Source organism: Pseudophryne corroboree, chromosome 2 (genome assembly GCF_028390025.1).
Source record: "Pseudophryne corroboree isolate aPseCor3 chromosome 2, aPseCor3.hap2, whole genome shotgun sequence".
Lineage (NCBI taxonomy): Eukaryota > Metazoa > Chordata > Amphibia > Anura > Myobatrachidae > Pseudophryne > Pseudophryne corroboree.
In genome coordinates, this window is record NC_086445.1 from 339,895,988 (window position 1) to 340,040,166 (window position 144,179).

Genomic DNA, 144,179 nt, shown 5'->3' on the forward strand with positions numbered 1-144,179 from the left:
CGCAGCAGGATTTTTGATAGCAATTGGGCAAAACCATGTGCACTGCAGGGGAGGCAGATATAACATGTGTAGAGAGAGTTAAATTTGGGTGGGTTATATTGTTTCTGTGCAGGGTAAATACTGGCTGCTTTATTTTTACACTGGAAATTAGATTGCAGATTGAACACACCCCACCCAAATCTAACTCTTTCTGCACATGTTATATCTGCCTCCCCTGCAGTGCACATGGTTTTGCCAAACTGCTAAAAAAATTCCTGCTACGATCAACTTGGAATTACCCCCATAGAGTGTGGGGCAGAAAAGAAAGTGTACTCTCTATCAATAGACTGATGTAACCAACATATATCAGTCAAATGCAGATATTTCAGGAGGTAAGGAATACAGAATCGGTGTGATTTAAAAGGGATAGCAGTAGAAGATTGTGTTTTCATAAACTGGGAGCCAAATAAGTAAAAATCCCCACCTAGTATTAATGTATGGTCTAAGTGTGGGTTTCATAGGTTAACAAGTTGGTTGAAGAAGGACTGCCCATATATCGTAAGGGCATAAATATTACATAAAGTGTACGACATCTCAAATAATCTGATCACCAATAAGACGTAACGGCCACCAGGGTCTGACCTCTGCTGGATAACTGTGTATGGGATATTCTTTCGAATCAGTTTGGCAACACCACAAGATTTAGAATTGTAAGAAGCATAAGCAAGGATCCTATGACCTAACATAGAGAGTCTCTGATGTTCAGTATCTGCCAGATGGGTCTCTTGTAGGAAAGATATATCTGCTTTGTGTAAATTAAGATGAGATAATTTTGTGGCATTTTGCCAGGGTACTAATGCTTTGGATGTTAGAAGAGCAGAGGTTAAAGGCCCGTATTCATGGGCAGATGTGTGGAGAGATGTGTGCTGAGCGAACCGCTCAGCACACATCTCTCCCCCCGCTCAGCACACCGTGATGTGTGCTGAGCATGCGGGGGTGACGGGGGGGCAGCTCATTTCACACAGCGGGTGAAATGAGTGATCTGCTAAATTGAGCCTGCATGGCAGGCCAATCTAGCACCAGCGATAGCGATGCACGGGGCTGTGCATCGCTATCGCTGTGGGGGGTACACACGGAGAGATCATACTTAAAATCTAAGCAATCTGGTCAGATTGCTTAGATTTTAGGCTGGGATCACTCCGTGAGTACCCCCCTTAAGATTAGTCATAAGTAAACATCCAAGTAAGTCCAGCAGAAGCCACACCCTTAGCATGCTGTCCTTTATATAAATACCTGAGAAATGAGCTCAACATACAATTCAGAGACAATACATATTGAGAAGGGTAAATGTAATTCATGTGAAACTTGCAGCAAACAATTGACATAGGGAAATGGGTAATGGAAGGGAGGGGGTAGAGCCTATAGGAGGCAGAAGAAGATCAAGAAATAAAATAAAAAGCACCAAGACTGTAACCCTTGTGGGCATAAGTGTACTTAGATATGACGGGGTTTAACTAACCCTTACCCCAATACATAAATAAAGCTAATACTCCAATACTGCATCATGAAAAAAACACAAAAAATCACAGATATAGTATGTATATATATATATATATATATATATATATATAGAAATTATTTATGAGGGACGATGTAGGAAATCATCCTCTAGGACATTTGTCTCATTATAATGTTCCTCTGCTGAATTGGATACATTTTTAATAATGTATTATATCATCTGGGGATGTCTAAAACAATCTGGATGGCCAAAACAACCCTTTCCATAATGGCTAGAGAACTTCCGATTTCTGGCTTTCAAAGTGAGTGGATTCCCCTCTTAAAGATGGCCGCCGTGATGCTTCCGGTTTCCAGGTCACGTAGTCTGTGGCTGCCGGGAGGGTTCTCCGGCACAGGCTGGGAACTACAATATCTAGATCTAGAGGGAAGTTAAAAGAGAACACACTAGAAGTTCTGGGCACTTACGGTTTTTTAATTTTTTTATTAATTTATTGGTTTCTTTGGATATTTCATTGGAAAATATTATTATTAGTTGCTCTTTTAGTGAATTTGTCTTTTTGCTGTATTAACTACAGGATTTATGTGATATATGATGGATAATGGAATGTTTTATGTGTTTTCTTGTAAATGATGGTGGCTTCTACCAGCAATTAGGAGTATAGAAGCAAAAGATGGGGTTTAACCAAGGATAAATCGGGTGCATAAAGGGCTGCTGTGCTAATTTGAGCAGCAGGTGAAAAATCTGCAGGTACTGCAGCGAAATGCGTCAGTTTTTTGACACCAGCTCACCACCACTGATCGGAAATCATATGGGCTATTTGGACCTTTAGTAGACTTTGAATTACAACCACAGAGGATTGGGCAAACAGCATCTGCCCACTGGTGACTCCACTCATCCACTCAGCATTGAGGACTCCGCAACCTGGTGAGGATTCAGGATCCCAGAGTTTAATTCCCCCCCCCCCCAAAAGGGACACTATCCAGAGGATCTTTCTCCTCCAGCGGTAACCATTGTGGTAATTATCACCATCAGGACTGTGCCATCAGCCCTAATTCTCTTTTGCACTCATTCATCTATAGTCCACATGAAATAAGGAACGGACAAATCACTGTATTAGCCCTTTGGTGTTCTGGATGCTGTGAAATTTTATCCAATTTTTAACCAATGTAGTTGATCGAATATATTACTATATATACTTTTTAAATAAATAACCCTTTTTTCCCAAGTTCAGTCCACGCATCTCCATGTATATCAATTAATTTTACTTATCATATCCAATACTGTTTGAATATTTATTGATGTTTAGCGCTGCTAATTGTGTTTGTTATTAGGAGTATAGACCCCATTAGGTATAAATATCCATGAGAGTGACAGTCACCTCTATACCTTGACAAAGATCAGATGACTGAAACGCTTTGGTAAAACAAAGGAGGAGATTGGCATACCAAACCTGACAAGGAGTGAATTGGGTCCCGTATGAAGTGGAGGAGATCCTGGGAATCCGTGAGGTTTCATCACTGATTATGTGTCCCTGTTAAACTCCAAATCTGGTAGGAAGCCACCCTCATCATTTGTGGATGTGATTTTCTTGTGCAAAATCCACTTTTTTTATGATTAATTTTATCTACAATTGGAACTTTTTCCTGCTTGGAACTTTGTATTAAACTGTCTTTCAAAACGCCCCATTTCCATTTGGATATATTCTGTCAAACAGATATTATGGGAATGTTTATTGACATTCTGCTTAAACATGCTGCATTAGATTGTGTGTTATGTTATGTCTCCACATGCACTATATGGGTATTTAAGCAAGCATATGTAAAGATTATTTTGGTGCCATTTCTCTCAAAAAATCTCAATGAAAGATAAGTGACTTTTATTTGTGTTAACAGATATTATATATATGTGAGGCGCTAATATCCACATGGGAAACCTCAGCCGAATAAGCCTGAAACATAAGTAGGCGTATCCCTTGCCATTCAAGTTGACCTTCTGGTGGACTCCCAACCATATTGCCGCCTTTTCAACGAAATTGAGGCAGTAGAATATCACTGTGTGAGGACGTTTGGCATCTTAGAACAGTCCAAATCTATGAGCTCGTTCAATTTCAAAGTTAGAAAGCTCTGAAGAAAGGTATAAAAATGGGCAGCAAGTCTTTACTTAGAAATTTATATAGAACAGGGCCTTTTACGCTTTCTGGCAGGCCAACAATTTGAAAATTGTTTCTTCTGGTGCGATTCTCTAAATCATCTACTTTGTTCAGAAGATGCTTTTCTCTCTTGTTCAAGTTGTTGTTGTTGTATGTCAAAGAGTGCCTTGTCGTGCTTTTCAAGTTTAGTTTGGTATTGAACCACTTGAATGTCAGTGGATTCCAACAGCTCTTTAAATTCTTTCAGGGCATCAGCAAATTTGACAGTATGCTGCTCTAGAATAGGGGTGATGGTGGCAATTATGGCTTGGACCATATCCTCCTAGGTGAGCAAGCTGGCAGAATCCATAGAACTGCCCGGACCATCGGTCCGAATGACAGGATCCAGTTCAGAATCAGTATCTGAGTTATTCAGAGCAGTGACACTGTCTCCTTTTTACCTAGCATGTGTGCATGGGGTATGAGTGGTTTTAGCAGCTTTAACAAACTTATACATGGCCACTAGATGGCGACAACATTGTGGAAATATTCCCTATGAAGTCATCAAAAGGAGAAAGATTGTAGCAGGAATGAAATGCTTTAATGGAGTCACAACAGACATTAGCTATAGCAGTCAACTTCAATCCTTGAGAATTTCACTGCATCGTGTTAGGAGGCCAAAGAAAATAATCTTTTTAACCACTTGCCTGGCATCAGATGCGACCACACCAACAAGTGTTTTATCTGACCTGGTCGCACAGTGTGTTAACAGCAGCAGGGAATAGAAACTTCCCTCTGCTGCTGCTGTCAGAGGGACTGAAAGGTCCCTTTGCCTCCCTGCACCCTCCCCTCAGTGTTGCTGTGCTGCCAATAACTGCTGATTGGTCAGTACGGCAGGAATCCCTACCCAGGGGCTGCAGACAATGGCAGCCGCTGGGAAAGTGTAAAACAACCCCTGCAAGCCACCCAGACCCCCCTGTGTACCTGACAGATGTCTTCGTGGTAAAAAGTAATGTTATGATGGTCACAATGTTCCAATGTTACCGATCTTCCCAACCGATGTTACGATGTTTGAGGAAAAATATTTTTTTATAAAAAAATTTTATTATTAAAATCATTGTGGATAAGGTTAAATTCATGTTCTTCACTTAACTCATAAAGAAAACTACAATTTCTGAGCTGTTTTTTGGGGGAAAAATCATCAGTAAAGTTGTTAACAGGCAGTGAAATAGGGAAAAAAATACTCACAAGTGTGAAGCATGGAATGTAAGATTGTGTAGACACATAAAGATGGCTGCCTACAAGCCTCTCCAGCTGTATTAAAGTGATACCACTGGGTAGCAGAGCTCAGTAAGGGGTAAGTGGCTGGCATTGGGATCAACTAGTCAGCTTTGCAGGAACCCGCAGTTAAACTTCCATGGCAGCGGACCAGCGCTATGGGGAGTGTGTGGCACTGTGGGGATGCCAGGCAGCAATGGATTAAGCCACAGATGGGAGGACAGCCAGATTGCAGAAGTGGAGGAGTGCCAGTGACACGGAAGTCAGTCACCAGGTGCCACGCTATCCTGGGAGCTGGAGGAGGCAGGATAGCTGGCAGGATATTGAGGCAGGATAAACAAGGAGAGGAAGCCCACAGGGTGGAATAAAGAGCCCCAGTCCGGGAGCTCTGTGGTGCTGTGCCCTTCCTCTTTGCCATCCAAGCCACGTCCCCTACGAGTTTGACTTTTTAATGTCAACCTTTTACTGTCGTCAACACGAATGTCAACATGCTGAATGCTGATACCATAATTGCATTCCCTATCCCAATAATATTAAATATTGATTGTTCTACACTATGTTAAATTTTCCAATATAAAACAACCAATTAACCAGTGGGTTACACATATATTACATTAAGTGTATCAATTGTCCTTATCTTCATGATACCTAGAAGTGGTATTCTCAGGTCATTCTGTCATTTATATTTGTATTAAATTGTTTCAACCATCATTTATTAAATGATGACTACTTGAGATTAAGTCCAGTGGACAAACAAGTGTTACACATTGGGGTCCAGGTCCAAATAATAGGGCTCAGCAGTGTCATCTTACTGCCATCTGTGTCACTGCTGACCACCTGCAGCATCCCTGAGACCTGTGCTAACTCAACTGCAAACGTGGCTGACATCCCACTTACGGTGGTTCCCAACATTCTGAAGCATAGGTGCTGCCATACTGGATGTGATCACATGACTGGCTTTTCCATCTAGCTTCCAGAAACTTCAGTAACATGTTCCACCCAGACTATCAGCATTTTCAGCACCCTAACTAAACCAGGAACTACTGACAGCACATTGCCAGTACAACTTCTCTTCTTGAAGATCAGTACCTGGTCATGGTTCTATTTTTCATTCCTGAAATCTGTTCCAGTTACCTGCTTCAGTATTTGCTTCACAGCATTCTGCACCTGCTCCAGCTACTTGCCTCAGTATTTGCTTCCCAGCATTCAGCACCTGTTCCAACTACATGCTTCAGTATTTGCCTCACAGTATTCAGCACCTGTTCCAGTTACTTGCTTCAGTATTTGCTGCACAGCATTCTGCCTCAATGTGTCCCAGCAAACCTGCTTCAGTATTTTCTTTACAGCATTCCACCTAAGTGTGTAACAGCACACCTCCTCCAATAATTGCTTTACAGCATTCAGCCACAGTGTGTTCCAGTCTACTTACTCCAAGTATCACTGTAACTGGTGAACATATAATGTTATATGGATGCTGGGGTTACTAGAGGTAAAAATCTCATCACATTCTGATAACCTAACAAGTCAGGGGTTTCCTGACACACCAATGTATTATGTAGCACTGTTAACTGAGGGATCACAATTCAAACAAAGTTATTTATTTTTTATAATTCTATTAAATCACTGCCATTTATTTATATTACTTGTTATTTCCATTTAGACTATTACAGGAAAGTTGATGTAAATTTTATTATGAAAAGTAAATAATGGATGTGAAGGTATTTTGTTTTCATTCAGTTTCACTTATTAAATGCTAAATCAACATTAATAACTGAAGATATTCTTTCTTTATTTTATTACAATTAATGACATTATTAAGTTGTGTACAATTAATGCAATGTGTCACATATGCATTTACTACTAACATTTTCAAGCTGTATTTGATGTACATCTGGTGGACATCTACTGTTTTTGAATTGATATGCATCCAACTTTTTCTACAAATGTTTAGTACGTAAATGCATCCAACTCTTCATAAGGTCTTATAAGGATATATTACTGAAACTGCCACCAAAGCAGTTCACCATTTATCAAACCTTGGAGAGTGATACAGTAAATTGCACGGTGATAAAGTACCTGCCAGTCAGCTCCTAATTGCCATGTTACAGGCTGGGTTTGAAAAATAATCACTGTAAATGCTGTTTATCAAGAATAGGCAGCAAGAAACTGAAAAACAGTTGTGAGGATATGGGTTAATTAGCTCAGTAGAGGGATATGTTGGTGCAGTGTCTATGTGCTTAATCAGGAACCAAACACGGCTTTTCAGGTAAATAACTGGAATGGTGCTTTACTGGCAGCTTAAATGAAACAAAACAACAAAACACTTAGCCCCCATTCAGGGCACTAGCTGACTTTGTTGCCCCCTGACTATCCTTGGGCAATTAGTCTGCATCACAAAGTCTCTGCCTGCTTCTTTGCTGGTCTATCAAAGGTTCCAGCCTGGCTTGGCTGCCACATCTTTTCACAGTCTCAGTCTGGTCCCTTACAGGTACAGTAAGGCAACTCCTGGCCTACTCACACTGAACAGGCTCACCAGCCTGGCTTCTTCTCAGTAACACATAGCTTGGAGTTTGGTGGCCTTCCCTGTCTCCAACAGGTATAGACTCAGCTCCTCTCTGTAGCTTCCTAGCATACTGGTTCTGACTGGCTTTCCCAACCCCAGTTGGGCAGGATACACAGGCCACAGCCTGTCCTGACTGCAGAGTCTTCCAGACTGACTCTTCACTACAGTAATTAGGTGTACTCACATCTGCCTTTTCTTCGTGGTGTGGACAGATCCCTCCTGCTGCACACAGAATGCATGTCTCAGCAATGCAATTTGCCCTCATACTGCCACATAGTGTTTGCAGATACTATTATAAAGCAGGTAATATACATTTTTTTTTAAATATTTTAATTGATACTGACTCAGCCTATACTATTTTAATCCTTTGAGCACTACCTGTGCAGGCTTTATGGCACTGACTGTCCTCTAATTAGGAAGCTATCTCTGTCAGTGCTAACATGGCTGATGCCCACTCCATGAGTCCACTTTCTTGAAGAAATAATGATGTCCCAGACAATTGGGGATAGAAAAGATGTAGAGGCAATTATCCACATCCACCATATATCCCACCACAAACTTTTTCATGCTTAAATAACCCTTGTTGACTTCAGCTTGGCATTCAACACAATTGTTCCTAGCGTTCTGCTCCCCAAATTACTCCTTTTAGGGGTCCCGGAATCTACCTGCTCCTGGATTGTCGATTTCCTGTCAGACAGAAAGAAGGTCATGAAAGCGGGGAAATTTACCACATGTGCGCGATCGATCAGCACTGTGGCCCCCCATGGATGTGTCCTTTCTTCCCTGCTTTTCTCTCTGTACACAAATGACTGCACCTCAGAGGTGCAATCTGTAAAAATTATCAAATTCGCAGACGATACCACAGTCATTGGTCTAATCAAGGACGGGGACGAGTCTGCAGATACAGTAGATGGGAAGTAAACCGGCTGGAAGTGTGGTGCAGCAACAACAACCTTGAGTTAAATCCACTCAAAACAGTGGAGATGGTGCTAGACTTCAGGAGGAAGCCAGCCACTGTACACCCGTTTGTGATTGCCGATAGTGTGGTGTCGTTAATGGATTCCTTTAAGTTCCTGGGGACCAAACTTTCTCGGGACATGAAATGGAGTTACAACATCGACTTTACTGTAAAAAAGGCGCAGCAGAGGTTGTTCTCCCTGAGGCAACTTAGGAAGTTCAGTGTTCCAAAAAATCTGCTGCTGCTCTTTTATTCAGCCATTGTTGAGTCTGTACTATGCTCTTTGATCATAGTCTGGTACATTTCTGCTAATGAGAGTGACAGGTGCAGGCTACAAAAGCTGGTGAGGATGGCAGAAAAGATAGTTGGGACTGACCTTCCCTCTGTTCAAGAATTGTACATGTCCAGAGCTAAGAAGTGTGCAGGGAAAATTGCAGGGGATCAGTTACATCCTGGCCACGACTTGCTCAAATTGTTACCATCAGGCAGGCGATATAGGTCATTACCTGTAAAGTTAGCTAGAAGTTTAAAAAGTTTCTTCCCGCAAGCAATCCACCTGTTGAACAACTTCTAGGAGGCACTAACTAAATCTCCTTTTAATGTAATATTGCACTGTATTGCTGCTGGACGGTAGACACTCCCATTTTATGGTATTGTAGTCTTTCGTGTTAGGAATTGTAGCTTACAGTATTACTGTGTCTACTGCATTGTGTACTTTATGTATGTCATATGTGTTTTCCCCTTCTATGTGAATACCTGGCTGATGCTCTGGACACCGAAAACAAATTCCTAGTATACATGTGTATACCTGCCCAATAAAATTGATTCTGATTCTGATTATAGTTTTTTTTTTAAATTAATATACAGACCAAGACTCAACAGTCAAAGATTGAGTGGTAAAGAACAGGGATATCTTAACCAAGTTCTTGGAAATACAGAGTAATGCCTCACATTTCCTTTATCTCATCATGTTCCTAATCATCTCACTGAGTTTTACTGGAGAAGTTTCTGTCACAATATAATAGCAGAACCCCCCAAATCTAAATAGAAGTGACAATATGCAGATGATTGGGTGTGGAATTAGGCACAACATTATTAACCACCCGCCCTCACATAATATAGTATACTGTGTTCTTATTGAGTGCCTCATTGAGTTGCATTATATTCAAAGGCGTCACCAGGTGTGGTAACACCCGGTGCGCACCCCTGATGTACTGCCGTGATCGCGGCAAAAAGGGGGCGTGGCCTTACAGCTAGGGGCGTGGCTTCGTGGGGATACTGGTATCGTCACTCTGGGGGCGTGCCCAGCATCTCCGGAGATGCTGGGCTTCCCCCAGAGACGGTCTCAGTGTGCTGTCGGCTCCTCTGCTATGACAGGAGCCGGGTGCTGTAGCGGAATTTCACACTGCAGCACCTGGCTCCTGTCACTACGGAGGAGCTGACATTTGGTGTCACCCCCTCCAGGTGTCACACCCGGGTGCGGGCCGCACCCCCCGCACCCGCCTTGTGACGCCACTGATTATATTGTACTGGATATTGGGCCTAATTCAGACCTGATCTCTTGGCTGCTAATTTTGCTGTCTTTCAATCAGAGAGTCGCTGCCCAAGGGGAGTGTAAATTTGCCTGTGCAAGTGTGTGATCGCATGTGTATGCCGTGCTACAAATGTCCCTCAGTCAGCGGACCGCTGCAAATCCGTTCCCACCTCACTCACTATCCAATGTTTTTTACAATGTGTGCAGTCTGTGCGTAGCCCAAGACCTACACCTACAGTGTGAAGAGAACAGGCTGATCGGTTCCGGATGTGACCTCACACATCCTCCCTGAAAATGATTGGAAATACCTACGTTTTTCCCTGACACTCCCAGAAAACGGTCAGTTACCACCCCCAAACGGCCTCTTCATGTCAGTCAGCTTGTGAATAGCTGTACAATTGAAATTTTCGCACCAGCTTGTCGCTGTTTGGCAATGCCTGTTGTTGTTTGGCTATGCGCGTGCGCATTGCGGTGCTTAACTGCTCGCTGTGTGAAACCGCAGAGCAGCGATCAGTTCTGATTTGGGCCCATTATATTATATGATGTTGTACTTAACAAGTCATCATTAGACATGTTGAAAATGCCCCCAAAATTACCACAGGCAATAAAACTACTAATCAAAATGGCAGTTAATTAAATGTACTAAGAACTTTTAGGGCCTAATTCACTATGGATCGCTATTGCTGCTGAAATAGCCTTTCTACAAAACTGCTATTGCTAAAAATCACATGTGAAAAGCCGCCCAGAAAGGGTAAAAGATGTCCACTGCTGCAATCACAAATGTGCGTGTGTATTAGCAAAATCGCAATCCATGCGCAAAAAACAAGCACAATCAACAGTTGCGGCTGACCCATGCCTACTCAAAACAATGTGAAAATTCGCTTTTAAAACACTGTATCTAGGTTTCCAATCTCTGGAATCGAAATAATTATCTGAAAAACCCACACAATCAATTTAACTTGTTCAAACAAAAGTTATTTGAATGAAACATTTCTTCCTTGTTTAATTATTAATGACCCTTTAGTATTATTGGTTGTTCAAAAATAAATGTTAAAAGACACCTTTGTTCTAAATTCTAATAGGTTTTCAGCTTGACTTTTAAACTAATTAGCTGGTCACAAAATGCTGATGCTCATTGAGGAACAAAACTTGACAATAATACATTTTGCTTTTATCTAATTACAATATATTTGGAACTAGCCAATGCCTTATATGTATGGTGTTTATTTACCAGCTGCCAGCAGACACTTAATTTAACATATATTGACTTCCCCAGCTATGAGAAGCCTTCTATATGAAAATTAGAGCTAGGGGACGTCAATTTGTCAATTTGCTACTATTTGGAAATAAATTAAATCCTTGCAATCTGATTAATATGAATCAGCTATGCTAGTATACATTTTACTATAACTTAGAATCAACAAGAACATCTGATGTGCCAGCCACAGTCTCCCTCCCTAGACAGCTGAATACATTAATTTCCTTGATGACTTAAGAGGTTGATTTGAATTAAAACACTGTTTTGTCACAAGTCTTTTGTGGACCATAATGAGTTCCAAGAATAAAGGAAAAGCAAAACAGAATGTTATAGTACTCTGCTGGCAAATTGACACAAATTAACAATTTTACCATTAGTACAGTATGTGTTTATTGCTATGTCATATATCCTAGTTACTTTTGCTTTTTCATAAGTCATAAAAGGTGGTCATATATGAAATGCAAATGCCCATCGTGCAGTGCAAAAATAGATATTGGGCCCAATTCAGACCTGGACACAGCTGCGCGGTCACCTGCAATGGCTGCATTCAGGTGGTCTGTGCACATGCAATGGCCATTGTGCTCGTGCGCGATGTTATACATTGCGGCCACATCCCTGAAGGATGCAGCCACAATGTGATTGACAGGTGCAGACATTGCGGGGTCGGAGTTAAGGCTTTGCGGAGGCAGCACCGGGAAAGCAGGGGCGGGCTGGGAACATTTTTTGAAGCGGCTGCATGACATATAACACGCAGCCGCTCCAAAAAAGAAAATGGCCGCTGACCGCCTGACAGCGCAGCCAGGCTTCGCTGCCAGAGGTCAACTTTAGATCTGATGCCTCTGCAATCTAATTGCGGGTGCATTGGGTGATAGGCCTCACACATGCTGGGCAGCCTTGCCCTGTGCTGGGAGGCCCCCAGCATGTGCGGAGATGAACGTAGATTTGGCTGTGTATGCAGCGATCTGCATTCATCACTGAATAACCCCCATTGACCCAGTTGGTTTGCTCAAGATTCTGCAAGATGAAGATGTTTACAGAGAAAAATGGAGCCAGTTAGTTGAGGAGGAGCAGAGGTTTTCACGGGAGAGACATACCTAGGTGCACTTCAAGCAATGTAAAAATAGCTGCACCACACAAAGTTGTCACTTGTAATAAAGACATGTTCCCAAACTCTTCAATCTATTCCCAAATTAGCCTTAAATGAGAAATAATTTAGGAGACAAAATGGAAATGTCTTTTTAATTGAAAGGGTGATTATAAAATAGAAGGTGCAGATCATGAGCAGAGAATAAACATGCACCTTAATGTGTATTGGGCTGACCACCCAGAGGTAAAATGCATCCAACAAAAGGCTAAGTTGGACAAGATGCCTTGGGAGTAGCACAGTAAGAAATTAAATTGAATAAATATTTCCCTATATATACATATAAGTAATTGTACTACAAATGTAATCATACGCAGTCAATATTGTTACCAACAGGTATCTCATAATTTTATTAGCGATGTGCGCCAGCCCGAATCTCGAGTTTTGGGTTTATGTTTTGGATCTGTTTCTCCTTCATGTTTTGGATCTGTATTTGTTTTTGGATCTGTATTTAAAAAAAAATCATAAAAAACAGCTAAAAAAACAAAAAATAAAAAAATCATAAAATCACAGAATTTGGTCCTGTTTTTGTTCCTACAGTATTTTTAACCTCAATAACATTAATTTCCATTCATTTCCAGTGACTTTTGACCACCTCAAAGCTCACAATATTGTTTTCATCCAGTTTAGACCAAAAGGTTGCACCGTGGTAGCTGGATGACTAAGCTAAGCGACAGCAGTGGGCGGCACAAACATGTGGCACTTAAACTTCCAACATGGCACATCTAGGAAACAGAATGGTACTGCAGTGGCAGACAGGGTGGCAGTTTAATAAATTATACAAAGTCAGCAATGCTCCAAACAGCAAATAATGCAAAGAAAAGAGGTGCAAGATGAAATTGTCCTTGGGCCTTCCCACCCAGCCTTATGTTGTATATATTAATCAAGACATGCACAGTTTAACAAACCAATCATTTCAGCAACAGGGACTGTCACTTGTGGCTGAAATGATTGGTTTGTTTGGCCCTCACATAACAATTTTTTAGAAGGACTACCTCCAATAAGTAATGATTGAGGATGTTAATGATGAGTTGTTAATTACATTATAATCTTTAACAATAAATTTCATGTCTTCGCTGCAAATCAAGTAACATGGGGGAGATGCCTAGATGGCTAACGTTCCTACCTCTACTAACTTTGGCCTCACAAATGGAGCAGATTCTTTTACAAACATAGGGGGTCATTCAAAACTGATCGCTGTTGTGCATTTTCGTACAGCGGGCAATCAGATCCTAACTGTGCATGCATATGTACTGCAATGCGCAGGCGCATAGGACAACAGCAACAGGCATCACCAGTCAGCGACGGGATGGTGTGGAAAAGCCGATTGCAGGATCTTTCACAAGGTGATTGACAGGAAGAGGCCATTTGTGGGTGGCAACTGACCGTTTACTGGGAGTGTCTGGAAAAACGCAAGCTGACTCAAGCGTTTTCAGGGAGGATGTCCAATGTCAGCTCTGGCAGGGATCAGCAGGAATCAATCACAGTGGAAGACTAAGTCCTGGACTGCACAGAGACTGCACAAACTGATTTTTAGCAGCTCTGCTACACATGCGAACACACACTTGCATGGCGAAAATACACTCCCACTGTAGGCGGTGACTATCTGAATGCAGTACAGCTAAAATGCAGCCCATCGATCAGATCTGAATGATACCCATTCCCAGGATTGGGGTAAAAATAATCCCACACCCAAGAGATGGCTTTTTGGTCTTATACCCAGGCATCACAATGGCTTTCTTTTTATCACTGTCAACAACTGCAGCCACCAGTGGCTGACTAACACAAGCAACATCAACATCCTCAGTGTCAGATAGTAATAGTACACACATATCCCCATCATCCCGTTCCACTTCCACGCACAAAAGCTCAAATTCTATTATGTCCTCCTCATCATCACCATCATTACTTGTACTGCTCCCCACACGTGCAGATGGTTCAGAAATGGTGGAAGGAGGTGAAAGAAACTTCTGTATGAGGACAGTGTGAGAAATGTCAGACTCACACATAGATGACGTGTACACCCCCTCCTAAAGAATGTCTGATGGTTCAGATTCTGAATGAACAGTCTGTCTTACTGCCTCTGCAGCTAACTTCCTTTTGATGTTTTTTCTTCATCACTGTAAAATTACATGATTTTCCAAGCCATGACTCTGGGCATCTGCCTTAGTAAATGACACTGATGGACTTGTATCGTCATGACTGGAGGCAGCACCTGCACCACTAGTATGTGCTTCCTGCTCTCCTCTCAATGTTTGTCCTCCATATCCACAAACACGAATGAAGTGGGGTACAGCACACACCACAATTTGTACAAAAAATGTACCACCTTCACTGTCGACCAATACAAGTATGAGTCAGAAATAGTAATCTAACACTGCGGTTTAATTTCACCAACAGTGAAACAAAAATATCTGTATGAGTACCTGTTATGTGAAAAGGGACTGACTTTAAAAGTTTCCATTCACATATGCAGGCTGTACAAGCAGGCCAACAAACATATATAAGAGTACAAGAGGGAAGCTTAAGTATGCAAAATGCAACATCGAGTAGAGCTACGGCAATGCTGTGTGAATTGTGGAGGCCCCCATTACTATGAGCACCCAAAGTGTCCCACATAGCATAAGCACTGCAATGCCTGTAGCAAGTTTTGCCCAATTTTATTAGGTGGTGCAGATGGAAACCTAGAGAGGATGACAGTTCCAGCCCCCAGGACCAAGACCAAACAGTCCACCGCACAGAATTAACAAACCTGAGACCGGACCTTGACCGTCTCCTTAGTCAAGGACTTACACTGTGTAAGTGTGGATCCCAGAGCTGAAAAAAACTCTGACTGAAAAGAGAATGACATTGTGATTAAAATAGGTACTCACACCAAGTAATGTTCAGATACCTTTTGTATTGCACCAACTCAAATGCAGTATTTGTTGCCTCCAACTCAGGGGGTATTATTGCTTATGGTGGTCAGGAGATCAAAACCCTAACTGTGGTCACAATCAAAGCTAACACCTATCCCTATCCCTTAAACATTCATATTGTGTACAGCAGCATCAAACTACTAGTGGGTCTGTCTGACAGTATTAGTTGAGGGCTTATTTTATTAGGTGCCAATGTGTATGTGGTTCAGTTGGACATCTCAGAACTCATATTATACATTATACATATTTTTAAGGCACCCACATCTGCAGGGCTCAATCAAATGAACCACTTAACTGACTAATTTTACCTTCAAAACTGTTCTAACATTGTTTTTAATTTTTTTTATTTGTTTAATATTTCTTAAAAAGTATTTTTTCAATACGTAAACATTAAATTATGCACATCTGCAGAACGGATCTCCTCTTCAAAAGCTAGGGGACACAGTGTGATGGCAAAGTCGCATGTAAACTGACCATTCCAGTTAAGTTGTCTTAATGGGGTGTCACACATATATATATATATATATATATATATATATATATATAATCCTCCAAATCAGCCGGCACTCCACGCTTTTTATTCAACTGATTCCGGTGCCTAGTGCAACTCAAATACACTCCTCCAATATAGCACGGCACTCCATGGGACTCCTCCTACAGCGGTATTTATTGTAACATCAGCGGTATAACATCAACATGTTTCGAGGCGTCAGCCTCTTCCTCAGGACATACCAGCCGTGTTACATGGCTGGTATGTCCTGAGGAAGAGGCTGACGCCTCGAAACATGTTGATGTTATACCGCTGATGTTACAATAAATACCGCTATAAGAGGAGTCCCATGGATTGCCGTGCTATATTGGAGGAGTATATATATATATATATATATATATATAAAACAGTCACTTTTTCCAAAAGAAATAGAAAAAAAAAACCAGCACTCACGTTTTTGATGAAAGCAAAAAAGGGTTTATTCCTTACAGACCATCCATCTGGGTATAGTTCTAGTACTACAGCCCAACAGCTGTTTCAATGCTTGATGCTTTTCGTCAGGGGCTACTATCACACTGCCAGAAGTCTCTATAAATAGCAAGAAACGGTGAAAAAGTGACTGAAATCATTGTATAAACCCCAAAAAAATGTTGTTTTTTTTATTTGCAAAATTTTTTTTTTTAAATGGAAATCACTTCCAAAAGTATTGTTCAGAAAAGTGGGTTATTAAGTAATCCTCAATATATGAAGATCTTACCCCAACCACCGGTGCAAGTCAAAAAGTGGAGATACACAAAAATAGCAAAAAGACAGCACTAATTTAGTGGTTCAGGGTCATGGCAACTGATATGAACACTCACCTTTTCCAAAAGAAAAAAAAAAAAAGACCAGCAACCTGCAACCATCAAGCGTTGAAACAGCTGTCGGGCTGTAGTACTGGAAACAAGGAAGTGTACAGATGGCGCCTCAATTCAAAGGTGCTGTAATCCACCAGCCGGGATGGTCACCAATATCCCAAAAAAGTTCAATTTATGTTCTAAAGTTTTGCTGAGGTGCGCTCCCTGGGTCACTATGGGTAATGTTCTCTATCCGGAAAGAGAGAGTTCACATCTACGGACGATTTTTCTATTCAGCAGCACTCCCTCGTTCCAATTTTAAATGGTATCCCCAAAAAAGAAAGAGAGAATTGTATATAGTGAAGTACCGTAGGGCTCAAATAGGTTCACAAAAATTGGTCGCATATATAATAAAGTATTGATCAAAGGCTAAAGTCCACCTTGATTTGGCAGACCTACGTACCAGAATTTGTGGGGTGTCGATAGTGCCCACCCAAATACGCTTGTAATATCACTCCCTTTATTCCGCAGACTTTAATAGCAATTTTCCTCCCAATTTCTCCACCTCTTCACCTCTCCGTTCAGATAAAAGATGTCCGGAAATAGGAGGAAATAGCAATATATAGTGATAAAGCTGAATATTTATCGTATATATAACCCTATATGAGGTCTTAGAACACTGTACGCTATCTACGTAAGAAGTACCGTAAGGGTACGCAAGTTGCGTATCGATCGCTTAGCCGTGATCGAGACGCTCAGGCGTCACGTTCACTCACGGCCAAGTGATCACAGGCAGGCACGCTATTGGCTGTTGACTATCGTAATGATTCGCTATAGCGTAGCGGCGCTCGGGACCACGAGGAGATCACCAGCGATGCAGACGCTCACAACGTTAAACCTTTATATCTATACCTTTGGCAATGAAATACACAGCAAACCTTAGTGTAGAGACAAAGTGTAAGTGCAACCTTGTGTAACCTGATTAACTACAAAGCTGCTTGAGCGTCACCGACGCTCAGGGAATACTTAACACTAAAAAGAATACACAGATACCTGGGCTTAGGGTCCGAAACCTATTATATGTATTATGACTATTATACTTGCAAAAAGAATCACAGTACAAAGCATACACTACAATATAACATAAACCAACTAACCAGATAACTACACAGGAAATACAATACAATACAATTAAGTCTAATCAAGGGAAAATATGAGAGAAAGAGAAGAGAGGGAGAGAGAGAAATGGCTCACAGTAAGACAATATGATTACGGAGAGAACTTACGCACAAGGGGAAACGATCGCATGCGCCTCGATATCCAGCTCCCGATTATCAGCAATGAGAACCGTTGATGAGAGTGAAGTTGGATATGGTCGGCCCGCTATTTATGCCCCACACACAATACAATTCAATGGTCCCTACAATCTCATTGTTCATTGGACACAGGAATTCGGCTCTGCATTATAACAAAAGGTCATAGGTTGATTCATACAGGTGGGCTGTGACTGTTTCCAACTGTTCAGGTGGGTGGGATACTGGTTTTCCCGCCGCATGATTAAGTATGAACAAATAATAGTAAATGGACATAAACTTCTTATGTCCATAACTATTCGCACGAGCGATTAATCCGCTCCAAACCAACACCGGAATATTGCTATTTAAATACTCTTCCGATGGGTACCAAACACTGCTGTATGACCCCTGTTAGACCCTTCGTACAATACAAAGAGGAATCTCTCCGTTCAGGAACATGCTATGTTAACCAAACTTTCAGAATCTATCAAAGGGACCATGATCTATAAAATACATTATTAGTGAAAATATGTAACGATTGAGTCGCACGCTACGACTACACAAACTTTACCGTAAATACGCATACCGTGCACCAGCGGGTGCACGCAACAGCGGGTATGCGCCTTCACGGGAGAGCGCACGCATGCGCAGCGCGGACCAGTGTGAGGTGCAAATATGGCAGTGTGTATAGAGATATTTTTCTGACTTTGACAGTCCACCCTTTGGCAGTCAATAATAACTGCCACCTTCTAAAACATTTCAAAAGGAGAAAAATATATGTCAGGGGTTAATTCATTTCCATGGTTGGGTGAGGGAGGAGAGAGGAGTAGGTGTGAAGAGGGTATGACCTAGTGTGATAGCAGAAGCATGTGTGTATGAGTCCATGTTTGGGGGGTCATGTATCATCGTGCCGTACGTGTTGTAAATCAAGCTTCGAGGTATTGCGAAGTATACATTTGAATTCCTTCTTATCCCGTATCAAGGGTCTGTGGTTGGGCTGTCAAACTCTACCGAGCTCTTTTCGGCTGTGGTTGTAACAAAATGGGGAAGCACATTTTAGTTGATGATACATGAATGGGGGAATATGTGATTGCTGATATCTGTGCCTGTATTCCCTATACTATGTGTGTCATTACCTGAGGGTTGTAGAAATGAAGAAAAGACATAATTACGGTAAATGCGGTGGTATTCTATGTCAGGTTAATGTACATCTGTCGGTTGAAGTTTTGTTCGGTATCAGTTGAAAGTCGTCTTCTTTGCGCTGTTTTGCTCATTAGGCGTGAGCAATAAGCTTTGTCAATGCCATTAGATTTACAAAAAATGTTGGGCTAGCGTAATTTTAAGAATTCTAGGGAAACTGGGGATCCATGGCAAAGTTCATCAAATGTCCATATCTCAAGTGGTCAAAACTCCTTCTTTGGTCCATCCGTTGTCTGTATAGCGTCTCATCAACTTCCTCGTCCAAGGGGGTCTTGTTATCTTGGAGGAAAACCAGAAAAACAGGTGAAAGAAACGGACCGTATAATCGCATTTTCATCACATCATTGTTTCTATCGTTGGGTCGTAAATCAAATCCAGGTTAATTACAGTTTCCTCACTCCTCAAACTCATCACTCTGGTACTTTGTTTGCACCTCATTAAAGCCTGCCCGCATCTAAATATCAATCCAATCGATATAACGACACCTAAGATACATAGTAGAAACTTCCCAACATCCATTATGACTCCTTGAGCCCAGTCTCCCAAACCGGAGAACCAATTTCGCGGGTTCAACCATGACACCCAACCAGTCAGCTCATTACCTACAGCAGCAAGAGTGAGATTGTGTTTTCGGCGAAATTCCCACTTCAATTGGAGAATATCGTCCATCTTTTGGTCTATGACCTCGACCGGATCCTCGGTGCTATTTGTGATATACGTGCAACACTTCACGCCGTACTGTGTTGCCAATGTAACACAATATCCGCCTGTCACTGCTGTGAGGTAATTAAGAACCATTCTATGCTGTACCAGTTCTGTTTTATAAGCTTGAAGTTCTCTTCCAGTGTATCTAAACGTGTCATCATACATTTCAGTGATATTATCTAACAAATTGGCGAGTGCGGAAATGTATCTATAATTCATCACTCCTCGAGCGGTGCGAGTGAAATCTAACGCCACCAGAACCTGAATCCCGGTGGATTCATGGATCAGATCAGAGGCCGGATGCTCTAACCTTTCTGACAGTTGTCTTTTAACGAGGTGCTCGTAATGAGTGTGAGTATAAGGAGCTTGGGCACCACGGTGTATGTCTTTCATTTTGTCATGTGTTACAGTCATTACTTCAGGCAATACTTTTCCAATATAACACAATCCTTCCGAGTTTGGGGCAAGCCACTTGTACGCCTTTCTCCCGCATATGAAATATGCATCATCGGGGAGAACATATGGGATGGAGAAAGACATTACCATATTACACACCTTCCAGGTGAAATCTCCTAGCCCTAATTCTTCCATCTGCTTAATGCACGTATCAGGTTGTACGATATGTGCACAGTATCCTGGTGATACTTCTCCAACTCTAGTAATCCTATTTCCTAAGGTGTATCTATACCGGAAAGATTTTCCTCTACTGGCTATGTGGCGTACAAGCTCTGTATCTGTAGGCATTCTATCTGCTCTATGTGAAAAGGTCATGGTGTGGTTACTCCATGATACTTCCCAATTTCCCGGCTTTCTGGGATTGGAGATGTTAAAACATAATAGGGACCTATCCACGTGGTATTGGTGGAGCTTCAAACTAGGAGGGCTGGAGATATTAAACCTCCGGTCCACCGGTCTCCCACCATTTAACTCAAGTACCTCCCCTATCGTTAAAGGAAATGGTACTAGTCCTGATTTGCTATGACCCTGAGGTACTTGAGAGCATACCCAACAATCTGTTTTGTTTAATACATTACCCACTAAGGAGTGATAATCACTCAATGGATGCCGGTCCATATGGATATTAAAACTGGATTGGCATTTCTTTATGCACCCATCCTCAATGACATTGTTACAGAGCCTACAGATACAGTTTTCTTCAGCTAACAATCCGTCACAATTTCTTCTATGATCAATGCTATCAGATCGTTTTCTGATACTCGCCTTTGCTTGTTGGTTAGGTTGATCTTGGAAAACTACGCCTCCATCTTTATCATCAGAACCCATTCCAGAACCTCTCTCGACCTCCATGGTACTCTCGCCGGAACAGACTGCTCTGGTCAACATCATGGTCAACAGGAAAATCCGGATCACAGTCTCTTGGGGCAAGTCCATCTTTGAGGAGGAAACGAAGAAAAATGAGAAAGGGGAAAAAGAATTTTCAAGGGAGAGGGGATGGGAAGTGGAGAAAAACAATAAAAGGGAGTGGGGAGTCGACAACTGCTTTCGGTCTTCAAGGCTCAGGTGCCGCCTCAGTCCTCCTGGAACAGACACTCCAGTGATACAACCTCTACCGTCTGTTCCTTATCACGGGACTTCTCTGGATCAGCAACCTTCTTGCAGTGGGATGAATGGACCCAAGTCTCTCTCTCAGCAACTTTCAATGCTGTAGTGCTAGTCAATAAGACCTGGTATGGTCCTTCCCATCTGTCAATAAGGCAACCTGAGCGTAGAAAATTTCGTATCATTACATAATCCCCAGGTTCAATGTCATGACAATTACTATCAGGTAGATCAGGAATCACCAACTTTAGATTATCATTTTGATTCCTTAACTGTTTACTCATGTTAATCAAGTACTTTACAGTTACTTCATTGTTACATTTCAAATCATCCTGAGGGTTAATCATGACATGCGGTTGTCGACCAAATAAGATTTCAAAGGGGGACAGATTAAGAGGGGACCTGGGAGTGGTTCTGATACTGTACAGTACAATGGGTAAAGCTTCTGGCCATGTCAATCCTGTCTCTGCCATCACTTTACTCAATTTATTTTTAATAGTGCTGTTCACTCTTTCGACCTTCGCACTCGCCTGTGGACGGTACGGAGTGTGCAGCTTGTTATCAATTCCCATCAACTTACACATTCCTTGAAAGACATCACCTGTAAAATGGGTACCCCTATCACTTTCGATTATTCTAGGGATACCATATCTACATACAAATTCCTGCACAATTTTCTTAGCTGTAAACATAGCGGTATTTGTAGCTGCAGGAAATGCTTCGACCCAATTTGAGAAAACATCTATACAAACAAGTACATATTTCAAATTCCGACAAGGGGGTAATTGAATGAAGTCAATTTGTATTACCTGGAAAGGGCCGCCGGCAGGTGGGATATGGGATGGTTCTGTAGGTATTGCCTTTCCAATATTCTTTCTCAGACAGGTAAGGCATGACATTGCTCTTTTACTCGCATGAGAGGAGAATCCTGGGGCGCACCAATATGCTCTTACCAATTTGCACATTCCCTCCTTGCCTAGATGAGTCAGCCCGTGAGCTGCTTCAGCCAGACATGGAAGATATGCTCTGGGGGCCACTGGTTTACCATGTCCATCCGTCCAGAGCCCTGAGGACTCCTGGCCATATCCCTTTGCCTTCCAGACCGCTCTTTCCTGTGTGGAACACAAATTTTGCATTTTACACAACTTCTGTGTGTTGATGGTATTGAATACCATCAGTTGTGTGGTGTCTGTCTGTATGGGGGTAGCAGCTGCTAACTTAGCAGCTTCGTCTGCTCGGCTGTTACCAAGTGATACTGGGTCTTGGCTATATGTATGTGCTTTACATTTGATAACAGCCACTCTGTCGGGTTCCTGTATCGCTGTTAGAAGCCTTTTTATGTGAGCTGCATGCGCTACCGGTGTACCAGCTGCCGTCATGAAATTTCTGAGGCGCCATAGGGCTCCGAAATCATGGACTACCCCGAATGCGTATCTAGAATCGGTGTAGATATTGGCTGACTTACCCTTAGCCAATTCACATGCTCTGGTTAGGGCGACCAGTTCAGCAACCTGGGCTGAGTGAGGTGGGCCTAGCGGTTCCGCTTCTATGGTGTCTTGGTCATCTACGACTGCGTATCCAGTACACAAGTCTCCCGAGTCTGACTGTCTGTGACAACTACCGTCCGTGTAGAACGTGAGTTCTGCATCTTCCAGTGGGTTGTCACTGATGTCAGGCCTTGCGGTAAAATTTTGGGTCAAATATTCCATACAATCATGTGTATCTTCCTTTGTATTAAATCCTCCTTCCCCATCACTCTCACCTTCCACCCTTTGTGCCTGACCAGGCACACCTGGGAGATATGTTGCAGGATTTAATGCACTGCATCTCCTTATGGTGATGTTTACGGGGGCCATTAGTGCTAATTCCCATCTTGTAAACCTCGCTGATGAGACGTGTCTGGTTTGGGCAGAATTCAATAAGGCTGACACTGCATGTGGTGTATGGATTGTGAGGTTGTGGCCTAGCACGACATCTTCGCTTTTTGTCACTAGCAATGCTATTGCAGCAACGCTTCGCAAGCATGTGGGGAGGGATCGCGCTACCGTATCTAGCTGAGCGCTGTAGTATGCAACTGGCCTGCTGGCATCACCATGTTTTTGGGTTAGTACTCCTGCCGCGCAACCAGCATTTTCTGTTCCGTATAGTTCAAAGGGTTTCCCATAGTCTGGCATACCTAGTGCTGGTGCCTGCGTTAGGCACTGTTTGAGTCTCTCAAATGCTGTTTCGGACTCGTCTGTATGCGAAATCCTATCAGGTTTGTTTGAGGAGACCATTTCCTGCAAAGGTAACGCCAAAATGGAAAACCCTGGGATCCAATTACGGCAATACCCACACATTCCTAAAAACGTTCTGATCTGTTGCTGGGTTTGTGGCAGGGTCATGTCTCTAATTGCTTGGATTCTATCAGCGGTCAGGTGTCTCAGTCCTTGTGTTAGACAGTGTCCCAAATATTTTACCTTAGTTTGGCATAATTGCAACTTGTCTTTGGAAACCTTGTGTCCTGTGTCTGAAAGATGAAACAGGAGCTGTTTCGTATCCTTCAGAGATGCTTCCAATGAATCTGAACACAGTAATAAATCGTCCACATACTGTATCAATACTGATCCACTCACTGGTTGGAAAGACTGTAAACAATCATGCAAAGCCTGGGAAAATATACTTGGACTATCTATGAAACCTTGGGGTAGTCGAGTCCACGTGTATTGGACTCCTCTGTATGTGAATGCAAACAAATATTGGCTGTCAGGGTGCAGAGGTACCGAAAAGAAAGCGGAGCAGAGGTCAATAACAGTGAAAAATTTGGCAGTGGGAGGGATTTGCATTAGGATGACAGCTGGATTTGGCACTACGGGGAACTGACTCTCAACTATTTTGTTAATCCCCCTTAGATCCTGCACTAGCCTGTAACCCCTCCCCCCACTCTTTTTAACAGGGAAGATGGGACTATTGGCAGTGCTGGACGTTCTTACCAGAATGCCCTGTTGTAGCAAGCGCTCTATTACTGGGTAAACTCCTAACTCCACCTCTGGCTTCAGAGGATACTGTGGGATTTTTGGAGCTATCCTACCATCTTTTACTTGTACAACTACTGGAGCTTCGTTTGCCATTAATCCAGTGTCCTGTCCGTCTTTTGTCCAAAGTGACTCTGGTATCTGAGATGTCATCTCTTCTACTTGGGATGGATTCCTATTTGTCATAATGGTATGTGACATTAATTTTGATGGGGAGTCTAACATGTCTCGCACTTCCTGAGCGTGATTCTCAGGTATGTCCAAGAATACACCTTCAGGAGTACAATAAATGACGCACCCCATTTTACACAGTAAGTCTCTTCCCAGGAGATTGGTTGGTGCCGATGCAGCCAGCAAAAAGGAATGCTTGGTATGCAAAGGCCCTATTGTAATCTCGGCTGGTTTGCTAACAGGGTAGTGCTGGACTACTCCTGTTACTCCCATGGCTGGAATTGTCCTACCAGTGGTTCTCATGCCCACTGTCGAATTTATCACTGACTTGGCCGCCCCTGTGTCTACAAGAAAGTTTAAAGTTTTACCAGCTACATTAATTGCGACCTCGGGTTCACTTCCAAGGTTGGCAATCAATTTCACTGGCTGCAGATTACAGGTATGGCCACACCCCTATTGGGTATGGTGACCGGCCTGTATCCCGCTGGCAGCAACTACTTGCGAGGGAGTTAGCTGGGAACTACCAGAGGCATGCCAGTCTCTGTTCGGGGGATATCTTTTTGTTTCCCCTGTATGTGGCTCATAACTCCGTCTCTGTGGACCCTGATCCCAATGTCGTGTGTTGTGTCGTTGATTAGGGGGTTGGTATGATCTTTGCGAATTTTTCGCTCTACAGTCTCGTGCATAGTGTCCCTGTCTTTGACAAGAATAACATGTTACCATAGTTGACTTACCCACAGGGTTTGGTGGTACATACGCAGGCTGCTTTGTGGTCAGGGCCTGTATACTTACCGACATTAGCTTATCACTCTGCGACTCCCTGTGTCTGGTGATGTTTCGGTCGTGATCAATAGCAGCCTCTCTCAAAGTGGACACTGACAGACCTCGCCAACATGGTTGCGTGGTCTGTACCCTTGCCTTTAATGTTTCCTTCAAACCATCCATTAGTACAGATACTGCTACTTCTTGATGGTTTGGATTTGTCCTAATGTCCTCTATACCAGTGTACTTTGCCATTTCTAATAGTGCCCGGTGAAAATATTCTGCAGCTGTTTCTGACTCTTTTTGTTTAATGGAAAATATTTTGTTCCATTTAACAACTGCTGGGAAATGCTCCTTTAACTGTAAGTTTATCCTTTTTACGTTATCTTTGTTGTACACATCTGTAAGAGGTACATCCAGATCTAGTCCACAATCAGCTAAAAATTGAGCTGAGTCGACATTGGAGGGTAAACAAGCTCTTAGCAATATCTGCCAATCTTTATTATTGGGCTCTAAAGTGTTTCCTAAGTCTGTGATGTATTTTTGGCTGGCAACTAAATCTTTTCTAGGGTCAGGGAATTCAGACACTATGGTCCTTAATTCCATTCGGGAAAATGGGCTGTACATGGCAATGTTCCTTATGGGAGTGGCTCCTGATACATCTGTTTTCCCATTGGGAACTGCTATTACCCTAACAGGAGTAATTCTAACAACCTCATTCTGTGTAGATTCTACAGCTTGTGGTGAAATTGTTTCAGTATAATGCATGGTGCCGTACTTACCAGTCGATACGACCTCACCTATCCCTCCGCTAGGGGCCTTTACTAATCTTGTGGGTAGAGCTGTGCCTACTGTGGTCTCTGCTATGGTGGCTGCTAGAGAGAGCGCTGAAATCGTTGTCGCTTCGTCCTCTTGATCACACTCCTGAGGAAAGTTCAAAACAGGGTACAACTTGCACGGGTTAATACTTGTATGGGTTAATGGGTTAACATTATCATTAACATTTACACAGTTACTAAGTGATTGTGCGTTACACCTTAGTGCGTCCTTCTCCGTAATCAACTTCTCTCCTGCTATATATGGTGGCGGCGGGGCCGTGGCAATCAGTTTTCTGTTAGAGCCAGATCCTGCCGCCTGAGCCAAACCTCTCTGTATCTCACCTTCCTGTTGCCACAACTGTAAATAATCATAATGCTGAACTCGTCTCTTTGTTGATTTTATGAGACATATCCTCCTCCTTAAATTTTGTAACACCTCTGGGCTGAAGCTACCTATTCTTGGGAATTTCTCCCGGTCTTGTACCGTCATTCTCTCCCATTCATCACATAAAACCTCTGTGTGACTTCCATATTTCTCACACATTACGTACCTGGCTGATCCTACTGGACGGTTTACAGGATCAACCCGAACCGAGGTTGATCGCCCCCTACCTGAACAACTGGCCCCCATAACTCTGCAGGCGTTGCTTGCTCTACCTCTGATCTCTATATCAAGGTCTTCAGCGAACCCTTACAGAAAACCAGATTGTTCACAATAGGCTGACGGTGGCGGTTTACCGAGTACCCCACTCACTCGCCCACGCCGACCAATGCGACCTGATCACACCGATATGGTGCTGGCGCACTCGACCCAGGGCACCTATAAAAACCTTTGTTTACTGGAACATGCGAGGGTTATCCGCAGAACACTTACTCTTTCCAGTAAAGGTGAGGTTGTCAGATAGTTCCTGAGTGACCAGCGAACTTCCCTTCTTGAAAAAATAAAAAATTACACAAATCACGTCAGAATGTACAAATAGCGTTTGTGACCCCTTTACTCTAATGGTACTAGGTCAGATTACTAACTACTGTACACAATTACGTGCGGTCCAGTCGTTCAGTACACAAACAACTAAGCTTATGTACGGAAAGACCAATGGAATCGAAACTTACGACTGCGAATTCCTTCAGCCAGAGCTTGTACGGCCTATATGGGTCTTGCACCAACCCTTCTTTTGGTGTTGTGCCTCTGAACTGTATAGCGGACTTCCCTGTTTACTGTACCTGGACCTGCTGGTCTACTATGACCTCCTGGTCTTGTTCTGTACGACCTCCTGGTCTGACCTCCTGGTCTTGTTCTATACTGGTCCGCTATACTCTAATGCTCAAATATTATGTTTAACCAAGGATGCCTCCCTAGCCACCGTGCACGTCACTTACACGTATGTCCCTCACGAGTACTCGACTTTTCTTTTTGGTTCAACCTCTAAGTTATATAAACTTATGTAATACAAAAACACTCACTCATCACATGTACACTTTTGCTTCTATTTCTATTTCTGCGCAGAAATTTTTCTTTAGCCCAGCTGTGTTACCAATTAGAAGCAGGATCTGTTAATTTAAATTTCGGATTTCCAAAAATAGACTTGCGTTATTTATCGCCTGTGGCGCTATTTACCGCTTTGCGTTACTTATCGCGTTGCGTTAAAAATCAACTTATCGTGACTTGAGCTACGTGGGCGTAACCGGACGCTCCGTTGCGTAATGTACGCTGCGTGCGTCTGCCTTTGGATTGCGTACACAAGTCTTTTGTTAGGGACACGTGTACGCAAAGCAAAGATCCACCGTAACACAATTTATATTTTTATCAATGTAGATGATCCCTGGTCATCTACCACACACCACACTGACTTCGCCTTATCTCCCATGCAAAACTGTGTGTTTGTCTACACTTTAACTATGTTACCTCTATTCTTAAACTATGAAATAACAGCAAATCTCTTTTAGCACTTTTATCAACTAAAAAAAAACTGGCAGACAGGAGAGTGATATACGAAAATGAAAAGGAAATGCAGATATATATGTGTGCGTGCGTGTGTACGCAAGACAGAAAAATACAGTTTTAAAAGACACTAGCGTTTTGTTCTTACCTCCGGTTCCCGGATTCCTTCAGCACTCTTTTATCTAAGCGAAGCAGACGCTTATCCCGTCAGCACTACGAGACAACCTCCCGCCCTTTGCTGAGGGATAATGTCTGCTGATCTACCTAGTGCAGATATGTGAAGGACAGGACGAGCCGCCAATTGATAAAGCTGAATATTTATCGTATATATAACCCTATATGAGGTCTTAGAACACTGTACGCTATCTACGTAAGAAGTACCGTAAGGGTACGCAAGTTGCGTATCGATCGCTTAGCCGTGATCGAGACGCTCAGGCGTCACGTTCACTCACGGCCAAGTGATCACAGGCAGGCACGCTATTGGCTGTTGACTATCGTAATGATTCGCTATAGCGTAGCGGCGCTCGGGACCACGAGGAGATCACCAGCGATGCAGACGCTCACAACGTTAAACCTTTATATCTATACCTTTGGCAATGAAATACACAGCAAACCTTAGTGTAGAGACAAAGTGTAAGTGCAACCTTGTGTAACCTGATTAACTACAAAGCTGCTTGAGCGTCACCGACGCTCAGGGAATACTTAACACTAAAAAGAATACACAGATACCTGGGCTTAGGGTCCGAAACCTATTATATGTATTATGACTATTATACTTGCAAAAAGAATCACAGTACAAAGCATACACTACAATATAACATAAACCAACTAACCAGATAACTACACAGGAAATACAATACAATACAATTAAGTCTAATCAAGGGAAAATACGAGAGAAAGAGAAAAGAGGGAGAGAGAGAAATGGCTCACAGTAAGACAATATGATTACGGAGAGAACTTACGCACAAGGGGAAACGATCGCATGCGCCTCGATATCCAGCTCCCGATTATCAGCAATGAGAACCGTTGATGAGAGTGAAGTTGGATATGGTCGGCCCGCTATTTATGCCCCACACACAATACAATTCAATGGTCCCTACAATCTCATTGTTCATTGGACACAGGAATTCGGCTCTGCATTATAACAAAAGGTCATAGGTTGATTCATACAGGTGGGCTGTGACTGTTTCCAACTGTTCAGGTGGGTGGGATACTGGTTTTCCCGCCGCATGATTAAGTATGAACAAATAATAGTAAATGGACATAAACTTCTTATGTCCATAACTATTCGCACGAGCGATTAATCCGCTCCAAACCAACACCGGAATATTGCTATTTAAATACTCTTCCGATGGGTACCAAACACTGCTGTATGACCCCTGTTAGACCCTTCGTACAATACAAAGAGGAATCTCTCCGTTCAGGAACATACTATGTTAACCAAACTTTCAGAATCTATCAAAGGGACCATGATCTATAAAATACATCATTAGTGAAAATATGTAACGATTGAGTCGCACGCTACGACTACACAAACTTTACCGTAAATACGCATACCGTGCACCAGCGGGTGCACGCAACAGCGGGTATGCGCCTTCACGGGAGAGCGCACGCATGCGCAGCGCGGACCAGTGTGAGGTGCAAATATGGCAGTGTGTATAGAGATATTTTTCTGACTTTGACAATAGTGAAGTACTGCTTATTTTAAAGTGCAAAAGTGATTTATTTTTAAAGTGCAACATAAAACAATGGGCGTCTTAACAACAAAGTGCAAATTTGCAAAAATAAAAACTGAAATCCACCACAGATTAGTGGACCCACGTACCAGAGTTTGTGGGGTGTCACAGTGGCCCACCCAAAAACGCTTTCAATATTGCTTCCCGGGATATGCAGCAACAATCGGCGTGTTCCCTCTGGCTTCTGCAGGTACCTCCAATCAGTCACCAACGCGTTTCTGCCCTTTGAGGGCCTTTGTCAAGGTGTGTGGTGTGTGTGTATGGTGAGGTCTTTAAAAACCCCACTATGTGTCCTGATTGGAGGAATCCTTACAAGTGATAAAAGTACTTAAAAATTACTTTAAAATCACTTTATTAATGTTCCTAGGTTTATTCCCTGTTAGGAATAACCTAATTACAGCAATGCCCCTTATTCTGTGGCTTAATTTCTATCCTAAAAACCTATTTTTTCAAGCGCGTGCGTTCCACGGTCAGTGGAACGCACGCTCCTTCCTGTTTCCCGGGAACAGGAAGGAGCGTGCGTTCTACTGACCGTGGAACGCACGCGCTCGAAAAAATAGGTTTTTAGGATAGAAATTAAGCCACAGAATAAGGGGCATTGCTGTAATTAGGATATTCCTAACAGGGAATAAACCTAGGAACATTAATAAAGTGATTTTAAAGTAATTTTTAAAGTACTTTTACCACTTGTAAGGATTCCTCCAATCAGGACACACAGTGGGGTTTTTAAAGACCTCACCATACACACACACCACACACCTTGACAAAGGCCCTCAAAGGGCAGAAACGCGTTGGTGACTGATTGGAGGTACCTGCAGAAGCCAGAGGGAACACGCCGATTGTTGCTGCATATCCCGGGAAGCAATATTGAAAGCGTTTTTGGGTGGGCCACTGTGACACCCCACAAACTCTGGTACGTGGGTCCACTAATCTGTGGTGGATTTCAGTTTTTATTTTTGCAAATTTGCACTTTGTTGTTAAGACGCCCATTGTTTTATGTTGCACTTTAAAAATAAATCACTTTTGCACTTTAAAATAAGCAGTACTTAAATCTTTTATCTGAACGGAGAGGTGAAGATGTGGAGAAATTGGGAGGAAAATTGCTATTAAAGTCTGCGGAATAAAGGGAGTGATATTACAAGCGTATTTGGGTGGGCACTATCGACACCCCACAAATTCTGGTACGTAGGTCTGCCAAATCAAGGTGGACTTTAGCCTTTGATCAATACTTTATTATATATGCGACCAATTTTTGTGAACCTATTTGAGCCCTACGGTACTTCACTATATACAATTCTCTCTTTCTTTTTTGGGGATACCATTTAAAATTGGAACGAAGGAGTGCTGCTGAATAGAAAAATCGTCCGTAGATGTGAACTCTCTCTTTCCGGATAGAGAACATTACCCATAGTGACCCAGGGAGCGCACCTCAGCAAAACTTTAGAACATAAATTGGGCTGTAGTACTGGGACTATACCAAGATGGATGGTCTGCAAGGAATAAACCCTTTTTTGCTTTCATCAAAAACGTGAGTGCTGGTCTTTTTTTCTTTTTCTTTTGGAAAAAGTGAGTGTTCATATCAATTGCCATGACCCTACACCACTAAATTATTTTCTGTACTGAGTGCTGTCTTTTTGCTATTTTTGTGTATCTCCACTTTTTGACTTGCACCGGTTGTTGGGGTAAGATCTTCATATACTGAGGATTACTTAATTACCCACTTTTCTGAACAATACTTTTGGAAGTGACTTCCATTTTTTTTAATGATTTTTTGCAAATTAAAAAAAATCATTTTTTTGGTATATACAGTGATTTCAGTCACTTTTCCAACTGCTGCAGAATATATATGTTAAATAATACATTTTTCTGAAGTGCTTTAAACACTAAACCCCTGTGATTCTAAATGTCTTCCGATGCTAATAAAGAATTGTCTTCTGTCCTTCAATTTGACAAAGCTGACGCAGACCGGATTCTGTTTGACAATATGGAATCCCTTGCCTTTGATAAGGATAGCCCAGAGGAATTTGTAAACGACTTGCTCAGATTTAAAAAAAAAAGAGGTTGAGCTGCACCTACATGGTCTAACCCTCTCACAATATTATAAGGAATTACTTGTCCCCAGGGGGTTTAGATTGCATAATAAACCCACTCTGGGGAGACACAATAATGATTTTTGTACAAAATGGTGTAACATTTTGAATAAATGCTCCCAGGATCTTATGCTGCTTGTGATTGAACAGGCTGGAGTCGACCTTGGGGAAATTAGAAAAGACATTTCAGAACTAGAATCATCTGATCTTTTTAGGACAATACAATCTCCTGACTGTGACCTCTTAACCAAATTAAACAAGGACATTGACAAATTTCGGGGGGGATCTTTTAAGATTCAAGAAAAATAAATATAAACAAGTTAAATTGGATTACACGTAAATACAGACCGCAACCGAGACGGGCAGGACGCAGAACAACCACCCCTTTTACGGACATTGAGAACAGATCCCAGACGTCAGCGAGTGACTCTGATGCACCATCCATATCAGTACAAAGCACCACATACCTTTCCAGATCAGAAAGAAATAGGAGGACACCCGCAGAGGTGGGAGAAAAAGGAAAAAGAAAATAAAGAACAAACCTCGGGTATCGGTAGTGTTTAATTTATCTAAACACATGCTGACCACTGATGAACTCTCAATTCTGAATAAAGGACTAACATTTGTACCTACTGTTGGACAGGACAGTTTTCGTTGGACCTATACAAATTAGGAAGACTTCGGTTAAGGGATTATTTCTCACACTCTCAGGCAATGAACGCTTCATCGACGGATCTCTCTCTCACCCCCATTGTCCGTTAAAGAATTCTAGTCAATTTGATCCACCCACCCAAAATCCCTCAATTCATACCTTCATGAGAGTACTTAAAAAGGACATGATGCCTTTCATTGAAAAACAAAAAAATCAGTCATTTTAATATCACCAAGGGAGAAAGAGCTGCCATTAAATCCCCACAGAATGACAGTCAACTAGTAATCAGGCCAGCTGACAAAGGGGGAGGCATAGTCCTCCTTGACTATGAGTACTACACGCAAGAAGCTAATGGACAATTGTCAGACACTACCTGCTATCAGAAACTTAACTATGATCCCACGTGGTCATACAAAAAGGAGATAGATTCAGCAATCATCTTGGGACTTAACAACAGGTACATCAATCAAACCACAGCTGACTTTATGACTACACCTTACCCAAAAACTCCATTCCTTTATACATTACCCAAAATCCATAAATCAATGACACAGCCTCCTGGCCACCCGATCATCTCGGCACGAGGATCATTAGGTCAACCACTTTCACAATTTGTGGACTTCTACCTACTGCCACTTGTCAAAAGCGCTGCAAGCTACATTGAGGACACAACGGATTTCCTTAGGAAAGGATCGGCAACATTTTGAATGACTCACTGCTGGTTACACTGGATGTTTCGAGTCTATACACAAACATACCGCATACACAAGGTATTGAGTCATGCAGGCGGCTAATTAAAGAGAGTGAGTTATACTTTGGGCCTCCGTCAGAGTATATGGTGTTACTCATAAGTCTAATCTTGAACAAGAACTATTTCCTCTTTGAAAATTGTTTTTATTAACAAAAACAAGGGACGGCCATGGGGTCTAATATGGCCCCCTCTTATGCCAACATATTTATGGCAGCCTATGAGCAGATGCACATTACAGGTCATCCAATTTTTGGACAGTTTTTAACAGCATATGTCCGCTATATAGATGACTTATTTTTTATTCGGCATGGTGGTAAAAAAGCACTCATGGCTTTCATTGATCATTTGAATTCACTCCCTGGCACCATTAGATTCAGCCTCACGTTCAGCAAAACACACATAAATTTTTTGGACATCTCCATCTGTTTGAAAAAACAACAAGCTGACCACCATGATTTACAGCAAGGATTCGGATAGGAACACTCTCCTGCTTTCATCTAGTTTCCATCCGGCACCTCTCAAAAGAGGTTTACCTTTTTCTCAGCTCCTAAGGGTGAAACGGATCACTTCTGATCCATCTGCAATACCATCCACTCTGCAATCGATGAGTCAACCATTCCTCAACCAAGGATATTCGAAGAATGAGATTGATCTGGCATTAACAAAAATTGGTCAAATAAGGAGAGAGGAGCTCCTTTACAGCAAAGATGCTTCTTCAAAGAGAGAAAACGATAGGCTTACTTACCTTCATTAGTATGTATACCACTGCCTCTGTCTTTATCCATAAGAAGATTCATGAACATTGGCACTTGATCAACACAGATCCAACTTTGGCTAAAGCAATCCCGCAACCACCTCGATTCGCATATCGACGAGGTCCAAATTTGAAGGATCTTCTTGTTGTTATAGACTTTTCTAAGAAAAAAAAGACTACAACTACCAACTGTTTGACTACTAAACAAGGGGTTTTTAAATGCACTGGATGTCCAAACTGCCAAATTCTTACTGCTTGGTAACCGTTTCATTAACCCTCTGGATGACAAGCAATACACCATCAAACAGAGATTTGACTGCAATAGTAAGTTTGTAGTCTATGTACTTAAATGTCCATGTTATCTACTTTATGTTGAGAAGACTAGTAGGATGTTGAAGGAACAATTAAGTCAGCATCGCTCTTCAATTAAGAAGAGCATCACCCAGAGTGGGGCTTCAAGTGACTTTATTAACTTACCTGTGGCAAGACATTTTCGGGTAGCGAATCACACGATTAATCAGCTTAAGTGTTGTTTCCTGGATCAGATTCAACCTCTTCAAAGAGGGTGGGACCATAATAAGATTCTACTACAGAGAGAACACCAGTGGATAGATAGACTGAAAACGCTGGCCCCTAATGGGCTTAATGAGGAATTCCGTTTGGGTTGCTTTCTTTGATCCCCCGCAGACAGGAGTTTGATTGGTGTTTTGGTTTACTTTTCTGAGACACCGCTGTGTATCATGCTTATATTGCTTCGTGTTGAATGTCCTTTTGATCTGTCCAGTTGAGAGATCACCATGTATTAGTTTACATGGTGCCTGTGGACACTATTGTGTGTCACATGTTGTTGTGAATATGCACCTTCATTCCAGCATTGATTTACTATCACCTTGGTACCCCGCAGGTTACATGGTGAATTCTGTATACTCTGTATTCTATATTCTTTCTCTGAAATAAGGATTATTTGTTTTTTGACACATTCTTTGCACAAAAAGAAAATAAAGTATGTGCAATAGCAAGTATCACACACACATATAATGCTCTGGGGTGGAATATTACTTTATTTTAGTATATTTTAAATAAAAATATTTTTTTAACATACACCTACTCCTACATTCTTGACATATGGAAAGGTGCTATCTTTCGGCAGCACACAAAGAACCCATTATATGAGGATCTATGTCCGTTAACGAGTGAGTACGGTATGCATCCAATGTCATAGAAGACTGTATTGCCATAGATAAAGATACCTTTATGTGCGTAGATATACATTATCCATTGTGAGTGGGGTACGCTATGTATGCCTAGTGGATTTGAATATATATGTGCGAGAAATGATATAATTTGGATTATAAGGACATATTGCACTATGATGTGTTATTGTTTTCTATTGCATATCATCATGAGATATCTTTCTGGCTAGAAGATTACTCCCCATCCCAACAGAAGGAGACATATTGGAGTTGGAAATTTCTCCGTTACCCATATATATGGACATTAAGTATAATTTTTTGTATTATAAATGAAACTGCATTGAGCGCTTTATATTTGAGAATTTATCTGCTCTATTGTACTCCATATAAGGGTTAAGTGGCCCTTCCATTCTCAAGTGGCTGCATAAGTGTGATTGCGCCTTGGGTACCTGAGTATTTTTGTTATACCAGTCAGTACCATGCTTGGAGACGGCTTGGGAATACTGGATATTGTACCCAGATCTATACTTTGTCCCCAAGCAGATGGAGGGCTATCTCTCCAGATTTCTCTACTTTGGTTTATGGACACTAGTATTGTTTGTCATATTACGCATATTAGTGTTTTTACACAGTGCTGTATTGCTACAGCATTGGACAGTTGCTGTACTAATATTTGGATTCCTCATGATGTACGAGTATTCATATAGCCTTTCCTTCTACATTTTATTCAGTGACGTGGACCCTACGGGCTTAACTAAATTACCATTGTTGTTGCATTGTAATGTATTTATTATTGACCCCAGAGAGTTTAACACCATCCCAAAGAAGTCAGTAGCTGCAGTTTATCTTTATTTCCTATCTTTTATTGTTTATCAGTCCCTTCCTGTGGCGGCGCATCGTGGGGTTAAGGCTCTGCGAAAGATCTGTCACTGTGAGGTGCTGACAGCAATATAATATGTCCTATTGTTCTGCTACATGCTGTACGGAGGCTGAAATCCTCCTTTGCTACAATGATTTCTCACGGCCGGAGCGGTTGCCAAGGGGGAAGTCGGGTTTGTTTACCTTAATTACACCGCCCACATGGCGGCAGCAGCCAGTCAGCCAGTAGCTATGACGTGCTGCCTCCTGACAACGGGCTTCCTGTTTGAAATCCCCTGGCACCGTTTCTTGCTATTTATAGAGACTTCTGGCAGTGTGATAGTAGCCCTTGACGAAAATCATCAAGCGTTGAAACAGCTGTCGTGCTGTAGTACTGGGACTATACCCAGATAGATGGTCTGTAAGGAATAAACCCTTTTTTGCTTTCATCAAAAAAATGAGTGCTGGTCTGTTTTTTCTTTTTCTTTTGGAAAAAGTGACTGTTTATATATATATATATATATATATATATATATATATATATATATATATATACTGTATATATTAGAGATGAGCGGGTTCGGTTCTCAGAGAACCAAACCCCCCCGGACTTCCAGCCACGAGCCCGGATGCGAGTCAGGCTCGGGTTTTCCCGCCTGACTTGAAAACCAGAACGAGGCAAAACGTCATCATCCCATTGTCGGATTCTCGCAAGGTTTGGATTCCATATAAGGAGCCTCGCATCCCCGCCATTTTCACTACGGCATTGGAGTGTTTAGAGAGAGGACGTTTCTCTGTCCACAGTGTCCTCAGTGGTAGTGTCTTGTGCTGCATCTGTCCAGTCACAGTGGTTGTGTCCTCTGCTGCCGTATGTCCAGTGCTGCTGTATAAGTTCAGTCCAGTGGTGCTGTGTTGTGCTGCATCAATCCAGTGGTGGTGTCTTGTGCTGCATCAGTCCAGTCACAGTGGTGGTGTCCTCTGCTGCCATATGTCCAGTGCTGCTGTATAAATCCAGTCCAGTGGTGCTGTCTTGTGCTGCATCAGTCCAGTGGTGGTGTGTTGTGCTGCATTAGTCCAGTCACAGTGGTGGTGTCCTCTGCTGTCATATGTCCAATGCTGCTGTATAAGTCCAGTCCATTACAGTGGTGCTGTGTTGTCCTTCATCAGTCCAGTGGTGGTGTCCCTGTGCTGCTGTATATGTCCAGTGGTACTGCCGTATATGTCGATTGATACTGCTGTATATGTCCAGCGGTACTGCTGTATAAATCCAGTGATCCTGCCGAATAATTCCAGTGGTACTGGCGTATAATTCCAGTGATCCTGCCATATAATTCCAGTGGTACCGGCGTATAAGTCAAGTCCAGTGATACTGCCGTATATGTCCATTGATACTGCCATATATGTCCAGCGGTACTGCCGTATAAATCCAGTAATCCTGCCGTATAATTCCAGTGGTACTGGCGTATAAGTCCAGTGATCCTGCCATATAATTCCAGTGGTACTGGCGTATATGTCCAGTGATGCTGCCGTATATGTCCAACGGTACTGCCGTATAAATTCCGTGATCCTGCCGTATAATTCCAGTAATCCTGCCGTATAATTCCAGTGGTACTGGTGTACAGGGGTGTATCAGGGGTCCGGGCACCCCTGGCAAAGTAAGGGACTGGCGCCCCCCATATTGGAAATAGGGAAGGTGCATGTGCAAAAAAGGGACATGATCTTGTGGGTAAGGGGCATGACCATACAATAGTTCCCCCCAATTCAAATGATGCTACACAGTAGTAACCCTTATACACATCATGCAGTAACCCTTATACACACAGTAGCAGTTCCCTTTACACATTATGCCCACACAGTAATTCTTATAACACTGAGGAGACATCAGCAGTGCCTGGCCTGGCTGAGGAGGCAATGCCATCCAAGGCCAGGTAGTATAATCAGATAGTAGTGCAAAGAAGTGCAGTACAGTGCACTACTCATGTTGCTAGACATGCCCCCACATTGCCAGATACACATATGCCCCAACAATGCCAGATAGGCCCCCACAGTCATATAGTCATAGTCCCCATCCCCCTCCCAGCACATAGCCATAGCCCCCTCCCAGTAAATAGCCATAGCCCCCACCTCCCCAAGCAATAGCCATAGTCCCCGCAGCACGTAGCCGTAGTCTCCACCTCTCCCAACACAGTCATACAGTAGTCCCCACCCCCTCCCATCACATAACAATAGTTCCATGACAGCATAGATAGCCATTGTCCCCCTCCCTGCACATAGACCCTCACCTCCCCAAGCACATAGCCATAGTCCCCATCCCCTTCCCAGCACATAGCTGTAGTTCTCCCTTAACACATAGTTGTAGTCTCCGCCACTCCCAGCACATACATAGCCTCCCCACACAGCACATAGCCCTAGTCCCCGCCCCACAACAGATAGCCTTAGTGTCTAGCAATACCTGCTGTGCTGAGCTGCCTGGGATGGAGCTCCCAAAAGCAATGGTTGCTGGGAGTTGTAGTTTATTTTCAGTTTCATCCCTGTAGTGCATTGCCGGACACCGGCGCCATCTCCTGCCTGCTGAGTGATCCTCCACCCTCCATCCCAGGCAATGCACAGGCAGCTCGGCACAGCAGGTATTGCAAGTTTAAATTATTACACCCATTGGCTGATGGTGGCACCGTTGGGTGGTGCCCCCTGCTCGGCTGGCACCCCTGGCGAGTGCCATCCTGGCCAATGGGTAGATACGCCCCTGCTGGCGTATAAATCCAGTGATCCTGACGTATAATTCTAGTGGTACTGGCGTATAAATCCAGTCCAGTGATACTGCCGTATATGTCCATTGATACTGCCGTATATATGTCCAGCGGTACTGCCGTATAAATCCAGTGATCCTGCCGTATTTGTCCATTGATACTGCCGTATATGTCCAGCTGTACTGCCGTATAAATCCAGTGATCCTGCCGTATAATTCCAGTGATCCTGCCGTATAATTCCAATGGTACTGGCGCATAGGCCAGGTGATCCTGCCGTATAATTCCAGTGGCACTGGCGTATAAGTCCAGTCCAGTGATACTGCCATATATCTCCAGTGATACTGCCGTATATGTCCATTGATACTGCTGTATATGTCCAGCAGTACTGCCGTATAAATCCAGTGATCCTGCCGTATAATTCCAGTGATAATGCCATATAATTCCAGTGGTACTGGCGTATAAATCCAGTGATCCTGCCGTATAATTCCAGTGGTACTAGCGTATAAGTCCAGTCCAGTGATACTGCCATATATGTCCATTGATACCGCTGTATATGTCCATTGATACTGATGTATATGTCCAGTGGTACTGCCGTATAAATCCAGTGATCCTGCTGTATAATTCCAGTGAGCCTGCCGTATAATTCCAGTGGTACGGGCGTATATGTCCAGTGATACTGCCGTATATGTCCAATGATACTGCACTATATGTCCATTGATACTGCCGTATATGTCCAGCGGTACTGCCGTATAAATCCAGTGATCCTGCCGTATAATTCCAGTGATCCTGCCGTATAATTCCAGTAGTACTGCCGTATAATTCCAGTTGTACTGGCGTATAAATCCAGTCCAGTGATACTGCCGTATATGTCCAGTGATACTGCCGTATATGTCCATTGATACTGCCGTATATGTCCAGCGGTGCTGACGTATAAATCCAGTAATCCTGACATATAATTCCAGTGATCCTGCCATATAATTCCAGTGGTACTGGCATATAACTCCAGTGATCCTGCCGTATAATTCCAGTGGTACTGGTGTATATATCCAGTCCAGAGATACTGCCGTATATGTCCAGTGATACTGCCGTATATGTCCATTGATACTGCCATATATGTCCAGCGGTACTGCCATATAAATCCAGTGATCCTGCCGTATAATTCCATATAAATCCATATAATTCCATATAAATCCAGTCCAGTGGTGCTGCCATATAAATTCAGCAGTGCTGTCCTGAGCTGTATATTATTTACTCCAAATAAAGGGGTTATTAATATTTAAACCAAATAATTTTCACAGGGTTTGCTCTATGTGGTGTAGAGGAACACTCTCCTGTACCGCATATAGTTATATAACTCCAGAAAAATAATGAAGAACAAAAATTTGGAGGATAAAAAAGGGAAAGATCAAGAACCACTTCCTCCTAGTGCTAAAGCTGCTGCCACTAGTCATGACATAGATGATGAAAAGCCATCAACGTCGTCTGCCAAGGTCAATGACCAATGTGATAGCAGAGGCCATGTAAAATCCAAAAAGCCAAAGTTCAGTAAAAAGAACCAAAAAAAAGAAATTTAAATTGTCTGAGGAGAACCATAAACTTGCCAATATGCCATTTACGACACGGAGTGGCAAGGAACGGCTGAGGCCCTGGCCTATGTTCATGGCTAGTGGTTCAGCTTCACATGACGATGGAAGCCCTCATCCTCCCGCTAGAAAAATTAAAAGAGTAAAGCTGGAAAGAGCACAGAAAAGAACTGTGCGTTCTGAGATGGTATCACAATTCCCCAAGGAGAGTCCAAGTGTGTCGGCGTTTGCGATGCCTGACCTTCCCAACACTGGATGGGAAGAGGTGGCTCCTTCAACCATTTGCACGCCCCCTGCAAGTGCTGGAAGGAGCACCCACAGTCCAGATCCTTATATTCAAATTGAAGATGTCACTGTTGAAGTACACCAGGATGAGGATATGGGTGTTGCTGGCGCTGAGGAGGAAGTTGACGATGAGGATTCTGATAGTGATGTGGTTTGTTTAAGTCAGGCACCAGGGGAGACACCTGTTGTCCGTGGGATGAAGAAGCCCATTGTGATGCCTGGGCAAACTACCAAAAAAGCCACCTCTTTAGTGTGGAATTATTTCTCCACAAATCCGGACAACAGGTGTCAAGCCATCTGTTGCCTCTGTCAATCTGTAATAAGTAGGGGTAAGGATGTTAACCACCTTGGAACATCCTCCCTTATACGTCACCTGCTGCGCATTCATCAGAAGTCAGTGTCAAGTTGTGAAACTTTGGGTAAGAGCGTAAGCAGTCCACTGACACCTAAATCCCTTCTTCCTCCTGCACCCAAGCTCCTGAAAGCCACACCACCAACTCCCTCAATGTCAACTTCCTCCTCAGTCAGGAACGTCAGTAGTGCTGCAGGCCATGTCACTGTCAAGACTGAGGAGTCGTCTCCTAACTGGGATTCCTCCGTAGGATCCTTGAGTGGTACGCCTGCTGTTGCTGCCGCTGCTGTTGTTGCTGCTGGGAGTCGATAGTCATCCCAGAGGGGAAGTCGGAAGACCACTACTTCCAGTAAGCAATTGACTGTCCAACAGTTCTTTGTGAGGAAGATGAAATATGACAGCAGTCATCCTTTTGCAAAGCGGATAACTGAGGCCTTGACAGATATGTTGGTGTTAGACGTGCGTCCGGTATCCGCCATTAGTTCAGTGGGACTTAGAGAATTGTTTGAGGTACTGTGTTCCCAGTATCAAATCCCATCTAGGTTCCACTTCCCTAGGCAGGCGATACCGAGAGTGTACACAGACGTCAGAAAAAGAGTCACCAGTGTCCTACAAAATACGGTTGTATCCAGTGTCCACTTAACCACGGACATGTGGACAAGTGGAACAGGGCAGACTAAGGACTATATGACTGTAACAGCACACTGGGTAGATGTATGGCCTCCCACAGCAACAACAGCAGCGTCACCAGTAGCAGCATCTCTCAAACGCCAACTCGTTCCTAGGCAGGCTACGCTATGTATCACCGCTTTCCTTAAGAGGCACACAACTGACAACCTCTTATGGAAACTGAGGAACATCATCGCAGAATGGCTTACCCCAATTGGTCTCTCCAGGGGATTTGTGATATCGGACACCACCAATATTGTGCGTGCATTACATGTGGGCAAATTCCAGCATGTCCCATGTTTTGCACATACAATTGATTTGGTGGTGCAGAATTTTTTGAAATATGACAGGGGTGTGCAGGAGATGCTGTCGGTTGCCCGAAAAATTGCGGCCCACTTTCGCCATTCTGCCACCACGTGCCGAAGACTGGAGTGCCAGCATACACTCCTGAACCTGCCCCGCCATCAACTGAAGCAAGAGGTGGTAACGAGGTGGAATTCAACACTCTATATGCTTCAGAGGCTGGAGGAGCAGCAAAAGGCCATTCAAGCCTATACATCCACCTACGATATAGGCAAAGGAGGGGTAATGCACTTGACTCAAGCGCAGTGGAGAATGATTTCCGTCTTGTGCAAGGTTCTCCAACCCTTCAAACTTGCCACACGTGAAGTCAGTTCAGACACTGCCAGCTTGAATCAGGTCATAGCCCTCATCAGGCTTTTGCAGAAACAGCTGGAGAAATTGAAGGAGGAGCAAAGATGGAGCGATTCCACAAAGTATGTGGGACTTGTGGATGGAGCCCTTCATTCACTTTGCCAGGATTCAAGGGTGGTCTATCTGTTGAAATGAGAGTACTACATTTTGGCCACCGTGCTCGATCCTAGGTTTAAAGCCTACGCTGTATCTCCGGCAGACACAAGTGTGCAGAGGTGCAAAGACCTGCTGGTTAGTAAATTGTCAACTCAAGCAGAACGTGACCCGTCAACAGCTCGTTCTTCAATATCTCCCGCCACTGGGGCTGCAAGGAAAAGGATAAGATTTCCTAGCCCACCCACTGGCAGTGATGCAGGGCAGTCAGGAGTGAAAGCTGACATCTGGTCCGGACTGAAGGACCTGCCAACGATTACTGACATGTCTACTGTCAATGCATATGATTCTGTCATCATTGAAAGAATGGTGGAGGATTATATGAGTTATAGCATCCAAGTAGGAATGTCAGAGAGTCCGTATGTATACTCGCAGGAAAAAGAGGCAATTTGGATGACCTTGCACAAACTGACTTTATTTTACCTAAGCTGCCCCCCCCTCCAGTGTGTACTCCGAAAGAGTGTTTAGTGCAGCCGATAACCTTGTCAGCGATCGGCATAGGAGGTTACTTCCACTAAATGTGGAGAAGATGATGTTCATCAAAATGAATTATAAATTCCTCCGGGAAGACCTTTACCAGCAATTGCCTCCAGAAAGTACACAGGGACCTGTGATGGTGGAAGCCAGTGGGGACTAAAATATAAAAAAATTTTTGGATCAGACAATAGCGCTAAGTGGATTGTGAGCCGCCTAGATATATTCAGGTGATTCCCAATCACCAATACTAAATAATCTAAATATACAAATTTTGAATATAGCTTGGGCGCTACCACCTTATACACATACGAGCAAAATTACTCGGTGAGAAAAGTCAATAATAATGTCCAGAAAGATTTCCTTATTCTTCCATAGGTCCACCTTCTTCCAAACAATCCTCACATCAAAGAACGTCCTATGTAGTGGATGTCCTTACGAAAAAGGGAGAAGTACAAAGGCACATATAGTGTAGTAATTTAAGTTTTTAAAATTGGTAATTTATTTTGATTCCAATAAAATATAAAATGATGATAGTTTACATAAAAGTGAAAGCAATCACTTTAACATTAGTAAAAAATGGAACCGTACCGTGCCAAGCTCCCAGCATGGAGCAATGGAAAGAGCAACAAATTTTGGAGTTTTCCGGAATTCCTCCTTACTCCTTCCAAGCTAGAAAGGGGTGAGGAATCAGAGGATGAGTTTGAGGTGGACATCTTGCCTCTGTAGAGCCAGTTTGTGCAAGGAGAGATTGATTGCTTCTTTTTTGGTGGGGGCCCAAACAAACCAGTCATTTCAGCCACAGTCGTGTGGCATACCCTGTCGCTGAAATGATTGGTTTGTTAAAGTGTGCATGTCCTGTTTATACAACATAAGAGTGGGAGGGCCCAATGACAATTCCATCTTGCACCACTTTTTCTTCTTTGCATCATGTGCTGTTTGGGGACTAGTTTTTTTTGTGCCATCCTGTCTGTAACTGCAGTGCCACTCCTAGATGGGCCTTGTGTCACTTAGCTTGGCCATCCAGCTACCTCATTGCACCTCTTTTTCTTCTTTGCATCATGTGCTGTTTGGGGCCTATTTTTTAAATCTGCCATCCTGTCTGCCACTGCAGTGCCACTCCTAGATGGGCCAGGTGTTTGTGCCGCACACTTGTGTCGCTTAGCTTGGCCATCCAGCTACCTCGTTGCACCTCTTTTTCTTCTTTGCATCATGTTCTGTTTGGGGCCTATTTTTTTAAATCTGCCATCCTGTCTGCCACTGCATTGCCACTCTTAGATAAACCAGGTGTTTGTGCCGCACACTTGTGTCGCTTAGCTTAGTCATACAGCCACCTCAGTGCAACTTTTAGGTCTAAATACAATATTGTGAGGTGTGAGGTGTTCAGAATAGACTGGAAATGAGTTGAAATGAATGTTATTGCGGTTAATAATACAGTAAAAGCAAAATTACCCCCAAATTCTGTGATTTTAGCTGTTTTTATGTTTTTTTTTTTAAATCATCCAGATCGAAAAGCAAAACCAAAACACGAAAAGGGTGGTTTTGGCAAAACCAAAACACGAAAGTGGAATTAGAACCAAAACCAAAACACAGAACACGAAAAGTGCCAGCCGCACATCTCTAATAATAAGTAGGGGTAAGGATGTTAACCACTGAGGAACATCCTCCCTTATACGTCACCTGCTGCGCATTCATCAGAAGTCAGTGTCAAGTTGTGAAACTTTGGGTAAGAGCGTAAGCAGTCCACTGGCACCTAAATCCCTTCTTCCTCTTGAACCCAAGCACCTGCAAGCCACACCACCAACTCCCTCAACATCAAATTCTTCCTCTGTCAGGAACGTCAGTAGTCCTGCAGGCCATGTCACTGTCAAGACTGAGGAGTCCTCTCCTAACCGGGATTCCTCTGGAGGATCCTTGAGTGGTACGCCTGCTGTTGCTGCCGCTGCTGTTGTTGCTACTGGGAGTCGATCGTCATCCCAGAGGGGAAGTCGGAAGACTACTTGTACTACTTCAACTAAGCAATTGACTGTTCAACAGTCCTTTGTGAGGAAGATTAAATATGACAGCACTTTTCATGTTTTGTGTTTTGGTTTTGGATTTGGATCCTTGCTCGTGTTTTGGATCTGGATTGGTTTTGCTAAAAGCACCCTTTCGGGTTTTGGTTTTGGATCTGGATGATTTTTGGAGAAAAAAACATAAAAACATCAGCGAATTTGGGGGTAATTTTGATCCTACGGTATTATTAACCTCAATAACATTAATTTCCACTCATTTCCAGTCTATGTTGAACACCTCACACCTCACAATATTGTTTTTAGGCCAAAAGGTTGTACCGAGGTCACTATATGACTAAGCTAAGCGACAGAAGTGGGCGGCACAAACACCTGGCCCATCTAGGAGTGGCACTGCAGTGACAGACAGAATGGCGGTTTTAAAAAAAGCCCCCAAAGAGCACATAATGCAAAGAAAAAAAAGAGGCGCAACGAGGTAGCTGGATGACTAAGCTAAGCGATCGCAGTTTGAAGCCTTTTGGGGAGGGCATGCGCACCCCAGGAGACCCAGTGAGATGCTAAAAGCATTGCCGGGCTGCGATCACCCCTGCCTGATTGACAGGCAGAGGCGGTCACGGGGTGGGAGAAGGCAAGCCAACTGCTTTAGAACGCCATCAATGGGGCACGGCCCGCACAATGCAGGCGTGTCCAGGCCATTGTGGAGGCGGGCATCACGTGCAGCCACTGCGACCCCGGACACGGTGGGTAGCCGCTTGCCAGTGCAGCTAGGCTGCACAGGCAGGGAGCTACTCGGCGGAACAAACACCTGGCCCATCTAGGAGTGGCATTGCAGTGGCAGACAGGATGTCAGTTTTAAAAACTAGACCCCAAAGAGAACATAATGCAAAGAAAAAAAGAGGCGCAAGATGGAATTGTCCTCGGGCCCTCCCACCCTTTTGTTGTTTAAACAGGACATGCACAGTTTAATAAACCCATAATTTCAGTGACAGGTGGTCCTCCTGGAAAAAGCTTACCAAGTCCTCAGAATCATAGCTAGTTACAAACATACCACCTCCATATTTGATGACTTTTCACATTATGAGAAGAGGCAAGAGGAAGAAGACAGTGTCAAGAAGGTGATTACAAATTAGAGAGGCACATGCAATCAGGTACAACACACAGGCTTTCACCTCCACTCCTGTATTGGTGTGGAACAGAAAATACTTCAACCAAGCAAATATATAATTATTAATTTCCAAATTACTGGACAAACTGAAAAACTAGGGGCCAAAGCCTCCAAAATTGTACCCACGTCTCCATTATCAGGGATTAAGATAATATTGGATTTAATGATGGGATGCAATTAAACTAGTGTATATCATAGGATCAAGATTGGATGTTTTCCCCTCCACAGAGTCTGGAGACTTATTTTGTGAAAATTTTGTTGGTTTCTTTTTTTTCCATTTTTTTATTGCATCTTTATTTACATATTTTGTGGCAGATGCCTAATTTTTGTTTTTCACAGCTCCCAGTTACACGCATGTAAGCATACCTGTGTGTCCCAGTTACATGCATGTGCGCATACCTGTGTGTCTTGTTTATTTTATTCATATTTTATTTTTAAATAAAGCAGCCCCTGAGATGTTTTAGCAGCCCCTCCTGAGCCCCCACAGCAGCCTTGGATGGGGCAAGTTGAGTTCGGGTGGGTTCGGTAAAGTACTAAGAACGACTGTGCAGTAATTTTTTTGTTATTTAGCCACTGCCCTAGTAGAGCTTACCACTCTACAGTCGAAACTCATTTCATACTATAAGTAGGACTGTGGGAGGAAGCAATGCTAACCTCTGTGCCCACAGCATGCCTCAGCCTGGCAAGCCAAACATCTTCCTGGCTGTAAGCCACCATGAGACTCCATACTGGGCCTTATTTAGTAACTGTTTGTGCCTCACAGTAGCTCCTGGCCCATCTAGTGCTCAAGTGCAATGAAAAGCTGATGCAATGCAAGAACACAGAAACTTTGGGGGTCATTCCGAGTTGATCGCTAGCTGCATTCGTTCGCTGCGCAACAATGATGCAAAAAAATGGTACTTCTGCGCATGCGGCACAATGCGCACGCGCGACATACTTTCACAATGGCCGATGTAGTTTCACACAAGGTATAGCAAAGCTTTTCAGTCGCACTGCTAGCCGCAGAGTGATTGACATGAAGTGGGCGTTTCTGGGTTTCAACTGACCATTTTCAGGGAGTATTCAAAAAAATGCAGGCGTGCCACGAAAAACGCAGGTATGGCTGGGCGAACACAGGGCGTGTTCGTGACATCAAAACAGGAACTGAACAGTCTGAAGTCATCGCAAGCGCTGAGTAGGTCTGAAGCTCTGAAGCTACTCTGAAACTGCACAAAATTATTTTGTAGCCGCTGTGCGATCCTTTCGTTTGCACTTCTGCTAAGCTAAAATACACTCCCAGTGGGCGGCGGCATAGCGTTTGCACAGCTGCTAAAAACAGCTAGCGAGCGATCAACTCAGAATGACCCCCTTTGTTCTTCTAACACCGCAAGGTCTTGCGATGTACAACAAATGCGCATCTTCTAAATAAATAATCCCAAAATGTAGAACATCAATAATAAATCAAAATTAAGGTTGACCAATTGGAGCCATTCATTTGAATAAGTTCCTAACATGAAGTAATTGAGAAGAACATCTCTCTAATGCTCCGGCAGAAAATTTCACTTTTACCTCTCCAGCAGTTGCGCTGGATTATGATTCAGTCTCTTCTGAGTCACACTGACTTTGGCCACAAATGTGGTCTCTCCCCACTTTATTTAAAAACAATTTCCATTTCCACCTTTGCGGTTAGTTTTCACAAATCTGTTTGTGATGTTGATGCTTGTTTCATATCTGCTCTAGGCTTTCATTTAAACCTAGGATCAAGTATAGCAGCACTCTTGGACTTATACAGCATAGGCAGCACCCCTGGAGAATTACACAGCATGGCAGACAGGCAACAGCACCCCTGGACTTAAACAGCAGTGGGGCAGCACCCCTGGACAGATAGAGCAGGGGGGCAGCACCCCATATAGGGCAGCACCCCTGAAATGATGTGGCAAAGAAAATATGTGCAAGATGGAATTGTCCTTGGTCCCTCCTACCCACTCTTATGTTGTATAGACAGGACATGCACACTTTAACAAACCAATCATTTCAGCGACAGGGTCTGACACTCGACTGTGGCTGAAATGATTGGTTTGTTTGGGCATGACAATGGGCTTTTTCATCCCACGGCAAACAACTGTCTCCACTGGTGCCTTATTCAAACAAACCACATCACCATCAGAATCCTCATCGTCAACTTCCTCCGCACCGCCAGCTACACCCATATCCTCCTCATCCTGGTGTATTTATACAGTGACTTCCTCAATCTCAATATCAGCAACTGGACTGGTGGTGCTCCTCCCAGCACTTGCAGGGAGCATGCAAATGGTGGTAGAAGCCTCCTCTTCCCATACAGTGTTGGGAAGATCAGGCCTAGACATCGCAACCGACAGTGCCAGCACCCCTGTATTTTCACAACACCCCTGTAATTTTACAGCATACAAGACAAGGCAAGTGTATATTTATTTTCACTACATCCATGTATTTTACAGCATACAGGGCCAGTGTACATTTATTTTCACTGCACCCCTGAATTTTTACAGCATACAAGACAGGGCCAGTGTACATTGATTTTCACTGCACCCCAGAATTATGACAGCATACAAGACAGGGCCTGTATACGTTTATTTTCACTGCACCCCTGAATTATTATTTTTTAAATCAGAGATATTTTTATTGTTGTTTTTTTAAACAACATATAAAGAACAAACAATACAGAAACAGGTGGTTACATTTCCTAAAAGTGAAAAATACAGAGCATAGTAGGTATAGCTGTCAAAATTGGTAGCAAAATCAGCTTAGAGTCACAGTCAAACATGTAAAACGACATATTCCTGTGATGCAGGGTATCTGACAATAGTACATACAGGAAAAACAATTAAAAATAAGGATCCAAAAACGTAGAGCTGTAGTGCATTATAGGAAACTCTAGTCAACAATATAGACTATGAATCTATAAGCATGCGCAGGGGGTTGGCTAGATGCCCACCAGGGGCAGGAGAGCCAGACAGATAAAGTACAAGTTAAACAACAGGTTCAAGGTAGAATAGGGAATTCTGCCAGAGACCCCAGATTTTGTCATATTTTCCAGCGCAATTGCGTTTGGTGTACATGAAATGCTCATGGGAGAGTGTGGTGTTAACCAGTGCAATCCAGGCAGCATGAAAGGGCGAGTCAGGGCAGGGCCGTAACTAGGGGGGGGGCATGCGCCCCAGGTGCAGGATTTGAGGGTGCGCTGAGGAGTTACAGAGGAGCAGGGTTATTTTGTTTTTGTTTTTTTACCGGCAGTGTTGTGCTGCTCCAGTGAGACAGCAGACGGCTCCCAGGGCAGTGTCTCTAACCCACCTGTCTGGCTGCACCTGCCTCCAATGCTGTGCAGGTGAGCTTCAGTACCTGGGATCTCTCCTATGTGGGCTACTGTCTTAAACTCTCGTCTTTGCCATGCAGTGCTGTGACTAGTGTGCGGTGCACTGTACAAGCTATAGAAGCGAGCTGTTAGTGCTGTGTTTTTCAGCAGGCTATGATTCCGGCTGCCTGCCCAGCATCAACCGATAACAAGCTGCAGGCTACACCACACTGCCCGGGGCTTATGATTGCTAACAAGTGCAGTCACCGATGTTACAGAAATCTAAGGTTCACTTTGCTAGCTGTCCACTTGACAGTGGAAACTTAGAGCCTGGACAACCTCCAACTCTCACCGAGTATCACTACAGCAGCTTTGTGGTGAGTTTAAAATACAGACTTTATTATCGGCACTGTGCTCCCAGGTAGCAGTATCAACCTCCGCTTTGCCTCCCAGATGGGGGGATTTGGTGTAGTATATATGGTATGTAGTGTAGTGTATAGGGTCATGTAGTGTAGTGATGTAGTTCAGCGTGTAGGGGATGCAGTAAATCGATATAGTGCAGTGGATAGGGGAATGTAGAGCAGTGATGAAGTGTTATGATATAGGGGGTCATTCCGAGTTGATCGCTAGCTGCCGTTGTTCGCAGTGCAGCAATCAGGCAAAAAAATCGGCATTTCTGCGCATGCGTATGCACTGCAATGCGCACGCGCGATGTACGGGTACAAAGTTCTTTGTGGTTTTACACAGGTTCTAGCGAAGATTTCAGTCGCACGGCACAACGCAGGATGACTGACATGAAGTGGGCGTTTCTGGGTGGTAACTGACCGTTTTCAGGGAGTGCTTAGAAAAACGCAGGCATGCCAGGGAAAATGCAGGCGTGGCTGGGCAAACGCTGTGCGGATGTGACATCAAAACCAGTCCCTCCAACGTTAGAATCAACGCACATGAAGAGTAAGTCCAGGGCTGGTCTTGTTTTGCACAAAATATTTTTGCAGGCGCTCTGCTGCATAGGCGTTCGCATTTCTGCAAATCGAAAATACACTTCCCGGTGGGCGGCGGCAATGCATTTGCTTGGCTGCTAAAAACTGCTAGCGAGCGATCAACTCGGAATGACCACCATAGTGCAGTGATATAGTGCAATGTATGGGGACACACAGGGGAGCATGTAGTGGGGCATGTGACACATAGGGCATTTGAGGCACATAGGGGAATATTGTCCAATAGTATCCACCTTTTTTTTTTCTTAAAAATTTTTCATACTCTAAGTATTTTTGTCTGACAAGGTATTTTTTGTGTGTGTGTGGGGGGGGGGGTGTTTGTTCTGGGGGGGGCACCAAATCACTGCCTTGCCCCGGGTGACGAAAATCCTAGTTTCGGCCCTGGTCAGGGCCCATCCAAGTACTGGCTATACAAACGCAGGCCAGAATAAGGAGATTGGTGGCATATAAATGGGGGTGAGCAGAGAGGGATTCCTCCAAGTCCAAGCCAAACACGCAAATGCGTGGGGACATAAGGGGGCTTTGAATGCCCGTACTACAAATACTTGAAGCTACATTTCCCCAGAAGGAAGACACCCGAGGACACTATCACAGCAGATATCAGAAACCAGTCCCCCGCTGTTGAGCATTTAGGACAGGCGTCTGTTAGTAAACCACCAATCCAGAGAAATCTACTCATGGTCCAGTAGACCCTATGTAGAATATACAGTTAAATTTGCTGGAACCTGGCATATGCAGTGGCACCCCTAGGAGAGCTGACAACATGATCCCAATCCTCATCATCCAATGCCCCCAAATCAGTCACCCATTTAGCTCGAAGCACACAGTCCGCCCGTCCCAGAAAAGGAGAGAAGAGAGGAGTAGAGAGACAAAATTGTTTTGCGGCATTGCATATTTCGGATCAACTGTGCAGTCACGGCATGACGAAGCTGCAGATAGCGGTAAAACTAATGTCTGGGAATGTCATATGTAAAAGACAGATGGTCAAAAGAGTGAAAAATCCCATCTTGATATGTTTGGCCCAGCACAGAGACCCCCGAAGGACATCCAACCGGAACGACCCTCCAGGGTACAACATTCAGGAAAATTCTTATTGTTCCAAATAGGAGAACAGGGGTCAATAGTAGGATCCCTCAACAAATCCTCAACTGTTACCCATATTCTGTGAGCCTGTTGGAGAATGGGGGGAGTGGGGTCAGTGAGGTATGGGCCAGCCAGAACTGTAACGGTGTAAAGGGGAAACCGATCTTGTCTAGAAGGGCCACCGGAAGGTTCCCATACTCCCCGGGCGTGACCCACACACTCAGTTGGGCCAGCTGAGTTGCAAAATTGTAAAGGTGCATATCAGGCAATGCTAAACCACCCTCACATCTGGATCTGTATAATATCTTATGAGCAATGTGGCGACCAATCAGTTGAAATTGCAAGGCTGGGATATAAGCAGGGGAGTTCTGGGGAATATACAAAAATTTTGGCTGGATAACCATTTTAATCAGATTACAGTCAAAGGGAGTGATTGCCAGATGCAGGACTTACTGCGTAAATGAGCCATCTGTGGGGCCAAATTAAGGGCAACAGAGTCAGCAGGGGAGTGCGAAATTTGGATGCCAAGTTACTTAATTGTGTGCACCATCGCAGGTGAAAATCATAGTTAGAGGGCCGCAGTAGAGGAGAGTAACGGAAACACCACTGATTTATCCCAATTAACCCCGGAATAACGACCAAAATCTTCCATCAGAGTAAGGCGCACAGGTAGAGAATGTATCATCTCTGATAGATACAGAATCATGTCATCCGCATATAGGCCAATCTTCTCCTCTCTATCCCCAACCAGAAATCCACGCACAGCAGGAGAAGCCCGTGTGTGACACACCAGTGGTTCCACAACAAGAGCAAATAGCAGGGGAGATAAGGGGCAACCCTGCCTGGTACCTCTCCTCAGCGTCAAGGAGTCAGTGATGAATCCGTTAACAGTGATCCTAGCGGCAGGACCAGAATACAATTTAATCCATGCAAGAAAGTTTGGGCCCAAATCAAATGTTAACAAAATCTCCCAAAGATAAACCCATTCTATAGAATGAAAAGCACAGGCAGCGTCCAATGATACAATAATCGGTTCATCCATCCCCTCATTGCACCACTGAAGATAAGTAAATAAGCGTCTAAGGTTGAGGGAGGTCGACCTGCTGGGCATAAAATCAGTCTGGTCCGAGTGCACCAACTCAAGCACCACTATATTAAGTCGAATAGCCAACAGTTTTGCCAGTATTTTTATATCAGTGGACAGTAGGGAGATAGGACGATAAGAATCAGGGGAGAGAGGGTCCTTACCCGGCTTGGGTATCAACACCACCAATGCCTGCTCCCTGGAGGGAGGAAGGGAGCCACTCTCCAACAGTGAGTTAAATAGAAGCAAAAATTTAGGGGCAAAAAATTCTATATGCATCTTGTATAATTCAATAGGAAGGCCAACTACACTCGGGGCTTTGTTGTTGGGAAAGGACTGAATGGCATGCTCAACCCCCTCCAATGTAAAGGGGTCCTCTAAGGATTGTTGGGAATCAGCACATAAACAAGGGAGCTCAATACCACTCAGATAAGCTGAGAGCTCTGCAGCAGAATATTTCAATTGGGATTTATACACCTCTTGAAAATGGTCATAAAAGCAGGCTGCCATGAAAGGGGTACCCAGACATACCGTACCGCCAGTCTGCCGTAAGCTATGCACAATAGTGGGAGGGATTCTTCCCTGGCTAAATAGGCAAGAAATTTACCAGAGCGGTCATCCTGGATGTAGAAATCATGGGCCCGAAACCATAGCCGCCATTTGTATTTATCAAGGAGCAGAGAGTCCATCGTTTATGAACAACGAGCCACTCTACACTGTCAGCAGGTAAGCCAGTGTTTAAATACATTTGTTCAAGCTCCGCACTCTGTCTCTTCAACTCCTCCTCAGATCTACAGTTAAAAACTTTTAATCGTGCCACCTGTGAAATCAGCGAGCCATGCAAAACAGCCTTAAACGTGTCCCAAGTTAACGGGGCCCCCCTTTCTATAGGATTGTTCACAAAAAATTCCTCCCAAAGCGCTAAGAGGTCAGATGCTGCTCCCATCTGTGTCAACCAGAAGGGATTAAGGGGGTTATTCTGAGTTGATCGCTAGCTGAATTTGTTCACAGCGCAGCGATCAGGCAAAAAAATGGCAGTTATGCGCATGCATATGCGGCGCAATGCGCATGCGCGATGTACAGGCACAACGAACTATGTAGTTTTGCACAGGGTCTAGCGATGCATTTCAGTCGCACTGCTTGCCGCAGAGTGATTGACATGAAGTGGGCGTTTCTGGGTGGCAACTGACCGTTTTCAGGGAGTGTGCGGGAAAAACGCAGGCGTGCTAGGAAAAATGCAGGCATGGCTGGGCGAACGCTGGGCGGGTTTGTGACGTCAAATCCGGAACTGAATAGTCTGAAGTGATCGCAAGCGCTGAGTAGGTTTTGAGTTACTCTGAAACTACACAAAAAATTTTGGTAGCCGCTCTGCGATACAACCGTTCGCACTTCTAAAATACACTCCAAGTGGGCGGCGGCATAGCGTTTGCACGGCTGCTAAAACTAGCTAGCGAGCGATCAACTCGGAATGACCCCCATAGCCTCCAAAAACTTGCCCCTCTAGGAGACTGTAAACTCAAAGAAAAATAAACAGGAGTATGATTTGAAATTCCGTAAGGCAAATAATCAATAGCTGACACAGAGGGAAGCAATTGACGGGAGAGTAGGGCCATATCTATGCGCGAAAATACACCATGTGCACTGTAAAAACAGGAAAAACAACTTACAGAAGGGAAACGCAGGCGCCAAACATCTACCAAACCCAATTCCTCAATCAATCTCGCAAAGGCTGTTCCGTTCCCTCGGCACATGCAGGGGAGCAGGTCGCCCCCTGTCTAAGGATTCATTCATAACAGCATTAAAATCACCAACACAGATGACCGACGTAGAAGGAAAATCCTGCATAAACATGCAAGCCTTAGTTATAATAGTGTGCTGATATGGAGGGGGGATATATATGGCAAACAAGACAAAGGGGGTATTATGCAGAGTACCTGCCAAGAAAACATAACAGCCTAGCCGATCAATGTGAACTCTCTGGCATACAAATCCCATGTTTTTATGTATTAATATGGAAACCACTCTGGAGTTAGTGTTGGAAGATCCAGCCCACCCAGGGTTTTTACAGCATACAAGATAGGGCCAGTGTACATTGATTTTCACTGCACCCTAGAATTATTACAGCATATAAGACAGGGCCAGTGTACATTTATTTTACTGCACCCTAGAATTATTACAGCATACAAGACAGGCCCAGTGTACATTTATATTACTGCACCACTGAATTTTTACAGCATACAGGGCCAGTGTAATGTTATTTTAATAGCAGCACCCCTATATTTTACAGCATACAGGAGCAGTGTGTTTTTAATTTTTAACAACTGCACCCATGAATTTTTACAGCATAGGGCCAGTGTAATGTTATTCTAACAGCAGCTCCCCTATATTTTACAGCATACAGGAGCAGTATGCTTTTAACTTTTAACAACTGCACCCCTGAATTTTTACAACATGCAGGGCCAGTGTAATGTTATTGTAACAGACGCACCCTTATATTTTGCAGCATACAGGAGCAGTGTGCTTTTCATTTTTAACAACAGCACCCCTGAATTTTTACAACATACAGGACCAGTGTAATGTTATTTTAACAGCAGCACCCCTATATTTTAAAGCATACAGGAGCAGTGTGCCTTAAATTTTTAACAGCTGCACCCCTGAATTTTTATAGCATACAGGGCCAGTGTAATGTTATTTTAACAGCAGCACCCCTATACAGCATACAGGAGCAGTGTGCTTTTAATTTTTAACAACTGCACCCCTAAATTTTTACAACATACAGGGACAGCAGCACCCCTATATTTTACAACATACAGGAGGAGGACAGTGCCCCTGCACCCTGTACAACACAGTGACAGCCAGGACAGCAACACCCATGTACAGCTGCAGCACCCGGCCATAACAGCATATGAAACACTAGTGACAGCCAGGACAGCACTCCCAACACAGAAAAGGTACACCACAATGACTGCAGCAGCACCCCTACAGAGCACACACTAACCCCACCCAATGCCACCACCCACAGAGAGAGACAGAGGTCTGTCTGTCTCCCTCACGCTCCAAGTCTGGAGTGAAAATGGTGGTGACACACGGCTGTTTATATGGAATCCAAAACCCATGAAAATCTGACAGCGGGATGACAACGTTTTGCCTTGTTCTGGTTTCCGAGTCTGGCGGGAAGTCTTGAGCCAGACTCAGATCCAGGCTCAGAACGGAATGTTCGGAGGGGTTCAGTGCTCTGGGAACCGAACCCGCTCATCTCTACTTCACATATTTTCTTTCTCTTCACTTTTACATTCTCCTGACCCCTGGCCAACATTGCTGTGTGACCATATCTTACAGCCCACCAAGAACCTTTGCAATGTGGTGGACAGTTATGCAATAGATAAAACATATCCTTGTCTATTAATGCCTATTTCCTTATAGATTGTAAGTTTGCGAGCAGGTCCTTCCTACCTCTATGACTTTGTTATTACCCAGATTTTTTTTTATAACTGTTGTTTCCAATTGTAAAGGGCAATGGAATTTGCTCTGCTATATAAGAAACTGTTATTAATTAGTAATAGCAAGCCCCATAGCAACCTATAGTGGCTGATTTGCAGTCAGAAATGCAGTTCCTCCATCTTAAACCCAAGCGTAACTTAATATTTGCAGGTTTTCGGAGGGATACTGCAAATTTTAGTTGATAAGTAGGCCCCTTAGTACTAGAGATTTTGGTTTTGGATTTTTAATGAATCTGTATTAACTTTGTGTTTGTATTAACTTTGTGTTTTGGTTTTGCCAAAATTGTCCTCACGTGTTTTGATTTTAGTTTTGGATCTGTATTTTTTTCCGAAAAAAAACTATAAAAACAGCTAAAATCACATAATTTGGACCTTTTATTGTTCCTACAATATTAACCTCAGTAACCTTAATTTCCAGCCATTTCCCATCATTACCAGTGAATTTGACCACCACACAGATCACAATATTGTTTACCAACATAGGACAAAGGCTTGCTTGCTAAACTAAGCAACAAAGCATCTGCACAAATACATGACAGTTATTTCTATTTAAAAATGTTTTGCAAATTAGTAGAGATGAGTGGATTCGGTTCGTCGAGATCCGAACCCCCCGAACTTCACGTGGTTTACACAGGTCCGAGGCAGCCTCGGTTCTTCCCGCCTTGCTCGGTTAACCCGAACGAGGCAAAACGTCATCATCCCACTGTCGGATTCTCGCGATCTTCGGATTCCATATAAAGAACCGTGCGTCGCCGCCATTTTCACTCGTGCATTGTAGATTGAGCGGAGAGGACGTGGCTATGTCCTCTGCCTGAAAAGTTCAATATCTGTGCTCAGTGTCAGTGCTGCATTGTGGTGACCACCAGTATATAGAACTACAGTACAGTAGTCCATTGCTGTATCTTGCTGCTCCGTGTCACTTCTAGTATCCTGAACAGTGCTCAGTGTCACTGGTCAGTGTCAGTGCTGCATTGTGGTGACCAGTATATAGTAGTACAGTACAGTAGCCCATTGCGGTATCTTGCTGCTCCGTGTCAGTTCTAGTATCCTGAACAGTGCTCAGTATCACTGGTCAGTGTCAGTGCTGCATTGTTGTGAACAGTATATAGTAGTACAGTACAGTAGTCCAGTGCTGTTCTCGCTGCCCAGTGTCAGTTCTAGTATCCTGAACAGTGCTCAATATCTGTGCTCAGTGTCAGTGCTGCATTGTGGTGACCAGTATATAGTAGTACAGTACAGTAGTCCAGTGCTGTTCTCGCTGCCCAGTGTCAGTTCTAGTATCCTCATCAGTGCCCAGTATCACTGGTCAGTGTCAGTGCTGCATTGTGGTGACCAGTATATAGTAGTACAGTACAGTAGTCCAGTGCTGTTCCTGCTGCCCAGTGTCAGTTCTAGTATCCTGAACAGTGCTCAATATCTGTGCTCAGTGTCAGTGCTGCATTGTGGTGACCAGTATATAGTAGTACAGTACAGTAGTCCAGTGCTGTTCTCGCTGCCCAGTGTCAGTTCTAGTATCCTCATCAGTGCTCAGTATCACTGGTCAGTGTCAGTGCTGCATTGTGGTGACCATTATATAGTAGTACAGTACAGTAGTCCAATGCTGTATCTTGCTGCTCCGTGTCACTGGTCAGTGTCAGTGCTGCATTGTTGTGACAATTATATAGTAGTACAGTAAAGTAGTCCAGTGCTGTTCTCGCAGCCCAGTGTCAGTTCTAGTATCCTGAACAGTGCTCAATATCTGTGCTCAGTGTCAGTGCTGCATTGTGGTGACCAGTATATAGTAGTACAGTACAGTAGTCCAGTGCTGTTCCTGCTGCCCAGTGTCAGTTCTAGTATCCTGAACAGTGCTCAATATCTGTGCTCAGTGTCAGTGCTGCATTGTGGTGACCAGTATATAGTAGTACAGTACAGTAGTCCAGTGCTGTTCTCGCTGCCCAGTGTCAGTTCTAGTATCCTCATCAGTGCTCAGTATCACTGGTCAGTGTCAGTGCTGCATTGTGGTGACCATTATATAGTAGTACAGTACAGTAGTCCAATGCTGTATCTTGCTGCCCCGTGTCACTGGTCAGTGTCAGTGCTGCATTGTTGTGACAAGTATATAGTAGTACAGTACAGTAGTCCAGTGCTGTTCTCGCTGCCCAGTGTCAGTTCTAGTATCCTGAACAGTGCTCAATATCTGTGCTCAGTGTCAGTGCTGCATTGTGGTGACCAGTATATAGTAGTACAGTACAGTAGTCCAGTGCTGTTCTCGCTGCCCAGTGTCAGTTCTAGTATCCTCATCAGTGCTCAGTATCACTGGTCAGTGTCAGTGCTGCATTGTGGTGACCAGTATATAGTAGTACAGTACAGTAGTCCAGTGCTGTTCTCGCTGGCCAGTGCCAGTTCTAGTATCCTCATCAGTGCTCAGTATCACTGGTCAGTGTCAGTGCTGCTTTGTGGTGACCAGTATATAGTAGTACAGTACAGTAGCCCATTGCTGTATCTTGCTGCTCCGTGTCACTTCTAGTATCCTGAACAGTGCTCAGTGTCACTGGTCAGTGTCATGTCAGAACAAAATATTTTGGAGGTTGTGGAGATGTCTTCCTCAGAGGAGTCTGTACCAGGTACTCAGGATTGCCTTGAGTGGTTTCATTCCATTAGGATGGAGACAGAATGGCTGGATAGCCTAGGAAATAAGACTCTTTAGAGTTCATTAGGGCATACTCTATTAAGTTGCTGGAAAAAAGCTACGAAGAATGCTCTAGATATGGATCAGTCCATTTCATCTAGGACCCCCTCAGCTCCTGATACACAGGGCTTGCAGGCCAACGCGGACATTGATGCCAACACAGGGATCGACACAGAAGTTAGAGGGGGGCACTATGATAAATTGGAATATAAAATTCAGCAATTTATCAATGCCATTAGGGATGTGTTAGAAATACCTATACAAATAGAGGTAAATTCTTGTATGCTAACTGCAAAATCATTAGTGACATTCCCGGTTTCGGAAGAGTTGAATACCCTATTTGAAAGATCCTGGTTAAACCCAGAAGTGGTTTTTCACATCCCCAATAAAGTACTTAAGACATATCCCTTTCCTGAGGAGGCTAGAAGGAGATGGGAGATTCCTCCCATAATGGACATTTCGGTGTCCTGGCCATCAGGGGTAATTACATTATCTGTACCAGGCTCTGCCTCGTTAACGGAGCCGACTGACCGCAGGATAGAGACAACTCTAAAATCCATTTACACGGCTACTGGAGCCGCCCTTAGGCCCACTATTGCATGCACTTGGGTAGCTAGGGCTATGTTAAAATGGTCAGACAATTTAATAGAAGACCTTCATACAATCCATAGGGATGATGTTGTCTTGATTCTAGGTCACATAAAGGATTCGGCTAAATTCATGGTGAAAACCATGAGGGACATTGGGCTGATGAATTCTAGAGCATCCTCCATGGCAGTAGCGGCTCGCAGAGGTCTCTGGATCCGCCAATGGAACGCAGATGCCGAATCCAAGAGGTACCTCCCCTTCGCAGGTGAGACACCGCTTGGGGACACTCTGAATACAAATCCTTCCGCAGCACCACCTGTGAGAAGACATAACTCTGCTTCTCTGATGCAGTCCCCTTGGGCTGCCAAATCGAGAAAATTCGGGAGGGCCTACTTCTGCACGAGGCTAGGCCATAGAAAGAGCAGAAAGTCTGCACCCTCTACAGGTGCACGGGTTCAGAGGTTGGATTCTAATCCGTTAGCGTCCTTAGCGTGACGCGGAAGGACTCCCATGTGGGGGTCCACTGGGTGGGGGGGACCTCATCTACATCACTACAGGGGAGCCTTAGTGATTATTATTATATCCCGGGTAATAAAAATTATTACCCAGGGTTAGAAACTGGATTCAGGAGTTTCCCCCTGGCTGTTTGTTTAATCAGCCCTGCCAATAGTTAGGACAGTGGGTTTGTCCCTGTCATATAAAAAAAAGTTTTCTTTAAAGTGCCATCATGTCTGACACTTCCGTATATGTTCAGTGGTACTGCCATTTGATATAATTCCCAACATTACTGCCATTTAATTCCAGTGATTTTGTCATTTTCTTCCAGTGATTTGGACCAATAATACCGTTGATTAGAATGAATAATTCCTGTGATACTGGCTTTTAATTCCAGAGATTTTGTCATTTTCTTCCAGTGATTTGGACCAGTAAATAATACCATTGATTAGAATGAATAATTCCTGTGATACTGGCTTTTAATTCCAGTGATTTTGTAATTTTCTTCCAGTGATTTGGACCAATAATAGCATTGATTAGAAAGAATAATTCCTGTGATATTAGCTTTTAATTCTAGTGATTTTGTAATTTTCTTCCAGTGATTTGGACCAATAAATAATACCATTGATTAGAACGAATAATTCCTGTGATATTGAGCTGTTTGTGTCGCTTATCTTAGCCATCCAGCGACCGCCATCCAGCAACCTTGGTGCACCTCTTTTTTTCTTTGCATCATGTGCTGTTTGGGGACTATTTTTTTAAGTGCCATCCTGTCTGACACTGCAGTGCCACTCCTAGATGGGCCAGGTGTTTGTGCCGCCCATTTGGGTCGCTTAGCTTAGTCATCCAGCAACCTTGGTGCAAATTTTAGGACTAAAAATAATATTGTTAGGTGTGAGGTGTTCAGAATAGACTGGAAATGAGTGGAAATTATGGTTATTGAGGTTAATAATACTATAGGATCAAAATTACCCCCAAATTCTATGAATTAAGCTGTTTTTGAGGGTTCTTTTAAAAAAACACCCGAATCCAAAATGCACCCGAATCCGACAAAAAATCATAAGGGAGGTTTTGCTAAAATGCATCCGAATCCAAAACACGACCGCGGAACCGAATCCAAAACCAAAACACAAAACCCGAAAAATGTCCGGTGCACATCTCTACAAATTAGTAATGTATTTGCAATAACCTTTTAAACCAATTTGCAAGTACTTTCAATAGAAAATAATACAACATAGAATTTTACTGCTTTCTCTGCTGGGGGTCTCACGTTCTCACTCACACCCTGACCTGGGGGTCGCCACGGTGGTTGTGTTGGGCTCCTACTACCCTCTAGCTACTCAAACCAACTCATACCACTAGAACCATCCCTTACATTCTCTACATTTGAGGCCCATGCTATATGCCTCTTCCAACCTGTTCATCTTCAAGTAGCTGTCATTTACCACCCCCTAGCATGCCCTCCAAATTCCTTCACAACTTTACTTCTTGGTTTCCTCACTTCTTCTCTTCTCACATTCCCTCCATTATCCTAGGTGAATTCAACATCCCTATCGATAACCCCACAAAATTACCTGCCTCTAAACTCCTTAACCTCACCTTTTCTCTTGGTCTCTCCCAGTGGACATCCTCCCCATCCCATGTGAGTGGGAGCTCACTGGATCTGGTCTTCACCCACCACTGTGATCTTTCTGATATCTCCAACTCCCCTTTTCCCCTCTCTGACCATCACCTGCTCACTTTTAACATATCTTTATCTGCTTCTCCATCTCTACCACCTAAGACTACCATCACAAAGTGTGACATTGAGGCTATTGATACCACTTCCCTATTCTCCATGTTTGACTCACTCCTCTCTCCTATTCTGTCTCTTTCCTGCCCAGAACAAGCTACTTCCCTATACAATGCATCCCTTACCTCTGCTCTTGACGCTGTCGCCCCACCAACCACTATTCACCCTTGCATTTTAACACCTCAACCCTGGCACACCAAATGCACCAGAAATCTGCAAAAATGTTCACGTACCACTAGATGACAGTGGAGGAAATCACGCTCTAAGTCCGACTTCCTCCACTACAAATTTATGCTCACTTACCACAATTTAATTTTCCATTGATGGCACAATGTCAGGCCCGGGTGTTTTTGTGAATCCGTTAACCCGGAACCAACCACAGGTGTAGGTGCTGGGCTATGAAGAAAGCAGGGAGGACGAAGAAAGTTCCGATTCATATATTTATTCAAAATAATAATTCAGTAAAGGGTTAACTGACAAGTTGGTAATCATCATATTATACTGAAGTATTGCAGGAATAATATGCAAGAGAAAACTCAAAAATAAATAAAAGAAATGTTCATGGAAACATATGCAAAACAAGCTGATGAATAAATGTTGGATTGTCCAAATATAAACAAGCTTTGATGCAGAACTGCAGAATGTGATTAACTGGATAATGCAGACATGAAGAGATAACTGTAAGGATTTGCAATGGAGTTTTGAGAGTTAACTGAGAGACTGTGAAGAATTATCCTTGTTATGACAACATAGCAAATATACTGAATTGGGTTACTTGCGGGTTCCGGAGATCACTGTGAAACTGTAGTAGAAGACAAGGTGATGAATGGGTTAAATGCAGAGTTGAACAAACGAACAGCTGAGAGAAATGAGATCCTGCAGACTTTGTAGGATAGGCAGACTGACAAGGTAACCTCATGCAGGACACTGGGAATCCAAGTATTTCCAATAGGTGTGCAATTGACTGATAGCACAATGGAGAGCCGGTAGATCTTTGGCAGTGAAGGCTGCAAACGGACCTCTGGGAACGGAGGCGATATCTGGACCACGGGAATCACACAGGAATGCACGGAGAGAGTTCAGAGCTAGAGCACAGCTTTGATACAACAAAGCACTGGCCCAGAGTAACATAATCCCAGCCTACTTAAAGGCAGCACAAGCACGGGATTGGCTTACACCTGCCCACAGGTGTTTTCACAAGTGCTCTGTATTAGTTATTTGGTCTCCAACATGGCCACCTCCTATACAGCAGACACACTGCAGTGCCTTAGGTCATTTGGTCCCCGCACTCACAGTTCCCAGACTCTGCATTACCTGTGCCATTGATCATGCCGTGTCCCCACACGGGCGCACAGCACCGCAAGCAACCGCACTGGCAATGGATGAACCCCAGAACCCGCAGAGGTGAGAGACCGGTTCGTGACAGTACCCCCTCTTCTACGGGTGGTCTCCGAACACCTTTGAACCTTGTCAGGATTTTTGGAGAAGTATTTCTGTACCAGTCTTGGAGCATGAACATCTTCAGAGAAAACCCAGGATCTCTCCTCCGGGCCGTAACCCTTCCAGTCGACCAGAAACTGTAAACGTCCATATCGGGAACGTGAGTCCACAATCTCTTTAACTTCAAATTCCTCATTCTGCAAAGAGTGAACTTTAGGAGATTTGGACTGGGTAGTACGGAACTTATTGAGAATCAAAGGCTTCAGTAAAGATGTATGAAAGGCGTTAGGAATTCTCAAAGACGGAGGCAGCTTGACTTTGTATGAAACAGGGTTGAGTACCTTTACAATGGGAAATGGACCAATAAACCTGGGAGCAAATTTCTTAGAAGGAACTTTGAACTTGAGATTGCGCGTAGAAATCCAAACTTGGTCTCCCACTTAGTAATTCGGTACAGCTTTACGTTTTCTATCTGCAAAAGATTTATAACGAGTGGAAGTTTTGACCAAGGACTTACGTACACAACTCCAGATGCTAGATAGACGTTGAAGCTCTTGATCTGCTGCTGGAACCTCTAGGGCTGGCAAAGGATGAAACTCTGGTGGAGAACTTCTTGGACTCTTATGTTGGGCACATTTAGGACATGCTGCTATAAACTCTTGGACATCGGCTTTGAGACGTGGCCACCAATAAGACTGTTGAATAAATTCGAGAGTCTTTAGAACCCCATGATGACCCATGAAGGAAGAGGAGTGAGCCCAGGTAAGCAGCCGTTTTCGGAGACTTGTGGCAACAAAGGTCTTGCCAGGCGGAGGAACTGGAGAGGTTCGAGTCATTAAAAAGGACGTAGGATTCACAATGGCTTGATTCGTGGTAGCATCATTTAATTCAGAAGAAGCAAAGGACCGGGAAAGGGCATCTGCCTTTTTGTTCTGAGACCCTGGACGATAGGTGAGTTTGAAATCAAATCGTGAGAAGAAAAGTGCCCATCGAGCTTGTCGTGGATTCAAACACTGAGCTGACTGCAGATATAGAAGATTCTTATGATCAGTATAAACTGTAATGCGATGTTGAGCTCCTTCTAGAAGGTATCTCCACTCCTCAAATGCCAACTTGATGGCAAGTAACTCTTGGTCACCGATTGCATAATTACGTTCTGCCGGGAGGAACTTACGGGAGAAATATCCGCAGGGATGGACCTTTTTATCTTCAAAGACTTGTGACAACACAGCTCCTACTGCTTCTGTAGATGCATGCACCTCTAATAGAAAGGGACGATTCAACTCAGGCTGTCGAAGAATGGGGGCTGACACAAAGGCTTGCTTTAAATCAGAGAAGGCTTTGATTGCTTCAGAAGACCAGTTCGTAGGGTTTGCTCCCTTGCGAGTTAGGGCTGTGATAGGAGCAGCTAACGTAGAATAATTCTTAATGAATCTCCTATAGAAATTAGCAAAGCCAAGAAATCGCTGAATCCCCTTGAGAGTTGTAGGAGTGGACCAATCCCGGATAGCTCGCGTCTCTGGGATGGATAGCGGATGAATTTGTCCCCTAGGAGGGGTCTTGCCCGGAACCAGGACGACTGGGCAGTCCCATTCACTATGAGGAGGTAGAGAGTCTGCTGCTTGCTTACTGGAAACATCCGCAAGGGATTGATACACCGGAGGTAGATCGGAAAGGCTAATTGACCGAAGAGGTACAATTGCAGCTACACAGTCCTTGGTACAAGATTTACCCCATGAAAGGACTTCCATGGTTTGCCAATTGAGTTGAGGATTATGTTTCTGCAGCCAAGGTAAACCAAGTATCACATCTTGAGAGGCTTTGGGAATCACGTAGAAGGAGAGGTATTCGGAATGGAGCTCACCAACTTTCATCTTGAGACATACGGTTCGATGAGTAATTATACCATCTGGAATTCGACTTCCATCCACTGCTGTAACGGCAACTGCTGCTTCCAGAGGCATGGTTCGAACTTTAGACCGCATGACAAAGGCTGAGGAGATGAAGTTCTCGGCTGCCCCGGAATCTAGGAGAGCTGAAACTTTCACTGTAGAACTTGGAACTTCTAATTGAATAGACAAGGTCGGCTCTTTCCCAGAACGTGATTCTAGAGTAACTCCTAGCTTAACCTCTCTTGAATAAGCTAGGAGGCGAGAGTTTCCCGGTCGGAGTTTGCAGAATTTAACTAAATGTTCGGAGGACCCACAGTACATGCAGAGGTTACCCTGTCGACGACGAAGTCGTTCCTCCTCTGTGAGGCGAGAGCGCCCAATCTGCATAGGTTCTTCAGTCATTACTGGAGACTGTGATGAAGAATCTTGTCGAGGTCTAGGATGATCACGTGGACTGGATCGCTCTGCCCTGGATTTCTCTAAACATCGCTCCCTGTGACGTAGGTCAAATTTGTTACAGAGAGAAATCAATTCATCCAGTTTAATTGGCACATCCCGGATAGTTAAATCATCCTTGATTCTCTCTGAAAGTCCATTCCAAAACGCGGCGATCAGGGCCTCCTCATTCCAGTTTAACTCTGAAGACAACGTGCGAAACTGAATAATATATTGACTGACAGGACGTAAACCTTGACGTAGACGGAGAATCTCCAAGGATGCTGAGGTGGTCCTGCCTGGTTCGTCAAAGATTCTCCGGAAGGAAGATACGAACTCTTTGTAATTAGAGAGGATAGGATCACCTCTCTCCCATAATGGTGATGCCCACTCCAGAGCCTGACCGGAGAGGAGGGCAATAATATATGCAACTTTAGAACGAGCTGATGGGAAACTGGAGGACAACAGTTCGAACTGGATCTCGCATTGATTCAGGAATCCTCTGCAAAGTTTTGGGGTTCCGTCAAACTTACTCGGAGAGGGTAACTGCAAGCGGGACGTAGGTAGCGTCACAGGAGAAGCTGTAGTGGTAACTGGGACATCCAGGGTTGGACTCTGGACTTGGAACGTTTTAATAGCCGTATGAAGAGTCTCTAAACGGTCTGCCATAGTTTGCATAAACTGCACTATTTGTGTCTGTATAGACTCCTGGTTTTCCAGACGGGAAAGGATATTTGACGTAGCACCGCCTCCTGCGAATTGGTCACTTGACGGATCCATGTGGCCAGTGCTTACTGTCAGGCCCGGGTGTTTTTGTGAATCCGTTAACCCGGAACCAACCACAGGTGTAGGTGCTGGGCTATGAAGAAAGCAGGGAGGACGAAGAAAGTTCCGATTCATATATTTATTCAAAATAATAATTCAGTAAAGGGTTAACTGACAAGTTGGTAATCATCATATTATACTGAAGTATTGCAGGAATAATATGCAAGAGAAAACTCAAAAATAAATAAAAGAAATGTTCATGGAAACATATGCAAAACAAGCTGATGAATAAATGTTGGATTGTCCAAATATAAACAAGCTTTGATGCAGAACTGCAGAATGTGATTAACTGGATAATGCAGACATGAAGAGATAACTGTAAGGATTTGCAATGGAGTTTTGAGAGTTAACTGAGAGACTGTGAAGAATTATCCTTGTTATGACAACATAGCAAATATACTGAATTGGGTTACTTGCGGGTTCCGGAGATCACTGTGAAACTGTAGTAGAAGACAAGGTGATGAATGGGTTAAATGCAGAGTTGAACAAACGAACAGCTGAGAGAAATGAGATCCTGCAGACTTTGTAGGATAGGCAGACTGACAAGGTAACCTCATGCAGGACACTGGGAATCCAAGTATTTCCAATAGGTGTGCAATTGACTGATAGCACAATGGAGAGCCGGTAGATCTTTGGCAGTGAAGGCTGCAAACGGACCTCTGGGAACGGAGGCGATATCTGGACCACGGGAATCACACAGGAATGCACGGAGAGAGTTCAGAGCTAGAGCACAGCTTTGATACAACAAAGCACTGGCCCAGAGTAACATAATCCCAGCCTACTTAAAGGCAGCACAAGCACGGGATTGGCTTACACCTGCCCACAGGTGTTTTCACAAGTGCTCTGTATTAGTTATTTGGTCTCCAACATGGCCACCTCCTATACAGCAGACACACTGCAGTGCCTTAGGTCATTTGGTCCCCGCACTCACAGTTCCCAGACTCTGCATTACCTGTGCCATTGATCATGCCGTGTCCCCACACGGGCGCACAGCACCGCAAGCAACCGCACTGGCAATGGATGAACCCCAGAACCCGCAGAGGTGAGAGACCGGTTCGTGACACACAACTATCTCCTCTAGCCCCCAAGTACGATGTCTTGGAGTAATCCTTGACTCCTCCCTCTACTTCAAACCACACATTCAATACCTCTCACAAACCTGCCGTTTCCATCTCAAAAACATCTGCAGTATCAGACCCTTTCTCACCCAGGATGCTACTAAGACCCTCACCCACACACTGGTCATCTCCAGATTGGACTACTGCAATCTCCTCCTGTCTGGCCTCCTTCATAAATACCTCTCTCCACTCCAATCTATCCTCAATGCTGCTGCCCATCTCATCTTCCTCACCAAACGTACTATAGCCGCATCCCCTCTCTTGCAGGACCTTCACTGGCTACCCTACCCATTCAGAATCCAATTCAAGCTTCTCACACTCACCTACAAAGCCCTCACCCACTTTTCTCCCTCTTACATCTCTGACCTTATCTCTCTTTACATTCCCACCTGTTCTCTTCGCTCTGCTAATGCACGCCGTCTCTCCTTCCAACTAATTACCTCCTCCCACTCCTACCTACAAGATTTTGCACATGCTGCTCCCTATCTCTGGAATTCTCTACCTCTCTCCATCTGACTCTCCTCCTCTCTACAAAGCTTCAAACGGGCTCTCAAGACCCACATTTATTCACCAAACCCAGCCAACTCTCCTTCTTACCCTCTTGTTTATGCTCCCTGTCTACCCGTTCTTTGTCACCCCAGTCTGTTAACCCTTCACCTTTTAGATTGTAAGATGGGCACTTCGGATCCCTTGCGGTGCCATATAAATAAAGGATAATAATATTATCTATAATAATAATAATACTAAGAATCGTGTGGAATTTCATTGCTCAAAAGTAGTAGTAGTTAAGAAACAGCAAAGAAAGTACCTTATACCATGTGTAAAATAGCAACAAAAGATGTGGATGCCCCATACACAAGTGCATATGCCCCCAGAACATCCTCGGAGTCCTATCTGTATCTCCCTCCTTGTAACAATAGACGGGCAGTGGGGGGGGGGGATTATGGTAAATGCCCCCGGTGGTGTCTGTGAGATGAAGATACTGATATTGTCGTCAGTGCAGGGAGGTGTGGTCAGTGCAGGAGTGCCAGTGGTGTCCTCAGTGCAGGGGTGCCAGCGGTGTCTTCAGTGTGTGTTGCCAGTGCTGTCCTCAGATGTGTCGGCAGTGCAGGGGTACTGGCAGTGTCCTCAATGCAGAGGTGCCAGCGGTGTCCACAGTGCAGGGGTACCAGCGGTGTCCTCAGTGCGGAATGCCATTGGTGTCCTCAGTGCAGGGGTGCCAGTGGTGTCCTCAGTGCAGGGGTGCCAGCGGTGTCCTCAGTGCCTCAGTGCAGAGAACCAATCCTGCTCATCTCTATTTAATACTAAAACATTTAACATTTCATCCAAGTGTACTGATGGTTATTTAGAATTGCCTTAATAAAATATTTGAAATAGAAGTTCAGCCTGAAATCACCTGTTGAAATCTTGTGAATACATGTAAAAGATGTGCTGTGATGAACTGAACTTACTTTCAACATTACTATGGAAACAAATGGTGGACAGCTGTACTGTGATTACAGATTTTGAAAGGTAAGGTCAGCTGTCAATTTATCTGTGAAATAGTTTATCTGTTTTAACAGCAAAGTCTAACAGTTGATTTCAGACAGAAATTATGTAAGGTCATAATAATAATAATAATAATAATAATAATAATACTACGGTAAATGGTTATTCATGAAGGAACTGTCAGTGATCAAAGGACAATACTTCCCACCCAGAATCAACCATAGAATTCACAATTAGTAGTCATATAACCTACAGTATGAGACCATTAGCATAACTGGAGATGTTGTATTTTACTTACTGTAACAGTTTTGATGAAGATCAATTTTAAAAACGTGCAGTACAGCAGTTAAGGTAAACCTTAATCTAAAATGCATTTATTTGTATAAAATAGCACTTTGGAACATTTATAAATGTTCACAGTTAAATTGCACTGAAAACAAAAATTGCACTGAAAACAAAGTTCAGACTTCAGAAAATATATTGTTTAAAAATTTACTTTTTAAACAAAATGGTATTGTTTTTGAACAAATTACTCACAGAATAAAAACCTTAGAAATAAAAAATGTAACAATTTAACACAAAATTTTAATTCCTTTTTTGTAAATCAAAGTTTTGATGAAGATAACTTTTAAAAACATACAGAACAGCAGTTAAAGAAAACCTTAATTTAAAATGCAGTTCTTTATATGAATAAAAATGTATATGTAAAATACACAATTTAAATTGCACTGAAAACAAAAGAATTCAGAATAAAAATTTTAAATGTACTTTTTAAACACAATTGTATTGTTTTTTTAATAAAAATTATAAAAATATTAAATTACTGTTTTTTAAACCATTATTAGAATTGTCAATCAATTCAATAAAAAAGAGCAAATGGGCAATATCTTAAATCAGGCTTGGCCATCCTGTGGCTCTCCAGCTGTTGTAAAACGACAGATCCCAGGATGCTCTGCCACAGTTTTAGCATTCACTAAAAACAAATCTGTGGCAGGGCATGCTGGAACTAGTAGTTTCAGAACACCTGGAGAGCAACAGGTTGGTCGGCCTGACCAACTTTCCTAACTCATCCATCAAACTTAAAGTCACTGTGTACTAAGGTTGTGGTCACGAGGACCTTGCTTTGTATGCGCATCAGACTCCTCGATTGTTGGTATATGGAAGGATAAAGGGCCTAATTCAGACCTGATCATAGATGTGCTAAATTTAGCACATCTACGATCAGTTACACAGACATGCGGGGTGACGCCCAGCACAGGGCTTGTCCGCCCCGCATGTCAGGCCCTGCCCAGTCGCACAATTACAAAAGCATCGCACAGCGGCGATGCTTTTGTACTGGAAGAGTAGCTCCCTGCCAGAGCAGCTCCTGCGCACTGGCAGGAGCTACTGGCCGCTGTGAGGTTCGCAGCGGCTGCGTGTGACATCACGCAGCCGCCGCAGCCTGCTAGAGTTTGTTTGGAGGACTGCGCTTGCACTAGTAAGTTTGGATAGAGTAGCAGCTATGGAGATATAGGGATACCACTTTCCCTATAATTGGATATCTAAGACAAAAAGATGTACTCCCAGCGGTAACTCTAAAACTAAAGAGTATCATCAAAATTCATAAACAAATGTTTAAGGATAAAATATAAATGTATTTGATGTAAACAAATGCAAGTAATATCTGTATGACTATGTTTGTGCATTAGTCCTAATACCGGTATACAGTACATGGACAAATCACATAAAACAACACAAACACAACATTTAAAAAACAAGTAAAAAGGTGAAGGTAGAAATGCTTGTGCGTTTTACTCTACCTTCAGAAAAAAAACTTTTTCCTTGGTTATGGTGTATGTTTAGCTTGATTGCAGTATAGGCATACTTAAATTTGTGAGCTTGAGAGATAAAGTGCCTTGCGAACACAATTTGTAATGTATTTTCTGTTTAGGAATATATAGCAGGGTATAGTCTTTAAGCGGATACTCACTGAGCGATGGTCCCGCTGGCGGAGATGAATGCTGCAGTAATAGCGGAGGTCCGGCAGACCATAAGAACTGAGCTCCGGGGATCAGCGTATAGCATGTCCGGATCCGTTGCTCAGCAATTAACGCATTTGGCCTGTGGGTCAGGCTTCGTCAGGGTGCCAGATTGTTCCTATCTCCCATCTATTTATTCCTCCCTGGTGCCCTTCTTCCACGATCGGTATATGATGTCACTTCCGCCGCCCCTCCCCCTTTATTCTGTACTCAGCCTTGTATTTTGTATAAAGCAGAAACATAAGTTTTTTTAAAAAGGTTTTATATGAGCACCGTATTTATATGAAAGTCATCGTCCTCGGTAGATTCTCTGGGTTCTTCATCTGAGTTGCCCGTTTACGGTTTCTACTTCAGGTTCGTTAATGATGGCGGAGGTATGCGAGTACAGGACCAGTCTCAAGTATGGTGTTCAAGGCTCAGTCCTGATAGGTATGCTGGTCTCCCACACGCTGCAGGGTATCTCTCTCTCTTTCAGTGCAGGAGTTTCCTTACTGCATCATCTCTGGATTAGGTGCTGACGTCAGGGGTTTCCCTTGTTGCTTACACTGCTTCCTTTGCCTGTCATGCAGCTGCAGAGCTCTGTGACTGATTCTGCTGGGCGTGGCTGTCTCAGGCCCTTCTCCTAGGATGCCCCCACCTGTGGCTGCTATCGCCACGTGTCACTGCCTCCTCACGCCGCCACTTCTTGCATGCAGCCGGGCGCACTCCTCTCAGTTGGCCCCCTGCTTCACTCCGGGTCTGCCACAGCTCCCACTCCAGGCACACCGGTGACTGAGCCCTGACTCTGCACTCTCCTCTGATACACAGCAACCACACACTCCACAGCTGAAGTGTCCTGGCGGTCCGGGAATGCCTGCGTTGCACAGTCTGGGCCCCCTAAATGGCAGCCAAACACCGCCTGCCCGCCCCCTCCCAGCCAGCGACCGCCTCTGCCTGTCAATCAGGCAGAGGCGATCGCGAAAACGCACAGCACCGATCAGGTCTGAGTTAGGCCCAAAGTACGTTTATATAAATGGAATATGAGGTCTTATAGTACAGTGTCAGTTTTTGGTTCAGTCACATCCAATATAATAAAAGGCTAACACTCTGTCCGGGCGCACAAAGCCGCCAGGATTAACATTACTGTTATGTTTTTCCATCATTTTGATGGGCTGGTAACTAGTTTAAAATATATTAGCAGTTTGATACATTTTCTTCACAGGGAATACAAATGGTTTACATACTTCCTTGTCACATCATATAAAAAATAAACAGAACACATTAAACTATCAAGTGGTTTTCATGTGGGAATAAGCTACATATATAGACATTTCTGAGAGTCTACTGGAGTGCATCTTGTTCAGAACATCACTAGAGCATAAAGTACCACGCTGCCTGCCACCAACCGCCAGAACCCATTATATTCATCAGGCAGTTTTGCCAATATGAAGCTAGTATCGTATCCTTTCTATTACACTTTAATCAAAAACATTTCAGAATAAGCTCGTTGCCAACCATGTGTGTATTTTCTAAATTCAAAGAAAATCTTTTTAGGTCAATACTGTTAGAAAAGAAAAGGAAAGCAACACATATGCCTTAAATGAGTTATTGGCAGATTGGTCTATAATTATAGAAAAAATAAGCTGCTTGAGGATGTCTTTCATCAAGGAGTAAAGAACGCTGAGCAGCTTAAATGAATTGACTTCATTAACAATAGCATGAGAAATTAATTTGTAAGTACAGGATGTCTACCTTAAATTTATCTCAATATGAACTGTAATTCAGTACTATAATTATACTGGTTTCTTTTCTCAATAGGTCTAACCACACAGTAATTCTACTAATACCCTGCCTTCTTATCTATACAGTGCACCTACTTTATATAAATAAATGTGCCAATATCCAAAATTGTAAACTACAAATTGATTTTTTTTGCATGGGAAAAAGTAAAAAAAGAACTGTTACACTATTATTATCAAGTAAAGTCTGCGTAATGGAATTGTTTAAAATTATTGGTGAATGGATGTGGATTAGAGCAGAGGCAATTTAAGAGGGGAGAGGCTCCATGCAGGCCCCCTTCTCTCTAGCAGCATAGGCTACTGCATATGTGCAGGTCTCCAGAAACATGGCACCCGCATCCAAGTGGCTTCTCTTCTCCGCATGCACAAATCTCTGGGAAAATGGCCACAATTCATGTTCATGGTGATTTCTGCTGCTCTGCAGCACTGGCTCACACACTGCTCCGGAGAGGTTCAGAATAATTATATGGATGCAGGGCGTGCAGTGTGGGCACCCCTGGACTCAGGAGCCTGTGTGTACTGCACACAATGCACCCATTATGAATACACCAGTAAATTAGAGTATTGCTATAAGCCACGTGCATTACAGGAGCTTGGTGATAATCCTGGCACTATTTGTCTCTGGTATGCTCTTCGTTTATGCAACAATAAATTGTCACTTCTTCACTAAATAGTATATAAATAGCCACTGCTACCTGATTTATTTATCATGTGTGTTCTACTCATAAATGCCTACTTTCCTCACTATTTTTCTTTTTTGTGGTTTATACCGTATATAATGTACATATAATTCACTCTAGTTGGCAGTTCTGGCATTATACATTGTTTAAATTACAAGATAGGTTAAATAATACTCTAGTTGGTGAAAGAGAAGAAGGCTTCCTCACTGTGCATGAATATCAACTTTAACTTAGTAAGTGTACTGTACAGATGAACCTTATTTCATTGAGACTAGTAGCACCTTTTCATAAAATGTATTCAGTGGCTTGATTCTGAAGTGTTTAATTTCTTTTAATTTACAATGCAATTCTTTTTTTTTATTTGACATTACTTCCATGTTCATTTTTCCTCAGAAATGTAACATTCATATATTTGCAATGGGTTCCAAGAAGCATACATCCAAACACAGTATTTTCAACCCATTTACTAAAGAGTAAAGAGTTAGTCAGAAGCTTTTTATTGTAGTGATTGACTCAATTTGGAATAAAGAAATGCAAATGTAAAAACAAATATGTTCAGTCTTGTGTAACATATATGGTCATGTACTTTTCAGTGATTTTGCAATATTCAGATTAACCCCACCATAGTATTCTCAAAGTTCATGACTGGATTAGTGTTGAAGATTTGAACGCGTATTCAGGTTTATTCTGCAAACTGACTGAAGCAGTCATTGTTGCCTCCATTGTCACTTTTCAAACTGAATTGATGCAGACCGGTGTAACACTGTGTGGTGGAGGACAGCACTGCAGAGTGAGTGCAGCGGGGTGCTTCCGGGAGAGTAGAGAAACAGGAGAGCGGGCATGAGACGTCAAAACTGGGGACCGGACACTGCCATGCCTGTGCAGAGGTGAGGATGCCACGTCCATCTTGAGAAGCTGAATACTGCTGAGACATGTCCACCTATAGTGCAGAGTAGCCTAAAAGGTTCTGAGTGAGTAAACCAAGACTGTTTTGTTGTGCATACTTCAAATGGAAAAATGCGAAACCCAATTGTCCATGCATCATTCACACACTGCTCACAAAAACATGGAAACGAGGGGTGTGATCAGGCCCTTAGGAAAGAACCCCACATAGTGATCTCATCTTAAGTACAGTTGTCCTCTACACAAACATTATTTGTGTAAGACACGCAAGAAAGACATTGAGCCAATTTGAACCAATTTAAGCCCAGGCCATTTGTTCCAGGAATAATTACTACAAGGAAAGTTGTATTATTAGATAATCCATGAAATCTTCGCTACCCCCATATAGCAGTGACATTTTGCTAATAAAGTCCAGGAGAAACATTATCTGCACCAGTGCCATTATCAACCCATTGCAGTACTGCAAATCTGTAGGATTCATACCCCCTTGGGCAACAAGAACAGTTTTCCACAACAGTGCCGTAACTAGACATTTTATAGCTGTGTGCAAGAAACAGCATTGGCGCCCCCCAAAGGAAAATAGGACCAGTGTGCCAAAAACAGAGGAGCATGGCTTCATGGGGAAGGGGCATGGCCACGAAATAATACCAATTCATATTACACTGTACAGTAGTCTCCATTATTCAGTAGCACCACTAACACACATTATACCAGGTAGAGCTCCTTTAACACATAATGCCAGATAGAGTACACTTTTACACATTACGGCAGGTAGAGCCCCCTTCACACATTACAGAAGGTAGAGTCCCCTTTTACACATTATGGCAAGTAGAGCCCCCTTTTACACATTACTCCAGGTAGAGCCCCTGTCACACATTATGGCAGGTCGAGTCCACTTTTATACATTATGGCAAGCAGAGCTCCCTTTTACACATTAAACCAGGTAGAGTCACGAGAGAGGGAGAGAGAGATAGGGATAGGAGAGAGAGAGAGAGATAGAGAGAGAGAGAAAGAAAGGAGGCTGGTATAGAGACAGATATACTTCTCCTTCAGTTAATGTACCCTCAAACCGAGGGCCAGCCCAAGCTAATTTTTTGGGGTAAGCAAATATAACTTTTGGTGCCCCCTGATGGGATAAACTTTTTAAGGGTCAGTGCACGCCTAAGGCGCATGACACAAGAAAAGGGTGTGGTCACACAATTGTACCCTCAAGGGTACATGGAGATAGTAGGTAACTGGGGAGGCAGAGGTGACAGGGAGATAGTGGGCAACTGGTGAGGCAGGAGTGACAGGTATATAATGGATGACTGAGGCAGGGGTGACAGGGAGATAGTGACTGAGGAGGCAGGGGTAATAGGGAGATGGTGGGTGACTGAGGTACGGATGACAGGTAGAGAGTGGGAGACTGAGGCAGGGGTGACTGGGAGATAGTGGATGACAGGTACATAATGGATGACTGAGGCAGGGGTGACAGTGAGACAGTGGGTGACTGAGGCAGGGGTGACGGAGATAGTTGGTGACAACTAGGGGTGACAGGTAGATAAAGGGTGACTGAGGCAGGGGTGACAGGGAGAGAGTGGGTCACTGAAGCAGGGGTGACTGGGAGATAGTGGGTGACTGAGGCAGGGTGACAGGGAGAGAGTGGGTGACTGAGGCAGGGATGATGGGAGATAGTGGGTCACTGAAGTAGGGATGACAGGTAGATAATGGCTGACTGAGTCAGGGGTGACAGGGAGGCAGTGGGTGACTATGGCAGGGGTGACAGGGAGAGAGTGGGTGACTGAGGCAGGATGACAGGTAGATTATTGGTGACTGAGTCCGGGTGACAGGGAGACAGTGGGTGACTGAGGCAGGGGTGACAGGGAGAGAGTGGGCGACTGAGGCAGAATGACAGGGAGAGAGTGGGTGACTGAGGCAGGGGTAACAGGGATATAGGGGCAGTGTCAGACTGGGGTATAAAGGGCCCACAGGGGGAATGCTGTTGTAGAGGCCCATGCTTAAGAGTGTGGCCAGGCTCAAGTGGGGGCGTGGCCAGCTACCACAGAGGTTTGGCTAAACATTAAAGAGTACATTTTCTGTACCCAATGGTAAATACATAATAAATCATATTCTTGTGAAGTATAATGTAACATATGTATAATGCAAAATTCAAGTGCACCTGGATAAAGTCTGGAACCATAATCGCTAGAGGAGGAGGAGGTTTCCCGTTCCCCTGTGGGCCAGTCCAACCCTGTATAGGGGTCTATTTACTTAGCCTTGAATGGAGAGAAATCCGACTGAGATACTGTAAAATCCCTATCTGTCATTTTTCAAACCCAGCCTGTGACATGGCAGTTAGGAACCGATTGGCTGGGGCTTTGGGGGTAATTTCAACCTGGTCGCATGCAGGCTATTTTTGCCCTGCTGCAACCCGGTAATCGCTGCCTACAGCGGAGGGGGTAAGGGCTTTGCAGGGGTGTGATGGGCTGTGCAGTGAGCTGCACAAACAAAAGTTTGTGCAGTTTCTGCACAGCCCAGGACTTACTCACCCACTGTGATGATCCAGGAAGCAGCTGATGTCAGGGTCCCTCCTCTGCAACGTCTGGGCACGCCTGCATTTCTTCCGACACTCCCAGAAAACGGTGATTTGCCGCCAGGAATGCCTTCAGCCTGTCAATCTTCTTGCGATCGCTTTCTTCGTAGAAGCCGCCACTCTTTGGCGACCCCAGTCACCGGGCAACAACGCTCCTGCACATTGTGTGTCACACGCATGCGCAGTTCAGACCCGTTCACATGGCTGCGAGAAAATGCAGCGTGCAAACGGGTCTGAATGAGGCCTTTAAACTCCGTCGGATTTATCTCCATCCAAGGCTTAGTAAATATTCCCCATAGTGAGTATGCTTGCAGAAAGATGGCGCCCTCACAGTGTGAAACCCTGCCCCAGTGCTTTCCCTCCCCGGCTTCTCATTCACCTCACCCCCACGGTCTCTGTGGGCAGTGTAGCAGGGATGTGAGCACATCTCGGAAGGTGGCAACGGGAAGCAGTTGGGATGGAGAAAGTAGGGCTGGCAACAGAAATCTTAAATCTCGGCACACCGATACCTCTGGAGCCACCTCGACCTCACCTACCTTTGTCAGCTGCACCCACACATCCCTCCCCGCATGTGCCAAGACCTGTACCACCAGCTTTGAAATTCATCAAGACAATGGGTACTGTATTAGCTGAGGGTGTTTTTAAATAATAAATAAATGTGTGTGTATATTTATCACAAATACATCTCATATCACAATGCTAGGACTCTGTGTATCCACTAAGGGATATGTCTTGCTCCGGTGCCCTCCCCAGGGGATGCCACCCCTGTATAGAATATAGAAAGGATGAGGCGGCATGCTGTCAACATTTCGGGGACCACCTCCTCATCTTCAGGACAAGTGCATGTGAATAAACATAACAAATAAATAAACTTACCCCCTGAAATGATTCCCCCCACCGGCGTTCACTGCGGCCACGTTGTCCGGACCTCCTGCTTATGGGGGTGCTGGGCATGGCCGTGGTGAACACCGGTGTAAGAAATGGGCATTAATGGGCGTTAATTAGTGTAATTTGGTGTATGCTCTTATCTGCCTTATAGGCATATAGCCAGAATTACAGAACCCAGAAATTATTGCGCTAGATGTACCGACAATAAATGCACTTTAAATCTGTATAATTGTCTTTGAATTCATTCAATAAATAAACAAGGGAGAAACTTGCTTGATTGATAACAAATTTTTACTATATTCCAGTTAAGAACAATATACTTTAAAATAGTCAGTTGTACCAATTATTCAGACATAGGTTTAAAAGGAGCTGGAGAATATATTCAATGGACCGTAGCCAGATATGTGACTGAAAGTAACACACACTGATTACTGAGCAGCAACAATGTAATCTTTCTATAGAAACAACCAGATTCCAGTAAGCGTTTTGCAACAGTAACATTGCATAGGTTTGCACACACAGTGTACTATAATTCCGCAGTATAATCAATTTAGGATCTTACCAATCCTCCTGCTACTGGCGTCCCAGTTCAGGGGATATAGTTCTGTTAGGTAATTACCCGATCCAGCGGGAATGTCCACTGATAACAGAAGTGGTAAAGTGGAGTATTGATTGTGTTTTCACCCCAAGCGTGAAGCCCTCAAACGGCCGCCTGCAGTAGAGTGGTTCAGGAGTCCTGTCCGGGCCAGCGGGAATAGATTGCTGCTCAGTGGTTCCAGTCATCTGAAGACAAACCAGACAGAAAGGCACATTGGTAAGGACAATAGTTTTGTCTTGTTTTTCCACTAAAAAAACCCTAAGGGGGAATATGTGGAGTCATTCTTCTGTTCCTGCTTCTTTATTGACAGTCTTGCATGTGCCAAGAGCATTGAGAAAGTTTAATGTTAAAGTGTTGAGTGGATATGAGCACTCAGGACCTTTCAGCACATGCATGTTGAAAATATAAAACAAAATAGTTATAGACCCACATCGTCAAAAAATGTAGCAAGGAAATGAACACACCAGGATGTCTAAATAATTTTAAATGTACAAAGGCTTTGCATTTTTTAGTCATTATTCATTATGCTAAAATAATGATTTTTCCTTTTTATATAAATTACATTTAATATGTTAATCTCTAGTGGAAATTATTTAACTGTAATTTTCAAATTGTTAATAAAATGTCTCTGTTCCCTGTAAAATATTAATATTAAACATACTATGAACATTAGTTCCAGTTACAAACATGAAAACAATATTGTGTTTTCGTTTATAAGAATTTGTTTTATTCTAAACCAATGCATGTGTTCAGGAATGATGTAATTGCCATGGCTTTGTAATTATAAGGGTATTTTATTTGTAGTTGTCATGTAAATATTAGTTATTAACCACTAACATTTCTTATTCTTAAAAGATATTGAGGGCCAATAAATATAATCTACTAATCATATACACTATATTGTACTGTGTTATACTATATTTCTGAACAATCTAGAATTTCTTTGAAATTGTTGAAACTTAAAGCTTTGTACAAAAATGTGGTCTATATTATTCTAATGATTATTATTATTATTATTATTATTATTATTATTATTATTATTATTATTAATATATGACTATATAGTGCCACCAATTAGATAGTGCTATACACAATTTGTCATTGTGTATAGTCCCCACACCATAGGAGTTTGCAGTCTAATTTGCCTAACACACAAACACACATACTCTAGGGTACACTACAGTCAGCAACCACCTATCATAGCATCCCCCACAGGCAGCGCCTTCAAACTTATACCCTGTTCAGATTGCAAATGCCGGGTCGCACCCGGGAATTGGAAACGGGTCCTTCCCAGGTGCCACTCAGCATTAGACCCTTTCAGACTGGCTTCACGACTTGGCAATATGCCATGTCGGTTTGCCATCGGGGGCGGGGACTGAGCCAGCGTAGGAGGCAGGTACGGAAGTGGCACTGGAGATGAGATAATCTCCGCGCTGCTTCTCCCTATGCTGTGAATGGGTACCGGGTCGCACTTACCCAGGTAACCCGTTCACACTGCGCCTGACCGGTAATAACCCAGGAATAACTCCTCTTTATTCCTGGGTTGAATTACTGGGTCAGGCGACCCGGTAATTTGGCAGTACCTATTCACACCGCAAAGCGACTTGTGTCGACCCGGCAAAATACCGGGTCGATACCGGGTTATTTGTGCAGTGTGAACGGGGTATTACAAGCTTTAAATGTGTCTGCTGTGCTGATTGAGGCATTGCCAATCATGCACAGTAGCTGTAGCACATGTTGCAGGAAGGACCTGATGTTAGAGCTGCAACTGGTTCTAGTGTCCGCTGGCTCTGTCAAACCTGACGGAGACTGCAGCAGTGCTGCTACTGATCTCCTTTGGAAACAAATTGCCAGAAATGACGTGCCGCCCTGAAGCTACCTATGGTCCTACTTAATTTATAATGGCCCTCATTCCGAGTTGATCGCTAGCTGCTGTGGTTCGCAATCTGCATTTCTGCGCATGCGTATGCTCCGCAATGCGCACGTGCGACGTACGGGTACAAAGCCCGTTGTGGGTATGCACAGGTTCTAGCAAAGTTTTCAGTCGCACTGACGGCCGCAAGAAGATTGACAGGAAGGGGGCATTTCTGGGTGTCAACTGACGGTTTTCATGGAGTGTTTGCAAAAACGTAGGCGTGCCTGAAAAAATGCAGGTGTGGCTGGGCATTCGCTGGGCGGGTGTATGACGTCAAATCCGGACACAAATAGGCTATGGTGATCGCAAGCGCTGAGTAGGTTCAGAGCTACTCAGAAACTGCTCAAACTGTTTTTGCAGAGCTCGGCTGCACATGCGTTCGCACTTCTGCTAAGCTAAAATACACTCTCCAGTGGGCGGCGGCATAGTGTTTGCACAGCTGCTAAAAGTAGCCAGCGAGCGATCAACTCGGAATGAGGGCCTATGTACACTGAATTATCTATAAGTGTCTTTCTGCAAAAACTCTGAAAATCAACAATTTCCTCTTTTTTTATTGTTGGTTTCTACTTAAATTACAATGTCCAGAGTGCTATGCAATATTGAAGGGTGGCAGCCCTGGTCATATTTGAATCTATGTGCGCATGTTTGGATCCTTAAATAGAATCACTATAGCACTGATAAAGATTGTAGAAACAATGGGCTGGATTCAGAGATGTACGCAGTGAAGTGATTATTTGCCACTCATGCTCCAAAGTCCATTGCGCACTCAGTGATTGATTACGGATGGCGCACACAAAGAGGATTTATTCACAAAGAGAGTGACTGGTAGTCAGCATTTTGGGAATTTAACGGGGTGGTTAGAAGATACAGACATGTCGGGACCGTTTTCTGGGCGTGTCAATATTAACCATTGCAAATTTGCAGCTGAAAAGCCCTCAGCGTCTTAGGAGAGCTGCTCTGTCTGAAACAGCATAGACTTACCTAGAAATTTGTTGGTGAACCGTTCTTGTACTTAAACGGCAAATGTCAGATGCCGGCAATGTTGGTCTCTATGCACAAGACAGCGTCTGAACCATTAGCATATTTTTTGCAGTGTATTTGCGTACATCTCTGAATTGGGCCCAATGTCTGTCTTACACAAAATATATGTGCTTGTTTATAAATAAATGGTTTGATATAACATGTGCCAGGGTACAACTTACTGGTATGGAACACTGGAAAGGCTGAATAGAAATGCAACACTATGGGGGTCATTCCGAGTTGTTCGCTCGCTAGCAGATTTTAGCAGCATTGCACACGCTAAGCCGATGCCCTCTGGGAGTGTATCTTAGCTTAGCAGAATATCGAACGAAAGATTAGCAGAATTGCGATTAGAAAATTCTTAGCAGTTTCTGAGTAGCTCCAGACCTACTCACAGATTGCGATCAGCTCAGGCCGTTTCGTTCCTGGTTTGACGTCACAAACACGCCCTGCGTTCGGCCAGCCACTCCCCCATTTCTCCAGACACTCCCGCGTTTTTTCCTGGCATGCCTGCGTTTTTCTGCACACTCCCAGAAAACATCCAGTTTCTGCCCAGAAACACCCACTTCCTGTCAATCACACTCCGATCACTTCAACGATGGAAATTCTTCGTTCGGACGTGAGTAAATCTACTAAGTTTTGTGCTAAAATACTTAGCGTATGCGCACTGCGTACCAGCTGCATATCAGCAGTATTATACAGTAGATAATATCACTGTTCCTTAGCTGTAGCAATATACTGAAGCTTGGACAAGTTACTGGCCAAAGATGAACTCTTCCCCTGCCTTAGATATTCCTAAACTTTGAGTTGACAGAAGTCAAATGTATGTAAGAACACTGAAGACCCCTGGGTAGTCTATGCAAATCAGTATCACCCTGAAGCATTCTAGATGTGTATAAAGCAGGAGCAAATCACTAGCTAAATGTCAGAATCGTAATTTATTTGAGGGCACAGGAGCTGGCACCACTGGACTATACTGATGAAGCTGAAATGACTGAAGTGTGTTTATCATGCTTAAACTGTAGTGAAAAACTGAGGAAACAGTTAATTGGTTGGCCGGCTGGAACTGGTAATGCAGAAAGGGCTGGAACTAATGATGAGGCCAGACTGGAAATGGTAACATTGCCGGAACTGGAACCAGTGATGAGGCTGGACTGAGACCGGTTGTACTACATACCGAGCTGAGACTGGTTAGGTTGAGTACTGGACTGGGATCGGTTATATTTTATACTGGCTTTGACTGGCTATCAGGAGTAAGCAGGCGGGAACTGGTAATGCTAGTAATTGGACCTGGGCTGGTTAAACAGGATACCAGGCTGGTACTGGCTAAGCAGGATACCGGGCTGGGATCAGCTATGCAGGATACTGGACTGACTGGAAGTTAATACACTGATGCCAACATTAACCAGGCTTGAACTGGAAGTTAATTTACTGGCTGAGATCAATAGTGCTGCAGAGATACACCAGGCTTGAACTGGAAGTAGATTCACTGGCTGTGACCAGTAGTGCTGGATACTGAGCACACACTACTAGTATGCTGCCAGTGCAAGTGAGTAGTGCGTGGACTGTGAAAACACTGAAGAAATTAACTCACAATTATATGTGCTGTACTGCTAAGGAGTAATTGTGTAACTGAGTATGCCTATGCCGACAGCACAAAGGAGTGGTGAGATATTAACCAGCAGGAATGAGCACTCCGCTGCAGTAGTGGAACTGGCACAGATAGCAGAAGATGGAACTTGCTTGCAGTAATATAATGGCTTAAAATGTATACAAGGTACCAGGGAATCCACAGGATGCTTTTATGCACTTATCCCAAGGAGAATAATGCAACTAGATATACAGGCAAGTAGATATAAGGCAATCTGCAGATATTGCAGGCAGCAGCTGAAGTAGACTGGAGTTGAAGCTAAAGCACCACAAATGGGAAGCACTGAAAACGAGAGATAATCTCAGCATAGTAGAAACAAGAAATCACATGGAAACTATAGGAGGAAAACTAAAGCTGTCAGCAATGCTAGCTGAGATTTGGGAGCTCATATAAACCTGTTGCTTGCAGAGCATAATCCCAGGTAAGCAACTAGTTGATTTAGCAATGCACTGGTGAACTGGAAGGGCTTAAATATGCTGTCCTGGCACCAGATAGGCTGCATTTATCAGGTGAAATAATGCAGGCACTGGATAGGTGCAGTAGCTAACACATGAGGAGAGTTAGGATGACTGCACCCATTGTGTGCTGGGCCTAGTCACACAGGCAAACTAGAAACAGAGGCAATACAGAGAATATCATACACTGGATGATCCAGGATACATTGTTTGCACAGAGAGCCCAAGGGCAGTCCAGGATGCCTTATGAATGTGTTGAGCTGATCCAGAGACGTGGAATAGAACACTTGAATCCAGAGGAGTGGAATAGACCACTTAGGGGTCTATTTACTAAGCCTTGGATGGAGATAAAGTCACTGGAGAAAACGTACAAGCCAATCAGCTCCTGACACAGCCTGTGACATAGCAGTTAGGAGCCGATTGGCTGGTACTTTTCAAATACAGCCTGTGATATAGCAGTTAGGAGGCGATTGGCTGGTACTTTATCTCCAGCGACTTTATCTTCATCCAATGCTTAGTAAACAGACCCCTAAAATCCGAACTCTTTTTCTGAGTTGGCTGGCCTTAAATTTCTATAGGAACCTGATGTTTAGCACTTACTTTCTCCTTCAAGGAGGCCTGATATGACAGAAGTCAACTTTCTGCATGCAAAATAACAACACCGAAGAATCTTGTAAAGTCTATGCAAATTCACTGAAGAAGTCTAAATGCAGTCTGTACAGCTTGAGAACACCAAATTCAGTTTATGAAGATTCTGAAAGATTCTGAGTAAAGTCTATCTAAATTAGGGACACTGGTTTGGTCTGTGATGGGACAGCTTCTAAGGCTTTCTTTTTTCCACACTGTCTAGTAGTATACGAAGTTATCAGTAAGACACCCTTTTTCAGGTTGATACTCACCAGGGATGTAACATATTCTTTGTATTTTTCATATACTTTATGCAGTCAAAACTCTGGCACAAATGTTAGTATGACAGGAAAGGCTCTGCCTCACCTGCCTCACCCCACCGCACGTCACCGATACTCACAGTTATGGTTGTTCAACTCACATCGTTCATGATATCATCTAGTATGTATACACTATGTCGCTGATGATGTGCGCTCCCGCCATCATCAGCAACATCCTCCGTCAGACTGCATGCAAGTCCCACAGGTGATATTAATATTATTATTATTAACAGTTTCTTATATAGCGCAGCAAATTCTGTTGCGCTTTACAATTGGAAATAAGAATGATATAACAAAACTGGGCAATAACAAACAGTCATAGAGGTAGGAAGGTCCAGCTCGTAAGCTTACAATCTATAGGGAAATAGGCATGGATACACAAGAATAGGTGCTATCTATTGCAGAGTCGTCCACCAGATTGCAAAGGTTTTTGGTGGGCTGTATCAATATGGTCACATAGCAATGATGAACTGGAGTTGGTAAGAAGGGAAAGTGAAGAATGAGAAGACATGTGAGGATATGTGTGGACTGTGCAGAGTGGATGCAATTTGACAGGAAAGTTTATGAAAGTTATGTGGGTGGTTCTGGAATTTTATACGCTTTCCTGAAGAGGTGAGTTTTCAGAGAACACTTGAAGGTTTGGAGACTAGAGAAGAATCTTATTGTGCATGGTAGGGCATACCAAAGAGTGAGTGCAGCCTGAAGAAAGTCCTGCAATCATAAGTGGGAGCGAGTAATGAGTCTGGATGAGAGACGTAGATCTTGTGAAGAGAGGAGAGGTCGGGTTGGGAGATATTTTGAGATAAGCGAAGTGATGTACATTGATGTAGTTTGGTTAATGGCCTTGTGTGTGAGTAAAAGTATTTTATTAAAAACCAGATTAGGTGACGCTTAATAATGCATATAGATTGTCTTATTAAAAAAAACATATTTAATAGACAGTAAAAACAATACAGTCACACATAACATGAAATACAATAAGTAAGAACTTAACTAATTGGTAGCAGTATATATTGCGGCTGCACCTTAGCACATTAAAAAGTTCTGTATTTATAACCACCAGTAGAATGTGCCGTTAATAAATAATTCCTTGCAGTTTCTGAGTAGCTCCAGACCTACTCCTAGATTGCGAACACCTCAGTCCGTTTAGTTCCTGGTTTGACGTCACAAACATGCCCTGCGTTCGGCCAGCCACTCCCCCGTTTCTCCAGCCACTCCTGCGTTTTTACCTGGCACGCCTGCGTTTTTTAGCACACTCCCGGAAAACGCTCAGTTACCGGCCAGAAACGCCCCTTTCCTGTCAATCACTCACCGATCAGCAGTGCGGCTGAAAAGCGCCACACGAACAACAGGAAAACTGCTAAGTTTTTAGTTAAATAACTAAGCACATGCGCGCTGCGTACCATGCGCATGCGTATTTAGCAACAAATCTCAGCATAGCGAAACTTGGCAACGAGCGAACAACTCGGAATGACCACCTCAATGCGGGAGATAATGAAAGCATGGATTAGAGTTTTAGCAGTGCCTTGTGTGAGGAATGGTCGTATTTTGGATATGTTTTATAGATGTATGTAACATGATTTTGAGACAGATTGAATGTGGGGAACAAAGGACAGATCAGAGTCAAGGATGACACCTAGGCAGCGAGCTTGTGGGGTAGGGTCGATTGTCGAGTTTTCAACAGTGATAGAGACATCAGGTTGGTAACTACTATTGGCCAGTGGAATTATATAATTACTCTGTTTTTGAAATATTAAGTTTGAGGTGGCGAATTGTCATCCAAGATGAAATGGCAGAAAGGCATTCAGTGGCACGACCCAGTACAGATAGAGACAAATCAGGGGAGGATAGGTAAATTTGAGTATACAGATGATACTGAAATCCAAAAGAGCTGATTAGTTTTCCAAGAGATGAGGTATAGATTGAGAAAAGCAGAGTACCCAAGAGTGAGCCTTGCGGTACTCCATGTGAAAGAGGTAGCAAAGAGGAGGTAGATTCAGAGAAGCAAACACTAAAGAAGTGAATAGATAGGTAGGATAGAAACCAAGAAAGGGCTGTATCTTTTAGACCTATGGATTGTAGTGTTTGTATGAGAAGAGAGTGGTCAACAGTGTCAAAAGCAGCAGATAGATCTAGCAGAATAAGAAGTGAGTAATGGCCTTTAGACTTCGCAGTGACCAAATAATTAACAACTTTTGTCAGTGCTGTCTCTGTGGAGTGTTGGAAACGGAATCCTGACTGAAGTGGGTCCAATAAGATGTGTGAGTTAAGAAAGCGTGTGAGGCGAGTGTAGGTAAGTCTCTCAAGTAGCTTAGAGAGACAAGGCAGCTGAGAGATGAGGCGGTAGTTTCAGAGAGAGTTAGGGTCATAATTTAGTTTTTTCAAAATGAGAGTAATCACTGCATGCTTGAACAGTGAAGGAAAAATACCAGGAGAGAGAGAGAGATTACAGATGTTAGTTAAGGTAGGGATCAGCACCAGAGACAGAGATTTACTTATTTGTGAGGGTAAAGGATCAAGAGGAGAGGTAGAAGAGAAGCAGGATGAGACGAGTGATGATACTTCATCTTCATTTGGGTGATCAAATAAAGAGAGAGTGCCAGAGGGTTCAGGTAAGGAACTGACCAGGTCACTGGCTGACAAAGAGCATACTATTTCATCTCGGATCTTATTAATCTCCTTGAAATATGAAGCAAGATCTTGTGCCTTGATAGTGGCGGGTGGGGTAGGTGCGGGAGGATTCAGAAGTGATTTAAATGTATTAAAAAGTTTTTTGGGGTTAGAGGCTTGAGCAGAGATCAGAGTTTGGAAATATGTTTGTTTTGCAGTGTCCAGGGCATTTCGATAAGAGTGGTAGACAGTCTTATATGTGAGGAATTTGCTTGAAATACGAGATTTACGCCACTGACGTTCAAGTTTACATGTGAGTTTTTGTAGATGGTTTGTTAATTTAGAGTGCCATGGTTGACATCTAGACCTACGTGGAGTGTGATGGGTAGCTGGAGCCACTTCATCAAGGGCTATTTCTAGAGTCTGGTTCAGGTGTGATACAGCCGTCTCAGGAGAGGTGAATACAGAAATAGGTGAAAGCAGTTGTTGGAGTGAGGTGGAAAGTTCTTGAAGATTATGTTAATATTTCTGCGGGTTTGAGGAGGATTGGAAGACTTCAGCAACACAGTGTTTGAATTAATGGAGGAGAGCATGCAGGTGATAAGGTTGTGATCTAAGAGAGGGAAAGGAGTGTTAGTGAGTTCAGAAAGGAGCATAGTCTGGTGAATACTAGATCAAGGCAGTGGCCCTCCTGAAGAGTAGAGGAGGCCGAGAGAAGAGGTTAGAGAGAGTAGTTTGGAGGCATGAGCAGCAGATTTTGGACAAACAATAGCAATATTGAAATCATCCATGATGATGGTGAAGATGTCAGAGGATAAGCAGTGAGGGAGCCAGACAGAAAAATCTTCCAGAAATTTTTTGGGATGCCCAGGTGGGCAATAGATAGCTGCAACACGCAGAGAGAAAGGAGTGTAAACCCTGATGGAATGTACTTCAAATTATGTAATGTTGGTGATGGAACCTGTGGTAGAACAGTGTATGCGAAAGATTGGGAAAGTAATAATCCAACCCCACCTCCTTTAAGCCCTGGAGGTGTGTGTGAAGTGGAGACCACCATGTGACAGTGCTACAGGGGAGGCCGTGTCTGATTGTGTGAGCCATGTTTCTGTTATAGCCAGCGGATTGAAGCTGTTAGATATCGCCAGTGAGGGCCATGCTACCAAATGCTACATGGCCATCCCTTGCTGGCATTCATCGCTGGACGCAACGGCAAGTGTGTATGCACTTGCCGATGCCTGCCCTGCCATCGGGTCCCGTCGCTAACAAGATTGCCGGATACACACATCGTCCAGTGTGTACCCTGCATTACAATCTCTAGGCAGATACATCATAAAGCATAGGGCTAAAACAGTGAAAACAGTGGCAATGAGTTGTAAATTGAAGACATAGATCTTATTATTAAACAATTAACAAATAGGTATACACATGTGCTCTCAAAAATTGGATAAAAGGTGTTACCTAAAGCTGGGTACACACTTGAACGATATATTATTCCTTCAATCGACAAACAATATATCAGTAGTTCATCAGCGGGTGCCTCACAAAATGTGGGGTACTGCAGCAAGTTTATTTAAGATTACTGGTACTGTACATTGGGGGTTATTAACTCCCTACATTGCCAACTGAACTTGCCCCTCTATCATTAGTTCTGAAAATTAGCATTGCAGTGTAGTAAGTAATTTTTATAATTCTCAAAGTATTTTATAATTTGCTATTAGTGTAATGCCATAGGAGTTTATTTACGAAGTTCCTGAGCTTGTTTATGCCAAATATCTAAAAGGACAATGCTTTTACTAGCTGTACCTTCCTAGCAAAAGCATTACCCTTTTCAATATAGGGCATAAGCATACACAAAAGCTCAAGGTTTTACCCATTGCTTCTTAAATAAACCCATAGGGTGGTATTCAAATGATATATCAAGCCAAATCTTCTTTCTAAAGTGATCCCCGTTATCGCACATATTGTGCCCATAGTAATCATGTTTAGCTGCGTAAAGGGTTGGGTGCCTTCGCTACTCCAGGGGTAGCAAGCTGAAATGATTATACCATCCCCGTCAGCAGAAACAGAACAGGTGTGGAAGGAGGTGAAAAGAATTGAATACTGCTCATAGAGTCTTCTACATAAACAGGAAACAGTGCTCTAGATCTTATTTAGATTTAGATTAATTTTATTTATCAGTCATTATTGTAACCACTATGAATACAAGGGGTTAGGTATATTCACCAAAGTAATTTATATATAGTATGTATGTGGGTAATAATGGGAATAGGTTGGGTGACATTGGTGTGATGTACTAAGTCTATAGCCCATGAAAATTTATTAAATGTGAGGATTCATGTACTATAAGGTTATGTAAATATTGACTGCTGGTCACATGGGCTAGAATGTAACAGAGACTTGGTTGTTATCATGCCCCAAGTAGGCACAAGGGGAGAGAGGTAGACAGTAGGTATGTGCAGGAGAAAATATCTATACAGGGAGTCAGAGAACATCATAGTAAGAGCATTACCTTAGAGGAGAGGTGAAGGACTGTTTGTGCTGAGTGGAGGGGGGCAATGGAGTCATTGCAGGGCACTATCTATTGATAGACAGTCAAAGCAAAGGAGTAGAAGGGAGGGAGCCCAATAATAAGCCTCTCCTCAGACACCTAAATATAAAAAGGAGGAGCATAGTCATTGGAAGGCAGTTCCACCCATGGCTAGTCCAGCAGGGAGAGTCCCAGTGGAGTTCCAGAGCCTGGTGTAGGTTGTATCTTATAAAGCCTCTGGAAGGTTCCAGAGACTCTGGAAGGTTGTATTTTATAAAGACCCCAGGAAGATTTGGCTAAATAGAGGCTGCTATATAAGGATGACCATCAGTAAGAAAGCATCAGTAATTAGGGGTACATTTACTAAGCAGTGATAAGGGCGGAGAAGTGAGCCAGTGGAGATATTTCCCCATCAACCAATCAGCAGCTCTGTATAATTTTATAGTATGCAAATTGTAGATGTTACTTCAGTGCTGATTGGTTGCCATGGGCACTTCTCCACAGGCTCACTTCTCTGCTCTTATCACTGCTTAGTAAATGTACCCCTTAGCCATGGTTTGTTTATGCCCATGTGCAGATGGTGCCTATGTATGGGTATAGCATGGCTGACACCTTTAGGGATCAATCACTGATGTTTAACATTGTGGCCTCCCATTGATGGTGAAAACACTCACCATTACAGTCAGCCTATCAATTGTTGCTAACCATGAATGGCCTATGGTCACCCCTAGTACTAAAGCTGCTATAGCGAAATATAGGGAGCCACCTACCTAACTGGATGCTGACTAAAAATATTTATTTATCTAGGTATGTCTTGGTGTCAAGATAATTGGAATAACTTGGGTGATACCAAAATTCATCAGACTTTATTATCTGGTACAGGAGTACCCCCAAGCCAACCCCAGGTGGATTACTATAATATAATTGTAGGCTTGGGTAGAAACACTGTCAATAGTCCCGCAGAACAAAGAAATCTGCAAACAAGTTAATAGCCCATCAAACACCAGTGCGCATGGGGCTACATTATACCTAGTGTTCTTTCTTACCCCAATAAATCTTCTTTTCCACCCCAATAACCACCATTTTGTGTGTCTTCTGCTTCCTTATAACCCTGTTTTTATGCTCTCACTTTATGCAATAAGAGTTGATAGCACTTTCTTTCATGTAAATGAACCAGGATGGCTGCCATCAACAAGAATCTGAGAGATCACTACACATAAAGATGCAGAGCTATACCACAGCTTAAAAACAATGGGGCAGATGTATTAACGTGGAGAAGGCATAAGGAAGTGATAAACCAGTGATAAGTGCAAGGTGATAAATGCACTAGCTAATCAGCTCCAATATGCAAATTGACAGGAGCTGACTGGCTGGTGCGTTTATCACCTTGCACTTATCACTGGTTTATCACTTCCTTATGCCTTCTCCAGGTTAATACATCCGCCCCTATGTGAGAGATTTGTACACTGATTAAGATACTCAATATGTTTTAACAACCTTTGTGATTGTTTATGTAATCCTTGATGTCACAAAGCCCAATCCACGCTTTATGGTGCCCTATAAATAAAAGATAATACTAATAATAATAATAATAATAATAATAATAATAATAATATCAGAGTGTGGTTTTGAAAACAAAAATGTAAAATACTAGAGAGCAGATGTGATACTGTAGTAATCATCACCAATACCTTAACCTGCTGCAGACCATAGGTTATACAAAGATATATCTAAAATGTGGATCTTTCAACTTAGTCATAATTCAATACAATGCAACAAGTTAAATACAGAGCAAATGGTTTTTGCATATTGTTTGCATTGGTTGTACCTACACCCTCTTGAAATGACCATGTCTATTTTTGTACGAGAGCTGACATTTATAGAAGATGTACATTTCACTTAACACAAGAATGCAACAAGTATTCTTACAGAAAACATACATCTTTTTTGCAAACACTACTTCAATACTTTGAAGGACTGAAATGCAAAATGTGTAGGAAAAGACTGTTATCCTTTATTAATATACCATTAATATTCACTTTTTGGGGTATAATATTCAGCAACCAGACAGTTGCAAATTCACAGAACACTGATTTGTAAATTAGGTATTCACCAATTTCAGTTTTCACTATATATTTCCACAGAACTTTCAGAAATTATGACAATTGCTGAATTTTGTTTTCAGGTAATAGGCAGCCAAATTTAATTTAAACAGTAAACCAGACAGTATATCTTTCAAAAAACATGTTTTGATTATTTGCAGTCTTAGATGTGGATTGTTATGCTTTGGGCATCTTCACACATATCTTTTGCAATTTTTTTTTCAGTGCTTGCATTAATATTTAATATTCTTCAAACATTGTTCAACTTTAATGGTTGTCTAATTTTTGTTTTTCATCCACAAAGAAGCTATTAATTTATGAATATACAGGGCAGTAAGTAATAACTTGCATGAATGCCTTCAACAGATATGCTTCTATTGGCCTCCCATAAAATAGACTCTGGAAGCAGATACTATCTATTGGCCAAGCCTCAATGATCAGTGGTTTACAATAGGGAGGTAAAAGAAGAAAGTTTTTTTTTCTTCCTTTCGAAGAAGTCAACAAAATGCAAGAACATCACCAAATATAGAAACTGTTGTTTATTTTGGCAATGCTTTTATAAATTAAATGGTTTTCTCACACCTATTCATCAGAGGGATTTATTTTAAACATGTGCTCTGAAGATGTTTCAGTACTAAGATATTTATTATAAAGGGTATAATTCCAGTTTTACCCTTCCCATTTTGTTTATTTTAGGGGTAATTTCAGAAAGAAGAAAGTTTGCATTTCTCATACATACAATAACCTCTTAAATGATTCACTTGAAACATTGGAAGAATTAATGCTGTGTCGGTTATGGAGCCCAGTAAGGAACACTCTGTGTGATAGTTTCTGATGATGGTGCATGTGCAGTAGATAGCAAATGGTCTGGCACAGTCTTTTCTATCAACTGCTCTGGGCCACCTTTCAGAATATCCAGTCATATACATCCGGAAAGTATTCACAGTGCTTCACTTTATCCACATTTTGTTATGTTTTTACGCCTTATTCCAAACTAAATAAATTAATTTTTCCCTCAAAATTCTACACACAATATCCCATAATGACAACATGAAAAAAATTTTTTTGAGATTTTTGCAAATTTATTACAAATAAAAAAACTAAGAAATCACATATACATAACTATTCACAGTCTTTGCCATGAGCTCAGTAGCATCCTGTTTCCACTGATCATCCTTGAGATGTTCCTACAGCTTAATTGGAGTCCACCTGTGGTAAATTTAGTTGATTGGACATGATTTGGAAAGGCACACACCTGTCTATATAAGGTCCCCCACTTGACAGTGCATGTCTGAGCACAAACCAAGCATGCAGTCAAAGGAATTGTCTGTAGACCTCCAAGACAGGATTATCTTGAGGCACAAATCTGGGGAAGGGTACAGAAAAATATCTGCTGCTTTGAAGGTCCCAATGAGCACAGTGGCCTCCATCATCCGTAAATGGAAGAAGTTCAGAACCACCAGGACTCTTACTAGAGCTTGCCTGCCATCTAAACTAAGTGATCGGGGGAGAAGGGCCCTAGTCAGTGAGGTTACCAAGAACCCAATGGTCACTCCGTCAGAGCTACAGCATTCCTCTGTGGAGAGAGGAGAACCTTCCAGGAGGACAACCATCTCTGCATCAATCCACCAATCAGGCCTGTTAGGTAGAGTGGCCAGACGGAAGCCACTCCTTAGTAAAAAGCATATGGCACCCCACCTGGAGTTTGCCAAAATGCACCTGAAGGACTCTCAGACCATGAGAAACAAAATTCTCTGGTCTGATGAGACAAAGATTGAACTCTTTGGCATGAATGTCAGGCATCATGTTTGGAGGAAACCAGGCACCGCTCATCACCAGGCCAATACCATCTCTACAGTGAAGCATGGTGGTGGCAGCATCATGCTGTGGGAATGTTTTTCAGTGGCAGGAACTGGGAGACTAGTCAGGATAGAGGGAAAGATGAATGCAGCAATGTACAGAGAAATTCTTGATGAAAACCTGCTCCAGAGCGCTCTTTACCTCAGACTGGGGCGACAGTTCATCATTTAGCAGGACAAAAACCCTAAGCAAAGCACATAGCCAAGATATCAAAGGAGTAGCTTCAAGACAACTCTGTGAATGTCCTTGAGTGGCCCATCCAGAGCCCAGACTTGAATCTGATTGAACATCTTTGGAGACATCTGAAAATGGCTGTGCACCGACGCTACCCATCCAACCTGATGGAGCTTGAGAGGTGCTGCAAAGAAGAATGGGCGAAACTGCTCAAAGATAGGTGTGCCAAGCCTGTGGCATCATATTCAAAAAGACTTGAGGCTGTAATTGCTACCAAAGATGCATCAACAAAGTATTGAGCAAAGGCTGTGAATATATATGTACATGTGATTTCTTAGTTTTTTATTTTTAATAAATTTGCAAAAATCTAAAAAAAACTTTTTTTTACGTCATTGTGGGGTATTGTGTGTAGAATTTTGAGGGGAAAAATTTTATTTATTCAGTTTGGAATAAGGCTGTAACATAACAAAATGTGGAAAAAGTGAAGCACTGTGAATACTTTCTGGATCACTGTAGTATAAAACATGAAAGATGGCACAGCTAGCAGGTTGCATATGGTGATAATAGCAGCAGGCATACCATGAAGTCTGTTCTGGGCAGGGACATGCAGTCAGGTTAGGCAGGGAGGCAGAGCAATAATACAAAAAATATATTTATAACTTAGAAATATCTTTTTATTATTCTAATAATTTTTATAGCCAAAACTCACCATATTTGCAGTGCTCCACTGGATAAACAGGGACTTGTCAGGTAGAGACCAGCATTGAGAAAGCTCAGCCTCTCCTCTGTTATAGTGAGATACTGCCTGGAGCTGGGGGCGGGGCCGCACTGTGGCCAATGATATTGCAATAAAAAAATAGCATAAGAGGAGGAAGCTATCAGATCTGCCTTAATGAGGAGAACATGGTTTGGTCTGGAATCAGCTGACCTATCCATGTAATTACCCAGCACACAACCTGGAGCAGACAACAAGAAGGAAGATCTGATAATCAAGATGGCTAAAATTGAGGGGAACATGGTAGTGAGTGGCTGCTGGGGTTGGGCAAGGGGGGGGGGCACAGGGCTGGCTCACAACCCTTATGTGGACAACATATACCCATGCCATGGTAAAGAAGCAGATAATACCCAACATGCTTTAGGCTGCTTCTGCAGAGGTTCTGCAACATGTTTTTTGTGTTTTTGTAAGGGGTTAGTGCAATATAGTGGTTCTTAAAAACTTTTAATTCTCTGCCTGACATTTTGTGGCCATTCTGATTTTGTACTACAATGGAGGAAGAGAAAGAAAAAGACAAAAGACCTTTTTTGAGAGCACTCATTTGGGGTATGAATAATATGTGTGTAAGAGGAAAAACTATGTAGATAAAACTTAATCTTTATTTAGTTCTTGAGTAAGATACTGATAATAGTAGTCAGTAGACAGAAATTTAAAAACTTGATTGCCTTTTTAACAAATAAGGTTCAAGATAAAATAAGAGGTGAAAATATCAACGGAAAGAGTATACAGGATTCCTATATATGTAATTTATGGTATCCAAGGTATCATTAAGTTCATTAGGATATAACTTTCATAACTCTTGTTATTGAGCAGATTTTAATACTCCTGGAGATGGAGCCTCAGAATGGGCTGAAAGATAGTAAAGGAGAAGTAGTAGTCTCTTAGAAAAATGGCCCACAGCATCTGGTATTCCCAGGCGGTTTCCCTTCCAAGTACTGACCAGGCCTTACCTGCTTAGCTTCCGAAATCGGACAAGATCGGGCGTATTCAGGATAGTATGGCCGTGGGCAGTTGTTACAGGAGAGAAAAATAAGAAGAGCCACTTCTGCTTTCTGTACTAAACAAGGGTCAGGCCTTGTTAAAAAACCAAACCATGTTTTTCCAGATGAGAGAGTGTAAGATAAGACACTTCTGCTGTCTGTTGTGACAGTTGATTTGTTCACTGGTTGGAGCGTAATGCTCAAGCCAGAGTGACTGTCAACCAGATGAGAGAGTGTGAATTTGCAGAATAGTAGGAGTCTGCTTGCTGCAGTATTGAGAAGAAAAGCAACTCATTAATTGGAGATAGACACTATATATTCAAAAAAATGTATGAAATACAAAAAAAAAAATTCTCATAAAGACGCTAGATGTCAAATATCTCCCACAGATATTCATTGGCCAGATCTCTCCGTAAGCAGAGTAATAGTATAGTATGCGACACGTGATTTCTGATCTTGGAACCAAGTTAGAATGTCAAATCAACTGCCAGAGATGTTCATTAACCAAATTTCTCAATCAGCCGACTAATATGTAAATGTCAGGTGTCTATCAAAGACATTTATTATCCAAATTTCTCAGTCAACAAAATGATATATGACATGTAATTTCTGATCCTGGAGAAGGAGGAAGAGAATATACCAAATTCATGAACACTGAGCTCAAGGCTGGCTCCAGTGTTTTGTAACAGAACAAAGAAACCTAATGCAAGAAGGCCTCATGTGAGGGAACCACTGTTGTTGAAAGCAGTTGAAAACATAAACAAAAACAAAAAACAAAAAGTGTTGGAGCTCAAGGCTGGCTCGCATTCTTGATCAGATCACAATCCATGGATTGTGACCTGATCAAGAATGCGAACCAGCCTTGAGCTCCAACACTTTTTGTTTTTGTTGTTTGTTATTTTTTGTTTTTGTTTATGTTTTCAACTGCTTTCAACAACAGTGGTTCCCTCACATGAGGCCTTCTTGCATTAGGTTTCTTTGTTCTGTTACAAAACACTGGAGCCAGCCTTGAGCTCAGTGTTCATGAATTTGGTATATTCTCTTCCTCCGGCTCCAGGATCAGAAATTACATGTCATATATAATTTTGAGAATTTTTTTTTTGTTGTATTTCATACATTTTTTTGAATATATAGTGTCTATCTCCAATTAATTAGTTGCTTTTCTTCTCAATACCGCAGCAAGCAGACTCCTACTGTTCTGCAAATTCACACTCTCTCATCTGGTTGACAGTCACTCTGGCTTGAGCATTACGCTTCAACCAGTGAACAAATCAACTGTCACAACAGACAGCAGAAGTGTCTTATCTTACACGCTCTCATCTGGAAAAACATGGTTTGGTTCTTTTACAAGGCCTGACCCTTGTTTAGTACAGAAAGCAGAAGTGGCTCTTCTTAATTTTTCTCTCCTGTAACAACTGCCCACGGCCATACTATTCTGAATATGCCCGATCTTGTCCGATTTTGGAAGCTAAGCAGGTAAGGCCCGGTCAGTATTTGGAAGGGAAACCGCCTGGGAATACCAGGTGCTGTGGGACATTTTTCTAGGAGACTACTACTTGTCCTTTACTATCTTTCAGCCCACTCTGAGGCTGCATCTCCAGGTGTGTTAAAATTAGTGATGAGCGGGTTCGGTTCCTCGGAAACCGAACCCCCCCGAACTTCACCCATTTTACACGGGTCCGAGGCATACTCGGATTCTCCCGTATGGCTCGGTTAACCCGAGCGCGCCCGAACGTCATAATCCCGCTGTCGGATTCTCGCGAGATTCGGATTCTATATAAGCAGCAGCGCGTCGCCGCCATTTTCACTCGTGCATTGGAAATGTTAGGGAGAGGACGTGGCTGGCGTCCTCTCCGTTTATTGTTGATGCAAATATTTGTGCTTGCTTATTGCTTAATTGTGGGGACTGGGGAGCAGCTGTATATTAATATAGGAGGAGTACAGTGCAGAGTTTTGCTGATCAGTGACCACCAGTTTTATCCGTTCTCTGCCTGAAAAAAATGCTCCTTATCTGTGCTCAGTGTGCTGCATATATCTGTGCTCACACTGCTTAATTGTGGGAACTGGGGAGCAGCTGTATTATATAGGAGGAGTACAGTGCAGAGTTTTGCTGACAGTGACCACCAGAATACGTTGTCTGCCTGAAAAACACTCCATATCTGTGCTCAGTGTGCTGCATATATCTGTGCTCACACTGCTTTATTGTGGGGACTGGGGACCACCAGTATATTATATAGGAGGAGTACAGTGCAGAGTTTTGCTGACCAGTGACCACCAGTATACGTTGTCTGCCTGAAAAACACTCCATATTTGTGCTGCATTGTAGTATATAGTAGGAGTACAGTGCATAATTTTGCTGACCACCAGTATATAATATATAGGAGTACGGTACAGAAGGCCACTGCTGTACCTACCTCTGTGTCGTCAAGTATACTATCCATCCATACCTGTGGTGCATTTAAGTTTTGCACAGTTTGCTGACCACCAGTATATAATATATAGCATTACGGTACAGTAGGCCACTGCTGTACCTACCTCTGTGTCGTCAAGTATACTATCCATCCATACCTGTGGTGCATTTAAGTTTTGCACAGTTTTCTGACCACCAGTATATAATATATAGCATTACGGTACAGTAGGCCACTGCTGTACCTACCTCTGTGTAGTCAAGTATACTATCCATCCATACCTGTGGTGCATTTAAGTTTTGCACAGTTTGCTGACCACCAGTATATAATATATAGCATTACGGTACAGTAGGCCACTACTGTACCTACCTCTGTGTCATCAAGTATACTATCCATCCATACCTGTGGTGCATTTAAGTTTTGCACAGTTTGCTGACCACCAGTATATAATATATAGCATTACGGTACAGTAGCCCACTGCTGTACCTACCTCTGTGTCGTCAAGTATACTATCCATCCATACCTGTGGTGCATTTCAGTTGTGCGCAGTATATATAGTAGTAGGCCATTGCTATTGATATTGGCATATAATTCCACACATTAAAAAATGGAGAACAAAAATGTGGAGGGTAAAATAGGGAAAGATCAAGATCCACTTCCACCTCGTGCTGAAGCTGCTGCCACTAGTCATGGCCGAGACGATGAAATGCCATCAACGTCGTCTGCCCAATGTCATAGTAGAGAGCATGTAAAATCCAAAAAACAAAATTTCAGTAAAATGACCCAAAAATCAAAATTGAAAGCGTCTGATGAGAAGCGTAAACTTGCCAATATGCCATTTACGACACGGAGTGGCAAGGAACGGCTGAGGCCCTGGCCTATGTTCATGGCTAGTGGTTCAGATTCACATGAGGATGGAAGCACTCATCCTCTCGCTAGAAAAATGAAAAGACTTAAGCTGGCAAAAGCACAGCAAAGAACTGTGCATTCTTCTAAATCACAAATCCCCAAGGAGAGTCCAATTGTGTCGGTTGCGATGCCTGACCTTCCCAACACTGGATGGGAAGAGCTTGCGCCTTCCACCATTTGCACGCCCCCTGCAAGTGCTGGAAGGAGCATCCGCAGTCCAGTTCCTGATAGTCAAATTGAAGATGTCACTGTTGAAGTACACCAGGATGAGGATATGGGTGTTGCTGGTGCTGGGGAGGAAATTGACAAGGAGGATTCTGATGGTGAGGTGGTTTGTTTAAGTCAGGCACCCGGGGAGACACCTTTTGTCCATGGGACAAATATGGCCATTGACATGCCTGGTCAAAATACAAAAAAAATCAGCTCTTCGGTGTGGAATTATTTCAACACAAATGCGGACAACAGGTGTCAAGCCGTGTGTTGCCTTTGTCAAGCTGTAATAAGTAGGGGTAAGGACGTTAACCACCTCGGAACATCCTCCCTTATACGTCACCTGCAGCGCATTCATCATAAGTCAGTGACAAGTTCAAAAACTTTGGATGACAGCGGAAGCAGTCCACTGACCACTAAATCCCTTCCTCTTGTAACCAAGCTCCTGCAAACCACACCACCAACTCCCTTAGTGTCAATTTCCACCTTACACAGGAAAGCCAATAGTCCTGCAGGCCATGTCACTGGCAAGTCTGACGAGTCCTCTCCTGCCTGGGATTCCTCCGATGCATCCTTGAGTGTAACGCCTACTGCTGCTGGCGCTGCTGTTGTTGCTGCTGGGAGTCGATCGTCATCCCAGAGGGGAAGTCGGAAGACCACTTGTACTACTTCCAGTAAGCAATTGATTGTCCAACAGTCCTTTGCGAGGAAGATGAAATATCACAGCAGTCATCCTGCTGCAAAGCGGATAACTCAGGTCTTGTCAGCCTGAGTGGTGAGAAATGTGGTTCCGGTATCCACCGTTAATTCAGAGGCAACTAGAGACTTGATTGAGGTACTGTGTCCCCGGTACCAAATACCATCTAGGTTCCATATCTCTAGGCAGGCGATACCGAAAATGTACACAGACGTCAGAAAAAGAGTCACCAGTGTCCTAAAAAATGCAGTTGTACCCAATGTCCACTTAACCACGGACATGTGGACAAGTGGAGCAGGGCAGACTCAGGACTATATGACTGTGACAGCCCACTGGGTAGATGTATTGCCTCCCGCAGCAAGAACAGCAGCGGTGGCACCAGTAGCAGCATCTCGCAAACGCCAACTCGTTCCTAGGCAGGCTACGCTTTGTATCACCGCTTTCCATAAGAGGCACACAGCTGACAACCTCTTATGGAAACTGAGGAACATCATCGCAGAATGGCTTACCCCAATTGGACTCTCCTGGGGATTTGTGACATCGGACAACGCCAGCAATATTGTGCGTGCATTACATCTGGGCAAATTCCAGCACGTCCCATGTTTTGCACATACATTGAATTTGGTGGTGCAGAATTATTGAAAAAACGACAGGGGCGTGCAAGAGATGCTGTCGGTGGCCCGAAGAATTGCGGGCCACTTTCAGCATTCAGCCACCGCGTGCCGAAGACTGGAGCACCACCAAACATTCCTGAACCTGCCCTGCCATCATCTGAAGCAAGAGGTGGTAACGAGGTGGAATTCAACCCTCTATATGCTTCAGAGGATGGAGGAGCAGCAAAAGGCCATTCAAGCCTATACATCTGCCCACGATATAGGCAAAGGAGGGGGAATGCACCTGACTCAAGCGCAGTGGAGAATGATTCCAACGTTGTGCAAGGTTCTGCAACCCTTTGAACTTGCCACACGTGAAGTCAGTTCAGACACTGCCAGCCTGAGTCAGGTCATTCCCCTCATCAGGCTTTTGCAGAAGAAGCTGGAGACATTGAAGGAGGAGCTAAAACAGAGCAATTCCGCTAGGCATGTGGGACTTGTGGATGGAGCCCTTAATTCGCTTAACCAGGATTCACGGGTGGTCAATCTGTTGAAATCAGAGCACTACATTTTGGCCACCGTGCTCGATCCTAGATTTAAAACCTATGTTGTATCTCTCTTTCCGGCAGACACAAGTCTGCAGAGGTTCAAAGACCTGCTGGTGAGAAAATTGTCAAGTCAAGCGGAACGTGACCCGTCAACAGCTCCTCCTTCACATTCTCCCGCAACTGGGGGTGCGAGGAATAGGCTAAGAATTCCGAGCCCACCCGCTGGCGGTGATGCAGGGCAGTCTGGAGCGAGTGCTGACATCTGGTCCGGACTGAAGGACCTGGCAACGATTACTGACATGTCGTCTACTGTCACTGCATATGATTCTGTCACCATTAAAAGAATGGTGGAGGATTATATGAGTGACCACATCCAAGTAGGCACGTCAGACAGTCCGTACGTATACTGGCAGGAAAAAGAGGCAATTTGGAGGCCCTTGCACAAACTGGCTGTATTTTACCTAAGTTGCCCACCCTCCAGTGTGTACTCCGAAAGAGTGTTTAGTGCAGCCGCTCACCTTGTCAGCAATCGGCGTACGAGGTTACTTCCAGAAAATGTGGAGAAGATGATGTTCATCAAAATGAATTATAATCAATTCCTCCGTGGAGACATTCACCAACAATTGCCTCCAGAAAGTACACAGGGACCTGAGATGGTGGATTCCAGTGGGGATGAATTAATAATCTGTGAGGAGGGGGATGTACACAGTGAAAGGGGTGAGGAATCGGAGGATGATGATGAGGTGGACATCTTGCCTCTGTAGAGCCAGTTTGTGCAAGGAGAGATTGATAGCTTCTTTTTTGGTGGGGGCCCAAACCAACCAGTCATTTCAGTCACAGTCGTGTGGCAGACCCTGTCGCTGAAATGATGGGTTCGTTAAAGTGTGCATGTCCTGTTTATACAACATAAGGGTGGGTGGGAGGGCCCAAGGACAATTCCATCTTGCACCTCTTTTTTCTTTCATTTTTCTTTGTATCATGTGCTGTTTGGGGACAATTTTTTTGAAGTGCCATCCTGCCTGACACTGCAGTGCCACTCCTAGATGGGCAAGGTGTTTGTGTCGGCCACTTGTGTCGCTTAGCTTAGTCACACAGCGACCTTGGTGCGCCTCTTTTTTTCTTTGCATCATGTGCTGTTTGGGGACAATTTTTTTGAAGTGCCATCCTGCCTGACACTGCAGTGCCACTCCTAGATTGGCCAGGTGTTTGTGTCGGCCACTTGTGTCGCTTAGCTTAGTCACACAGCGACCTTGGTGCGCCTCTTTTTTTCTTTGCATCATGTGCTGTTTGGGGACAATTTTTTTGAAGTGCCATCCTGCCTGACACTGCAGTGCCACTCCTAGATGGGCCAGGTGTTTGTGTCGGCCACTTGTGTCGCTTAGCTTAGTCACACAGCGACCTTGGTGCGCCTCTTTTTTTCTTTGCATCATGTGCTGTTTGGGGACTATTTTTTTTGAAGTGCCATCCTGTCTGACACTGCAGTGCCACTCCTAGATGGGCCAGGTGTTTGTGTCGGCCACTTGGGTCGCTTAGCTTAGCCATCCAGAGACCTCGGTGCAAATTTTAGGACTAAAAATAATATTGTGAGGTGTGAGGTATTCAGAATAGACTGAAAATGAGTGGAAATTATGGTTATTGAGGTTAATAATACTATGGGATCAAAATGACCCCCAAATTCTATGATTTAAGCTGTTTTTGAGGGTTTTTTATAAAAAAAAAACACCCGAATCCAAAACACACCGGAATCCGACAAAAAATTTTCAGGGAGGTTTTGCCAAAACGCGTCCGAATCCAAAACACGGCAGCGGAACCGAATCCAAAACAAAAACACAAAACCCGAAAAATTTCCGGTGCACATCACTAGTTAAAATCTGCTCAATAACAAGAGTTATGAAAGTTATATCCTATATAATTTGCGTAAGATCGCTCCAGGGATCACGCGCGTGGTATGCGCATTTACGGTAGAGTTTGTGAGCGTGTAGCGTGCGACTCGATCGTAGCATGTTTAACCCAAATAGCGTATATTGTTGATAATATTCCCCTAGACAATGTCAGCGAGTGTGTTTAGTTTAAACTGTTCCTGGACAGAGAGATTCTTCTTTACATGATAGGAAGGGTCAGATAAAGGTTGAACGGTGGTGTCTAGTATCCAGCTGTAGGGTATTTTAAGGGTAACATTCCGATGCTAGTTAGGAAAGGATTGCTCGCTCCTGCGTATAGTTATGTGCAAAAGTAGTTTATGAACATTTACTGTATTTGCTGTAAATTACACATGCGGCGGGAATCCTGAGGATACCTCCCACCAGAGCAGTTGGAGAAAGACACAGCCCACCTGTTCAAATCCACCTATGACCTTTGCTGTAATTGTGTCCAATGAACAATGAGATTACAAGGTACCATTGTATTGTGAATGTATGTTCAGTACGGATGGTGTAATGGTTAGCATTACTGCCTCACAGCACTGAGGTCATGGGTTCAATTCCCACCATGGCCCTAACTGTGTGGAGTTTGTATATTCTCCCCGTACTTGCGTGGGTTTCCTCCGGGTACTCCGGTTTCCTCCCACAATCCAAAAATATACTGGTAGGTTAATTGGCTCCCAACAAAATTAACCCTAGCATGAATGTGTGTGCGTGTACATGTGATAGGGAATATAGATTGTAAGCTCAACTGGGACAGGGACTGATGTGAATGGCCAAATATTCTCTGTAAAGCGCTGCGGAATATGTGTGCGCTATATAAATAACTGGTAATAATAATAATAATAAGTATGTTGTGCTATATAAAGACCACTGTTGCCTGGTCAGTTCAAATCTCTCTGAAGGCTTTCTCCCTGAATGCTGAGGACTGGACTCCAGGTCGCGCTTGCGAATCATCCCCACGTATGTAGTATTCTCTGTAGCCATTTTGTCAGCCATTTTGTTATCCATTTTGTTCGCCATTTATTCTCACTTTGTTCTCATTCTGTTCGCTCTTGTTTGCGATTGTTCGCTATTGTTCATATTATTCTCTGTTATTCTGTTTAGATTTCCCTGTTAGTTTGTAGTGTATAATTTGTATTGTGTTTTCCTTTTTCTCTAAACCATCCACGGCGGTGTTAGAGCTGCTGTGGTTTTTAAATCCAAACCAGGTCTTGTGTTTTCACTGTTTACTACAAAGGGCTTTTCTTAGCGACTCAATCGCTCAAACACCATACACATTGTTTAAAAGGTTCTAATTGTTACATCATTACAGTACTTGGTTATTAAGGTTTAGAGTGTAAGCATATTCTTACTGTGTTTAAGGTTTAAAGGTTATCGACTGTGTGTGCGCTTGCTGTGTGTGTTCCGTACACTCAGCACAGCGTGTGTACGCCAAGTGCATACCACGTACGGTACTCTGTACTCAAATAGCGTGCAAAGTGCGTAGCACGTGCACGTGGTCTAGCGGCCATAACGGCTCCACGGTATTAGTATATAACTTTATGTTTAAAGGTAATATTTGACATTATCAATTGAGGGCTCGTCCGGTCCTCCTCATATCCACAGCCTAGCAGGACAAGGCAGACTTTTATCTATCAGCAAAGGGCGGGAAGGTAGTAGTGATGAGCGGGTTCGGTTTCCGAGAATCCGAACCCCCTCGAACTTTACCCTTTTTACATGGGTCCGAGCCATACTCGGATTCTCCCGTATGGCTCGGTTAACCCGAGCGCGCCCGAACGTCATCATCCCGCTGTCGGATTCTCGCGAGATTCGGATTCTATATAAGCAGCCGCTCGTCGCAGCCATTTTCACTCGTGCATTGGAGATGATAGGGAGAGGACGTGGCTGGCGTCCTCTCCGTTTATTGTAGAACACAGTTGACTTGATTGGTTGTTTTTTATTGCTTAATTGTGGGGAGGATTGGGGAGCAGCTGTAAGGAGTACAGTGCAGAGTTTTGCTGATAAGTGACCACCAGTTTTTTTATCCATTCTCTGCCTGAAAAAAACGCTCCATACCATATCTGTGCTCAGTGTGCTGCATGATATATCTGTGCTGAGTGCTCACACTGTTTTATTGTGGGGACTGGGGAGCAGCTATAGCAGGAGTACAGTGCAGAGTTTTGCTGACAGTGATCACCAGTATACGTTGTCTGCCTGAAAAACACTCCATATCTGTGCTCACAGTGTGCTGCTTTATTGTGGGGACTGGGGACCACCAGTATAATTAATATTATATAGGAGGAGTACAGTACGGTAGGCCACTGCTGTACCTACCTCTGTGTCGTCACTCGTCATCCATTAAGTATACTATCCATCTACATTGTATACCTGTGGTGCATTTTAGACTAGTTTAGCAGTTTGCTGACAGTGTCTACCAGTATACTATATATAGCAGTACGGTAGGCCACTGCTGTACCTACCTCTGTGTCGTCACTCATCATCCATTAAGTATACTATCCATCTACATTGTATACCTGTGGTGCATTTTAGACTAGTTTAGCAGTTTGCTGACAGTGTCCACCAGTATACTATATATAGCAGTACGGTAGGCCACTGCTGTACCTACCTCTGTGTCGTCACTCGTCATCCATTAAGTATACTATCCATCTACATTGTATACCTGTGGTGCATTTTAGACTAGTTTAGCAGTTTGCTGACAGTGTCCACCAGTATACTATATATAGCAGTACGGTAGGCCACTGCTGTACCTACCTCTGTGTCGTCACTCGTCATCCATTAAGTATACTATCCATCTACATTGTATACCTGTGGTGCATTTTAGACTAGTTTAGCAGTTTGCTGACAGTGTCCACCAGTATACTATATATAGCAGTACGGTAGGCCACTGCTGTACCTACCTCTGTGTCGTCACTCGTCATCCATTAAGTATACTATCCATCTACATTGTATACCTGTGGTGCATTTTAGACTAGTTTAGCAGTTTGCTGACAGTGTCCACCAGTATACTATATATAGCAGTACGGTAGGCCACTGCTGTACCTACCTCTGTGTCATCACTCGTCATCCATTAAGTATACTATCCATCTACATTGTATACCTGTGGTGCATTTTAGTTGTGCGCAGTATATATAGTGGTAGGCCATTACGATTGATACTGGCATATAATTCCACACATTAAAATATGGAGAACAAAAATGTGGAGGTTAAAAAAATAGGGAAAGATCAAGATCCACTTCCACCTCGTGCTGAAGCTGCTGCCACTAGTCATGGCCGAGACGATGAAATGCCATCAACGTCGTCTGCCAAGGCCGATGCCCAATGTCATAGTAGAGAGCATGTAAAATCCAAAACACAAAAGTTCAGTAAAATGACCCAAAAATCAAAATTAAAAGCATCTGAGGAGAAGCGTAAACTTGCCAATATGCCATTTACGACACGGAGTGGCAAGGAATGGCTGAGGCCCTGGCCTATGTTCATGGCTAGTGGTTCAGCTTCAAATGAGGATGGAAGCACTCATCCTCTCGCTAGAAAAAAGAAAAGACTTAAGCTGGCAAAAGTACAGCAAAGAACTGTGCGTTCTTCGAAATCACAAATCCCCAAGGAGAGTCCAATTGTGTCGGTTGCGATGCCTGACCTTCCCAACACTGGACGGGAAGAGCTTGCGCCTTCCACCATTTGCACGCCCCCTGCAAGTGCTGGAAGGAGCACCCGCAGTCCAGTTCCTGATAGTCAAATTGAAGATGTCAGTGTTGAAGTACACCAGGATGAGGATATGGGTGTTGCTGGCGCTGGGGAGGAAATTGACAAGGAGGATTCTGATGGTGAGGTGGTTTGTTTAAGTCAGGCACCCGGGGAGACACCTGTTGTCCGTGGGACGAATATGGCCATTGACATGCCTGGTCAAAATACAAAAAAAATCAGCTCTTCGGTGTTGAATTATTTAAACACAAATGCGGACAACAGGTGTCAAGCCGTGTGTTGCCTTTGTCAAGCTGTAATAAGTAGGGGTAAGGACGTTAACCACCTCGGAACATCCTCCCTTATACGTCACCTGCAGCGCATTCATCATAAGTCAGTGACAAGTTCAAAAACTTTGGGTGACAGCGGAAGCAGTCCACTGACCACTAAATCCCTTCCTCTTGTAACCAAGCTCCTGCAAACCACACCACCAACTCCCTCAGTGTCAATTTCCTCCTTACCCAGGAAAGCCAATAATCCTGCAGGCCATGTCACTGGCAAGTCTGACGAGTCCTCTCCTGCCTGGGATTCCTCCGATGCATCCTTGAGTGTAACGCCTACTGCTGCTGGCGCTGCTGTTGTTGCTGCTGGGAGTCGATCGGCATCCCAGAGGGGAAGTCGGAAGACCACTTGTACTACTTCCAGTAAGCAATTGACTGTACAACAGTCCTTTGCGAGGAAGATGAAATATCACAGCAGTCATCCTGCTGCAAAACGGATAACTGAGGCCTTGGCAGCCTGGGCGGTGAGAAACGTGGTTCCGGTGTCCATTGTTAATTCAGAGCCAACTATAGACTTGATTGAGGTACTGTGTCGCCGGTACCAAATACCATCTAGGTTCCATTTCTCTAGGTAGGCGATACCGAAAATGTACACAGACCTCAGAAAAAGACTCACCGGTGTCCTAAAAAATGCAGTTGTACCCAATGTCCACTTAACCACGGACATGTGGACAAGTGGAGCAGGGCAGACTCAGGACTATATGACTGTGACAGCCCACTGGGTAGATGTATTGCCTCCCGCTGCAAGAACAGCAGCGGCGGCACCAGTAGCAGCATCTCGCAAACGCCAACTCGTTCCTAGGCAGGCTACGCTTTGTATCACCGCTTTACAGAATAGGCACACAGCTGAAAACCTCTTATGACAACTGAGGAAGATCATCGCAGAATGGCTTACCCCAATTGGACTCTCCTGGGGATTTGTGACATCGGACAACGCCAGCAATATTGTGCGTGCATTACATCTGGGCAAATTCCAGCACGTCCCATGTTTTGCACATACCTTGAATTTGGTGGTGCAGAATTATTTAAAAAACGACAGGGGCGTGCAAGAGATGCTGTCGGTGGCCCGAAGAATTGCGACCCAATTTCGGCATTCATGCACCGCGTACAGAAGACTGGAGCACCACCAAACATTCCTGAACCTGCCCTGCCATCATCTGAAGCAAGAGGTGGTAACGAGGTGGAATTCAACCCTCTATATGCTTCAGAGAATGGAGGAGCAGCAAATGGCCATTCAAGCCTATACATCTGCCCACGATATAGGCAAAGGAGGGGGAATGCACCTGACTCAAGCGCAGTGGAGAATGATTTCAACGTTGTGCAAGGTTCTGCAACCCTTTGAACTTGCCACACGTGAAGTCAGTTCAGACACTGCCAGCCTGAGTCAGGTCATTCCCCTCATAAGGCTTTTGCAGAAGAAGCTGGAGACATTGAAGGACGAACTAAAACAGAGCGATTCCGCTAGGCATGTGGGACTTGTGGATGGAGCCCTTAATTCGCTTAACCAGGATTCACGGGTGGTCAATCTGTTGAAATCAGAGCACTACTTTTTGGCCACCGTGCTCGATCCTAGATTTAAAACCTACGTTGTATCTCTCTTTCCGGCAGACACAAGTCTGCAGAGGTTCAAAGACCTGCTGGTGAGAAAATTGTCAAGCCAAGCGGAACGTGACCCGTCAACAGCTCCTCCTTCACATTCTCCCGCAACTGGGGGTGCGAGGAAAAGGCTAAGAATTCCGAGCCCACCCGCTGGCAGTGATGCAGGGCAGTCTGGAGCGAGTGCTGACATTTGGTCCGGACTGAAGGACCTGGCAACGATTACTGACATGTCGTCTACTGTCACTGCATATGATTCTCTCACCATTGAAAGAATGGTGGAGGATTATATGAGTGACTGCATCCAAGTAGGCACGTCAGACAGTCCGTACGTATACTGGCAGGAAAAAGAGGCAATTTGGAGGCCCTTGCAGAAACTGGCTTTATTCTACCTAAGTTGCCCACCCTCCAGTGTGTACTCCGAAAGAGTGTTTAGTGCAGCCGCTCACCTTGTCAGCAATCGGCGTACGAGGTTACTTCCAGAAAATGTGGAGAAGATGATGTTCATTAAAATGAATTATAATCAATCACTCCGTGGAGACATTCACCAGCAGCAATTGCCTCCAGAAAGTACACGGGGACCTGAGATGGTGTATTCCAGTGGGGACGAATTAATAATCTGTGAGGAGGGGGATGTACACAGTGAAAGGGGTGAGGAATCGGAGGATGATGATGAGGTGGACATCTTGCCTCTGTAGAGCCAGTTTGTGCAAGGAGAGATTGATTGCTTCTTTTTTGGTGGGGGCCCAAACCAACCAGTCACTTCAGTCACAGTCGTGTGGCAGACCCTGTCACTGAAATGATGGGTTCGTTAAAGTGTGCATGTCCTGTTTATACAACATAAGGGTGGGTGGGAGGGCCCAAGGACAATTCCATCTTGCACCTCTTTTTTCTTTCATTTTTCTTTGTATCATGTGCTGTTTGGGGAGTATTTTTTTGAAGGGCCATCCTGCCTGACACTGCAGTGCCACTCCTAGATGGGCCAGGTGTTTGTGTCGGCCACTTGGTCGCTTAGCTTAGTCACACAGCGACCTTGGTGCGCCTCTTTTTTTCTTTGCATCATGTGCTGTTTGGGGAGTATTTTTTTGAAGTGCCATCCTGTCTGACACTGCAGTGCTACTCCTAGATGGGCCAGGTGTTTGTGTCGGCCACTTGGGTCGCTTAGCTTAGTCACACAGCTACCTCATTGCGCCTCTTTTTTTCTTTGCATCATGTGCTGTTTGGGGACAATTTTTTTGAAGTGCCATCCTGCCTAACACTGCAATGCCACTCCTAGATGGGCCAGGTGTTTGTGTCGGCCACTTGTGTCGCTTAGCTTAGCCATCCAGCGACCTCGGTGCAAATTTTAGGACTAAAAATAATATTGTGAGGTGTGAGGTGTTCAGAATAGACTGAAAATGAGTGGAAATTATGGTTATTGAGGTTAATAATACTATGGGATCAAAATGACCCCCAAATTCTATGATTTAAGCTGTTTTTTAGGGTTTTTTGAAAAAAACACCCGAATCCGACAAAAAATTTTCGGTGAGGTTTTGCCAAAACGCGTCCGAATCCAAAACACGGCCGCGGAACCGAACCCAAAACCAAAACACAAAACCCGAAAAATTTCCGGTGCACATCACTAGAAGGTAGTATCCCCTGTTAGCCGTTTGGTGGTCGGGGATACAGTAGTGCTGATTAGATAAGCGTCTGCTCCGCTTGGTTTGTAGGGATGCTGGTGGGATCCGGATCCGAAAGGTAAGAACACAAAGCTATTGTTTTTTATTGGTTTTTAAATCTGTTTACATTTCTGTTTGGTTTCAACTGCGCACGCAACACACGCACGCATTTGTATTTTATCTGTGTATTTTCGCATATCTACCTTTCTGTTTGCCATTAGCATTGATCACGTGCTGGGAAATTTGTTGCTATTTTGTGAAAAGTAAAAAGTAATATTTAAGGGAGTAATTGTGAAACACACACACAGCCTGACCCAGTTATAAAGGTTTATACAGGAGATACTGTGTGGTGCTTGGTAAGCGAGTATAGTTAAATATCGTTTACATTTATAGAAGCGTGTTATTTGTGTTACTGCGGACGTATCCGGCCTTTTGTATACGTGTCTCGGACCACGTGCGAGATTGCGTACGCAACGCAGAGGCCTACACACGTGGCGTGTTTACGCAGCGTGCGTACAGATACGCCCACTAAATACAAATCACACGATAGCATTGTTTTAGTTTAAGTGATATGGTAGCCACGCGATAATAGCACAAATTTGCTCAGTTTCCAACATTTAGTTTAAAGATCCTTCTCCTATTACATCATCTCTGGGATTGGCCTGCTTCACCTGAATTAAAGTAATTTTCTGTACAGAAAAATCAAAGTGTATATGAGTGAGCAGGAGTGAGTGTGAAAAATAAAGGTTTTGTGAACCCATAATTCGGGATCCCGTCGGAGACCACATCAGGTGAGTGGACACTTGGTGGCGTGGGAGTGGCTTTCTCACGTTAACATTGTATAAGGTATAAAGGAGCAAGGTAGCAATCAGCAGACCCAAAAGGTCGGCGAAGTCAGAAATCCGTTAAAGGTACCTAGCAAAGTTCTGAAAACCCTGACTTGAGAAAGGTCAGAGGTAGTGAGCGCAGCCCCGGGGGTTGGCGTAGCACCCATATAGGCCCGTTTTGAGAATACGCTCCGGCTGAGGTTTCGCAGCCCAAACAATCGATTCCGTTGGTCGTGCAGCGGATAAGTAATAGTTACTTATACGCAGTGCGACTGGACCGCACGCTACTGTGTACATTAGTCAGTTCACCTTGATACCACTAAATTTGCTGCGGGATCATAGCTAATTGTACAGGTAAACGTGATTTGTGTAGGTTTTTTTTATTTTAAGGGAGTTTCGCTGTTCACTCAGGAAATCTCCAACAACTGATATTTACTGGGAGGGGTAGCATACTCCCACACGCTCTCAGTAAATAGAGGTTACAAAAGATCCCGCGGTTGGGTACTACCGGCACTGGGCACAGGGCTTGGTGTATAGGCCAATAGGGGCGTGAGTGGGTGAAAGCGCTCGGAGAACTTTCACCGTCGCCTTACCACTGAGTAAGTTGGTTTTTGTAAGGGTTCGCTGAGAAGGCAATACCTGCAAAGAATGGGGGCCAGTTGCTCAAGTAGGGGACGATCAACAAGGGTTCACGTTGATATTTGTCGGCCCAAAGGGTCGGCGAGGTACATAATGTGTGAGAAATATGGATCACACGCAGAGGTCTTGTGCAATGAGTGGGAACGTATGACTGTGGACGATGGGGAACAGTTCCCCAGGGTAGGCAGTTTTAATCCTGAGGTTTTGCAAAAATTAAGGAGAAGGATATGTCTGATAAAATTCGTAAAGCAACGGATTAGACATTATGATTATTTACAGTTATGGCAACAGGAAGGTGAGATACAAAGGGGATAAGCTCAAGCAGCTGGTTCCAACCCTGGCAGGAAACTGATAACCACAGCACCGCCACCACCATACGTAACAGGAGAGAAAATGGCTACAGAGAATGGCATACTGGTATATGATAAAAGTGCACTTAATAAATGTATTAATGATAAGAGTAAAGTAGATAAGCGTATTGATGCTAATGCTAACCCGTGCAAGTTGTATCCCATCTTAAACTTCTCTCAGGACTGCGACAAGGAAGATGAGCCCACAACGATATCGGCACTCTCTTTAGCAGCCACCATACAAGAGACTACAGTGGGCATGGCCCAACCAGTAAGAGGAGTAGCGAAGGCCCCTAGTGGAGGGATAGGTGAGGTCGTGTCCACGGGTAAGTACGGAACTGTACATTATGCAGAAACAATTACACCTCACATTGTAGAAGAAACACAGAGTGATGTAATTGAACTTAATCCTGTCAGGGTGATCACAGTCCCAAATGGAAAGACTGATGCTCTGGGAGTCACTCCCGTCAGGAACATTGCAATGCATTGCCCCTGGTCCCGGACAGAATTGAGGACAATTATGTCTGAATTTCCAGATCCAAGGAAAGATCTAGCCGCATGCCAAAGGTTCATTAAAGAACTAGGTAATGCCGCTGAACCCACTAACAAAGATTGTCAGACAGTACTGCGGGCATGTTTGCCCTCTACTATTGACCCTTTGAAATTCATTACTGATTGTAAATTAGATGAAGAGAAACCTCTCACTGATGCATAGAATCAGGAGAATGTTAAACAGATCAATCTGCAGTTAGGAGTATATTTCCCAACCGTTGTCAAGTGGAACAAAATTTTCTCCATTAGACAAAAGGAAGGGGAAACTGCTTCTGACTATTTCCATAGGGCATTAGAGGAAATGGCTAGATACACTGGAGTTGTAGACATTGAGGAAAATGTGCACCATAGGGAAGTAGCGGTTTCTGTATTAATGGATGGGTTAAAGGAAGTGTTGAGAACTAGGGTACAAACCACTCAACCTAACTGGAGAGGTATGTCGGTGGTTGCTTTGAGAGAGACCGCTATCGGGCATGATCAGAACATCGTTAGACATAGGGAGTCACAGGGCGATAAGCTGATGGCAATAAGTATACAGGGCCTTACAACAAGGCCACCTCAGCCTAAGCCCCAGACCCCTGATGGTAAGTCGTATGTGGTAAAATGTTATAACTGTCAGAAGGAAGGACATTTCGCACGGCACTGCACCTATAGAGACCCACATAAGGTATATCGACCCCCTAGACCGGAACATGACACACAGTATGGCACACGCAAATGGGATCAGGGACCGCAGAGGAGGAGTTATGAGCCACATGCAGGGGAAACAAAAAGGTACCCACCAAAAAGAGACTGGCAGGTCTCTGAAAATTCTCTGTCACCCCCCTCACATATTGTAGCTGCCAATGCGCTGCGGGAGGGCCACAACTTACAATAGGGGTCAGGCCACACCTGTAGTCTGCAGCCAGTGAAATTAATTGCGAGCCTTGGAAGTGAACCCGAGGTCACAATTGATGTAGCTGGTAGATCACTACCTTTCCTTGTAGATACGGGGGCGGCCAAGTCAGTGTTAAATTCAACGGTGGGTATGAAGACCACTGGTAAAACAATTCCAGCAATGGGAGTAACAGGAGTAGTACAACCCTACCCTTTAAGTAAACCAGCAGAGATTACGATAGGGCCTTTGCAGACCAAGCATTCCTTTTTGCTAGCTGCATCGGCTCCGACTAATCTACTTGGGAGAGATTTACTGTGCAAGATGGGGTGCGTCATATATTGTACTCCTGGAGGTGTTTTCTTAGACATACCCGAGAATCACGCTCAGGAAGTGCAGGATATGCTAGACTCCCCTCAAAGGTTGATGTCACACACTGCTGTTACAGACAGGTGTCCATCCAAGGTAGAGGAAATGATCTCCCAGATACCGGAGTCACTTTGGACCAAGGATGGACAAGACACTGGATTGATGGCAAATGTAGCTCCTGTAGTAGTTCAAGTAAAAGATGGTAGGATAGCTCCAAAAATCCCACAGTATCCTCTGAAGCCAGAGGTGGAGTTAGGAGTTTACCCAGTAATAGAGCGCTTGCTACAACAGGGCATTCTGGTTAGGACGTCCAACACTGACAATAGTCCCATCTTCCCTGTGAAAAAGAGTGGGGGGAGGGGTTACAGGCTAGTGCAGGATCTAAGGGGGATCAACAAAATAGTTGAGAGCCAATTCCCCGTAGTGCCAAATCCAGCTGTCATCCTTATGCAAATCCCTCCCACTGCGAAATTTTTCACTGTGATTGACCTCTGCTCCGCTTTCTTTTTGGTTCCTCTGCACCCTGATAGCCAATATTTGTTTGCATTTACATACAGAGGAGTACAGTACACCTGGACTCGCTTACCACAAGGTTTCATTGACAGCCCAAGTATTTTCTCACAGGCTTTGCATGACTGTTTACAATCCTTTCAACCTGAGAGCGGATCAATATTAATACAGTATGTAGATGACTTACTGCTGTATTCTGATTCACTCGAATCGTCCTTGAGAGACACGAAACAGCTTTTGTTTCATCTTTCTGATACGGGACACAAGGTTTCAAAGGATAAGTTACAGTTATGCCAGACCAAGGTAAAATATTTGGGACATTGCTTGACACAAGGACTGAGACACCTCACCGCTGATAGAATACAGGCGATTCGCGACATGACTCTGCCACAAACCCAGCAACAGATTCACACTTTCCTAGGAATGTGTGGGTACTGCCGCAACTGGATCCCAGGGTTTTCCATACTGGCCTTACCTTTACAAGAGATGGTCTCATCAAACAAACCAGATCGGATTTCGCACACAGATGAGTCCGAACTGGCATTTGAGAGACTTAAACAGTGCCTATCGCAGGCACCAGCATTAGGTATGCCAGATTATGGGAAACCCTTTGAACTGTATGGTACGGAAAGTGCTGGGTGTGCGGCAGGTGTTTTAACCCAGAAACATGGTGATGCCAGCAGGCCGGTAGCCTACTACAGCGCTCAGCTAGACACCGTAGCACGATCTCTCCCCACATGCTTGCGAAGTGTTGCAGCGATAGCATTGCTAGTGAGTAAAAGCGAAGATGTAGTGCTAGGACACAACCTGACCATCCATACACCTCATGCAGTGTCAGCCTTACTGAATTCTGCCCAAACCAGACACGTCTCATCTGCACGGTTTACAAGGTGGGAATTAGCGCTAATGGCCCCTGTAAACATCACCATAAGGAGATGCAGCGCACTAAATCCTGCAACGTATCTCCCATGTGTGCCTGGACAGGCACAAAGGGTGGGGGATGAGAGTGATGGTGAAGGAGAATTTAGTGCAGACACTGACACACATGATTGTATGGAATATTTGACCCAAAATTTTACTGCAAGGCCTGACATCAGTGACAACCCACTGGAAGGTGTAGATTTTACTTTTTACACTGACGGTAGTTGCCACAGACAGATGGACTCGGGAGACTTGTGTACTGGATACGCAGTCGTAGATGACAAAGGTACCATAGAAGCGGAACCCCTGGGCCCACCTCACTCAGCACAAGTTGCTGAGCTGGTTGCCCTAACCAGAGCGTGTGAATTGGCTAAGGGTAAGTCAGCCAATATTTACACGGATTCTAGGTATGCCTTTGGAGTAGTACATGATTTCGGGGCCCTATGGCGCCTCAGAAATTTCATGACGGCAGCTGGCACACCCGTGGCGCATGCGACCCACATCAAAAGACTTCTAGCAGCGATACAGAAACCTGACAGAGTGGCTGTTATCAAGTGTAAAGCCCACACGTACAGCCAAGGCCCAGTGTCACTTGGTAACAGCCGGGCAGACGAAGCTGCTAAATCAGCAGCCAGTACCCCCATACAGACAGACATCACACAACTGATGGTATTCAATACCGTCAACACACAGAAATTGAGTGAAATGCAAAATTTGTGTTCCCCACAGGAAAAGGCAGTCTGGAGGTCAAAAGGATATGGCCAGGAGTCCTCAGGACTCTGGACAGATGGACAGGGTAAGCCAGTGGCACCCAGAGCATACCTTCCAAGTTTAGCTGAGGCGGCACATGGTCTGACTCATCTAGGCAATGAAGGTATGTGCAAGTTGGTAAGAGCCTACTGGTGCGCGCCAGGATTTTCTTCTCATGCGGGTAAGAGGGCAATGACATGCCTCACCTGTTTGAGGAAGAATATTGGAAAGGCGATACCAACAGAACCATCCCATATCCCGCCAACGGACGGCCCTTTTCAGGTGATACAAATTGATTTCATACAATTGCCACCTTGTAGAAATTTAAAGTATGTATTGGTTTGTATTGATGTGTTTTCAAATTGGGATGAAGCTTTCCCCGCTGCCATAAATACTGCTGTGTTTACTGCAAAGAAAATTGTGCAGAAATTTGTGTGCAGGTATGGTATCCCTAGGATAATTGAAAGTGGTAGGGGTACCCATTTTACAGGTGAAGTCTTTCAGGTAATGTGCAAATTAATGGGAATTAATAGTAAGCTGCATACTCCGTACCGCCCACAGGCGAGTGCGAAAGTGGAAAGAGTAAACAGCACTATTAAGAACAAGTTGAGCAAAGTAATGGCTGAAACTGGATTGTTGTGGCCAGAAGCTTTGCCACTTGTACTGTACAGCATCAGAACCACTCCCAGGTCCCCTCTTAATCTGTCACCCTTTGAGATTCTTTTTGGTCGACAACCCCATGTAATGATTGACCCCCAGGATGATTTGAAATGTAACAATGAAGTCACTGTAAAGTATTTGGTTAAGATGAGCAAGCAGTTGAGGAATCAAAATAGAAATCTAAAGCTAGTGATTCCTGATCTGCCAGACAGTAATTGTCATGACATTGAACCTGGCGATTATGTAATGATTCGAAACTTTCTACGCTTAGGTTGTCTGATTGACCGTTGGGAAGGACCGTACCAAGTCTTACTGACCAGCACGACAGCATTGAAGGTTGCCGAAAGAGAGACTTGGGTCCACTCGTCCCACTGTAAGAAGGTCGCTGACCCAGAGAAAGCCCGTGACAAAGAGCAAAGTGTGGAGGAAACCATATCACTGGAGTGTCTGTTTCGGGAAGGTTGAGAGGCAGGACTGTTGTCACGGCACCTGAGCACAGAGAACTACAGGATCAGAGGCGGTTGTCGCGCCAAGTTTTCTTTCCCTCCTAATTATTTTCTTTCCCCCATTACAACTCTTTCTTTCTCCTCCTGTAAGATGGACTTGCCCCAAGAGACTGCATTCCGTGTTTTCCTGTTGACCCTGTTGTTGACCAGAGCAGTCTGTTTCGGTGAGAGTACCAGTGAGGTCGAGAAAGGATCTGGAATGGGTTCTGATGACAAGGGTGGATTCGTAGAATTCCGAGAGCAACACAATCACCGAGCAAAGGCGAGTATCAGAAAATGATCTGGTAGTCATGACACTAACAGACATTGTGAAGGATTGTTAGCTGAAGAGAATTGTATCTGTAGGAATTGTGAAAACATAGTTGAGGACGGGTGCATCAGAGATGTCAGTCCAGCCTTAATATCAACATGGACCGTCATCCATTGAGTGACTATCACTCATTAGTGGGTAAGGTTTTAAACCGAACAGAATGCTGGGTGTGCTCACAAGTACCTCAAGGTCATAGAAAGTCAGGACTAGTGCCATACTCTTTAACGATAGATGAGGTACTTGAATTAAGGGGTGGGAGACCGGTGGACAAGAAATTTAATATTTCTAGGCCTCCTAGTTTGAAGCTCCACCAATATCATGTGGATAGGTCCTTAATATGTTTTAACATTTCCAATCTCCGAAAGCCGGGAAATTGGGAAGTGACATGGAACAACCAAACCATGACATTCTCACACAGAGCCGATAGAATGCCCATAGACTCAGAGCTTATACGCCAAATAGCCAACGGTGGAAGATATTTTCAGTATAGGTACACTCTAGGAAGTAGGACCATGCGAGTTGGAGAAGTATCACCAGGATACTGTGCGCATATCATACAGCCTGATATGTGTACTAGACAAATGAGAGAGTTAGGGATAGGATTTTTCACCTGGAAGGTTTGTAATATGGTGATGTCATATTCTGTCCCATATGTCCTCCCCGATGATGCATATTTCATATGTGGGAGGAAGGCGTATAAGTGGCTTGCCCCAAACTCAGAGGGATTGTGTTACATTGGAAGAGTGTTGCCAGAAGTAATGACCATTACCCATGATAAAATGAAAGACGTTCACCGCAATGCTCAAGCTCCTTACACTCACACTCACTACGAACACATTGTTAAGAGACACCTTATAGATAGGACAGAGCATGCAGCCTCTGATTTGATCCACGAATCCACCGGGATTCAACTCCTACTCGCGCTAGATATCACCCGTACCGCCAGAGGAGTTATAAATTTTAGGTATATTACTGCGCTAGCGAACCTGATAGACAATATCACCGAGATGTATGATGACACCTTCAGGTATACTGGGAGAGAATTGCAAGCTTACAAAACTGAACTGATCCAGCACAGGATGGTTCTAAATTACATCACAGTGGTGACAGGCGGGTATTGTGTCACCCTAGCAACTCAGTATGGTGTGAAGTGCTGTACATATATCACAAACAGCACTGATGACCCAACCGAGGTCATAGATCAAAAGATGGACGATATCTTGCAATTGAAGTGGGAGTTCCGAAGGAGGCACAACCTTACCCTTACTTCTGTGAGTAATGAACTGACCAGCTGGGTATCATGGTTGAACCCACACAATTGGTTTTCAGGTTTAGGAGAATGGGCTCAAAATGTTATCATTAATGTAGGGAAATTCCTCTTGTGTATCCTAGAAGTTGTCATAATGATTGGTTTGATATTTAGATGTGTTCGGATTTTAATGCATTGCAAGCGCAGTACCAAATTGATGAGTTTGAGGAGCGAGGGCATTGTAACAACAACTGGTTTAATTTATGACCCATCAATCGAGACAATGCTGTGATAAGACGTGATTCCACGGTCCGTTTCTTTCACCCGTTTTTCCTTTGTCTTCCTCCAAGGTAAAAAGACATCCACTCGGAAGAAGATTTTGATGACCCTTTACACAGACCATTGATGAACATTTTTCACAGACATTTGATGAACTTTTAGAGACTTTAACTTTCTATGGACACTTGAAAAACTTTGCTTGCCACTTAAAAGATACAGCAATCCGGACAAGACATCAACAAGACATCAACAAGACTTCAACAAGACATCCAAGGACAATCACATACATTATCATATGAATGCATTTATAACGCATGTTTCTTATCTTCATCTCTACGATCTTCAGGTAGTGACACACATAGTCGACAGGTAATATAGGTACATACATTAGCACTCACATATTTTCCCCCTTCATGTATCATCAACTAATGTGCACCCCATTTGTTGGAACTAAAAGCCGAAAAGAGCTCGGTAGAGTTTGTTAGCCCACTTACAGACCCTTAATACGGGATAAGAAGGATTCAATGTATACTTCGCAATACCTCGAAGCTTACTTTAGAACATATACGGCACGATGATACATGACCCCTCAGACATGAATTTCATACATACATGCTTTTACTATCCCACTAGGTCATACATTTCCCACCTTCTCCTCTCCTCCCTACACCCAATCATATATAGATATTTCACGGTATTATATATTTTTCTGCTTAAATTGTTTAGATAGTGGCAGTTATTGTTGACTGCCAAAGGGTGGACTGTCAAAGTCGAAAAATATCATGATGCGTATGCCTTGCACTAACCCCATGCACATGCCCGCTGCTCGTACACTCAGTCTGCCGTGCGTGCACATATCCACAATTTGCGTAAGATCGCTCCGGCGATCACGCGCGTGGTATGCGCATTTATGGTAGAGTTTGTGAGCGTGTAGCGTGCGACTCGATCGTAGCATATTTAACCCAAATAGCGTATATTGTAGATAATATTCCCCTAGACAATGTCAGCGAGTGTGTTTAGTTTAAACGGTTCCTGGACAGAGAGATTCCTCTTTACATGATAGGAAGGGTCAGATAAAGGTTGAACGGTGGTGTCTAGTATCCAGCTGTAGGGTATTTTAAGGGTAACATTCCGATGCTAGTTAGGAAAGGATTGCTCGCTCCTGCGTATAGTTATGTGCAAAAGTAGTTTATGAACATTTACTGTATTTGCTGTAAATTACACATGCGGCGGGAATCCTGAGGATACCTCCCACCAGAGCAGTTGGAGAAAGACACAGCCCACCTGTTCCAATCCACCTATGACCTTTGCTGTAATGTAGAGACACATTCCTGTGTCCAAGTAACAATGAGATTACAAGGTACCATTGTATTGTGAATGTATGTTGTGCTATATAAAGACCACTGTTGCCTGGTCAGTTCAAATCTCTCTGAAGGCTTTCTCCCTGAATGCTGAGGACTGGACTCCAGGTCGCGCTTGCGAATCATCCCCACGTATGTAGTATTCTCTGTAGCCATTTTGTCAGCCATTTTGTTATCCATTTTGTTCGCCATTTATTCTCATTTTGTTCTCATTCTGTTCGCTCTTGTTTGCGATTGTTCGCTATTGTTCATATTATTCTCTGCTATTCTGTTTAGATTTCCCTGTTAGTTTGTAGTGTATAATTTGTATTGTGTTTTCCTTTTTCTCTAAACCATCCATGGCGGTGTTAGAGCTGCTGTGGTTTTTAAATCCAAACCAGGTCTTGTGTTTTCACTGTTTACTACAAAGGGCTTTTCTTAGCGACTCAATCGCTCAAACACCATACACATTGTTTAAAAGGTTCTAATCGTTACATCATTACAGTACTTGGTTATTAAGGTTTAGAGTGTAAGCATATTCTTACTGTGTTTAAGGTTTAAAGGTTATCGACTGTGTGTGCGCTCGCTGTGTGTGTTCCGTACACTCAGCACAGCGTGTGTACGCCAAGTGCGTACCACGTACGGTACTCTGTACTCAAATAGCGTGCAAAGTGCGTAGCACGTGCACGTGGTCTAGCGGCCATAACGGCTCCACGGTATTAGTATATAGCTTTATGTTTAAATGTAATATTTGACATTATCAACACACACTTTGTTTAATGCACAAATTTATTACAAATGTTTGCTAAAATGACCTTCAGGTTGTGTGTATAAGGTGCATATGAAACATAAATGCATTCTGTGCTTAGACTTAGGTCCCATCACCATGATATCTCATTATGGTATGCAATTATTCCAAAATACGGAAAATTCCGATATCCAAAATACTTCTGGTCCCAAGCATTTTGGATAAGGGATACTCAACCTGTATAGGAATCCTGTATACTCTTTCCTTTGATATTTTCACCTCTTATTTTATCTTGAACCTTATTTGTTAAAAAGGCAATCAAGTTTTAAAATTTTTGTCTACTGACTACTATTATCAGTATCTTACTCAAGAACTAAATAAAGGTTAAGTTTTATCTACATAGTTTTTCCTCTTACACACATATCATTCTACCCCAAATGAGTGCTCCCAAAAAAGGTCTTTTGTCTTTTTCTTTCTCTTCCTCCATTGTAGTCTAATCTACAAAATTCCAGGGAGCACCGCCAATCAAATACTGTTCAGAATCAATTCGATAACAGTAAATATATTGGTTACTTTATATTTATATTTATATTTAAGTTCACATTGTATATTTTCTGGCTAGTGCGGATCCACACAAGAAACTTATGCATTCTGCTTTTTTACCTACAAGTTTCTGCAACAAACTGTTTTCATGTTATACTTGGTAAGACGAAAAATAATGTGAAGCAGCTGATTGCAGACACCTGTCAGTTGCTGATAAAATGGCTTCAGACACAAAAAACATTGCTCCTGACGGTGGACAAGCTGCCCAGGTGATAGGTTAGTGTTAGTGATTCTGAACATTAAGATCTACTGAATTGTGTTTGCTGTATTGCCCATAGCAATCAATTAGCATTGAAGTAACATTTTTAATTTGCATACTATACACTTACTATACAATTAAACAGAGCAGCTGATTGGTTGTCATGGGCAACTCCTCCACTGACTCATTTCTCCACTCTTTTCACTGCTTAGTACATATCCCCATAACTTTGCCACTGTGTTCTCTTTTCTGTCAATTGTAAATGTGTTATAGCATACAGTATATTTTTACAGTACAGTTTAGGCAGACACCTGCATTGAAATTTTCATAGTTAAGCCTATAACCATTTATTGTATATCCAGCGAACCCACCTTTTTATTCATTACTATTATGGGAAATATTTACAAAATATGGGGTGAGGCATAAAACTCACATTTTACACACACACCCTTTCACTTACTTGCTTAAATAAACCCTTCAGGCTTCAGTATCAGGGCTTGTGTTAAATGTAACACCTAGGGTGTGTCTACTTACTGTGTCATTATTAACATTATTATTTCATGGATATTTACTTATGAAATTATTAAGGTCTTTTTATTGTTGTATAGTGCAACTAGGTAGCAGGTTAGCTAACTGGTGATCTCACTGTAATTGTTTCACGTCGATAGCATTTAGAATAGAACAATTAGATGACCTTATATAGTCATTGGAACAAAGTCTATTATAATCTTAAAATGATTTCTGGAAGTCTATGACATATATGTATCTTACTGTAATTTAACATAAACCATAATCTTTCCATAATTACAATGAAACTTAATATTTGTGAATAGATAAAAGTATAGTTACTAGACACTGTAAAATAAAAATGAGATTAAAAAAAAATAGAAGTTGGAGGTAATTTATGAACTGAGCAATATTATGGACACACAGCAAATGTGGTTCTTTTTTCTTTTGAGGTATCATGTACTTATATTTGTGTAATTATATATACATGTATACAGGTTAGAGATGAGCAGGTTCGGTTTTACTCGGATTTACCAGAATCTCCTTATTGGCTATCTGACGTCACATGTTTTGGTTAACCAATAAGAAAAATCCAGAAATTAAGAAATGGCGATAATTCTGGCGTAAAGAACCGAGTACATCCGAACTCGCTCATCTCTAATACAGGTAAGCTTGTGGCCTAGTACATCACCATGTAATGTGAAGTGCAGTAGTTCTGCATAAGATCTCTAGTGAATCCAGAATGAATTAGTTGAAAATTTAATATTTGAAAAACCAGCAATCACTGTACACATACTTCCCAACATTTTGAAAGGAGTCGGGACCTCTGCAAAAATGGCATGGCATCTGCAAAAGGGAAAATGGGGGGCGTGGCTGCGATCATGATATTGCCATTAAGCCATGCCCCCAGGGGGCGCTTTAAGAGAGGAGGAGGCCAGGGACGTGCAGTCAGGGGAGGCAGGGGAGGCAGTGCCTCCCCTGTCATTAATGATTAAAATAATACAATATACTTTAGCCTTTGTATTATTTGAATCATTTATATCTCTTTGTTAAATGTGTTTGGAGGCACAGCTTTCGGTGCCTCCCTCTGTCAATGTAAAATGGCCAGAAACGAGGGGCGGGGCCAAGCATCAGGCAGCAGAATCCCATTGAAAAAAAGCCCTATAAGCAGCACCTAAAGAAGTGCCTTTATGACAGGGGTGTGCTGTCAGCCCATATGAAAGTACGCTCCTGTCACTGAGACTGATGTGATTGGTCAGTGACGGATTCCGGGGACGGGGGTGGACACCAAGGTAATGTCCACCCTGTTATCTAGAACTATTAGTATTTATTATTTATATTAACTTGTATGCGCCCACCCATCCCCCAGCCCTTCCACAGCAACGCGCAGCAGCTGACAGGCTGAGCTGGCAGCTGCTGCCAAATTGAGTAACTAGCTGCAGTCCGACCCAAGAGGTAGGAGGGGCCGCAATCCCCTCTCCTCTCTCAATTGCTCCGGTTCCACTTCCGGGAGCCCTGTTGTACCCTACATCCTCGCAGCTTGCAGTGCACTCACCGGCCAGTGCGGTACAGGTGGAGCGGCTCTGCGCTGAAGTTCTGGAGGATGAGGAGACCCACTGCACCTAGCAGGTTTGTTATTTCTGATTCTCTTACCGGCTGCGGCGGTGGGTGCGAGTTGGCAGGGGAGAATGACTTCAGTGAGCCATGGTGATGTGTTCTGCGGACCCAGGCTGTAATGTTTATGATGTATTTTAATGTGCTCTCCCTAGTACCCTCTCCATGTAACCCACTTCCTGGCATCACCCTCTCCCTGTTATCCTGTCAGTGTCACCCTCTCTCTGTCACCCAATGCTGCCAGTGTCACCCTCTCTCTGTCACCCACTGCTGTCACCCTCTCCCCAGCATCAACCTCTCTCTGTCACCCACTGCTGTCACCCTCTCCCCAGCATCACTCTCTCTCTGTCACCCACTGCTGTCACCCTCTCCCCAGCATCACCTTCTCCCTGTCACCAAATGCTGTCACCCCTCTCCCTGGCGTCAACCTCTCCCTGTCACCCAATGTTGTCACCCACTACTGTCACCCTCTCCCTGTAACCCAATGCTGTCAGTTTCACCCTCTCTTTGTCACCCTCTCCCTGGCATTACCCTATCCATGGCGTCACTCTCTCCCTGTCACCCATTGCTGTTACCCTTTCCTTGGCATCAACCTCTCTCTGTCACCCAATTCTGTCAGTGTCACCCTATCTCTGTTGCCCACTGCTGTCACCCTCTCCCCAGCGTCACCCTCTCCCTGTCACCCAATGCTGTCAGTGTCAACCTCTCTGTCACCCTGTCCCCAGCATCACCCTTTCTCTGTCACCCACTGCTGTCACCCTCTCCCCAACGTCACCCTCTCCCTGTCACCCAATGCTGTCAGTGTCACCCTTTCTCTGTCACCCTCTCCCTGGCATCACCCTCTTCCTAATGTCAACCTCTCCCTGTCACCCAATGCCTTCACCCTCTCCCTGATATCAACCTCTCCATGTCACCCAATGCTGTCAGTGTCACCCTCTCCCTGTCACCCACTTCTGTCACCCTCTCCCTGGCATCAACCTTTCCCTGTCACCCAATGCTGTCAGTGTCACCCTATCTCTCTGTCACCCATTGCTGTCACCCTCTCCCCAGCATTACCCTCTCCTTGTCACCCAATGCTGTTAGTGTCACCCTTTTTCTGTCACCCTCTCCCTGGCATCACCCTCTCCCTGTCTCCCAATGCTGTCAGTGTCACCCTCTCTCTGTCACCCACTGCTGTCACCCTCTATCTGGCGTCACCCTCTCCCTATCACCTAATGCTGTCGGTGTCACCCTCTCCCTGGCAGCACCCTCTCCCTGTCACCCAATGCTGTCAGTGTCACCCTCTGTCTGTCACCCACTGCTGTCACCCTCTTCCTGTCACCCAATGCTGTCAGTGTCACCCTCTCCCTGTCACCCACTGCTGTCACCCTCTCCCTGGCATCAACCTCTCCCTGTCACCCAATGCTGTCAATGTCACCCTCTCCCTGTCACCCAATGCTGTCAGTGTCACCCTCTGTTTGTCACCCACTGCTGTCCTCCTCTCCCTGGCATCACCCTCTCCATAATATTTATTTTTTATTTTATAAAATGTACAATATATTAGCTGCCTGCTCTTCGCAAGTTTAATTAGGCAGGCTGTGGGCATTGGCGGTGGCTGCATCGGACCTTAGATGCAAATTAGTGGCAAGGGGGCCGGGGTGGTTGATGGTGGTGATTTTGTAGGACATTGGCGTCTGTGGCGGTAGTGGGTTGCAGTTTGTGGTGCTGTAAAGGGCATCAGCTCAGTGGTAGGGGTCAACGGCGGGCCTTGGCATACATTATGGGTGCAGTGCCTCACCAGCCACTGACCTCACCGCACGCCACTGGAGGAGGCCCGTGTTCAGCCTCCTCCATTCGGGCCCCCTCCTCTCTGCTGGCAGCGCTGAGAGTCTACGCACTAGAGGAATCAGACTCTACTGCACATGCGCAGATCTCCGGGAAAATGGTGCGGTGGCCATTTTTCCTTGAGATTTCTCTACTGCGCATGCGCAGTACTCAGTGAATATGGCCGCTGAGCCATTTTCCCTGTGTTTTAACAGTGCTGCAGATGCTGGCACTGGACTTCGGATGGGTTAGAATTTTAAAAATGGATGCAGCGTGTGCGTTGGGGGCCCCCTCTGAACTCAGAGGCCCGTTTGCAGCGCACACACTGCACCCATTGTAGAAAAGCCAGTGCATGCCCCGATTTTCCGTCACTGTGGGGGCATGCCCACAGTGTCAGGCTGGGGCATGAAGGGCCCACCGGGGGAATGCAGTGGTAGGGGCCCATGTTTAGGGATGTGGCCAGTCTCCAGAGGGGTTGTGGCCAGCCTTCACATTGGTTTGCCTATAAGAGAATGCATGGTCTGGGCCCCTTGAAAAAATATATATAGTAAATACTTCTAGTGCATGCATGATAATTTACCAGAGCAATAACAGCAATGCCCTGTAGGAAGTACACCATAGTTCTGTCCAGTATAAGGTAACAAATATATAATGTATAATCAAAGTGCACAGTTTGAATGGAACCTGATCTCTAGAAGAGGAGGTGGGCCTTTCAGACATTGGGGCCCACCGAGGGTGTCCCCTGAACCCCTGTAGGCCAGTCCAACCCTACATGCCCAGCATGCTAGGAGCTGCTGACATACCCCCAGTCACTCTGTCTCCTGTGAATAGAAGCTGAGTGCATACGCACAGCATTTATTCACTGCAGAGATGCGAGTGACAGAAGCTTCCCAACTGCCCCCACCGGAGGACACTGCGGCCTGCAGGTGCGACAGCGGGACAGTCCCAAAAAAAGGGACTGTCCCATGAAAATCTTGACAGTTGGGAGGTATGCTGTACAACAAAGAAATACTTTTAATTTGTTTCCTTTCTCCTAAAAATAATAAAATCTTACTAATTTGAGGACAAGAAAAATGAATATGACTACAGATTTTTTTTTGTAGCTCTAGTTTTTAAACTACACTACTTGCAATATATGTACTTCATTAATATATTCCTACTGAAGAGCTATTTAAAAATAATCTGATATTTTCTTGATGCAACATAAATTACAGTTGTTTCAATTCAATCAATCACAAAAGCAAAACAACATACAGCAACCAAAAGAACTATCTCAAATAGTGGCCTGTTCATGAGAGAGCTTTCTCTTTGCTTGTCTCTTCTGGGGCTACTGTTGTCACTGACCAACAGTAGTCAGCAAGCAAAACTCAAACAAATGAAAGGAACATTACTCACAGCCGTCTCTTGATGCAGGCTATACACAGACAATAAACAAAACATGGCCTACTGTTCAATGACTCAGCATTCCTGTATTCAAGTTTGCCTATGTATCTCCTATATATTTGTCTAAATCTGTGACTCTGTGCCCGTAATGCTGGGTGGAGTCACAGCGGTGGGCGGAGTCAGCAAGTCTCTGCTCCTGCTGCCTGTCCATCTCTCTCTCTCCCCTCCCCCCACCCATCAGCAGCTCTGATTCCCCGGCCGCGGCGCCGGCCCAACAACAACGGCTGATGCCGCCCCCGGCATACACATTAGGAGGGACAGGTGGCGCAGGAGAAGGCTCTCATAGCCCTCCCTGCGCCGTGTACACAGACCCGCCGCCTCCTCCGCACAAATCCCGCTGTCAGCTCTCCTGCTGTGACAGGAGGCGAGTGCTGCAGTTACGTCATCTCCTGCAGCACTCTCCTCCTGTCACACAGCCGGCACACACTCTCCAGTCTCCGGGGGCTGCCAGCATCTACAGGCAAGCTGGAAACACCCCCGGAGCGAGAGAGAACAGACCCGTGAGGCCACGCCCCTTTCACAGCAGGCCACGCCCCTTTTCGGCAGCGGGGGGGGGTGTAACAGTAATGCTGAAATGCTGACCCAGTGACGCCTCTGGACACTGTACTGTTTACCAGCCTGCAGCAGCCGCCCACAGCCCCAACGGTGAGTCCCTCCGGCCATCCTACCCACTGTTTCTATGTCTGCTCGCCACTTTACACAAGTCTCCTCTTCTGGTGCCCTCCCCCTCCACTACTTTCCCCCCTCTCTTCATCAGCTTCCTCACTGGGGACCCTCCCTGCCGACCCGCGTCTCTATATCCCCTCCCTACCACCCCGCGTCTCTCTATCCCCTCCCTACCGCCCCGCGTCTCTCTATCCCCTCCCTACCGCCCCGCGTCTCTCTATCCCCTCCCTACCGCCCCGCGTCTCTCTATCCCCTCCCTACCGCCTCGCGTCTCTCTATCCCCTCCCTACCGCCCCGCGTCTCTATATCCCCTCCCAGCCGCCCCGCGTCTCTCTATCCCCCCCCCCTACCGCCCCACGTCTCTCTATCCCCTCCCTACCGCCCCGCGTCTCTATATCCCCTCTCAGCCGACCCGCGTCTCTCTATCCCCTCCCTACCGCCCCGCGTCTCTATATCCCCTTCCAGCCGCCCCGCGTCTCTCTATCCCCTCCCTACTGCCCCGCGTCTCTATATCCCCTCCCTACCGCCCCGCCTCTCTCTATCCCCTCCTCCCTATGCCTCTGTATCCCCTCCCTACCGCCCGCGTCTCAGTATCCCCTCCCTACCGCTCTGCGTCTCTGTATCACCTCCCTACCGCCCCGTGTCTCTGTATCCCCTCCTACCGCCCCGCGTCTCTGTAGCCCCTCCCTACCGCCCCGCGTCTCTCTATCCCCTCCCAGCTGCCCCGCCTCTCTGTATCCCCTCCATACCGCCCCGCGTCTTTCTATCCCCTCCCTACCGCCCCGCGTCTCTATATATCCCCTCCCTACCACCCTGCGTCTCTCTATCCCCTCCCTACGGCCCTGCGTCTCTCTATCCCCTCCCTGCCGCCCTGCGTCTCTCTATCCCCTCCCTACCGCCCCCCTTCTATCTATCCCCTCCCTACCGGCCCGCGTTTCTCTATCCCCTCTATCCACTCATACAAATATTGAACCGCAGCAAGGCGTGCAGGGGTTAAGGGGGCGTAGCCCCTTTCGACGGTGTGAAGAGCGCCCGTAGGGCGCGATGAAGCACCTAGTATATATACATATATATATATACACATATATTCACTAGATGCCAAAATACCCTAGTATTTAACAAAATACAGTACCCTTACATAATCCCAAATGGGCTATATCTCTGAGAGTTAACTAATGAGTTTTAAATGTCATATTTGTTCTTCTTCACGTTTTATACATTGTCACTGTTGCGCAATGTAAGTGGGTTATAAGTTCCTAAATTAGGAACAGAACATTTGGCTAAAGATGGTGATCACGGCAAGTAAATATACAAGTAAATCCACAGAGAAAATAATGAAAGACTCTTTTATGGGGCACTTTTTTAGTATAGATAACTCCTAAAATAAAAAAAATAAAATAAAATAAAAATTATATATATATATATATATATATATATATTATATATATATATATATATATATATATATATATATACACACACACACAGTAAACCCCAAGGATGGCGCTCCACCGTCTTCTTAGATGAAATAAAGGTTTAATTCCGACGTTTCAAGACCTCAACGGTCTTTTTTTCAAGGTGCTGGAAAACTACAAACAAAAGTTTAAAACCTTAAATAGCAGTGAGGAGACTGAGAATCGATCCATGCAGCCCGCCATCCGGACGCCGTCCTCTTGGTCCCTGACGTCATCGCCCATGGACACACTGGGTCCAGAGGCATTGTGGGGCGGTTGCCATAGAAACGTGTATCTGACACGTGAGTTGCCATACAGTGAGTTGCCATAGTGAGAGACGGAAGTCCCAGGCGCGCTGCAGGGATGTTCTGTAGAAAAATAGAAGAAAGTGCTCAGATTTAAGACATAGAACAAGAAAACAATTTATAGAACATTTTGCAATTCATTAAGATGCTATAAAGTCAAAGATCATAAGAACCAAAGAGTCCGCAAAGGATTAAGCTCATTCTATGAGTGTATTCCATGAGATTTTATCATTCAGTCCCTTAGGGTGAATGGTGTCCAACGTATATATCCATCTGGATTCCAATCTGAGCAATTTCTTAGCTCGATCCCCGCCACGTACATTTTCTGGCACATGATCTATTATCTTGTATTTTAATGTTGACATTTGATGTCTAGCTTCCCTGAAATGACGCGCCACTGGCTATTCTGGGACCTTGATATTTTGTTCCAGGGATGCTTTAATGGCCGATCTATGCTGTGCCATGTGTTCCTTAAACATATGTGTTGTCTGTCCTACGTAACTCATGCCACATGGACAGGTGATGATATATACCGCAGATTTTGTGGTACATGTTACCACATGCCGGATCTTATGTTTTTATGTTTTTTCCCTGAATGGGGATGATTAAAGATATTCCCTATTTCCATGTAGCGGCATGTAGTGCAAGATATGCATCTATAGCATCCTGATTTTTTATGAATGATTTTAAAAGGTTTCAAAAGCATAGGGGTTATGTCACTTTTTATAAGGATGTCTTTGATGTTTCTGCCTCTTTTATAACAGGTCATTGGTTTCCTATTGTGAAGAGCTGGTAAGTCAGGGTCCGTGCTGACTATGGTCCATAAGGCCCTGGGTACTACTGAGGTACCTAATGTGAACTCTGTAATAAAAGGGAGCAAATTGCTGTCATTTGTAGGTGCAGAAGTGTTCAACAATTGAGCTTGTGTCATCCTTAAAACTTCCTTTTTTTGTTGAAGCAAGATGGTGTAGTCATAGCCCCTAGCCAGAAATTTTTGCACGATCAGGTCAACCTGTGGCTCAACTTCGTCTAGGTTGCTGGTAATGTGCGCGACTCTCGTCATCTGAGACTGGGCTAGGCATTTTTCAAGGCAGCAGGATGAAAACTGTTGGAAATAAGCAATGTGTTACGGTCAGTACTCTTACTGTACACAGATGTAGTGATTTTCTGATTTTGTATCCGTATGGTGACATCCAGGAAGTTGACTTCCCTAAAACTGTGATTGTGAGTTAGTTTGATAGGAGTATTTTAAGAGTTAATGTCCATGATCAATTGCATCAAATTATCTTCGCTACCCTTCCAAATTAAGAACAGATCGTCGATATATCTTGTATACCAGATGATCTGATCTGAAATTTCTGAATTTGTGAAAAATAACCTCTTTTCATATGCAAACATAAAAATGTTCACGAATGACGGAGCTACACAACTTCCCATCGCACACCCCTGTTTTTGTAAATAAAACTGACCATTGAAATAAAAATAATTTCTTTTTAAGGTGAGTTCCAACAAATGTAAGAAGAGATTAGGGTCTGTTGTGGTGAAGGAGTTAGTGCGCAGGAAGGACTCCACTGTTTGTAAGCCCTCGTCATGCGGAATAACTGTGTACAAGTTTTTAACGTCCATTGTACACAGTAAGGCTTCTGGTGGTAGTTCTGGAAGAGATTGTAATTTAAGTCGAAGGGAGGTAATATATATAAAGGCTGAGTATCCCTTATCCAAAATGCTTGGGACCAGAGGTATTTTGGATATCGGATTTTTCTGTATTTTGGAATAATTGCATACCGTAGTGAGATATCATGGCGATGTGACCTAAGTCTAACCACATAATGTTTATGTTTCATTTACACCTTATACACACAGCCTGAAGGTCATTTAATACAATATTTTTAATAACTTTGTGTATTAAATAAAGTTTGTGTACATTGAGCCATCAGAAAACAAAGGTTTCACTATCTCAGTCTCACTTGAAAAATTCCGTATTTCGGAATATTTACATATGGGATACTCAATCTGTATATATATATATATATATATATATATATTTTATTATTATTTTTTATTATTATTATTTTAGAAGTTATCTATACTAAAAGAGTGCCCCATAAAAGAGACTTTCATTATTTTCTCTGTGGATTTACTTGTATATTCTAGTTAACTCCGGGTTCACCACCATCTTTAGCCGAATATTCTGTTCCTAATTTAGGAATTTATGACCCACTTACATTGCGCAACAGTGACAATGTATAAAACGTGAAGAAGAACAAATATGACATTTAAAACTCACTATATATATTAGAGATGTGCGGCGGGCACTTTTGTTGTTTTTTGTTGTTTGTTTTGTTGTTTTGGTTCTGGTTCCATGCTCGTGTTTTGGATCTGGATTGGTTTTGCCAAAACCACCCTTTCGTGTTTTGGTTTTGGATCTGGATGATTTTTGAAAAACACATAAAAACAGCTAAAAACAGAATTTGGGGGTAATTTTGATCTTACGGTATGAATAACCTCAATAACAATCATTTCCAGTCTATTCTGAACACCTCACACATCACAATATTATTTTTAGGCCAAAAGGTTGCACCGAGGTGGCTGTATGACGAAGTTAAGCGACACAAGTGGGTGGCACAAACACCTGGCCCATCTAGGAATGGCACTGCAGTGGCAGACAGGATGGCAGATTTAAAAAATAAGCCCCAAACAGCACATGATGCAAAGAAAAAAAAGAGGTGCAATGAGGTAGCTGGATGGCTAATCTAAGCAACACAAGTGTGTGGCACAAACACCTGGCCCATCTAGGAGTGGCATTACTGGCATTTCTATAATGGGTGCAGTGTGTGTGGTGCACACGGGCCCCTGAGTCCAGAGGGGGCCCCCACCGCACACACTGCACCCATTTTTAAAATACTCACCGCTCCGAAATCCAGCGCCGCCATCCGCAGCGCTGTTAGAACACTGTGAAAATGGCTCAGCGCCCATTTTCACTGAGTTCTCCGCATGCGCAGTAGAGAAATCTCAAGGAAAAATGGCATTTTCCCGGAGATCTGCGCATGCGCAGTAGAGTCTGAGCCCTCTAGTGCTCAGACTCTACAGACTCTACAGTGTCTGGGCAGAGAGGAGGGGCCCGAATGGAGGAGGCTGAACACGGGCCTCCTCCACTCTTAAAGTGCCCCTGAGTGGCACTGCAGTGGCAGACAAGATCGCAGATTTAAAAAAATAGGCCCCAAACAGCACATGATGCAAAGAAGTAAAAGAGGAGCAATGAGGTAGCTGGATTGCTAAGCTAAGTGACACAAGTGTGCGGCACAAACACCTGGTCCATCTAGGAGTGGCACTGCAGTTGCAGACAGGATGGCAGATTTAAAAAATAGGCCCCAAGCAGCACATGATGCAAAGAAGAAAAAGAGGTGCAATGAGGTGGCTGGATGGATATGCTAAGTGACACTAGTGTGCGGCACAAACACCTGGCCCATCTAGGAGTGGCACTGCAGTGGCAGACAGGATGGCAGATTTAAAAATAGGCCCCAAACAGCACATCATGCAAAGAAGTAAAAGCAGTGCAATGAGGTATCTGTATGACTAAGCTAAGTGACACAAGTGTGCGGCACAAACACCTGGCCCATCTAGGAGTGTCACTGCAGTGGCAGACAGGATGACAGAGTTAAAAAATAGGCCCCAAACAGCACATGATGCAAAGAATAAAAAGAGGTGCAATGAGGTAGCTGGATGGCTAAGCTAAGCAACACAAGTGTGCGGCACAAACACCTGGCCCATCTAGGAGTGGCACTGCAGTCCCACTGCACTAATGGCGGATACTGGATGCACATCTAACACCAGAATAGTTGTTAGGGCCTCAGTGATCCGCTTTGCAACAGGGTGTATATATATATATATATATACGGCAGTAGCACTGGTATTATATGGCAGTACCACTGGACATATACGGCAGTATCACTGGATTTATATGGCAGTACCACTGGACATACACGGCAGTATCGCTGGAATTATACACCTGTACCACTGGAATTATATGGCAGTATCACTGGAATTATACGGCAGTATCACTAGAATTATACGGCAGTACCACTGGATTTATACGGCAGTACCACTGGGCTGGATTTATACGGCAGAATCACTGGACTTATACGCCAGTACCATTGGAATTATACGGCAGTATCACTGGAATTATACGGCAGTATCACTGGACATATACAGCAGTATTACTGGACTGGATTTATACGCCAGTACCACTTGATTTATATGGCAGTACCATTGGACATATATGGCAGTACTACTGGACTGGATTTATATGCCAGTACCACTGGATTTATATGGCAGTACCGCTGGACATATACGGCAGTATCACTGGAATTATATGGCAGTACCACTGGACATATACAGCAGTATCACTGGACTGGATATATACACCAGTACCACTGGATTTATATGGCAGTACCACTGGACATATATGGCAGTATCACTGGAATTATATGGCAGTACCACTGGACATATACAGCAGTATCACTAGATTTATACGGCAGTACCACTGGACTATATGGCAGTATCACTGGAATTATATGGCAGTACCACTGGACATATACAGCAGTATTACTGGACTGGATTTATACGCCAGTACCACTGAATTTATACGGCAGTACCACTGGACATATACGCAGTATCACTGGATTTATATGGCAGTACCACTGGACATATATGGCAGTATCACTGGAATTATACACCAGTACCACTGGAATTATACGGCAGTACCACCGGAGTTATACAGCAGTGCCACTGGACTGGATTTATACGGCAGTATCAATGGAATTATAAGGCACTATCACTGTAATTATACGGCAGTATCACTGGACATATATAGCAGTGTCACTGTACTGGATTTATACGCCAGTATCACTGGACTTATATGGCAGTACCACTGGACATATACGGCAGTATCACTGGACTTGATTTATACGCCTGTACCACTGGATTTATACGGCAGTACCACTGGACATATACAGCAGTATCACTGGAATTATATGGCAGTACCACTGGACATATACGGCAGTATCACTGGACTGGATTTATACGCCAGTACCACTGGATTTATACGGCAGTACCACTGGACATATACGGCAGTATCACTGGATTTATACGGCAGTACCGCTGGACATATACGGCAGTACCACTGGACATATACAGCAGCACAGGGACACCACTACTGGACTGATGCAGGACAACACAGCACCACTGCAATGGACTGGACTTATACAGCAGCACTGGACATATGGCAGCAGAGGACACCACCACTGTGACTGGACTAATGCAGCACAAGATACTACCACTGTATTGATGCAGGACAACACAGCACCACTGCAATGGACTGGACTTATACAGCAGCACTGGACATATGGCAGAAGAGGACACCACCACTGTCACTGGACATATACAGCACAATACACCACCACTGAACTGATGCAGCACAACACAGCACCACTGGACATATGGCAGCAGAGGACACCGCCACTGTGACTGGAATGATGCAGCACAAGACACTACCACTGTACGAATGCAGGACACTGAGGATGGAGACACGTCCTGTCGCTACACTCTCCGATGCCGGAGTGAAAATGGCGGCGCCGCGCGGCTCCTTATATGGAATCCAAACCCCTCGAGAATCCGAAAGCGGGATGATGACGTTTGGCCTCGTTCTGGTTTCTGAGTCAGGTGGGAAAACCCGATCCTGACTCGGATCAGGGCTTGGGTGGTGAAGTCTGGATCCGCTCATCTCTAATATATATATATATATATATATATATATATATACCATTATCCAAGCGTTCGTATGGACAGGGACCAGTCCTATAATATGTATGGTTATGACAGATGTTGAAATGTTATTTTATAAACCAAATAATATATGGAATAGAAGAAAATACTTATTTCTTTTAGTCCATTGTGTTACTTAAAAAGAAGAGGTGAAATATTTCATGTTGCGTTACAGCAATCATGAAATGCTGTGGCACGGACAGCATAATTCCACATGAAGTTAGTGTGGAATGCCCAAATATCCCAGGTTTGGCAGAGCAAAAGCAGCAGGACTGAATAGTCCAGTACAGTTGTTGCCTCAATCAGTTGTCAGCCAGAAGCTAGGCTAATTAATGAAACTGTACTTGTAATCAGCCTTTAAGAATGTGTTCAGAGCACAGAATGTGGCTTCTGATGGTGACTAGCATCCATAAGAGGGTGTGAGGATGTCAGGGCCACTGAACTACACTCTGATATGATCCTGTGCTGCTATTCTGATATGCCGATATGATCCTGTGCTACTATGAGCTGATGTGAACCTGTACTGCTGTGACATATGCTGTTTGGAGAACTGCCTAATAACCTGAACTGCATATCGGGGGTAATTCAGAGTTGATCGCAGCAGCAAATTTGTTAGCAGTTGGGCAAAACCATGTGCACTGCAGGTGTGGCAAATATAACATTTACAGAGAGAGATAGATTTGGGTGGGTTATTTTGTTTCAGTGCAGGGTACATACTGACTGCTTTATTTTTACACAGCAATTTAGATTTCAGTTTGAACCCACCCCACCCAAATCTAACTCTCTCTGCACGTTATATATCTGCCCCCCCCCTGCAGTGCACATGGGGGGTAATTCCAAGTTGATCGCAGCAGGAAAGTTTTTAGCAATTGGGCAAAACCATGTGCACTACAGGGGGGGGCAGATATAACATTTGCAGAGAGAGTTAGATTTGGGTGGGGTATTTTGTTTCTGTGCAGGGTAAATATTGGCTGCTTTATTTTTACACTGCAATTTAGATTGCAGATTGAACTCACCACACCCAAATCTAACTCTCTCTGCACATGTTATATCTGCCTCCCCTGCAGTGCACATGGTTTTGCCCAATTGCTAACAAAGTTCCTGCTGCGATCAACTCAGAATTACCCCCATGGTTTTGCCCAACTGCTAACAAATTTGCTGCTGCGATCAACTCTGAATTAGGCCCATTGTGTATTTCTTTACTCTCACACACTCCTGACCCTTGGCCAACATTGCTGGGTGATCATATCATACAACCCATTAAGAAGAACCTCTGCAATCTGGTGGACTATTATGCAATAGGTAGCATCTATCCTTGTGTATCAATGCATATTTCCCTATAGATTGTTAGATTGCGAGCAGGGCCTTCCTACCTCTATGTCTGTCTGTTTTTGCCTAGTTTTGTTCTATAACTGTTGTTCTAACTGCAAAGCACAACGGAATATGCTGTGCTATATAAGAAACTGCTAATAAATAAATAACTGCAAGCCTGGTGTATGAAGTTGTAACCTGCCTGTGCTGGTAATAAAGAGTGTTGGACTTTTATCCTGTACAGAGCCGGCCCTAACCAATATGATGCCCTAGGCAAGATTTTGGCAGGTGCCCCCTAGCACCGCCGCTAGTTCTGCAGGAGATGCCTGGCATGAGTCAGCTGGCAGCTCTGCTAATGTTGGGCGCCTTTTCTTTATGAAAATGCATCTTATTTGCATTACTGTGTGGCTAGGATGCACAAGCATCTTCCGCTGATAAAAAGGATATGCAGCATGTCTATATTCTGTGTGCGACTGCAGCTGTATCTGCATACGAAATGCTACATTACAGTGATTTCCAGGAATACACTGCAACGTAGCATTTTGTATGAAGATACAGCCGCAGTGACACAGAATATAGGCATGCCGCATATCATTTTAATCAGCAGAAGCTGCTGGTGCCCCTATGCATACCAAATGCCCTGGGCATTTGCCTAGTTTGCCTATGCCTATGCCTAAGGCCGGCTCTGATCCTGTATATGTGATTTCTTGTTACAATACTGTAATCAGTGTCAGACTGGGGCATGTAGGGCCCACCGGGGGAATGCGGTGGTAGGGAGCCATGGTTAAGGATGTGGCCAGTCTGAAGAGGGTGTGTGGCCTGCCACCTCATTGGTTTGACTAACCATTAGAGAGTGCATGGTCTGGGACCCTTCATAAATATATACAGTAAATTCAGCTGCTGCATGCATGATAATGTACCAGATTAATAACAGAAATGCACTGTAGAAAATACACCATAGTCCAGTATAAGCTAACATATGTATAATGCATACCCTCCAACATTTTACACATAAAAATTGGTACAAATTAGAAAATGCGGTGTGGTCACGGGTAAAGGGTTACGCCCCTTTTCCTATACTTTCAATGGAAGTTTGGAGAGCCAAAAATCGGTACAGACTATAAAAAAAGGTACTGTAACTGCTAAAAAGGTACAGTTGGAGGGTATGATAATGTATCATTCAAGTACAGAGTCTGGAACCTGATCCTCAGAGCAGGAGGTGGGTCCCACTGGGGATTTCCACTGTACCCCTGTGGGCCAGTCCAAGCCTGACTGTAATATAAACAATACATTTGAGGATTGCCTCTATTGCACCAGGTATGTGTTGTACAATGGAACAGGTAGTAACCCATAGCTTAATCTCAATGGGAATGCACTGCATATAAATCCAGTTATATGCATATAAATCCAGTTACAGTAACAAATATCATGCACTTTCAGATGCATTTGACTTGAACAACTTACTGTTTCAGACGTACATAAAAAGCAGAATGCACTTGTAAACAAAACACAAATCAAACATATACAGTACATGCACTCAATGTGGTTTACATCCATTTTTAAAATAGCATTTTAAAATGCATTAAAAACACAATTCAAGTGCCAGGTTGAGCATATACAAAACATCAGAAAATTAAAAAAAAAAAAAAAATTTAATGAATAAATAAGCTGACAGCCTCTACTTTATTTCTTCTAATATTAGATCGTTGTGTTGACCCGCTGTGTGTGCCTTTTTAATATGGTTTTCTATATTTCAAGTTTTCCTAATAAACGCATTCACTCATGATACTGTATGTAACAAGCAATGGCTTGTCTTATTCCCATGCACCAAACTGTACATTCAAATTTCCCCTAATGACCTTGAGTTAGGGAACCCTTTGTTGCAGTGCTGCTTGACTGCGTGATAGAAATCTATGCTTTGTCATCTGTATAACCTGGTGTAGATAATTGGGCACTTTAAAGCAGATATCATTTCATCAGTTAACTAGAGGCCTTTTCTGTTTCTTGTTAATGATGATGATGTTGCTCCACTGCTTCTTTTGTTATCTGTCTATTATGTGTTATACGGTAAGCATATTCTCTCAACATTAGCTTCTTTTGTTTATATGCATACAATATTTTATTTCAAATTATAGCTGGCCTTTCAAGTCTACGAGTACTGATGCAACATGAAAATGTTGTGACAGGAAAGTAATAGCTGATACGGGGAATTGGAGACCTATTGCTTTCAGACTCAGTCATAACCAGAACTTGTGAACATCTTGGCCATAAATTGTTTAGGTTTCATATTTTGTGTTGGCTCTATAATTTCCATACTGGCCTCCGCTACATATTGACAAGTACATTTATCATTGTAGATATTGTTCATGACTTTATAGTCCAAAGTGAAAGTGCCAGTCCCAGCATAACAGCTCGATAGAGCTCATTGCCAAAACGCTCTACAGTAATTTCATAAATTACCAAGTATTTGTCCTGGTGACATTTCATTTATTTACTTATTTGTTGGGGGGTTCTTTTTAGCTGTTTTATTTATAGGCAAGGTGTTTGCAAACACATGTAAACCCTTTCATATATTTTTTTGCTGCTAAGTGATTTGTTTTGTAGTAGAGTTGTCATGCAACTACTTGCTCACAAATATATTTACACATGCCGTTTATGTAATCACTCATACTACAATTATGTGCCTTGATTGATTGCCCCATCTCAACATTTATTAACAGAAAATTAAAATTACAGAGGCCACAATTATGTATCTCAAAATAATGCAACATCTAGTCAATGGCAACAAATCATTTTAGTTAATGATTATTTCAAGAGTGTAAATCCATATACCAGAAGATAATCAATAAAAAGGCTGCATACATTGCCCCTGGTCCCCATGCTTTTGAAGTCTACACCACTGCTTATTGTTTAGATTTTAAAATACAAAAATTATATCTTAAGGAATACAACATATAAACATATAATAGACAAGCTGTTCTAACCGTTCTTCGCACAGGAGTTTCTGATTTTCACGGTTGTACATGTAAATGAGTGTTAACATTTTTGTAAATCTATAGACATGTAAATTTGAGATGTCTTAACGTAAGTAAATGTTAATCCATGTTCTTGGCATTACCCGAGGAGTACCCGTAGCAGATACGGTAAAAAATGACAGGACCATTTTTGTAGTTTGCTAAATTCTACACACTGGAGGTGCAATCCAAATTTTGATCCCATTGCCTGTTTAGGCATTATCGTTCACGCAACACAAGCCACGCATCGGTGATTATGTCATTATGTCAACCCCCTTTTCACCCCCTTAGGAGGTTTATTAAAATTCTGTTTACGTAATTTCCTATTTCCCACCTGAAGAATAACTATGTAAAATTTCAGTGAGGGCTTCCGCATTTATATAGATTATCAACAGTCAAAATGTTTAGTTGTCACATTTTACATGCACATTTCAACACTACTACTACTATTACTATTTAAAAACATAAAAAAATGTATAAAAGACTAATATATCAGGTTTTGCTGGTATTGAGTAAAAAAATTGTCCAAGTTGCCAAGAAGCGCTTTTCAAGTATAGGGTATAGGGAGTATAATGGTATTTAGTAACGCCGTTATGCTTGAAGAAAATTGCAAAGACAGCTCTCCCGATAAGAGTAGTCCTTTGCAATGATAGGGCTTCTGGGTTTATGAACTTTGTGATAAGAAGCCCATAGGTTTCTATTAGGCAACGCCATCTATAGATGACATTGCCTACCAGGTATAAAGCTCTGGAATGTATCTGATTCTGGAGCTCGGTGCATAAGAGAACATATGACATTTTCAGAGGTTTGACAAAATTTTTAGCTTTGAAGCATCCCGTCCATAATCAGAACAGGTGTGGTATATTTTGTAGACATTCATCATGAATCATGATTGACATTGCTGACATTGACCACATAGTCAATCATAATGTCGACACTGATGAAATGTCAATATGATTAGAATGTCAATAAAATGTCCCTGATGGTCTAGCAGTATCATTCCGGGTTTGGCAGTCATTTGATAAGGACTTCTGGCTTACCCTGCATAGCTTCAAGAGATAAGGATTACTAATCCTAGCTCCTTACCCTAACCCTCCCCTAGTGCCTAACTCTCCCCTCCCATGGCCTAACCCTTACCCTCCCTTCCTCTAGCCTAGTCTTAACCCTCCTATTTCCTAAACCTCCCCCCTGTAGTCTAACTCTCTTCCTCATGCCTAACCTTAATCCTCCCCTCTCATAGCCTAGCCTTACCCATACCCTGCCAGTACATGAAGAATGTCACCTGTTGACATAGCGAACATGTCGACACTCTGCACATGCTAACATGTTCAATGTTAACATTTCAACAATATCAGCATCATAATTGTCAACATTGTGATGTCGACATTCTGAAAGTTGACATTGTAAATTTTTACATTATCACCACATCCTAGCTGAGCTACAGTATCGCAGATAGAAATATATATACATATATAGCAATCAATAGTGATTTGCTGCATACCCAAATACTGTGGCGTGTATATATATATATATATATATATCAGGGCCGTTGGCCCATTATTCCAGCTACACAGCCCCGTATGGCACCTAGCTACAGTGCCGCCCACAGCCGCTGCCTGAAAATGGCACATACAACAGTCTGGGCCCGGCAGGAGGGGGAGGAGGGGCCGAACTCTTCTTCTCCCCTCTCCTCTTTTATTATTATTATTATTATCCTTTATTTATATGGCGCCACAAGGGTTCCGCAGCGCCTGATTACAGAGTACAAATGCACATAAAAAATAGGAAAACAGTGACTTACAGTTGAATACAATATAGGACAAGTACAGGGCAACTAAGCATAACTACACCAGTAAACATAGAGATAAGTTCCAGGTGGTCAAAAAACTGTGGGATCTGGGCAGTTGAGGATTATTAAAGTAAGAAAAGTATAAGCACATGAGGGAAGAGGGCCCTACTCGTGAGAGCTTACATTCTAAGGGGAGGGGTAGACAGACAGGGATGACACAGATGGGGTACATAGAGAGCGTGGAACAGAGGGTTATGTTGAGATTTGGCTAGGTTTGGTAAAGAAATGGGTCTTAAGAGCCCGTTTGAAGTTTTGTAGAGAGGTGGAGAGTCTGAGGGGGAGAGGTAAAGAATTCCAGAGAAATGGAGCTCTCAGCTCTTCCCTCACAGTGACACGGTCTGGTGTACAAGAGTCTGTGACCAACTGGAGGGGGGGAGGGGCTGCGCTCTTCCTTCTCCTCCACTATCCACCTTATGTTCAAATACTGGCTTCCTCTCTCACACTGCATCGGGGATCACTTCTGGGCCCAGGTTAGAAAACTGAAATATGGGTGGCACCACTGAATTCATTTAACAAAAAACTGAAGGATATCTCTGTATGCGGCTTCCTCCTTTTACACTCTGCAGGCTGCTGCTATGGGGCTAATCAGGTACAGCTGCCCCTATCAGGTTGTACCACATAGTGTCTCAGCGCTTCCTCTGTACTGACACATGTAACATCAAATCATGTGAAGGCACATAGGAGGCAGATGTAACTACGGCTCCCAAGAGGTGCCCCTGACAGCTGCTTCTCATAGCCCTGATGCACCTCCTCCATGCCCCTGGATCTCAGCTCTCCAGCAGCAAGCAACGCCTGACTGCATGTCTGCACCCAGCAGCGTTACAGTAATGCTGCTGCCATCTGCAAATGGAACCATGCCAATCATGAGGGGAAAAAAGGAAATAACTTTTAGGTAGGTAACCCATGGGGTTTCTGCGGGACCACAGACAGTACAGCTCTTATAGCCTGATGGGTGGTTTGCACTTGTAAACAGCATAATAGGGAAAGCACAGGCACTAGGGTACAATATAGTACATTTGGAGGAGGGGAATCAATAATGAACTCAAAGATGGGGGGATAGAACACAATAAGGAGCAAACAAATATATGTATGTGTGTATATATGTAAGTGTACAATTATATATCCCCACCAGACCCCATATGAAGATGCAGAATAAATATACAATCCCGGCACTCAGCAAAATTTTTAAATTGGCCTCAATGTCCTATACAATTCCTAAAATGGCAGCTAACGCATATACATAGGTAGAAAGAATGGTTGTCACTCAAAGATCGTTGAAGGAGACAATTTAATAGCAGATCATCTTAATGATTATTTTTGCTCAGTATTTACTACTGAAAGAGAGGGGAAGGGGCCACAGTTAAGTTGCAGGGATATTCAGGAAAATGAAACAAGTACATTTACAGAGGAGAAGGTCCTAACAGAACTCTCAAAGCTGAAAGTGGACAAATCTATGGGGCCAGATGGGATACATCCAAGGATACTAAAAGAACTTAAAGAGGTGCTGGTAGCACCATTGACAGAATTATTCAACCAGTCATTAGCTACAGGAGTAATTCCAGGGGACTGGAAAAGAGCAAACGTAGTCCCACTGCACAAAAGTGGAAGCAAGGAAGAGGCAAACAACTACAGACCAGTGAGTCTTACATCAGTAGTAGGGAAATTGATGGAAACACTCTTAAAAGAAAGAGTTGTAGATTATCTCAAATCCGGCAATTTACTGGATCCCAAACAAAATGGATTCACTGGGGGGAGATCATGTCAAACAAATCTTATTGACTTTTTTGATTGTGTGACTAAAGTGATGGATAAAGGTGGAGCCATGGATATAGCTTATCTAGACTTTAGTAAGGCTTTTGACACAGTTCCACATCGCAGACTGCTAAATAAACTTGAAAGTTTGGGATTGGATATTAGGATTATTGAATGGATAAGATCTTGGTTGAAGGATAGAAAACAGAGAGTTGTGGTAAATGGAGTGCATTCACAGGAGGGAAATGTTACCAGTGGAGTACCCCAGGGATCTGTACTTGGACCAGTGCTTTTTAATATCTTTATTGGTGACATTGCAAATGGCATTAAAGGGAAAGTATGCCTTTTTGCAGATGACACAAAGGTATGCAACAGGGTAGACACACCAGGTGGGGTAAAACAATGATTGAGGATCTAGGTAGACTAGAGGAATGGTCAAGAGTCTGGCAATTACAGTTTAATGCCAAAAAATGCAAAATCATGCACTTGGGTCTCAAAAATCCTAAAGCTAAATACAGTATTAATGGCACTATACTGGAAACTACTGAGGAGGAAAGGGATCTAGGAGTCACTATTTCAGATGACTTAAAGGCAGGTAAGCAATGTAACAAGGCAATGAGGAAGGCTAGTCAGATGCTTGGCTGCATTGGGAGAGGAATCAGCAGCAGAAAGAAAGAAGTAATAATGCCACTGTATAGGTCATTGGTACGGCCTCATCTAGAATACTGTATTCAGTTCTGGAGGCCATATCTTCAAAAGGATATTAATACATTAGAAACTGTACAAAGGAGGGCAACTAAAATGGTGCATGGCCTACATCACAAAACATACCCAGAAAGACTAAGAAATCTCAATATGTATAGTTTGGAGCAGAGAAGGGAAAGGGGGGGACATGATAGAAACTTTCAAATATATCAAGGGTTTTAACAAAGTCCAGGAGGGAAACATTCTCCAAATGAAGAG

General features: G+C 43.6%; 1 long non-coding RNA gene and 2 pseudogenes across 1 annotated transcript; 1 reads left to right on the forward strand and 2 right to left on the reverse strand.

Annotated features, from left to right (window-relative positions):
- Positions 1-16,228: 16,228 nt before the first annotated feature.
- On the reverse strand, positions 16,229-71,210 carry LOC135050788 (uncharacterized). Its single transcript, XR_010241819.1, has 3 exons — positions 70,946-71,210; positions 34,047-34,216; positions 16,229-16,357 (listed from the first exon to the last, which is right to left on the reverse strand). It is a non-coding gene; the product is annotated as an uncharacterized LOC135050788 (long non-coding RNA).
- A 24,130-nt stretch (positions 71,211-95,340) lies between these two features.
- LOC135053154 (5S ribosomal RNA) lies at positions 95,341-95,458 on the reverse strand (annotated as a pseudogene).
- A 1,388-nt stretch (positions 95,459-96,846) lies between these two features.
- Positions 96,847-96,964, forward strand: LOC135052108 (5S ribosomal RNA; annotated as a pseudogene).
- Positions 96,965-144,179: the final 47,215 nt, after the last annotated feature.